This window comes from Desmodus rotundus, chromosome 6 (assembly GCF_022682495.2).
Source record: "Desmodus rotundus isolate HL8 chromosome 6, HLdesRot8A.1, whole genome shotgun sequence".
Lineage (NCBI taxonomy): Eukaryota > Metazoa > Chordata > Mammalia > Chiroptera > Phyllostomidae > Desmodus > Desmodus rotundus.
The window spans coordinates 70846830-70991008 of NC_071392.1; the positions used below are offsets into that span (position 1 = coordinate 70846830).

At 37.5% G+C, this 144179-nt stretch overlaps 2 protein-coding genes across 3 annotated transcripts; one reads left to right on the forward strand and one right to left on the reverse strand.

Moving 5' to 3' along the window:
• The first annotated feature begins 13966 nt into the window (after nt 1-13966).
• LMOD2 (leiomodin 2) lies at nt 13967-21734 on the forward strand. Its single transcript, XM_045191105.3, has 3 exons — nt 13967-14375; nt 19638-20990; nt 21494-21734. The coding sequence occupies exons 1-3, from the start codon at nt 14103-14105 to the stop codon at nt 21518-21520; spliced, it is 1653 nt and encodes a 550-aa protein (XP_045047040.2). The 5' UTR covers nt 13967-14102; the 3' UTR covers nt 21521-21734.
• Nucleotides 21735-37468: 15734 nt separating this feature from the next.
• On the reverse strand, nt 37469-105195 carry WASL (WASP like actin nucleation promoting factor). 2 transcript variants are annotated; one of them, XM_024555181.4, is made up of 11 exons: nt 104768-105195; nt 76526-76660; nt 74410-74496; nt 73128-73224; nt 66181-66204; nt 57045-57213; nt 55878-55920; nt 54696-54849; nt 49313-49833; nt 44892-45000; nt 37469-40076 (listed from the first exon to the last, which is right to left on the reverse strand). In XM_024555181.4, exons 1-11 carry the CDS (start codon nt 104876-104878, stop codon nt 40015-40017), a joined length of 1512 nt encoding a protein of 503 aa, XP_024410949.2. In that variant the 5' UTR covers nt 104879-105195; the 3' UTR covers nt 37469-40014. The 2 variants fall into 2 exon arrangements, with proteins under 2 accessions (XP_024410949.2, XP_045047011.1); XM_045191076.3 differs by lacking the exon at nt 104768-105195 and adding an exon at nt 93813-94205.
• Between the last annotated feature and the right edge of the window lie 38984 nt (nt 105196-144179).

The window sequence follows — 144179 nt, forward strand, 5'->3', positions numbered from 1 at the left end:
AAATTAATTTCTATCTAATTAGGACTCTGTTTCTCCAAGAATATGCCACTTTACCTGTGAGAGGGCAATAGCTGCTCCTCCCTATGAGCCTTAGAAGAGCCCAAATTTTCTACCGTGGCGCCTGTTTGACCACTGTGAAATCAGTGTGGTAGTTTGCTTTCCATGCAGCCAAGATGGCATGGCTGTTTTGGTCACTGTGGATTCTATTTTGTATTGTATGGAAAGCCTGGGTAGAAAGAAGCAGATTTGAACTCTCATTAGAGAGTGTCTTGTTTAGTTTTTCCATAGGTGGTCTTTAAATAGTATTTCCATTTCCAACTTAAAATAATTTCATAAGCACATTGAAATCAAGTGGCTCCTGAAGAGTACGGTTCATTTGGTTTCATTAGTCACAGGACATGTTTCCAGGCAATAGGATGACAGTGCAGAAAAAGTGAAACCGATGGTATAAACGTTGCACAGACAAACCAGTACACATGCGTCAGGCAGCATGGAAACCACAAATGAGACGCAATGCTTCATGACACAGACAACCACACTTAAGCCTCATTATTGACCTTTTACCAGACATTTCTACCCAAAGTCTGGTTTTAAGACACATCACTCTTATATATATTGTCACCTTCCAAATCAGAAATCATTTAGGAAATATAAAAACTGTAAACGACTTCAAGGTACTTATGGGGTAAAATGAAACACTACCTGTATATATTCATACTTTCATACACAGTACACATGTGTGACACATACACATATACATATATACATGCATCATGGTATGGCATATTAGCCATGCTGGAGGTAAGAACATGTACTTTGTAGTCAAGCGGAATGAGTTTGAACCAGGCTCCACCAATTATTAGCTGCTTGAATTTGAACAAGAGATGAGATAAATGTGTAAACATGTTATCTAACATAGAGTAAGTACACATGAAATGAGCTCTCATCATTATTACTTAGTGACAGCGATTAGTGCCAGAGTGGCAAAAGTTAGGAATCTTGGCTAATGGTTCAGGTCTGCAGATTGTCGTGCTTACATGTGAAAGTATGAAAAATAATGTTGGAGATGTATATGGCATCTTACTAGCATCAATAAATATTTTGAGAAAATTCTCAGGACAAAAACAGCAGGGAATTGTCCCTAGCATGTAACCGCTCACATTTGCTTTTACTTAGTAAAGCCCCGATCGTCAATTGTTGAACAGGGAAGAAAGGGCTTCTCAGGGGAAAAGGTGTGTAGAAGGAATAGGCTTACTTGACCTCGGTGGCCTATGTTTTGTAACCTCAGGGAGTGCTAGAGATGTCTGGGGATTTGCTGTTTTTGGAAAGAGACAGCCTAGTAACTTGAATCTGGTCACTGGGAGCGCCTGACTTCTAAGGTTGGATTAGCCAGTGATTCCACCAGAGGCACTTGACGGGCACTAACATTCTGTGCTTCAGATTCCAGTAAACTGGGAACAGCCATTTCTCTTGCTTTGGAATTCTTCCATCCTGGATCTCCCGAAGAGATTTAAGATAAAACTTCTTGGAAGCAGCCTGTAGTGCTGGATAAGGTAGAAGGTGTGGAGGGCGCTAAATGTGATACTTACCCTGGGATTGAGTGGGTGTGAGATACCAGTATCAGGTTCTCTCTGTGTGAAGCAAAGTGTGTACTTCTTTTCTCAAGGAAGCTATTTTTTATGCTTGTGGAAGTCAAGTAACTAGACAAGACATTCAATGGTCAACAATCTATGTTTATGAATGTCTGAATATCCCTAAGGATCTAGTTATCCCAATTGGTTTAATACTGTTTCAGTGAAGTGATAACTTTAATCATCTTTGCCTGGATGATAGTAAAATTCGCTTAGGCTTGACTCATTGGAAGCCCTTCGACTGTGATTCCAGACCTTTCATCGGGGGCCTGCCTTTCAAAATCACCAGAGGTACCCAAGAGACTAAATTGAAGCTGAACTTTACTGAGTCTGACTCCTACAGTGATTCTAGGGTATCTGAAGACCCTCTCCTCAAACAAAGTCTTTTATTAGACTATTAAATATAAGGTTTAGAAAGCAAGAAAGAGAGGTAGAATCAGTCACATTAAATCTTTTCTAAATAAGCTTTAGAAGGGAAAGACGGTGAGAACCCCAAGTCTATAGAAGAAAAATGGTCAATATTTCCTATGGATCAAAGGCTTAATTATTTGTTTTATGAATGTGGAAAGAATCTTAAGAAATATCTAGTTCACCTGAGTACATTCTGGAAAGACTACTTTAATAACATTGCCTTCAACTTGTCCTGTGTTTCACAGCTCACGGTGCATTCTGCATACAACATCTCACTGGATTCTTGCAGCTACTGGCAAGAATGTCCATCAGCTGGCAAATAAATACACACAATGTGGCATAACTATACAACAAAATAATATTCAGCAACCTGCTACAACATGGAGGAACCTCAAAAACACTAGGTGAAGTGAAAGAAACCGGACACAAATAACTATTATTATATGATTTCATTTACATAAATTGTCCAGACAAAGCAAATACAGAGAGATAGGAAACAGATTAGTGGTCCTCTGGGGCCGGGGGTTCGGAACAAAGGTTGGCTGCAAGTAGGCGTGGGGATCTTTTGTGGGGACTGGAAATGTGGTAAAATTGGATTGTAGTGATGGTTGCACAACTTGGCAAATTTACTGAAAAACATCATTGAAGTTTACGCTTAAGGTGGATGAATTTTGGGGGATGTAAATTGCATCTGAATAAATCACTTTTAAAGAAGAATAGGAGTCTGTTTCTCACTGACAGGTGATGCCATGTTTATACGCTCACTGAGGCAGGCTAACTGAACAATGAAATCATCTGGCTCAGAGGAAAGCGCTTGGTTCTGGGGCGAGCAGCCCATGATTTATTAGTTTTGCTCTGCTGATAAGACCATTAAAAACAGACGATGAGACAATGTCAAGGGCGGCACAGTGCTTGCTGCTTTCACCAGTGTTCTGGGCCTTCAACCCAGGCAAACACAGCCTGCTCTGCCAAACTCTGACATTTCCATGCTGGAGGTAATATGACTTCTGCACATCATCATCATTATTATTTACAAACACACAAAAACATACAAACTGAGAGCTAAAAGAGTGAAGGTTTCCTGTCCTATTAAGGGCATGAATTGACAAGGAATCATATTACTGGTGGAATGGGTCTTTAGTAACACCCTTGACAACTAGCTCTGATTCCCTGGGGTGTAGCAGAAAGGACAAGGAGGAAAAGGGGGGACGTCATTCGGAATGGGTGCCAAGGGAAAATCAGAGAAGGCAAACATTCAAAAGGCTACGGGTCTCTGGAGCACAGGGGAACTGTGGAAGTAAAGGTCAGTGAGGAACTGTGAGTCTCTGTGAAAAGACAGTGCCTTAGATTTTCAGGATAAAATTGTAAACAGAAAAGCTCAGGAACAAGATACCAGTTCTCAAGCACTAACTGTCCCATTATTGGACACACCGAGTCCCCATATTCCTGTACTTTGACACTGAAGTTACCTCTGCAGCCCCTCTTCACAGCCGGATCTCAGCTTTATGGCCCTGTAAGGTTCCACTTCCCTATAGGACTTAAAGTTTTCTAAAGTGACAGTTGCCCTGAACCTGAGGAGAGCCCTCCCAGGGAAAAGATCCGTCTTGGATGCTGACCCTCCACATCCTTCCTCCTGATACCACGGTGAGCAAATCATACAAAACCATAATGTCAGCACTTTCCTGTCAGGGTTACAGGAAACTCGTTGCAGAAATGAATGACTGCCTCAGACCTGTACACCTCAAGTACAATTTCCTTTATTAGAACTTCATATGATACATATCAAATCTCCCCATTTCATGAGTGGAATTCCTTCTTGATGCTCTGCAGCATAAGATGAAAGAACTGATTCATAAAATTCAGCTGTTCTTTGCTGGTTTCTGACTTTTTTCTGGAAATCGCTTTTCTTTTGTCTTTACAGTTTTAACATTATCAAAAATGGGTCCCTTTTCCTGCATGGGACTCATTTTTAAGTTTCTGAATTAGTTTGGCAAAGGATAATTGAATCTACTAGACATAAGGTAAAGCATTAGATGCTCAATTAAAAATGTTTGACTTTTCTATCTGTCTTTCATTTTGGCACATTTCAAAATGACAGACTAGCAAATCTCAACATGACAAGTGGCTTGGACTTTTGAAACATGACTGTAATTACCAGTTACTAGTCGGGTATACTCAAAAGAAACTTTTTAACCTCTCAGAACCTCAAAACTCATTTTCATCCTTTGTAAAATGGAAGTAATAGTACCGATGACGTCAAGTGTCGCCTCACACACACTAAGTGGTATCTATACACAATAATTAAATAGGATCATATTACTGCGTTAGACTGCTTGGCACATTGTATGTAAAAGCATTTTGTAAACTATAAATATTACACAATTGCAAGATATTGTTATAAATAGCTCTAATAATTTTAAATTTGACTCATGCTCACTACCACAAGCTGGCATAGCTGGGGGATTTGCTTGGCTGCCAAGACTGAGAATGAAGACTTGATAAGGGTAGTGCCAGTTCTCATCTGATCCCTGGGGCCTGCTTGGTTGTTGTCTGCCCAGAGCCTGACCTTAGCCTGACATTCCCCCGGGAGCCTCTCTCTGGGTAGCTGACAAGCTCCCTCCGACAGACTGAGTGAAGTCGGAAGCTTAACTTCCTTAGAGGCCATAACTTTAGCAGCCTTCTGGCAAAACAGCGTAGGCAATGTTGAAAACCCAAATCCTTCTGAGTAAGTGGGAAACATGTTACATCTAGTCCAGGAAGCAATCTTGCTCCTGTACAGTGAGAGGGATTATAAAAGCCTTATAAAAAAAAAAAAAAGAAAGAAAGAAAAAGAAAAAGGCAGGGGTAGAGGGAGGATGAAATTAAAGCTCAGCTTCTTAACAGCAGATAGAGCCTGGACACTTGTGAGAATAAGAGAATTTCCAGTTTCCCCACTTGGCAAATGAAACTATAGCATATGCTTTTCATGCTTCTTCATCAGCAAATTGGGGACAATTTAAATTAAAAAGCATCCATGAAATGAAAAAAAAATGCCATCATGAACTATAACATGTAGTGGCCAGTTGGGCTCGGTCATTAGTTTGGGGGCCACACTCAAAGGAAGAGTGACTGTGAAGCAGAAGATTTCAGGTCACTGTGAGCATTGGGGTTCCCAGGAACAATGAGTAGAATGTGTGTGGATGGTGGTAGGGAGGACAGAGAAGTCAGGTTACAATTAGGAAGCATTTCCCTATAAGCACTTCTGGAAACTGCTTAAGATCTTAGAAGAAAGAAGCTCAAATCACCTTAGACTTCATCTTTTGTAATGATTCTATTATGTTTTAACAGTCTCATTTTCTTAACTAGTTTTTTATTTATAATTATATTATTCTTAAAGAAGCCCTCCATCTACCCCTGTGTACACTACAATTGATCTGGTTCTGATAGTTTAAAAACCTAAGTCCTGGATACATAATAACTATTCTAGGTCCTGGATGCAGTGAATGGGTAAAGAGGGCCCTTTCCTCTGGAGAAAACACCTTTCTGGTTAAGACCAATTCAAAACAAGCGATCCCTGGTGGGAAGCTGCCATGAAATGGAGTTTTGTGGGAGCTGGAGAACTAAGCTGATCTCAGAATCAGAAAGATCTCCCCATGAGAGTGTTACTGAAGACCCAAGAGAGTGTGGGAGGCACTTGTTGGGGACTGCTCTGTGTGGTTTCCCAGACTGTAGCCCGGCAAGAGCAAGCCCTGAAAGGGGCTAGTAAGTCTCCCTGGAAAACCAGGTAACACAGGTGGCAAACATGACCTGACTCTAACATCCAGGGTTCCCATGGGAACTAGGCCTGATAAATACATTGTATCCTTTCAAGCTTGCTCTGCTTTGTTTTGTATAGCTCTGGTGATATAAATGGGATGTTTAAGTTCAAGGCACAAGGAGTTTACTCCTTTATCTCATGAATCACATCTTAAAGACCCTCTGGCATCAGCATGACTAACAGATCCTGACCTATGACAAATCTGTGTTCATTCAATTGTTATCTATAGATAATACCTGTTTTTGTACGACTATAGTCTTTTTGAGATTGTTTGATGAGCTATGCATGTATACACCTACACATACCATTCCCAATAAAAGCCATTTGGGAGAAGGGATCAGGGTGTTCTCCATGAGAGGGAATCACCACCCCTTTTCCCACCAGAACAGCAAGATTGTGTCTGGGATGACTTATTTCTCATCCAAGGCAGATGGGAGGAGCACTGTGGGCTGGAGTTCCTCCCACAGGCACTGACAGTCCAGGCACAAGGGGGAACATATGCAATGGCTTGGGGATGGAACACATGTGGAGTTCAGAAACCCAGTGTGGCTCCAGTGTGAGAGCTGGAGGAAGTTGAGGCTGGAGAGGTGAGCAGGTCCTGGTCCTGGGCAGGGTTAAAGATTCTGACTGAAGCACAATGGAAGCCATTTACAGGTTTTAGGCAGAGAATGACCCATTGATTTGTGTTTGCCAAAAGTAATCTGGCTGTATTGTGGGAAAGGGGAAAATGTCCAGTCATGATGCATCAGGGAGTTAGTGTTGCAGTTAGTGAAGAAAATGAGGACAACAATCTAGCCTTTAGTTGACACAAAGGGGAATAGTAGACATGAAATAGGATTCAAGAGCTTGTGAGCGAGCTTGGCAATGTTGGTGAGAGGAGGAGCCAGAGAGAGCACCTCTACCCCAGCACCTGAGCGGACAAGGATGCCATTTTCAGAAACATGGCAGCCAGGTTTGGGGGTGAGAAGGCAGAAAGAGGGAAAGGAACTTACTGGTTTGAAGCAGGCTGAGTTTTAGATGCCAGTGAGACACCCAGATGGAGATTTTCTAAGTATTTTCATAAACATTCTTAAGCTTGAGGATACAAATTTTAGCTCAACAAAACGACATGTAATTGTAAACCTTGGACCTTTGGGGTCCTGCTGATCATTGAAATGACACACATTAAATCTGTGAGTGACGAGGGTGTAATGTAGAATAAAGCAAAGGATCAGGTGAAATGAGACTTTAATAAATGTATTCATATAATACATTCACTTATCTCTGTTTTGTGGTTATAAATAGGAATGCTTATACGAACACTATGCAAGTCCAGAAATTACCAAATTCTTCTTGAAATTTGGAAGTTATTAAAGAAAATAAAGAAACAATTGGTAGGGCCTCTCAAGACTTCTAACATAATCAAAAGGACATAAGCAACAAGCTGAGTAACTCACCTTTGGGCAATGGGAGTCTCCTGCCATTGAGAGTGTTAGGTTGAAGTCAGTACAAGTGGAGTTAGAAGATCTCCAATCACTGCCTATAAATACTATTTACTGAAATACCAGATCTGCTGGCAGACTGGTACTGCTGATTTGGGGAGGTACTGATGAGTTTTATTCTTGTTGAGTCTCCATTATTATCCTGACCCTTGCCAGGATTAACAGTTGCCAACATTGAAGAAGGCAAACTATGGCTATGAATGGTGGCTCTGGGATAATGTTAGAGATTTCCACTTAACAGTAGATAATAATAAAGTCCAAAACTCCTTTACACAGACCTTCAAATAAAAAATACTCAACAAGTGGACTTCCAGCAAAGATGGAGGCATAGGTAGACATACTCTGCCTCCTTGCTCAACCAAAAGGAGGACAACAAATTTAAAAACAAAAAATAACCAGAATTGATAGAAAATAGAACTGTATGTAAGTCTGACAACCAAGGAGTTAAAGAAGAAACATTCATCCAGACCAGCAGGAGGGGCACAGACCAGCAGCCAGGTGGAGAGGACTTGCGGCAAGGCTATGGCTGGCGGACAAGCTGGTCCCACAGTTTTATGCAGAAAAACTGGGAGGAACAACTGGGGAGTGAGACAGACCACACAACCCAGGGTTCCAGTGAGGGGAAATAAAGACTCAGAACCTCTGACTGAAAAAACTGTGGGTGTTGAAGCAGCAGGAGAAATTCCCAGCCTCACAGGAGAGTTTGTTGGAGAGACCCACAGGGTCATAGAACATACACAAAACCACTCACATGAGAATCAGCACCAAAAGGGCCCAATTTGCTTGTGTGTAGCAGAGGAAGTGACTGAGAGCCAGCTGAGAGCTGAGCAAGCAGCATTGTTCCCTCTTGGACCCCTCCCCTACATACAGTGCCACAACGCAGAGATGTGGGTTGCCCCACCCTGGTGAATGCCTAAGGCTCCACCTCTTACTATGTAACAGGCATGCCGAAACAAAAATAATATGGCCCAAATGAAAGAACAGATCAAGACTCCAGAAAAAATACAACTAAGTGGTGAAGAGATAGCCAAACTATCAGATGCACAGTTCAAAACACTGGTAATCAGGATGCTCAAAGAAATGGTTGAGTATGGTCACAAAATAGAGGAAAAAGTGAAGGCTATGAAAAGTGAAATAAAGGAAAGTGTACAGGGAACCAACAGGGACGGGAAAGAAACCGGGATTCAAATCAATGGTTTGGAGCACATGGAAGAAATAAACATTCAACTAGAACAGAATGAAGAAACAAGAATTCAAAAAAATGAGGATAGGCTTAGGAACCTCTGGTTCAACTTTAAATATTCCAACATCTGAATCATAGGAGTGCCAGAAGGAGAAGAGGAAGAGCAAGAAATTGAAAACTTACTTGAACAAATAATGAAGGAAAATTTCCCTAATATGGCAAAGGAAATAGACTTCCAGGAAGTCCAGGAAGCTCAGAGAACCTAAAAAGTTGAACCCAAGGAGGCACACACTAAGGGATATCATAATTACATTATCTGAGATTAAAGAGGAGGAAAGAATCTTGAAAGCAGCAAGAGAAAAGGAGACAGTTACCTACAAAGGATTTTGCCTAAGACTATCAGCTGATTTCTAAAAAGAAACCTTGCAGGAAAGAAGGGGCTGGAAAGAAGTATTCAAAGTCATGAAAGGCAAGGACCTATATCCAATAAGATTACTGTATCCAGAAAAGCTATCATTTAGAATGGAAAGGCAGATAAAGTGCTTCCCAGATAAGGTCAAGTTAAAGAAGTTCATCATCACCAAGCCCTTATTATATGAAATGTTAAAGGGACTTATCTAAGAAAAAAGAGAAAATCAAAACTATAAACACTAAAATGACAACAAACTCACAACTATCAACAACTGAACCTAAAGGAGCAAAAACGAAAATGAAAACGAACTAAGCAAATAATTAGAACAGGAACAGATTCACAGAAATAGAGATCACATGAAGGGTTATCAGTGGGGAGGGGGAGAATGGGGGAAAAGGTAAAGGGGATAAGAAGCATAAATGGTAGGTACAAAATAGACAGGGGAAGGTTGAGAACAGTATGGAAAATAGAGAAGCCAAAGAACTTAGGTGTACGACCCATGGACATGAGTTAAGATGGGGGAATGATGGTGGGAGGGGAGGTACAAGGCAGAGGGGAATAAAGGAGAGAAGAAAAATAGGACAACTGTAATAGCATAATCAATAAAATATATTTAAAAAGTATTCAACATCTATATGCATCTACTATGTGCCAGACATAATACTTGTGGCTGTTCAGAGAGAGAGAGAGAGAATGAGAGAGAGAAGACAGGGGGAGGAGGGGTCAAGATACCAAAGCATTCTATTTGATATAGTATAAAAACCAGCTGAACTATTCTGCCTGTCTCCATCTATTCCCCACCCCTACACCAAATACCTGGTTTTGGTTTTGGTTTTCATACTCCTGTGGTTTGCCCAGAGGCCTCTCTCTGCCTAGAAAGCTCTTTAACAACTTCTGTGCCTTCTTCGAATCCTCCCACTTGGCCACCCTGCTTCTGCATCTGCAGTCCACCTCTCCCCTCCTGCTGGCACCTTGCTGGGGCCGACACTGCACTCTGTTGCTGTCAGCTGTCTGCCTTTATCCCCAGAGTATGAACTCCTGAGGGCAGGGGCCAGATCAATTTCTATATTTCTGCATGTAATCCTAGCTTCCAGCACATACCTGTCCACACAGCGGGTACTTGGCAAATGTGTGCTGAATAAACAAATAATAGCATTTTTTTGAGGAAATCAAAGAAAGTAAAGATTGAAAGAGGAAACTGTGTTTTCACTAAAAAGGACATTTGCCAGTATACTGGGAAATAGTGTGTTTTGATTATCAATCAAGGACCATTAAAATGATTCTCCCCACAATAGAGATTTTTTTTTAAACAAAAGATGCTTACCTTGAAAAGGATCTAAAAGCAATTCTACTAAAAAGTGAAGTGTGTTCAAATAAAAATCCCAAAACAGAAAATGCTGATGCTAGCAATATGATTTGATTTTTTCCCTTCACTATAGACAAGGCTGCACAGAAATTTAAATTACTCACCATACTTAGTCTAGTCTGGGTCAGGTGGTGGTGTTTGGTTACTCAGAAGAATTATATTCAATGAACTTAAACTTTTTAGAGAATATTTAATGGGAGCTCCACTAAACTAAGATCACCCATCAACTGTGATTATTATAATCAGAGTGTTTTGTAACGCATATACTAGGATATCTAAATGACTGTTATTTTAAGGTAGTGTCTTTGAGAGGCCATTTTTTTCAATATACTGCCACAGACAATCACTTCAATATTTCCTCTTCTGGAGTCATTTTCACAGTCATTCAGGGACCACACAATATTTGTAAGAAGAAACTCACATGAGACTATATTTATTCTATGTTGTTCCAATGAGAAAACTAAAATATATGGGCTGGTTTTTCAAGAGATCAATTTCAGTACAATAGAAATAAGAATTTTGTAATGATTTGAGCCATTCAACAATGGGATGAATTTTTGGCAATGTAAAATTTTCACTGACAGTGTTCAGGCAAACACTGGGTGACCACTTAACTGAAGTGATAAAGAGGATTCATATATTTGAAAGGGCCTTTGAAATCTGATAATCTGTGATTCCAAGAATACCTGAGTAATTATTTTATAATCACATTAAATGTGTGGTAGTATAATCCGCACACACCAAGCCCTTACTTTTCTAGGTATATGCTCAAATGTTACCTTATTACAGTGATCTTCCCTGCGTGAAGCATTATTCCCACATTCCCCTTTCCTCCCTCTTACCCTACCCTCTTTCTCTCCATGGAGCTCCTGTCTGATATATCTGTATTTACTTGGTCATTTATATACTCCTATTGTCTGTCTCCCTCAACTATTGATAGAATATAAACTCCATGAAGGAAGGGACTTTGTTGGTTTTCTTCACTGCTTTAACCCCAGCACTTTAAATAGAATCTGACATGTAGTGTATTTAATAAATTGTTGAATAAAAATACTATTAAGGTGTTACCGAAAAATTAAAAACAGGAAAGAAAGGAGACTAAAACACAATTCCACTATTTTTGTACATAATTACATACCCCCAAATTGTTGAAGAAGTGCTATCATTTTCATGTATTTTCTTTTCGTCCTTTTTCTCTAAAACCACTTAGGTTTTCATATAGTTGTAATTATCATCCATTGTTTTACCTAGAATGTCATTATACAGCTGAATAACTCATCTTATTCACCAGACATGGCTATATTGATTGGATGTCATTTCCAAAAATCAAACCATTTTCACATAAAAAAAGATGTGTTACCACAGAGGCTACATAAAAGTATATGCTCAGGCCATAAAAATATCCAATGAACTCATCTAATTTCATAATCATCTCTCTCATTAGTAGCATTGAAAAGAGTCATAGTTATTTTTGGAGTCAATATACCATAATGAGTTAAGATAGTGATAGTTATCCAAAACATTTTGCAAAAGGAAAATGTTGGAGGACTTATTTTTATAATTTCAATATGTATTACAGAGCTATAGTAATTCAAACTATGTGGTATTGGCTTCAGAAAATAGACACAGATCCGTAGAACAGATCTGAAAGTCCAGAAAGAAAGCCTTACATTGACGGACAATTAGTTTTCTGCAAAGGCACCAATGCAATTTAATAGGGAAAAGCATAGTCTTTTTAAAGAGTGCTAAGACAATTGGATATTTGCATGCAAAAAGATGAACGTAGACTCTTACTTTACAAATATACAAATATTAAGTCAAAATGGGTAACAAACCTAACTATAAAAAACTAAAACTCTAAAACTCTTAGAAAATCATAGGTGTAGTTCTCTCTGACCTTGATCTAGGAAAGAATTTCTTACAGAAGCTCAAGAAGCAGGAGAAAAAAATTGATAAATTGGATTTCATCATAATTAAAAACATTTGCTCTTCAAAAGACACCAACAGACAGACCACAGAATGGGAGAAAATATATGCAAATCATATATCTCATACAGTCCAGAATATATGAAAAATATGTGTCCCAATTAGAGGCAACCTATTTTTAAAATGAGCATAAGATTTGAATAACTATTTTACTAAAGTAGATATAAGATAGCCAATAAACACATGAGATGATCCTCAACACCATTAATTACTAGGGGAATGAAAATTAAGACTGCTATGAGATGTCATTTCATACCCATGAAAATGGCTATAATCAGAAAAGAGAAGTGACAGCAAATTAGGACGTGAGGAAACTAGAACTCTCTTCATTGCTGAGGGGAATGTAAATTGGTGCAGTCATTTCGGAAAATAGTATGTCAGTTTCTGGAAAAGGTAAATGTAAATTCACCATACAACTCGGCAATTCCACTACCACATAGCTGTCTACCCAGGAGAAATGAAAACACACGGCCACACAAAGACTTGCATGAAAATGTTCATAGAGCATTATTTATAATAATCCAAACCTGGAAACAACCCAAGTATTTTTATTCATTCACCAGCTGCTGAACTTATGAACAAAATATCGTATGTTATACGTGTATTGATCAGTGCCTATTTTAACACATTTACATTTTAACAGATTTTTATCTATGTGCTAAAATAACACCTTTACACTTTTATAGACTATATATTTCATCACATTCATAAGAATATGAGCAAATACATGATTTTGAATTAGCTTCTCTTCAGCTGTCAGCTCAGACACAAATATGAGTTCAAAGTCCAGCCTCACCACATCCTAGCTCCTGGGCCGGTTACTGCACCTCTCTGAGTCCATATTAGTAAAACACAGATAATAATATGTACCTTACAGAACTGTAGGATTAAATGAGATATTTAAGCATATAAGCATATAAAATGCTTAACACTAGGCTGGCACAGTGTCAATTCTTAATAAACCATACCCAGAATTATTGTTTGTCCTTTTGGAGTTTTATTTGCAAGTCTCATTGTTTACTAACAGCCATGGGTGAGAAGGAAGCCGTTTTGTGCCGTGGAGAAAGCCACTTCTGGAGTTCTGGCTCTGGACTGCAAATTTTTCACTTAATCTCTCGCAGCCTTGTTTGCCAAAATCTGTAAAGACAAACAAGTCCTGTAAAATCCTGTGCGATGTGAGGCATCTCACAGGACTTACTATGATTAGGAAAGTTGTATTCAAGTGCTTTGTAAACTATAAAATACAAAAAAAAAAAATCTGAAGGGCTCTGTTATTATACCTATCTGTTCCCGTGCATGCCACCCACAATGTGTTTTTAGGAGAACATATGGAATAACTACTCAGAGAGTGATGATGCATAGTCATTTCTCAATCTCTAAGATTATAATAAATCTTTTCATGGCCCCAGTGGTGGGAGCAAGTCATTTTCAAAATAAATTGTTACTCCCCCCCCACCGCCGTTGTTTGAATATAAAGTAAAAACTGTGTTGCTCCCTATCTGAAACACTCTCTGCCTGTCCTCACAAGCTATCGGACTCAGCTAAATCTGTCCCTGGCCAGTGTGTGAATAATCCCCACTGGTTGAGACCTCCATCCACCACCGATGTGACATTCTTTGTGTTCAAATGTCTAGCTGACGTCTGATGCTTAAAACAGCCCATGCTTTCACCTCTCACTGCATTGTCACAGCCCTGTATCACCACTCTTAAAAGGCTATCACAGCCACTCCGAGCACCAGTTGCTGACCAGTCTGCCACCTCGCCTCCCTGCCTGCCTCTGGCTGCCTTGAATGCCTGGTTCTTCAAGCTCCTTGTGTGTCTGACAAAGCAGGGGCCATGTCTACCTTCGGCTACAGGAGAGGACTTAGCAAATATGAATCCATCGATGAGGACGAACTCCTTGCTTCCCTATCAGCTGAGGAGCTGAAGGAGCTAGAGAGGGAGTTGGAAGACATTGAACCTGATCGCAGCCTTCCTGTGGGGCTAAGACAAAAGAGTCTGACCGAGAAAACCCCCACGGGGACATTCAGCAGAGAGGCACTGATGGCCTATTGGGAGAAGGAGTCCCAAAAACTCCTGGAGAAGGAGAGGCTGGGGGAGTGTGGAAAGGTAGGCTTTTGGGACTTTTCCTTGGCTGCTCCCAGCTCCCACCACCCCACCCCAAACCTAGGAAACTGTTTTCTCTAACTTTGCAGTCCTCAGCACTTTTCTTGTAACCTGCTACTGAAAAATGTCTCAGGTTGAAATAGCCCTGTAATATCTATGGTCACCCCGTGGATCATAATATTCCAGATGATTGGCGAGGGTTCTGTAACCGCTAAAGGTGGAATCTTCAAGGGGAAAATAATTCACAAGCAAAGCATAGGTTTGGATATTTTGCCAAATGTGAGTTTAATTTGAATTATAAGTTGGGGAATGTGGCATAGTATCTGTTTCTGAGAATATATATATAAGTACATGTATTTTCTTTTATAAAGAAAAAGGTGGGCGCTCTGGGTGCTGTGACCGTGATAGTGGCTACGGTAAAAAGACTTCTTTCTTCCCAACACCAAGAAGTGTGGGGTGCTAGGAAAGTACATGGGACTGAGAGCCAGGGGACCTTATTTCTAGTCCCTTCTCTGCCCCTAAGTTGTTAGACCTTGAAAAGATAGTCACTTCTGCAGGGTTTTCTTTCCCATCTGTCCACTGAGGGAGGGGGAGCCAGTGGTTTTCGTGTGTGCATCAGTCAAAACCCTTTTGAGATTTTGGTAAGTTATGGATGCTTTCCTTAAGAAAACGCACGCGTGCTTGTACCTACATACACAAACTTTACGTGGGGCTGCAAAATGGCGACACGCATCCGGAGCCCGCCCGAGGGCCTGTGTTAAGCACACCTGAGCCGGTGGCCTCTAGGATTTCTCTCTCCGTTACGGTACTGATTCTGAGGCCAGGAAATGCAATACTTATATTAGAGCACAGGTCTACTAAGCTTGTGTCCTCTGCCCAGTAAACAGTTTTTTTAAAATTTGCCAAATGAATCATTAACAGAAGGAGTTCAAAAGACTATGCTCTGGGAAAATAGCAATGACAATAGCATGTTAATATAATCAATTTCTGAATTTCTGGAAGAACAGAGATCAGGAGCAACAGATTAAAACCTCTGTGCTCCATGGGAATCATCTAAAACCCAAATGGCCTGCAGCCAACGGTAAGGCTTCCACGGCACTAATCTAGGCGCTGTTAGATGATCTTGATGATGGGATGTGGGCCACATTTGCAGCAAGATGTGTGTGAGCTTTGTCCATGTCAATCACCCAGGAAGGGTCACTGGGGTCAGGCCAGGGTCTGCCAAGGCCACGGTGGCCGCCTGCGTGGAAGGGCTGGAGGGGAAGGTGATAAGGAAGGACACACACAACAGGTGGGGATTAAGGTCAGTTCCCCCACAGCCATGACTTTTAGAGGCCTCCCCCCCCCCGCCCCGTAGTGAGAATGCGTGTCAAAATACATAAAATAAGACACTTTTAATACAGTTACTAGATAATTTCCTTAATAAAAAGATTAAAATTGACTCAGAAGACTGAGGACAGACAGCTGTCGTAGCAATAACCGAACAAAAGCATTTTAATGTCATAATGTCTTGAGATTGGTAGGAAACAAGGGCACAGCCTGTTGTAGCTGTTAAGGGAACCCACCCAATCCTGCCAAAGGCCTGGCTGAACTCTGCCCATGGCTTATCAACTCAATTAGAGAGGCTGCCATGTTGATGAACTTTGATTCCTTTCTCGGCTAATTTTTCTCCCACTGCCATTTCCCAGCTGGCCAGCTGTCTCTGCAGCCACAAGGAGTGCTGAGCAGGAGCTTGCTTGCTGGTGGAGGGTGTAAATCCATTCCCACCACAGGAAATGGCTCAAAGCAGCTGATGGGTGGGTGGCTGGGGGACGGCAGTGGCAGTGTTAGCAAGGAGTAGCACAGTACAGATGGTGAGAAGGAGAGGGGGTCTTTGTTATTAGGCTACTGGCTCTGGAAAAGCTTATGAAAATCATGTTCAACTCCTGTTGAATGACAGCCTCTGCCCCCTGGATTCACAAAAAGTTATGCTACACTAAGTAACCTCAGGGGGTCTTGGCGACCAAGGCTCTTGCTTCCCTGGCTTGAGTATCTGCTGGCTCTCAGGCATAGGTGCCAATGAGTTCACTCACATTATATCACTGAACTCTCATCTTCTGCGCATGAGAACTCACACTAAGAGAGGTTTAAAAATGCATTTGAGATCAATTTAAAAGTAACCTGAAATTCAAACCAAGCTCTGTTGGCACAAAGACCACAATTCTCAGAATGTGGGAGCCTGACCAGCAGCATCGTCTGGGAACTTCTCAGAACTGCTAATTCTGCGCTCCCTCAGCCCTGCTGCATTAGGGACCCTGGGAGCGGGCCCCACATTCTGTGGTCTCACAGCCCTGCGTGTGATTATGACCACACTACAGTTTGAGACCCACTCAACAACACCGGAGTTTCTCTGACACCCTTCCACCTCCCGCAGAGGTGGCTTGTCTAAAGTCAATCAGCTCTTTATGGGTAGATCCAGAACAGAACTGGGGACCAAGCCTTTTGCCTCCCTGTTTGTGTCATGATGCCAGGGAAGTGCCCGAGAGAAAGCATCGGCCACCACTCTCCTATTGTGTTATTAATTCTCTAAGCATCGCACACATCCCTGCCTCTCCATACCCCCACCTTCCCACCCCCTTCTCACCAGGGTCAGGGGTAACTCAAGAGCAGCGGCACATAGGAGACTGGGAATAATTTAGAAAGTAGGCAAAGATTGTTTTTTGCATCCTCCTACCTCCCCTCTCTAGACACCTTTCTCCCTTTTTGGAGGCTATAACTGTTCTTCTTCTTCCAGATGTTCCCCCACTGAGGGTGACCAACCATCACAGGTTGTCCAGGACTATCTAGATTTTAAAACTAAATATCCTGCTTTCTCAAATAAATAGTTTTCAATCCCAGGCAAACTGGACAGTTGGTCACCCTACCCCTACCCTGACCCATCAGTATTTCTCTCCTAGGCCCAGTCCTGACTCGGGGGCCATTAGCCAATATCATTTTACATCCATTCAGGAAACAAATATTTATTTCCCCCTGCTATCTGCTGAGCACTGTCTTTACCCTGCTAACAGTCTTTTGGGAAAACAACAAACTCATTACAATTGACACTATTTAAGGGAAGTACAATTCCATGGGAATGAATCCCAAGGATGATTTCAGGGGATGTCAAGGAAGGGTTTCTAGAATAAAGTATGTTTTTTTTGGAAAACCTTTCTTGCAGATAAAGCCTAAAGTTCTTTAAAAACATACATGGATAGCCCTAGCTGGGTGGTGCAGTTGGTTGGGGCATCATTCCATATGCCAAAAGGTTGTGGGTTCGATCCCCAGTTGGGTTCGATACCTAGCTTGTGGATTCTACAGCCGGTTGGGCATGTGTAAGGGAGGAAACCAACTGCTGTTTCTCTGTCACATCCATGTTTTTTTTTCTCTCTCTCTTTCTTTCTTCCCCCTACCTCTCTCTCAAAAACCAAAGTGGATAAAATTTAAGGGTGGCACCAAGGGCTAAATATACCTTGAATTTTGAGACAGGCCTTCCTGCAAATATGGAAACAGCTACACACACACACACACACACACACACACGTGTTTATCTTCTCCTGATCTTGAAAAAGGGAGTAAATTAAGACTGGACAAGCCATCCCTGGTGTGGCTGACCCCTTGCCCAGGCCATCACTTGGTGCCTGCCACTCCAAACAAGTGGATAACTGGAGGCTATTTTGTGATAGCAACTGGGCAAACAAACCTGGAGACAAGCACGGTGTTATCCAAGGCTCATTCCACATGCCTCAGGCAGCCGGGGCCCTCAGGGTAAAAAAATAAATAAATAAAAAGTTGCCAATGTAGAGGGAAGAATCAAGGCTTGGGGTACAGGGGAGGGACATGAGAAAATTTAGCTCGGTCAGCAATTTCCAATTTCTTCTTCTTCTTTTTTTAACCAGAAAGGGTAGCAAGAAAAACAGAGAAGGCGTCCACTGGACTTCTTAGTACAGAGTCTTATAAACAAGAAAGACAAAGATAGAATGAATTTGTGTTTGCTTGAAAGTCGTTCATAATTGATACATGGTAAATAATTTAAGACCATCAGGCTGAGGCAAAGGCTCGCTTCAAGATTTTCTACTGCTCTCTGCTGTTCCTCATTACAGGTAGAGGTGAGCAAGAGCCAAGGGTGATTACCTTTCCTACTGTCTTCTGTAGTCCGTCTCAGTTAACCCTGCACTAGCATGAGATTTCAAGTTGATTTGCTAAAAAGGGTGACCCAAATGTTTTTCTCCTGCTGCCCTGATGGCAGCCCTGCCCGCTGGGCCTCCTCTCCCAGATCAGGACAGGGACAGCAGCAGCGCACAGCTGGTGTGGGGTCTCCCAGAACGTGTGCCAGGCTCTACCTTAGAGGAAGACAGAAGTTGGAGAAGCAGATGACACCCCTGCCTCTGTCTATACTGACACAGGCAGGGCGGAGACCACCTGGCTCCTGCCACATCTGCTGTAACAGACGTTTGGGGAAAAGTTTTGAACATTAAGAAAGGGAACCACCCTGGCTGGTGTGACTCAGTGGACTGAGCACTGGCCTGTGAACCAAAGGGTTGCAGGTTGGATTCCCAGTCAGGGCACATGCCTGGGTTGTAGGCCAGGTCCCCTGTTGGGAAGACTGATCGATGTATCTCTCACACATTGATGTTTCTCTCCCTCTCTTTCTCCCTTCCTCCCCCTCCAATAGTAAATTAAAAAAGAGAGAGAGAGAACTCATTAACCTGTTGTGTGTTTTGTTGCCATTCTTTGTTTGGGATGGAGAACTAAGCAAAGACAGAGGAGTGAGGGGTGATTCCAGAAGGGAGGTTTGAATGCCAGTTTGTAAGTAGACTGGGAGTCGAGTAGTTCAGAGTAGCTAATTAAAAGAATAAAAAATGTATCAAGGGTTTCCCAAATAGGTTCCAAATTATATGTTCAAAGTGGCAAAATGATAGTATATTTTAATTTGATAAATTGAATTCTGAATATTTATTCTGCAGGAACAAAAGAAATGTTTGTAGAAAAAGCTGTTGGAAGGTACGCAATGAAATGTTAACCTTGGCCACCCAGGAGATTAACTTTTCTCATTATATTTTTTCTATTACTTGCCATGTGTTACTTTTTTTATTTACTGAGATATAAGTGACATGTAACAATGTATTACTTTTATGTGTACAACATAATGATGTGATATATGCATATATTGTGAAGCCATGTTACTTTTGTAAATTTTAAAAACGTGCTTAGGAATGACAAAGTTAATGATGATTCCATGCTCTTTAGGTAGCAGAAGAAGACAAAGAGGAGAGTGAGGAAGAGCTTATCTTTACTGAAAGTAACAGTGAGGTTTCCGAGGAGGTGTACACTGAAGAGGAGCAGGAGGAGGAAGAGGAGGAGGAGGAGGACGAGGACGAGGAAGAGGAGGACGAGGAGGACAGCTACGAAGAGGAAAGCGCAATCGAAGACGAGAAAGAAATTAATGGAAATGTAAATTATGATAGTGTCAATTCCAACAGCTCTGGGCCAAAGACATTTAAAAGTCAAATAGAAAATATAAACTTGACCAATGGCCACAGCGGAAGGAACACAGAGTCGCCGGCTGCCACTCACCGTTCCGGGAACCCTACAGTGATTGAGGACGCCTTAGAGAAGATTAAGAACAACGACCCAGACACCACAGAAGTCAACCTGAACAACATCGAGAACATCACATCGCAGACCCTCACCCGCTTCGCCGAGGCCCTCAAGGACAACACAGTGGTGAAGACCTTCAGCCTGGCCAACACACACGCCGACGACAGCGCGGCCCTGGCCATCGCCGAAATGCTCAAAGTCAACGAGCACATCACCAACGTCAACATCGAGTCCAACTTCGTCACGGGCAAGGGCATCCTGGCCATCATGAGAGCTCTGCAGCACAACACGGTGCTCACGGAGCTGCGCTTCCACAACCAGAGGCACATCATGGGCAGCCAGGTGGAGATGGAGATCGTCAAGCTGCTGAAGGAGAACACCACGCTGCTGAGGCTGGGCTACCACTTCGAGCTCCCAGGACCCAGAATGAGCATGACGAGCCTCTTGACGCGAAATATGGATAAGCAGAGGCAGAAGCGGATGCAGGAGCAAAGGCAGCAAGAGGGGTACGATGGAGGATCCAATCTCAGGACCACAGTCTGGCAAAGAGGAACGCCCGGCTCTTCGCCTTACGCATCTCCCAGGCAGTCTCCCTGGTCATCGCCCAAACTCCCCAAGAAAGTCCAAAGTGTGAGGAGCCGCCCCCCCTCTCCACCCCCTCCTCCTCCGCCCCCGCCCCCGGCGCAAAGGCTGCCGCCCCCGCCACCCCCGCCGCCCCCGCCGCCTCCGCTTCCCCAGAAAAAGCTCATCACCCGAAACATCGCCGAAGTCATCAAACAGCAGGAGAGCGCCCAGCTGGCCTTACAAAATGGACAGAAAAAGAAAAAAGGGAAAAAGGTTAAGAAACAGCCAAACAATATCCTAAAGGAAATAAAAAATTCCTTGAGGTCAGTGCAAGAGAAGAAAACGGAAGACAGCTCCCGGCCTTCCACCCCGCAGCGCTCAGCCCACGACAACCTCATGGAAGCGATTCGGGGGAGCAGCCTGAGACAGCTGAGGCGGGTAAGTTCCCCACGGGCAGGCCCTGGCAAAAGGGGTCGGTCCCCCATTGCACAGTGGCACCTAACTCGCCTCCCCAAATGCGTATTACTATTTTAATATTTGAATATGGAAGAACAAGCGTACCAAGTTTGTGATACCAGGAGCAGGCCCTTAGTGAGTAGATTAGCGTTTGAAAGATGTGCCTGCGCACCATTCTTAGGTCCTTTAAGGGCCGGGCCCATTTAAAGACACTCTTAACACATAAAAATCCCGATCTCCTTAGTTAAAACATCAGGGGGTATAATCTGCATTCCAAAAAAGATGGATCACTTGTGACAAATTTGATCACAGAATTGCAAGCGGTTTCAAGCCCAACTTGTCGTATAAAATTTGAATACTATGCTGCAAGAATCAATCTGTCTGTGAGTTCCTCTCAGATAATTCTGCTAGAGACACACCCGACACTTGTTCTCACTTGACTATTTGTATTGTTTTTATTGAAAGAAAATCCCTTATTTTTGTAGGTGGAACTTCCAGATGCCCTGCGATAAAAACAGTCTTTAGAAGAGGATGCCCAATTATTCACTGGTATTAAATAAAATGCATTGTGAGATGTTTCTAAAATACCTTCTTCAATTTGCAATGTTCTCTGACTTTAAAAATAGCCTCACCCATTAATTCCAAGAGAGAATTTGAAGAGAATTTTAAGAAACGGTCAGCATGTTTCTTCTGTAAATATGAAAATAAACTTCTTTTTTATGTCATGAGATGTGTATTGGCTGGAAGCAGTTTATTTAAAGATAGTCTTCATATCTTTGGATGTGTTGACAACTGAGCTGTAATGAGTTAATGAAATGTGCTGTTATTTTTGTAATCCCAATAAATTTGGATTGAAGTTTTTTGTTTTTTAAACAAACTAATATTTTTTGTTAGTTGATACATTTTCAGGTGTGTATGTAACGTTGTTAAATATTAAAAATATTACATTTTCACCCAAAAAGGGCTTGGGTCCTTAGCATTTGCCTTTCTTTGTTTTTTCCAAGAATATTTGATCAGAGCTCTTTCTAAAGGTCTGGAAACAGAAACTTTCTTTAAAGTCTTCTTGGCAGTGAGATAAAAACCCAGGAAAGACCCTGAACAATCATTAGCATCCTGGAGGCACCAATATTAGGCCCAGGACCTAACATCAATGTGAGGGTGAGCTGACACCCTCACATTCCCATAAGGCTGATAGGTCAGTGCGGTCATTTATAATTAAAATCAACTATTTCTGGAACAAGAAACATTCAAAGTTAGAAAGTTCTTGAGTAAACAGGAAGTGAGTGCTAGGGGCATGCCTGGAAGGTAGGCCCCCTGAATTCGGAGATACCAAGTGGCTGATGCTCAAGATTCTCGCTTTGAGCTCTCCTGGGACAAAGCCTAGCCCGATGGGTCTCAGCCCTTTGTGCACTATACACATAGTGGTGATGTCAACAGCCACGACACACAGCCAGGGAGAAGGACTTACATGTCTGTGATCTCAGAGTATCACTCTACCCCAGCCCCTCGCACTCAAGAAAGATCTGAATTCAGGTGAGACAGACCTCTTAGAGATCACCTTTGTTCCAGTCTAATGCTTCACTCCAGTTTATAAAACCTATACATCTCTTCTAAAGCTCCTTGTAGTAACCATGATTAGCAATGTTTCCCTTGTGTTCTTCAGGGTAGAACAGTGGTCTTGGTAAGCCCTCTGGGCCACCCATTCAATCATTGTTTGCTTCATATGCAAAGCTTTGGATTACCTCAATTAAAATTACCTTCGATTTTCACCAGAACACTCCCAAATAGTTCTTGAGTTTGTCTCTTTTAGTCTGAGCCCCAGACTAAACGAGTTTCTTTAGTTCTGCCATTCTCTTAATAAGAACAACTGATCGTTTTTCTTAAGGAGGGTCTCAGAGGTCTGTGAGCTGGGTTGTCTCCTGACGCTGTGTGCGGAGTGACTGACATTTTCTGAACTATCTAAGTTGTCCCAGGAACTTTTCACAACAACACTAAAAGCTGCTATCCCACTTTACAGATGAGGAAACCCAGTTTCAGAGATGGCAAGGTTGCTTGTGAAACCAGATGTCTCTGACTGTATGGCCTGCGCTCCTCCTCGCGTCTCTGATCGAGCCTCCTGAAGGTGCCCCGTTCTTAGAACAATGGTGGGGATTTCAGTTTCCTTTCGTAGTGACTGCACTGTTTTCATGGTTTTCACTAGCATTCACAATCATGCCCATTATTGTTGTTCAAAGAAATAGAAGCTAAAATGTAAGTTTTTAAAAGGCGCGCACGTGTGTGTGTGTGTGTGTGTGTGTGTGTGTGAATTTAGAACAGAGAACCAAGTCAGACCTTCCTTTCCCCTGACCCCTGTGTGTACATGAGGACAAGTCTCTTCTAAATGGGAATGGCTTCCAACTCCATAACAATGAGGTAGAGGAGCAAGTGGTTGCTCATAAACTGGGTGGTTGATAACACCATGCATGAATCCCAGAAAGGGAGTGTACAGCAACCCCACCTAAAGTGAAGGGAAAAGAGGAGCTGCCAGGTTGGGGAGGCTGGCCAGGCCTTCTCACCAGGAGTGATTAGGAGACAAATATTGTTTCCTTTGCTCTTTAAAAGGCTGCCTTGCTGGAACTTTTGGGGCTCAGGAAAGGAAAGAGCAGCAAGCACTTAATAGGTTCATCACAAAATATAATAAAGTTATGGACCTTCACACTCAATCTACAAAACGAAATATTATAAAGCCTACAGCAAGACAAGTATGACGTGATCAGATAGTAAGTGAGTACTCTGGGCATTCAGAAAAACATTTCTAGAATGTTATTTCAGAAGATAGTCCTGTAAACGTGGAAGGTGTTATTCAGCACAGGGCAGAGATTCTTAGTTCACCGCTCCTGCGAACTCGACAAGCAAGTATGAACACTAATTAGTTCATCCTCTATAAAGAGCTTTCAGCTCAGTGGGAGAGATGATGTCCAAGACCAGATGAAGTGTTTAGGCTATGATTTACATGCGCACATTAATCTCTTGAAGAATACCTCATCCCGATTTGAAATGGGGCCAGGATGCTGAGACTTGCTGGCTCCGAGGGCCCTGCCGCCACAGGTATTTAATAACTCAGTGTCAGCAGGATCTTGATTTAATACCTGCCCAGCTGTAGCTGCTACAAGTGACTGAAAGAAGGAGGTAGCAACAGACTGCTATGCTATGAAGACTGGGGTAAATTGATATATTCTTAAAAATACTTCTTAACTACCTCCTTTTATGACAAAGTTAACACTGTCTTTTTCTTTGAGGTTTAAGAGGTAGAGTTTTATTTCTGTCAATCATCAAATAGCATGATATAAGAAACTAAGACGACCTAAGAATTATAAACCTCAGAAATATAAGGCCAACACTGATGCCCTTAACTTGCTCAGATATTTTCTGAGTACTCACCCTGTCCCAGATACTCCTGGATACCAAGGATACACAGCCAACAAAGGAGGTAGAACCGCTGGCCTCGTGTACCTTACATTCCAGTGGAGGGAGCTTACACAATTACGTCATGCTCATGCATTTATTTATCACGTGCCTCCTGTGTATGAGGCACTCTGCTCAGTGGTGAGGAGATCAAGCAAGTTGAATTAGAAAGTGTTCTCCACCTGATACTAGTGGGAATCCTAGGAAAATCACCCCTTGTAGGAGATGTGGCAAGAACTGAGTGAGAGGCAGGTATAGGGTCCCGTGTGGGCACTGAGGAAGCCTCATCATCTAAAACTAGTGTTGGCCACGTTTTTCTGCAAAGAGCTAGAGAGCAAGTAATTTAGATGTTGTGAGCCATTTGGCCTCTGTCGCAGCTATTCAACTCTGCTCTGGGGTGAAAGCAGCCATACACGATACACGAATGAATGGGCATGTCTTTATAGACTAAAATTTTAATTTTATATACTTTTCATGTGTTGTTAATTTTATTCTTTGATTTTTTTCCTATCACTTACAAATGTAAAAATTCTTCTTAGTCTGCAGGCTGCTCTTAAATAGGTGTCAGATGGATTTTACATGTGAGCTAGTCAAACTTGTCACCAGTTTACCCCAAACCCTTGACCAAGAGCAGATAAGGGGTCAAGAAAAGCTTCTCAAGGAAAGTGACTGGATTTTTGAAGAACAGAGAAAATGCCAGGCTAAAAAATGTCAAAAGATGGTGTTGGGGGTAGAGGAAGGACATTTTAGTTTGAGGAAATAGGGTGCTATAGAAAATAGTAAAAAATCATAGGATTAAGGTATTTCTGTAAAAACATCTATTTGGTAAAGAGTTAATATCTGTCTTCTTTTCTAATATTGATAATTTTGATGAATTAAGTATTGGCCTTCTCTTTTTACAAAATAGTGCATGATTATTAAGAAAAATCAGAGTATACAGATAAGCAAAAGAACATAATGAATGTCTAAAATCCCACCCACACAGAACTACTGACAACCCTTTAGCATATATTCTTTTAGATCCTTTCTAATGAATATTTACAGACATGCGTGACTGTTTTCTACAAAAAGGGGAGGATAGCACACACACAATATGTAACCCACCGTATCTTATTTAAGCAATTTCAATAACTGTTGGACATTTAGATTATTTCGATTAGTCCCACAATGTGGATATTTAATTTGCTCTAACTCATGCTTTTGAGTTATTCTAACTTTTAACTTTTCCCCAAAACCTTAGAAGGAGTGATTGACTGAATGATTGATAGCTCGTAGCTAGATGAGTGCTGTGTGGCGTTACTGTGGTACACCCAAACTGGAAATTAGGTTTCAACCAAATTGTCATGTTTGGTAACCTCTCAGCCAAATTCTATGCTGATATGAACCTCAAAGGCATGCATTGCTAAGATGCATTTCAAAAAGTCCATACAATTTTTGGTTTCTGAGCAAAAAGGCTGGATGTACTGAGAATCACAGGAGCCTGTTCTGAACAATGGGAGTAAACTAAGGAATGTGGATTCAGTTATGAAAGTCATGGACAGCATCAAAGGATGTCAAGAGGAGGGGTGACATGGTGTTTAATTTGGTTTTGAAGATATGACTTGTGCAACCGAGGGAAGGATGGACTCAGTGAGGCCCATGCTGGCACAGGAAGAACAGTTAGGAGACTGTTGTAAGAACCTAAGAACACAGTGATGCAGGCTTGAACTGTGAACGCTACGTAGGTGTGCAGAGATCGGAACGGACAGGGAAGAGACTAAGGAAATGTACTCAGCAGAATTCAGTTGCTGGTTAGATGTAGGGGGCAGGAAATAACAAAAGTGAGGAACCTAGGGTGCCACTTAGTTCCTGGCTGGGCCATCTGGGTGGATAGTGGTGCCACAAAATGGGATAGGGAATAGAGCAGGAGCAGATTTGGGGTGAAGAAGATCAGTGTAGTCGCAAATATATTGTTTTGGAAGTGCCCGTCCATTTGAATGTGTGGGTCTAGAATCATGGGGGATGGGGTGGGATTTGTGCTGGAAATAAAGCACGAATTACTGTGGTATGAATTCTGCTTTAAATCATACCACAATGAATCATACCACGTGTGTGGTAGGAGTGGCATTTAAAGATGAGGCTTTGGATGGGGTCACTCATGGAGAGGGTGGAGAAGAGCAGAGGCTGAGTGTCACCAGAGAGAAACCAAAGGAGAATCATGTAGCAAAGCAGAGTTGCACCAAGGAAGGAGCAGTCAGCAGCGTAGAATGCCTTGCAAGTTCCGGGGCTTACACAGGTGATCTTGGTGAGAACAAGCCCGTGGGAGCAATGGAGATGGAAATCAGATTGGAGGGTTAGAGCGGGAGAACTCACCGAAGTGAAGAGTACATGGAGCGCTGCTTCATGAAAGGTGTGCTGATCTGTGACGGGCCAGACGGCCCACAAACCTCAGGACAGAAAAGGCACATCTTCCTGGTATGTCATTTTTACTTGACATGAAAAATAAAAATTATTTTGTATACACATAGGCCACATATGTATTAAGTACTATATAATTGTTTTTACTTGACAATAGAAAAAATAGATTTTATGTATATTTATATATTTATACATAAATTCATATATTTTGTCAGATCAAGTAAAATATCATATGGGTATAAATATGTGTTTTATACATATATGTATAAAATATCATATATATAAAATAAAGTCAACTGGAAACTTCATTCTGTCTTAGTGACAGCTTGAAGTCTTCTGCCAGCTTTCTGAGAATTCCAGGGATGGAGGGTGGGGGCTGGAGACCTATGTGCTCCTGGTTGTCTCTGGCTCCGTGCTCAAAGCATGAATCTTGCAAATCTAGGACGTAGCGGCCCTGTTCCAAATTACATTGACCTAATGTGGCAGTTGACCTGTGGTGATCAGCCCTCGTTCTTGAATTCCACAGGCTCAACATTGCATGAAACTTTGGGAAATGAAGGTGGGGTTTACATTACAGGAATACAGTCCAACATGAGACATCACTTATTAGAAATCCTCTGGTTAACTCAACCTCAGAGATTTTTCCCCCCACTGGCTACTTTAACCCACATAATAGTCTGTTTTCTTGCTAGTTTATCACTTTTTTCTCCTTCTTCTCTCATGGTTCTGTCTCACTGCATTCCCTCTAAATTATTCTTGAGAATTCAAAATTCTTTTCACAGTTATGCACAGCGAATGCACTTCTCTCTAGCCCCTTCCCAAAGAGCAGCTCCACTCAGCCCACTCAGCCTTCGCATATCCACACTGGTCAGTGGGGTGCAGATCAAAGGAGGCTGTTATTTAACAGGAGCCACCCTAAAGTTACTGTTGTGAATCGAATTTCTCCCCTCTGAAAAATGGCATATTCTCCCCTTGACCACCACAAAAACCCTGTTGACTCCCGATCTGTCACTTGGACTGTTGCTTCGGAACTGGTTTCTTGCTAACTGGTTCCTAACCAGTTTCTATCTAGTTTCTCTGTCTCCGTTTGCACTCACCTGAAATTTGTCTTCAACACATTAGAGTGCTGTTTTTCCAAAATGCAGTTCTGATCACATCAGTCACCTGTTGAAATTCTTCAGTGGTAACCCAAATTCTGTAAAGTTCAAAACCCCTGGCATGGCAAACATGGCCTTGATTATCTCTCTGCCTCATCTTCCATTACTTGTCCTCATGAACTCTGTGCTTAAGCCAGACTGAGCAACTGGAACAAGTGCTGGCCCCTCTGACACAAACCTTTCCACATACCACCTACCTGTCTGGAATTCCCCTCCCATTCATTACATCTCGTTAGTGCCTACTCATCCTTCAAAGGAGACCTTGAAAGATGAGTTTCTTATTGCCCCAAAGAGATGGGGAAAAGGGCATCCTTCAAAAAAAGCCTCTGTTCTCCTGCACACTCTTCCTGGGTGACCTCATCTAAACTCTTACCTTTAAAGTAGCACATGTACCCCATGACCCCCACATTTGTGGCTTCCTTCCAGCACAAATACCCCGATTCTAAAGCCACACATTCAGGTGGACAGACGCCACAGACACAGAGTGTTTACAACTGAACTCGTCTCTCTCCTCCCACACCTGCTCCTGTTAGATTCTATATTCTGGTCTCATAATACAGTTTGCCTTACGTTGTATACTATTTGTGAACACTTCCTGATCTTTCAGCTATCTACTGGATTGATTATAAATCTTGGAGATCAGAAACTGCATCTTATCTTTGTGTCCCGTAAACAGCCAGCACTCAATATGTACATCTGACTAGCTGGGTATAATTAGCTATCAACGGCAATGAAGAGACCCTGAGACAGTATCTTCTCACCATTCCTCCCAGTGTGGACAACAGTGGTGTGGGGTCAAAAAGGGTCATAGTTGAGAAAGGGCATTCTGGAGGCAACATTGACCCCTGGGTCTATGACAGGGCAGGGGCGTATTACAAAGGAACAGCCAGTGGTAGGCGCTGTGTACATTGTAGGGCCAGAGTTCTAAGAATAGCCACATCCACTCTCCCTGGCCCTCCTCCCTCGGAGACTCCACCCCTTTTCCATGTGTGATCTGGGGCAGGGGTCGGGCTGTAGTCGTGAGTGGGTTGTACAGGATCCAGTAGGGAGAACACCGAGTCAGGAGAATGTTCGGGCACCCAGGCACTGACAACTGGAAAATGGAAGTCCTGTTCTCTAAAGAAATCATTCTGAGGTAAAATTAGTATAACCTTTAAAACCCTAACTCTTGAGTTCATTAGACAAATTTTGACTCTAAAGCAGAGGTTTTTACTAAGATATATATGAGTATTCTGTTTGTACATTGGTTATCTGCACTAATTTTCAAATAATCACTTATTCCAGATTTAAACATTGTATAAATTAGCCATATAGTCTTTATTACAATTTAAACAGTTTCTTAGACAACTTTTGCAAAGTTACATATTTTTAAAAATTAGGCAGGTAACAGAAAAGTATACTCATCTCCTGGATCAAAATACTGTTGTCACTAGCATAAACTGCTCCACTCTCTTTCTTCCTGAGTGAACTCTCAGATGATCCATCTGAGTAATCCCCATTCCATAAACCAATGATCTAAAGTCAGTCTCGAATTTGCAGGCTACCCTGTCCGAGTTTATCACGCACTGACTCCCCTTCTGGCTGGGGCCGTGTGGCAGCAGCACCCACACCGACACCCAACACATTCGTGTGAACAAATGACTCAAAGCTAGCAGCTCAGAGGAACTCTTTACATTGAAGCAAAATTGTGAAAATTAAACATTTTTGACATTTAAAAAAAGCAGAGGGTAAATACAGTTATTACACATATTTGTGAATGTCTTTGTAGAATATATATTTTAATCTTTGTAGCTCTTGCTTTATCAACATGTCACAGATTAGCAGTTGTGAGACTATGCAGGAGACCAGCAGAAAGTTGAGAATGTCACATTCAGGAGGGGCAAGGTAATACTTACTAACACTCATTTATTTTTCTCTAAATGCTGCCAAGAGTTTTTGGCGACTCTTTTCAGAGACACTCATAGGAAGTTTAACAGGAAACCTGATCTGTCAGTACTTGTTGGGATGTAACTATGAATAAAAGAAGCTGCCACTAATAAAAGTTATTATTTTTTAAAAGATTTTACTTATTTTTAGAGAGAGGAAGGGAGGGAGAAAGAAACATCAATGTGTGGTTGCCCCTCGTGCTCCCCCTACTGGGGACCTGGCCCACAACCCAGGCGTGTGCCCTGACTGGGAATTGAACCCTTTGGTTCACAGACCAGTGCTCAATCCACTGAGCCACACCAGCCAGGGCTAAAAGTTATTTTTTAAAGAAATGCAAATAATTTTTAACATAAAAAGGTGAAACAAACGAACTTCCCCATATTTATAAATAAAAGTCACCATTGGTGTGCTAAAGACATGAAATAAATGGAATATGCTCAAGGAAAGAAGACAGGCTGGCAGAGATTACTTAAAGTTCAGAGAGAGAATTCTGAGATAATTCTAAATAAATTCTTGTGTAATCATTTATTGAACATTTGGGATCACTCCAACATGTCAGTTGCCTAATCTTTCAAATAGAAAAAAAGTATTTTAATAATGATGGAAGGGGAAAAGAGAATTGGAGATAAGCAAATCCCATTCTACTCAGTGAACACTCCAAAAATCTGGGGTTGCATTAATCTCAAAATTAGACTTGCTTTAGTGACTGCTGTTTTAGCTGTATTATTATAATATGTTTTCCTTTATGTTGCATTTTTTTAAATTTTGAAAACAGAATAACAGTATTTCCCTTTGAGTCTTTACATGTGCATACTTAAGCAGAAAAATCCCAAGCCTTCTACATTTGAAGAAAAGATATTGGGAGTAATATTTTTATTTTTTTTCACCTAGACCATCACTGGCGTATTAATAGACCTGGGAGGCAGAGCGCTACAGTGGTTAAGTGTCCGTCCTTTGTATTAAGACAGACCTAAGTCTGGGGCTCAGCTCAGCCACTTACTATTTAACTTTGTGCAAATTATTTAACAAATTATTTAACCTAACTTTCATTTGCCTTGGCTGAAAATTTGGGATTATAACTTCGTCATGTAAAACATTTCAGGCAGTGCCCAGCACTTAGCAAGTGTTCCAGTAAATGCTGCTTAGCTATGATGGACCCGTTTGAACATGATTTTTCTGAAAGGAAAACCATCTCAGTGACAAAAGGTCTGGGAGAGGAGTAACCATGGCTGTGGAACTTTTGAAAGTCCCTTAAATGGTTTAATCATTGTCATCAAAAAGTAGTGTGGTCTGAAACTAGGTGAGTGGCCACACTACCCTCTGCAGAAAGGAAACAGGGCCAGGGATGCCCTCTGAGGAAGTCAGAGCAGAGTCTGCAGCAGGAACTGCAAACTGAGGGGGCAGATGTTGACTGTGCCCCCAGGGGACGGTGTTTACTAGAAAAACACGTGGACGGGCTGCTCCCTGCATGGCCACTGCAAAGGACTGGTATTGGAAGGTGTTCTTGCTCTAATTTACAAGAAATCCATGGAATCGTCTCTGTGCTCCCCATACCCCGTGTCAACTCACAAGCTTCAAGAACAGAAACATGCATTTTATTCTGTGCATTATATATTCCTAGCCCTCTCAATTACCTGACAATTACTGTTAATTGCAGTGATGGGGAGGGAAGTAGAAGATGGCAAGAACCATAAAACAAAAAACTGTATTGGATAATTTCTTGAAGGGATAAGCAGCATGGAGGTAATTGCTACAACATTTGGAGAGAGTCCAGCTGGAGAGAGATTTAAGGGGACAGTGCTTTCAAGAGAAGCGGTAACTGAAGACTGAAAAGTAGGCCTCACAATTCTCTGAAATCTGTTGTTCTTCCGGTTTCCTGTTCAGCGCTGTGCAGTAGTCTCTATCTTCTGGGGAGCTGCTATGAGGAAAGTGCTGCTGGGAATTCAGGTCTGGGAACCAAACAACTTGGGGAAAAGTTTTCTGTATTTTGAACTTTACACAGCATTATCTTTGCTCCTCCAGAAGACTTGCCATAGCAGCTCTGGTGAGTCAATGTATACCATTGTCAAGGTACACATTTATTCAGGCCAGTTGGTCCAGAAAAAATACATGACAGTCTAAATGTCCCCAGCACCTACATTTCGCTGCGTAGTGTGTTAGATACTGAGATTAGCGCGTGTCCAAAATCCCATGCCTAATGGCTGGTCCTTTCCTTCATTTATGAGAACAAAAGCCATGGAGAAATGCTGGTTAACCTCGACAGAACTCTTAAAGGGTGTACATACTTCCTCTTGCCATATTTAGAGATAAAGTACACAGCAACTTGATGTTAACAATCCTGCGTAAAACAGCCTGTAGTCACCAAATCTTCAAACTAGGCCAGGTTTTCACCACTGAATGCTTTGTCAGTCTTGTAGGTAATGATTACAAATAGAAATCTTTTCCGTATTGTTTTGTTTCTCCCCAATTTTTTTGCATTAGCTGCTGGGTGCAGTTATGTAAACTTCATAAGAATCATGACCTATGGCCAAAATGCTATTGTATTTCTCAATCTAAATGGAGTCAGAGAAGAAGTCGTGCATTAATTCTTCCTCCTTGTACCAGGGCAAGTTGTTTTTAGTTTTTGTAGGTCAGGGTGGTCCCATAATCCATCAATATACAGCGTGGGGCAAAAGTAAGTTTACAGCTGTTCATAGGGAAAATAATACAATAATTAGTAAATAATAATACAAGAATAAACTCTATTTTGCGTACTCACAACTATAAACTACTTTTGCCCCACCCTGTATGTAAATGTTCCCAGCCACGCCCACTAACACAAGGATAACTTAAATTATAATAAGTGGCTCCAAGGTTGGCCTCCCCAGTGACCTGCTGGAGCAGACCTCGTCTTTTCGGACAGGTGTGGAAGTGGCTCACATGGCCTCAGCCACCGGTACCCACACAAGTGTGTCTTCAGCATTTAGTGCTGAGGTTTCTCTAGCCCTCCTTTCCGTTGTCACCAATGCACGCCTTTTTGCCATTCTTTCACAACCAGTCTCGAGCACAGGTTTTGTCCCAGCCTGTGTCAAGGTAATTTTAATAAACTACAAAAACCTGCTAGGGAGCTGGCAAAGAGGAAGAAAAAGCCTGATTTCTCAGTGGCTCTTAGCATTGTGTGGTCACATGAATTTCCTCTATTACCCTAGTTTTAGAAATATACTGGTAGATGGAATGAGGGATTTGTTTTATTCTAGTGTCCACTTCAATTTACAGTAACAGTAATCATTCTAAATAGTTTGGTTTAGTCTCGGACATTAGTATAGCACTTGCAGTCAAGTGCATTCTCACCTAGTAGCTCTGAAAAGATGATGTCTGGAAATTTCTGAAGACTTGGAACATGATATAGAACATTTGCTTATGTTCCCATTCCTTCTTTTTTTATTCACCGGTTCCCACTAATACTTAAGATAACTTGTGTATTTGAATCTTCTTGGGCAAAACTCTAAAAAAAAAAATATTCCTTTACAGCTTTTACAAAACTCATCCCTATGGAAAAGCTTATCAACAAGAAGACACAGCAACACTCCATTTTTATTAATAATGTCAAGCAGTCTGTGTGTCGGGTCATCACTGCAAATGTAGCCTCATATAGCACAAACCCAGACCAAGAGGTGAGGACAATGCTATATACTCAGTGTTAAGTGGCCGTGCAGTGGAAGGAATACGACCACATTTCTTTCCTACAAGTTATCTTCTTTTCCAGCAACCCACCAAATCTCATTTGAGTTCAACTGCACATAATGATTCCAGAAGAAAGTTTTATCAAATCAACACTGAATTCAAACTCACAATGTATTTGTTTCTCTCTACTCCTCTTCTCCTAAGTGGGCTATTGGAATAGCCAGTGGAATGTTTGATATTTAGATATTTGAAAAATGAAGAAATGTAAACTATAGTGACTCCCATCAAACCAGTTGTTCTCTATGGGTTCTGGAAAACAAAGTGATCATGGTGGAGAGAGTAAGATGCCGGCTGGGACAGGTGCTACCTCAAATTTCTTTTCGTGTAGTGTAACTGGTCTGAATCACGTCAGGCTGGCCCAGCCATGCTGGCTGTAACACTTTTGGGCACTGGTGCAGATTTAAAGCAATTATCTGGCTCAGCATCTACTTGGAACTTTCTAAACTTCTTTAGGCAGTAGGTCCTTATAAACATGTTTTGTAGCATCCAGGCCTTCAACCATGGACAAAGGCCACTTAAATAGAATCATAGGATGTTCCATTTATAGATGGCTTGGAAAGTGGTTCCAATTTTAGGACTATACTAGTAAATAAGACTTGCTCGCAATTACTTAACTATTAATGTTAAATACATCACCATCTTTGGCAAATATCCATAATAAAGTTTAAAAAAGTCTTTTAAAAAAAGGAAAAAAATGAGTCTTCCATTTCAATGAACTGGTATAGACTGAGCTTTAACTGAGTATACAACTAAGAAAAAGTTGGTCCTTTTACATCTTTGCTCAATAAACAAACAAAAAAAAACCTAAACATGCTATTTCATGGACTTCCTCCTAAGTAGTTTCCATCCTTTAAAATTTAGACTCTAGTATACTTAACTTTACTTGCAGCATTCTCCCAATTGTCGATCTTAAAGCTCTGCTTGCAAACACAAATTCTTTTCCTTTCTGTTCTCTGCATTAGACCCCTCCTAGCTAAATAAAATAAATACATTTTTTAAAGGTTGTTTATTTCTTTTAGATTCAGAAGTTGATGTAAGAGGTTAATAGACAACTACAGAATTAAGAGATTATGATAGTTTCTCTATAGTTAACTGGACATAACACCTTTCCTTTTACTTGTTTCTTTCACCACCACAAACACCAGAAGTGCTTGATTTCCCTGCCTGTTTCCCAGTAAGGGTAAAGTACATGTAACCAAGTTAGAATCTCCCTTCTTTTGCTACTGAGATCACCGGGAAGCTGGATTTACACTGTTGTTTCTCCTTGTGCTTCTTGGAATAACTCCCAGTCATTAAATTGACAGTGCAGCTGTTGTCAGACAAATTTATTCTAAGGGTTTACAAAATACTTATGTTTAAATAAAGGTAATGCCCATTTACAAGAAACTAACAAAAATAATTTGGATGTAGAATAAAAAGTTCACTATCATTTTAACCCAGTCTAAAGGATAGATGTCTGGTGATAACCAAATGCTTGGACAATGTGGGGAGATTGCCATCACTGAGCCAAATATGAACACACGCTTTAGACCCAGAGACTGGCTCCTCAAAGCGAGCCAGGCTTCCCAGGCAAACACGGGAACAGGATGCTGGTGGTTTCTACACCCAGATGACATGTGAGAGAGGGTGAATTTGTAGCCATAAGTTTTTCAGAAACAGAGTAAATCTGCAAGTTATCCATAATTCAAGAAAAGTAGAGGAAAAAAAGGATGAAACAGTATTATGGTACCTAATAAAGAGCAACTAAATTGGTAGTCAGATCTGGCTTCTAACATTAGCTCTTTTTTACCCCAGGCAAGCCCCTCAACCACTCAGAACATGCGAAATGAGAGTAGGCTTGATATAACTCAATGGCCTCTGCCTTTCAGTTGTGAAATAGGTATTTTTAGACTTAAGATGGGAGGGAACCTATCTTACTCCACTTTGTATTTTAATACCCATCACATATGTAGTCTTAATAAACAGTTGTTTAAATATGGTGATATTGCTTAAGAAATTCCTGTACTTAGGTCTTGATGAAAATCCTTACACACTGATCAATAACTAAGATAAAAGTGAATTTGGGTCAAGATACACCAACCAATTCAAGACAGAAAATAATGTCAATGAGAAGCTCCATAATGCAATTTGATACTGTTAAAACTGGACTTACTGCCCTGACCAGTGTGGCTCAGTTGGTTGAATGTTGTCCCACAAAGCAAAAGGTCGCTGGTTCAATTCCGGGTCAGGACACATGCCTGGGTTGTGGCCCAATCCCCCAGTTGGGGCAAGTGTGAGAGGCAACTGACTTGATATTTTTCTCACACATGGACGTTTCTTTCACATACTGATGTTTCTCTCCATTTCTCTCTCCCTTCCCCTCTCTTTAAATAAATTAAATCTTAAAAAAGAAACTGGATTTAAAGTTAAAAAAAAATCCTTACCAAAGTTATGAGAAATTTTGTTATTATTTAAAAATTCAGGCCATTTCAAACTTACTAGAATTCACCAATACAAAAATATCTGACTAAACTAAAATCCACCTATAAGCTGTTATATTTTACTCAAAATAGTGTGCTATCTGTATCTTGATCTGTCAGTTTTAATGGTGGTGCACACGATCATTTTAGATTTACAGTGGACTAGTATAAAATTAAATACTGTATCAATAGTCAGTATGACCACTGATGTGTATTTAAAAAACAAAAAAATATGGCTGATTTATATAGACAGGTTTTGTTATTAAGCCAAAATTTTCAATGGGCTCCCTCATGGCAATGGAAGATACCATATATCATAAACAGAAATAACAGGAGGTCTTACTTTTAGCTACAAAGTATGTTTCTCATTGTATTCATAACAGCCAATTTCTTACACCTTTCCCCAGTGGCTTCATGAGAAGCAAAGTATAAAAAAAAATCCATGAATGAAAGACCCAGATATTGCAAGAGAATGCTGTGATTTGGAAGCGGTGTCCGTGTCAGTAAGTGGGCAAAGTACTACTTCTCAACTTTTCCATGAAGTATTTTCTATTGTACTATAAATAGGCCTTATCTCTACAGTTGTCCTTTCAGAACACTATTCCTAAAAAAAGAGTAAGTTATTTCAGGAATTTCTCCGTTGGTTAGATAAATATAATGTGGCCAAGAGCAATTCTGAGGCACTTTTCTCTTTAAGACTTTTTGGTAAAGTTTGGTTAATACATTCTTAACTGTTCACATTTGTGTGGCACAAACAACTTTTTAATAGAACATATTATTCTTGAAATGTTTGTTAAATTTGGCTAAAGCTCTCAGAAGGCATTCTGTAGCATCCTACACACTGGATTCCATAACTGAGTTTAATCCTCAGATACCCACTTGTGCCAGGGTCAGTAGAACAAAAAACTCTATGTATTGAAAAGTGCTTCCTGTTTAAAGTGAGAACCGTCTTCAACACCATTTATGAAGAGCTATCTAAATCCCACATGAACTGCTATATTTGGCTTTTACCAAAACTACCAGTAAATTCCAGTATCATTATGATTTAGAAACTTCAACCCTTTGGCTATGTTACGTTCCTTTCAGTCTGACCTTGCGATGTGAATGCTCTGTATACCACAGCAGTGGCTTCCCCGGGCTGCTGAGCAGCCTGCGTGTCTCCCAGCAGAACGTGGAGTAGCATTCTTTTGCTCTCCATGTTTACTTAATGGTATGCTCACTCTCAGGGCACACAGTCTGCTGAAAACTTCCATTACTATTACCATTCACTGCTGTGTACCCCTTACTATACTATATAGTCACAATTTCCCATCGTAATCTCTTAACAATAAACAAATAAAAACACTATTTTATATATTTGAGTCAAATTAATTTTATTATGCTTCATGATGAATTGCCACCTGTGCAACATCCTATTCACTATACATTTTGAAAAAAATTCACATACTAAACAAAATTTCAGTTGATAAATGGAAATGAATGATTGAAAGTCTTTATGAATCTCATACATACAATGTGTGGCTAGCTGAAATTGTCTATCACGTAGCGTTTAGATATAAAAAGCCTCATGCTAGTTTGGTAAGTGCAAAGGCTGTCAGACAATCATTTAACTGGAGTATATATAGGAGGCTTCCAGACAATGCACAGACATAGTGCTGACCACAGTGTAAGGTGGAGGACTGCAACATGCAACCTTTACATCTAAAGTAGATTTTGTCTTCATGCCTGGACCGAACTCCACAGCTGCTGTGTTTCAACCAGTAATTTAGACTTTGTGCAACAACGACAAAAAGCATTTTTTTTCTTTAAGAGGAAAGAATAAGCTCGAATACCTTTGGCAAATTTTATACCCATCATACATGTTTAAAGTTGTGTTTCCAACTCAAAGAATTGATAGCCTCTGCTCAAGAGCAGCTCCTGATAGTTATCATACCAAAGTAAGCTGGAAAACCCTGAATTCCGTGGCCAAAAGTTAAGAGAGATCTTAAATTGGCATTACCTTAAAGACATTTCTAGGATATTTACAATGTTTTTATAATGTTGCAAAAATTGGAAAATGTTTAATATTATTTAAAATAAGTACATTGTTCTATTTACCATTTGCACAAATTCCTAATTTTACTGGTTAGTAGTTGTCGAGCCTCATCCACGCCAGATTCAACTGAGCTCAAGCCACAACGAAAATTATAGTAAGCAGAAAAAGGTTTCCAGCAGCAGAGGGCACTGTTTTTGCAAGAACAGAAAGTCTAGAATTTTTCCCATGGCCTTAAATTACTCTTGCAAGGAAGGTAACATTCTTGGAATAACTTAACTATTTTACTGCACCACTTAACTGCTTTCAAGCAACAAAACCTTTTAAATTATTTCTTATGATAACTAGATGCATGATCACTAGACTATGTGATAACTGGTTAAAATTCAAGCCACATCTTGCAGGTCCAGCCTGTCAAGATCATTCCAATACTAGATTTTGGTCGGTATAATTCTAGAGAGCTTAATTAATTTTTAGTTGGATACTGTGACTACAGTAATGAAATACATTTGGAACTACATTCTGCATATGACTCAATGTGAGAAAAAAATCTGTATTTAAATCACATAATTTTTCTATCTAAAATTTAAAGTAGGTAGATATGATAATTAGCGTTATAAATATGAAAACCACCTTTAGGCAGATTAGTGTATTGTAGAGAGGCAAGGAAACCCTAACTTTAACATATCATTTAGTATACATAACAATGTGCAGGTTGTAATGTTTTACTTATTTTTCTAAAAAAAATCTATCATTGAGTTATGTTTTCCAAGAAATTTGACATTGGGATAACTGATTTTATAATAAAAAAAAGGTAACCCTTCACCTGACATTTGACAAAAACCTTGAGAAATTATAAAAATTAAAAAAAAATAGTATAGTAGGTTCAACATCAGATTAGATTTTTATGGTTGTTATTTTTTAATACCTCAATCCATATAAACTGCAAAATAAAAATTGTTAATCTTGTATCATTTATAATGGTCTGATTTTTATAGTATACTTAACCAAATACTGAAGTAACCATACTGTAGTCTACTTTAGTTCATATGAAAATTATCCCCAAGGCCCCCCAAATTCCAATAATTTAAATAACATTTATTTTAGAATAATACCAAAAATATTTTTTAAATTTTTGCTAAAAAGAGCCTGCCACATTTGCTATAGCATAAAAATAACTTCGGTCAAGTACAGGTATATAAGGGCTCCTTATGATTCCAGCCTCCAAATGTCACTGCTACACAGTAACAGGCAGTATTGCTATAAGAGGTGTGTTACTGATTTCCCCAATTAGCATCTCTGTAGTGATTTTATGTAGAGCATATTGCTGAAATTTGAGAAACTGCATCAGTGTAGTGATTTCTAGAGAACTGTGCAATCTATCAGCTTCAACATTCATGTAGCATTGTGTTCAAAATGAAGGGGCTAACAATAAACTAAGGTTTGCATCACTTAAAAAAGAATGTAGTGCTATCCTAGGTTTTAATAAGAAAATTTAGGTACAGAAAAAGTAGGGTATGAAAATAGTGTTTTCCTTCTGGCATTATAACTAAATTACATTAAGGTTTTTGTCAGTCTCACACATAATATTTAAACTCCCTTGTTGATGGAATGAAAAATATTCACAAATTAAGTGAGCATCCTGGTGTAAACTTGCACACAATAACTGGGAGTAGCTTTGTAGAGGATTATGACAAACCTTTACAGATTAAATGAGGTATTGCACAGATTAATAAAAAAAAAGCAAAAAAGGCAACAAAAATATACAGCAAATTGGTAGAACATTTACATGATAATTTTACAGAATCCATAGACAGAAAGTAGTGTTTAGTATTTCACCTTAAAAATATATATATATAATATATAGATCAATCTTCCCATTCATCGTCATCTTCAAAATCTTCTTCATCGTCTTCATCCTCATCTTCATCTAAAAGAAAATCATCAAGACAAACAATGAAAACCTATGTACAAATATTACATATTCCTTGGGTGATTTCTCCAATTATTCAACTTCTGAAATACAAAGCATTTGATATACAAAAGAATCTAGTTACTAAGATAGTTTTAAATTAATCTAATTAAATGTATCTAAAGAGTCTGATGGTGAGTTAAAGATGAGAACAGGAGTCAGAAGACTTGATTTCTAGTCCCTTAGTATTCACGTTACAAATTTCAACCCGTGTGTTTCTTTACATGCAAAGTCACATTCAGGTTGGTCTTTCTGAATTTTAGACTCACGTATTGCAAATCCAACTGCTTTCTTGTATTCTTCACGTGGATTCCTAAGGTTTTATCTCCTTTTCTAACCTGCTTCTCCCCTACCAGTCTAGCCTGCTCCTGGACAGTTATCATTCTCTCAGGTGTTCAGACCTAAAACCTTGAAATTATTATTGATCCTGTTTTCACCGCCCCTCACCCCTGCCATCAAATCTGTCAAGTCTGCTCCTTTCCTCCACTTCCACTGCTGCTCCCACACCATCATCATACCTTGTGGATATTGCAACTCTAAAGTCCATTTGCCTTAAAGCAAATGGAGTGGTATTTAAATTCTAAGGTTTAAAAATATGCTTTTGTCCTCTAGTGGCAGACCACTGTTATTTGAATAAAATGTGACGTTACCTCACTGTATAAGACCCTATATAATTTGCCCAGTTATTGTCTCCTTGGCCCCCTAAATTTTTTTTTATAATACCCTCTCCTTAAATTCACCATTGCTAGATGCATGGCCTTCTTTCTGTCCGTTAAGGATGCCAAGTTTATTCTTGCAGTAGCTATTCCTCTGGCTGGGTCTTCTCATCATATAGATTCACTCAAAAACCACTTCCTCAGGGAGGCCTTTCCTGACCATCCTATGTAAAGTATAACCCTCCCACTTTATTTTCCTCATAACATTCACCACTACCTGAAATTCTTATGCTTTGTTTATAGATCTGTCTTCACACTCTAGAATATAAGCTCCACAACAGCAGGAACTTGCCTGTCTTATTTATCTCTGAATCCTTAGCATCAGAACAGTGCTTCACAGAAGCTGCTCAATAAATATTTGCTGAGTAATGAATAAGATGTCATCAAATTCTATAAGCAATCTTCTATGTTATATAACAACCTTCCATAATTAATGACCTTTCAAAAACTATATACCTCATAAAACCCACGAAGGCCCAGTTTGCAAGACAGTGGCTGAACAATGGTACTATACAACAGATTGTCTGAAGGCTTCTACGAAGTACTTGAACTCTACATTAGACCTTGGAAATTAACAGAAGCCAAACAGGAGCAAAGATGTCTTCCATGGGCCCCAAACTAAGTTCTCACTTTAATAATAATTATTATAACAATTATAATTATTATTTATTATTAGTCTGATGGTCAGCTCTAAATTATTACACTTTATTGGAAAGGAATTAAATCAACTTCATGTTCGTTAACCTCTATGTTTACTTCACTAATAAAAGAAACAATTTGCTACCACAGCTTTCACTAGACATGCTTTCCAGAGTTCATCTGGAGAAGGCATAAAGTACAGCCAACTATACATGCATTTACAGAGTGACAAATATGGGTATTTATCAGGAACGATGGTGAGGAGGAAGTAGCTAATAATTCTATCATCAGGTACTACACCACAGGAACAATAGTTAAAAAATAGTTCCAAAAATAAATAAAAAACCATGTTATATATTCATTATATCAGCATGGCTATTATCTATGGTTATGTATATCTTTGAAGAAAACTTACTATAGGGGAAATTTTTAACAGAACCCGTAAGCGTCCTTAGTGGTGTAGACAGAGAGGTGTAAGTGGAGAAAGTGAGACCACTACAGATGTTCAACCTACTGTTGGGTATTACCCGACACCCAACCAGGTCCTAAAGGTAGAGTGAGAAAATATTCTATCGACAATTATCAATTAAGTAATCCTATTTTTTTTTTTTTTTAGTAAAGTCACCATCAATTGCTCTATCTTGAAAGAACAGTTCAGCTAACTTATTAGCACCAAACAGGTTAGAATGTCATGTTTTTCCAGAGAAAAATTTGGTTATCTGCTGATTAGAAGAATATAATCTAGCAGATGAATGTTTTCTAAATAAACATTCAGAGAAGTAAACTAGAAAAACAAACGCCCTTTTATCATTATCTTTAAAGGAAAGGTTGTGAAAATACAACCGACATACTGTTGAGCGACCTTAATTCCAATTACAGGCAGGAACCTCACTGACACTAGGCCACATGTGGCAAACACAAGGCCCTCGGGCTGAATCCAGCCCTCCACCTTGTTTTATCCAGCCTGGCACCTTGTTTCTACCCAGCAGCAGCACCGAGCTCTCACTTAACTGTTAAGGAGTAGTTACATTTATGTCCTAAAATTACATTCGGCCCTTTGAAGGCAACTGCGAGGATGATGTGGCCCCCAGTGGAAATGAGTTTGACATCCCAGCACTAAGCCATAAAAGCAGCGTAGGTAGTCCCAAAACCCAGTCTCCATTTCTATCCTCCTATTCCTTCTTGAACCCACTCCCTCCAGGTAACCAATGACCTACCGCTGCTAAAGCTAAACATTAATTTCCTGTTCTCATTTTCCAGACACATTTGACCTAGATGATTACCTTATCTTCCTTCAAAATTTCTTCATCTGGCTTCTAATATACCAGATTCCCCAGCCCCAGACCTTATTAGACCGTCTCTGTTTACATTGCTGATCTCATCTAGTTCCATATGTTTAAATAGCATGTATATATTAACGACATGCAAATTTGTATTAAAAATCCAAACCTCTTCCCTGAATCCCAGACCTGTAACCAAATGACTACTCTTATCTACATTTTAAAATGTATCTCAAATTATGTATAAAACCAAACTTCTAATCTTTTCTCTCAAACTTTCTGTTCCTCCTAAATCTTTGCCTACTCCGTTAATGAAAATTTCAGCCTTTCAGTTGCTCAAGTCAAAAATCTTGGGATTCTTTTCAAACTTCATTTCCAATCAGTAAACCCAGTAATCTCCACATTCAGAATATAACTAGGGTCCAACCAGTTCTCACTGGTGCTAGCAACCTGATTCAAACTTCTATCACCTCTTCATTAGCTCACTGCCATCCCTCTAAGAACCTTCCGGTGGGTTCCCATCACATTCATGGCCTCCAAAGTCTTACTACTGGCCCCCTACTGCCTCCTGTTTTTCATTTCTTAGTACTCTTTTCCTCCCTCCCTTGTTCTAGCCATACTGACTTCTTCGTTGTTTCTTAACTTCAGGGACTTTGCATTGGCTGATATTGTCACCTAACACCCGAGCACACTTTGACAGCTTTCTCTAAGGTTCCCTCCCTGAAATCCTTCTGGTATATTCTCAATTGTCACCTCAGCTAGGCCTCATCACTCTATTTCAAAATGTACTTCCTTCCAAAGCCTGTAACTCCCATTTCTCCTTGGTGTATGTATGTATGTATGTATGTATGTATGTATGTATGTACACACACACACACCATCATTTAACATGCTATATATTTACCTGACTTATTTTGTTCATTATTTGTCTTTTTCTCACTAGAACACATTTCCCATGAAGACAGGTATTTTTGTTGTTTTTTAATTTTATAATCATTGCACGGTAAATATTTGTGAACTGAATTAGCCTATCTTTGTAACACATGATGGGAACAAATATGTCAATGTAAGAAAAACAAATGTTGCTCAATTAGAGAAACAAAGGAAGGAAAAGAACATTTATTCAGCACCTATTATATGCTAGGCAATCTGTATGTTAGTTACATATTATTTAATATTCACACCAGTCATAGAATTTACGAATTTGCTCCAAGTAACAAATAAGAAAATGGAGGTCCATCAAGAAAAAAGGATAGATTTAATAAGAACAAAGATCTGATTCTAGTACATCATGCTGAGGAAGCTCTTCAGTAAACCTTAACTCCTGTATCAGCAAAACCCATATTCTTGCTCTTTATGAAAAGCAGTGTTTATTTACATGTGGTATGCATATGCTTAATAATAATAACCTCCGAATAGGTAGCAGTAAATTCACATAAAACTTTTTAGGAAATGACAAAAAAAAGAGAGGGAAAAAAACTAAAACTCTTTAGCAAACTCCAGACACAGTGTAAATTTTCTACTTTATTTTTTTAAAATAAAAGATTTCATTTATTTATTTTTAGAGGGGAAGGGAGGGAAAAGAGAGGGAGAGAATCATCAATGTGTGGTTGCCGTTTGTGTGCCCTGTCTGGGGACCTGACCCATAACCCAGGCATGTGCCCCAACTGGGAATCGAACTGGTGACCCTTTGGTTTACAGGCCAGTGCTCAATCCACAGAGCCACACCAGCCAGGGAAATTATCTAATTTCTTAGCCTAACCTCTCACAAATTAGGGAACTCTCCTAAATTTTTTATGTCACAGGAATGATAGGAATGAAATCCAGGAATCTGAAGCCTTTTTAGAGGTTGTTTGCTAGGCATTCTGTCAGTATTGCTCAGTATAGAAACAAAACTGCCATTTCTCCAAAGCTGTTCTTCTAAATTATAGTTATGACTGTGGCGTCCTGACATCCATTAAGCTTTAGAGAGACTAGTCACAGTGGTTGACACCTTTTAAAAATACGTCCTGGGATCGAGATCAGTAAGTTATTCAATAGAAGGGAAAAGCCAGCAAAGGCTGAGTCATAAAACAGAAAGAAAAATAGAATTCAAGCATTCTAATGTATTAAATATACATGCACACATGCAAATATACCTGAAGAATGAATGGCTTTGCTCCTTTTCTGCATCACTTCCATTAATGCACCCACAATGCCTGAAGTGGGTGCAGGTGTTGGTGGCGTAGACTCCTGGCCATCAGACACCTTTGAAAAGAAAGTTAGCAAAATTCAGTAATAAATCCATGGCAAAAATTATGTCTCCTGAAGGTCTTGCTTTCTTAGAATTAGTTCTTATTTTAAAAGAAAAACAAAACAAATAAAAATACCAAGTAAGCTCAAGATAGGATTAACTAAATTAAGAAGAAATAAGCTACTGCCTTAAAATAATTAGTCAAGATATATTTCTGCTCCTTCTTAACACAAAGGGGACACCCCTAAAAAATGGAAATTTATAAAAAAAATTGTGTATTTATTCTTACATGTGTAAACTTCAGTCACTTTCTAAGTTCTCTCCATTTGATGCAATGCACCTATTGAGACTTTTTTCCACTGCTCAAAAGAGTTTTTGAACTCATAGGTTTTGATGCCTTTTAGTGTCTCTGCTGTTTTTTGTTTCACCGCTTCCACATTGGCAAAATGTTACCCTTTGAGGACTTTTTTTTTTAAACCCGGGGAAACAAAGAAGTCACTCAGGGTAAGATGGGGTGAATAGGGAGGGTGGGGCACCGAGGTCATGACAGTCTTGGTCAAAAACTACTGACCACTCAGTGCAGTGTGAGCAGGTGAGCTAGTAATCACCCATCATGAAATGGACAAACATGTTTAAAGAGTCTTCAAAAAAAATTTCACTGAAGCTGAACACAGCCTCTCATACCAACACCGGCTGTTACACTGATAGAGATGGATTCCTAGAACACTCACCTAGTGGAAGCAGCTATACTACAGGGGGCCCAACCTCCAGAAAAAAAATCCCATTTTGGGGGTTTTCCCCTTGTATATAAGCATCAGTATCTTTCCAAATTTTGAGTAAGAGTCCAACTCTTTCTTGAGAAACACTTGCCCTTGCAGCTGGGTTACTTCTGTTTATTCCAGTACACACTGCTGGAGCTGATGAAACTGAAATAGGGCATCATTTTACAAACTAAGGTAATACTTACGCACACTTAAGATACCTGACAGCAACTGAAGAGACTTACATCCTCCTACGTAAACTCAGTTTACTAATAATTTAAAATGAATCTCCTTCTCATAGCATTAACTTCTGGGTATCCAATCTGCGGCCAGTGGGATGAGGCCCAGGATAGCTATGAACAGAGCCCAACACAAAATCGTAAATTTACTTAAAACCTTGTTTTTGCTTATCAGTTTTCATTAGTGTTTGTGTATTCAGTATGTGGCCCAAGACAATTCTTCTTCTTCCAGTATGACCTAGAGATGCCAAAAGGTTAGACACCCCTGCAAGAAGATGAGTCGGGTAGCTTCCAAAATGTTGCCTATCTCACAAGGCAACTAACTACCCCAAACTAAAGTAACATTTCTCAGCTATAAAATACATTTGGGGGGGAAAAAAAATTGACATCACAGACTCTCTTTAAAAATAAAAAGCCCTGGCTGGGTAGCTCAGTTGGTTGGAGCGTCACCCCCATAGATCGAAAAAGTTTGGGGTTTGATCCCCAGTTGGAGCCCATACAGGAGGCAACAGACTGATGCTTCTCTCCCACACTGATGTTTCTCTGTTTCTCTCTCCCCCAAATCAATAAACATCCTTGGGTGAGTATTTAAAAAAGAAAAGAAAGAAAAGAAAAATTACTTTATTAGGACAGACTTTGCAGTTTAATCTTTACAACTCTTAATACTCACTGTTTCTGGAATTCAAGATCTTTTACTTCAAAAAACATTTAAATTAGTTCTTCATAAGATACAGACTCATTCATTAGTACATAGGTTTTTAGAGACTTTGTATTAACTATTACTGGTATAGAAGCACCACAAATGAAAAACGTAACAGAAACAGTTTCAGAACTTTGAACTGCAGTACGAGGCACTAAAAGAAGTATACCAGCTGCAAGAAGAACTACTTCAGTCTGATTCTGAGCAATCTGACAATACAAAGCCAAGCACTGCAGGAGCACAGCACTCTCATAAACACGGTTTCTAAAGCGCTTTCTTGGACACAGTGCTTTCTGAGGTACTATAAATAAGGAATTCAAAATGTATGTAAGTATTTATATACTTCCTGTTTGCTTTTTAAAGAAAATCTGTGGTTTTATGTTAGTCATATTCACAGACTAAACTGATGATTTATATAGAATATTTAAAGAAACACAGTCAAGAGAAACTGCATCCAGTTTTGTTTTTTTTTTTTATAAAGTAAAATTATGGATTCAGATTACATGTATAACATGCCAATAATTCACCAATTGTATTTTATGAAAATATTCCAAATACAATCAAAAGGAAAGTGATCATTTAGGATAAAAATGGCCTACTATCCTACACTTAAAATGGAATACATTTTTCTCTCTAAAAAGAAATTTAGAGAACAATTGATAGGTTTTTGTTTGGGGGGGAGTGGGGGGTTGGGATGGGAAAAGGAGATGGTAAGAATAATTAGGAAATATAACTCACCAACTGTTTAAATTAAGAAAAGTGGACACAATTGTATTCATTAAAAATAAACATCTTATTTTCAGTAAATGAGAGAAATAAAGCAAAAGCTGGTTGTAAAGAGAGGAACTAGAAAAGAAAAACAAAAGGTTAGGAGTGGAAGATGGAAGATGGGAACGAGTGACACAGAAACTAGCCGAGATTACAAGGCAAAAGCTGAAAGGAAATGACACTGTTAAAACCTGCTATTCATCTGAGCTGCAGTCATTGTGACACTAATTCTCCCCACTAAAAACTAGCAAAGTTCTTCAACTGCTCCTGAGGAACCTTTAGTCTGAATTAAATGGGAAGAGGGAGCAGAGATGATTGTTCACAGGCTGATTTAAGCACCAGCCTGAATTTACATGTCAACAAAAGACCCAGATACAGCCCTGACTGGTATAGCTCAGAGGACTGGGCACGAGCTGTGAACCAAAGGGTTGCCAGTTCCATTCCCAGTAGGGGCATATACCCGGGTTGCAGGCCAGGTCCCCAGTATGGGGCGCTCGAGAGGCAATCACACACTGATATTTCTCTCCCTCTCTTTCTCCTTCTCTTTTTCTGTCTAAAAAGGAATCAATAACATCTCCCCCCCCCCAAAAAAAAGACCCAGATACATTTTAAAAATCAGAAGTTTCTTAAATCTGTGCTATGCTGATGTTTCAGTGTTTTCATTCAATTAGTGTGTTCACTATCCATTATTCTCTTTTGAGAAAGTTACCATAATTTTCTACATCCCAAAATAACCAGTTAAAATCTCCTCCTCTCATCTCCACTTACTGCATGGAAAAATCTACTATCAATTACCAACCTGAAGTCCTGCAGAGCAAACATTCCTCTTAGAGCTCAGAGACATGTACATTCCCAGAGGGAAGTTCTGAATGTAGTAGGCAGGTTGGGTTCTAGGACAGGGGTTGGCAAATTACCACGGGGCAAATCTAGCCTGCCACCTGTTTTTGTATAACCTTAAAGCTAAGACTAATATTTACATTTTTAAATGGTTGAAAGAAAATCAAAAGTAGAGTATTTGTGACATTTGAAAATTATACGAAATTCAAACTTCAGTGTCCACACAGTCAGTTACGACCACTCACTCATGTACTGTTTGTGGCTGCTTTTAGTATGTGTTTGGCTGCTGCTTTTGTGGTACAATAGCAGAGTTGAGTAGTTGTGACAGAGTCCACATGAAGCCTAAAATATTTACTATCTGGTCCTTTAAAGAAAAAAGTTTGCCAAATTTGTGTTCTAGAAAATGATCACCTCATTCAATACAGAGAATTCAAATTTATTTGCCGTGACTGTCAGAAATTCTTTCAGAATTCTTTCAATTTTCTGTGGAGTCTAATTCACTACTCATCTAAATTTACAAACACAGGAACTTTAGAGTATGGTTTTGTTTGCATGAAGTTACCGATTGAGTTTCCTTAGGTAACCAAAATTGTTTTCAAGTTGGGCTATCTTTACTTCTCCACAGTGTAATAAAGATTTTTCTCTAAAGTACTTTTATTTAAAAGTCTAGAAAAATGAATTGTAAACATACTGTAAAATTCCATTTACATGCAGTTCTAGAACAGGAAAAACTAATCTATGGTGATGGAAACCAGATCAGTAATTCTTTTGGGGAGGAAGACTAACTGGGAAGAGGCATGAGGGAACGTTCTACTGTGATATTTCAATATAGAAGTATGGGTTACAGAAGTATAGGTATAAATGTATACATTTTATGGTATATAAAACTATCAGAAATTCATAGGTTAAAAAAATGAATACCAAGAGAAAAAGTAAAAAAATAAAGATTTTTCAAAGATGTCCTATAAATTACTTTATAATTACCTAATGACAAACAGTATAAAATGAACAGATTACTTACAGATTTCAGCTGAATACCCTGTCGAATCTGGTCTAAAAGTGCATCCCTCCCAGAGCAGGAAACCGGTCGACTGTTCTGTTCCACTTTTTTTAGCTGAGCACCCTCTCTAATTTGATCTAAAAGAGCTGCTTTGTTTCCTGCAGGAGTGGGAACTTGATGGTCACCGTCAGAAGGGAGGCCAGGAGGAGGTGGTGGCCCAGGTGGCGGAGGAGGCGGAGGCGGTGGGGGTGGTGTTGCTGACCCTGTCACCGGCAGAAGTGGAGGTGGTGGTGGAGGTCCTGAAGGTGCTGAGGAGGGAAGGGCTGGAGGCGGAGGAGGGTACATCCTATTTGGCGGCGGTGGCGGGACTCCTGCACCTGGCCTGGATGGAGGTGGCGGTGGAGGTGCAGCTGTGGGAGCTCTGGAAGGTGGTGGAGGAGGAGCGCCTCTTCCTCTGGCAGGAGGGGGAGGAGGGCCTGAGCTATGTGGAGGGGGAGGAGGAGGAGGGGGCCCTCCCCTCGATGGTGGTGGAGGTGGTGGTGCTGAAATACAAACAAAAAACGAAAGCACATTTTTTCCTCATCAGCATCGTACTGGAAAATTAACTCACTCCAACAAGTGTTTAAAAAAAAAAAAGGCCTCATCTCTATTTTATTTTATAAAGATATCTGACCACAGATGGTATCTTATAATTTTATTTAGGTATACTTAGCTTAAAGATTACCTTCCTGTTGTTTCTTGAAAAAGTATTAGCTAAAGCAGTAAAATTTAGTTTTTAGGAATCAGCACCACTTCCAAAAGTAAAGCAATAAACACCTTTTTATATAATAACAAAATTAAGTATTTTTGTCCATAAGCATGATTTTACATTTTAATAAAAAGATACCCTCTTTTTTAAAAAAATCATATATTTAGTTGTTTTATAAAAATAATTCACATTCAGATTTAAATAGCAAATGTAGCATAACTTATTAGAATTTATTCAGAGTAATCTGAGCTAAACAAATACTTTTTCCTTTTAAAATGTAAAGCTTTGTCACCTAACTTACATCTGTACTTTATGTCCTATATTTTCTATATATGTAAACTACATAACTATAATACATATATTACATAAGTATAAGAAATATAATGCAATTTACTATAGTAATATATAATATAGAACATCCTGTAATTCTAAGAGATGGTCAGTAATTCGAGTGATAGCATTAAGGAGGTTGGTTGCTCAACTGAAATGCTCAACTATTTATTTAGGACATAAGAACTATTAACAAATTAACTTGAAAATTACTATATGCTACAAAATTAAAGTTATTAATAAAATATTAACATTATTCTGGTATTAATATTTTATTTACTTATTTATAGACAGAGGGGAAGAGATGGAGAAAGAGAGGGAGAGAAACATAAGTATGTGGTTGCTTCTTGTGCACCCCCTACTGGGGACCTGGTCTGCAACCCAGGCATGTGCCCTGACTGGGAATCGAACTGGAGACCCTTTGGTTTGCAGGCTGTCACTCAATCCACTGAGCCACATCAGCCAGTGCAATATTTTTATTCTTATTATAGTTAAGTGAAAGTGTTAGATATAACAATTCAAAGTACAAATTTATATTTCTAGAAGCATGATTTTACCAACAGTAACAATATACACATATTTATATAATGATGTTCATTATTTCTCCATTTTAAAAACTGAATAGAAAAATTACCTATTTTTGGATTAGAGAAATGCTAGAATCTATAACAGCTATTTGTATTTATTTATACAAACTATAACATATTACTGATGGATAATTCTACAATCTATACAAATATCTTCCTTAATTACAAATAACAATAATGCAACCAAAGAGGAAAAAAACCCAACTTTCTCCAAAGGAAATAAAAATGGCACGTTCCGGTTTCATTCAGGACAGTCATGGAAACATGCTATTACAAATATGCTATCAAATATGAACATTAGATGAAGTATGCAGAAAGGCCAAATGCACAGGAGTATTGTGTCCCGGCACAGCAACTTTTGTAACTAAAAATAATACATATAGCTGAAACAGGAGAGTTGTCCTACTTAGATGTAGGCCACCACCGAGGGAAGCGTTTATGATTCACACTCAAGGCTCAAGGCACACTGGAGGTCTACATGTTGCAGCTAAGGTATGGCCAAGTTTCCCACCAGATCCAAAGCAAGGAGAACTGTTCTAGCATATTTTGTAAAAAAGGGCAAAACCAAGAGGATGCACATTTTATATGTATTATACACACTCCCTGAATAAGACAGTACATCAAATCCTTCAAGCAGATACAAAGACTTCATTTTAGTCAGTTTAAGATTTAAATTTCAAATACTAATGGTATGTGTCTAGACCAGCACTTATTTCTTTAATAAAGAGAAGTAAAGTTCCTTTGAACTTGCAGTAAGTACATTTATTGGAATAATTGGGATCCAGCTAATACCCATTCAAACTAACTGCTCAGAGAAAAAAGAGCCTAAATTTATAGCCAATAAATGGTCAGCTGCATCCAGTTTTGGGTATAGCACAAGGTCAGCATTTCTATTATCTTGGAAAGCGACTGGAAATGTCTCTGTATTTTTGTGAGGAAAGGTAAAAATGTGAAATAACTAAATTCACATTTAATTCTAGGCTCAATGTTGGTTAGGTTTTGCATGCCCCCAAACATCTGCTATACAGATACCACACAACACTATGAAAAAGTCAGATGGCCTAGAGATTTTCAAAACTCTAAGTGTCACCACAAACAGGAGAATGAGAATGACAATAATACTTCTTAGATCAAATAAAAACTGTTTTTTACTATCAAAGCTTGGTTATACAAAAATACTGAAATTTACAGAAAAAACCTTGTCTTGATGGTACAGTATTAAGAAAAGCCAATATACTTAAATAAGTTTCAGATCAGTATCAATATTAAGAGTAATTAGTAGATAATCCTCTAGATATTTTATATTAACAGGTAGTATAAACCAAAATTATAAAATAATACTTAAAAGCAACATTATACAATTCAGGAAACATTAAAGAACTGCTCTCATGCATCAAGTGCATCAAGATAAAGCAAAGAGAAAAATGTTATTCAATACAAATTAGAATTTATGGGAATACTGACAACTCTGAGTAGACACTTATAGGATTAAGTGTGAGTTTGTTCATGTTTAGTCCTCCATCCCTGCCCCAAATGTAAAAATTTAAGTATATTTTACATAGGATATTAAATAATGCCATGTGTGAAAAGCAATCACTAAAAGTATAATAACCAATAAAAGCAACAGTGGTGCTGTGGGGTAACCAGAGTCTTAAAAAATCCACAGAATTTCAATAAAATTATTTAAATTACAGACAAAATAGGAGCTCTGACTCTTATTGAAACAAATTTTCTTTTTACTTTAAGCATCTATAGGCCCAAAATATTGGTTTGAGTAAAGGGCAGAAAACCTCACTGGATGTTAGATTTGGTGGCAGGACAAATGAAGTCCAGCTTCTCTGAAAATGAACACATCACACCATGCATAATTTAGTGCACTGGGTCAAATGACATGGCCCATACATACCACTCCACTGTGGGGGACCTACAGGGCAGATGATTACCAGTTAACGGACTTCAGACAATTGCACAGATACACACAAAGAATATATACTTAAAATCATAAGTCTAGTAATTTTTATACATCTGATTATGTAATTTTACAAAATTAAGTTTTAAGAGATTTGATTCAATACATTTTACAGACAACTTCACTAGCTTCTAACTTTTTCATACTTCTAAAAACATTATATGCTCTGCCTCGACAATATTTTCTTAATAAAAGGTAATATCTTTTTTACTTTTCCTTAAAAAAAAAATTTATCTTCTATAAAAATCACTGTTTGGTGTCTAAAAGTTTCCACACTAGGAGTTAGGCTCTTGAGTGTGATAATTAACTTTGTTCCCAATGCTGCTGTTTAATGCCTATGTCTGTTTGTTGTTGTTGTTGTTGTTTTAGGTAATTTCACTGAGGAAAGGCCTTGCTTATTTTGACGCTTTAAAAACAGCTAAAATGAGAAGCAGTTATAATAAAGTTTAAAAAAACAAACCCAATCAGGTTAATATGGTCAACTCTTAGTTACAAGTACTCAGCAGGTGAAGGGATAGTGGTATGAATGGTCTAATAAACATCACCAATAATTTACACTTATAAATGCAGGAACTCAGAGAGACCCTGAGCACCATTTGGTGGTATATAAAGTGAAGGTGAGTGGTACCAGTGGAGAAAAAGAGGGTCAAGAAACACACACCAGTGTCCTCAAGACCTTCAGTCATCTAACTGTGACTTCCTCTGGGAGCATTTATAACAATGGTACAGTGCTCAAGATGTTTTTACCAATAGTCCACAGAATTTGGAAATGTAATTTTCCCACAAAATAAGGTAAATTGGTAAATTAGCATCATCCTGGTTTCAGTGGAACTAGCATTGTGTTTCCACAATAGTAATTATGACTGAATACTTGCTTACATATCTGTTTCTACACTAGGCCGTAAGATTTCTGAGGGTTGAAACTATATATTCCAATATCCTGGGTAGTGACTAGTGCTGGCATAGTGATATTTACTGAATATATGAAAGAATGAATGAAGAAATCAAAGAGTAAATGAACATAAGCAGTTAAAAAGATTCAGGTAAGTCAAACACCTAAGTTAAAATGAGAGGTAAATCCCTCAGAAGAATGAATTGATTAAACAGAGCTTTTGCATTGCTAAGCTGTTCTTATGGGTATGCAAAAACAAAGAGTAAAGCAGCACCGCATAAATAAGGTAGCAAAGAAATGATTGTCATATTAGAAAACTTGGACCTACTATATTGATAATTATTAAGATAATCTAAAATACAAAGTGCTTTGATCTTAAAAGGCTGCAAATTATTTGTGCTCTCAGGTACCACAGGACAAATTTTCTATTTTATCTAAGAAAAAAAAAGTTTGTATTGCAAAATAAATAGAAATATTTTTGTTACTTATATTCTGAAAATGCTTACACTTTACTGAGTAGGCAGTGATTATATTTAAATTACTACTTCTGAATTGTAATAAAAACAACTTTTAAGTTTCATTAATTAAAATATTAGGCAACTATACTTTTTTATTCTAAAATAGAACAGCCAGAAAATTCTGTATGGATTTTCATAAATTTAAGGTAAGGCATTTTAATAATAAGCAAAACTTTGTCAAGTTCTTTATTTATACCAAAATAATGTAAAATATAGTACACTGGGCCAAATGAGTTATGCATAAATTCAAACATTTGTTAAAGGAAGGTTCATAATAATGTTTAGTTGTCTTCCATAAAACTGACCTCAAGATTCATAAGGAAAAATAGATTAGAATTCCTGAACAGAAGAAAAAGTTACCTTGCCTTCGTAGTTCATTTTTAACAGCTTCCACACCTCCTGTTTTTTCAATGAAATCATATATGACTTTTGATGTTTCTCTGTCTTTAAGTTGTGCCTCTGAGATTCCACACATATCGAAAAGATTCTTCAATTCTGGATCCAAATTATTCAGCTACAACAGATACAATAACTGCTAACTATAAAATCCCAATTTTTAAAAACAAGCATAATAAAATTTAATTCTTATTTGTGCTCTTTATGAAATTATTTTGTTTATAAACTTTTAATATGGTTACATTATATGCTAACTAAACTTTCTTATTAAAAAAGGTAAGAACTGATTTTATATTTTGTCTCATCTCTTTTTTATTCCTTGCCTTTGAAATTAGGGCATCTCATTTAGATTTTTTTCTAACCCATTCATGATTCAGACATATTTAATGCTCACCTCTTCCACCTTATCCTAAATAAGATTTAGTTGTAACCACAAATAAATACCAAAAAACCCCACAAATCAATTTGAAAATTTGAGAGCAAGACGTGTAACTCTGAGCACCCTGTACAGTGCCCAACACAAAGAGGAACTCAATGCTTGCGGAGTTAATTCTGTAGTTATAACAACCAAAAGGATTTTTAACCTGAATCACAAATATATCTTTTCAAAGTAATTTTTCCAAATCCTATTTGTAAATGTGAAATACGTATTAGGTAACCAAAATAGAGATAAAACACTAAACTTTTTTTTTGCCTTAAGTTTCATCTATTTTGCTCACAGTACTATAAATTAATGAATGATGAAATTGCCAAAAAGAATAGTAGAATGAAAAGATCTAGATAATTCAACAACCAGATATTCAGAATTTGATTACAGTACTTTTCAATAACTTGGCATGTATTTATTTCCCTGAAATAATGATTGAACAGAAATCATCTTCTCCTCTTTGCTTTTAAAACACAAGGATTTTACTTATACAGTACTTAAAGCCAAGGCATACAAAAACTTTCTCTTTACAGACTTAGCCATGAATCATAGACCACCACCATGGTTTCAAACCTCAGTGGTATAAGTACATGAACACAAGCACATTCAAACAAAACTAAAATTCACCAAAAAATAAACATTAAAAAGAAGAATCTAAAGATAGGCCATATCATACCCACATACTTAGAATAATGTTTACGGCTTGAAAAGATACTTACATCAAAGCCAGTATTTGGATCCCAACCAACATGCCCAATGTGCCTAAAGTAGAAGATGGGGAAAAAATGCACAGTGGGCGTGAAAAACATGACATATACGAACTCCAATCCGCCCGGTTAATTGTTGGCCTTAACAGACAGTTCTCAGAAACATAATCACAGTCAGGGAGAAACTGCACAAGTAGTTAGGAGACCAGGATTCAAGACCAGACTCTGCTGAGTCTTAATTAACATTTTTTGCACAATCCTTCTGAGCATTCATTTCCTTATATCAAACTAGCATAAGGATATAAACTCTATACACAGGAAAGGCATTTTGTAATGAGCTAATAAAATGATGCTTGCCATAGATTGTTTGTGTCTCCTGAATATTCATATGTTAAAACCTAATCCTCAATGTGACAGTATTCAGAGGTGAGAATTTTAGGAAGTGATTATGAGGATGGATCCCTCATGAATAAGATTAATGCCCTTAAAAAGGAGGCACTCTCACCCTCTCTTAACAGGTGAAGACAGAGCAAGAAAACACCTGTCGATGAGCCAGGAAGTTGGGCCTCACCAGACACCAAATGTTGCTGGTGCCTTAATCTTGAACTTTTCAGTTTCCAAAACTGTAGGAAATAAATTTGTTGTTTATAAGCTACCCAGTCTATGGTATTCTATTACAGCAGTCCAAACAGCCTAGGACAATGCCTCTAGGCAACTGCCAAATATCATTTTTATAGAGAAAAGAGACATCATTTTTATGTCCAACAATTAAAGAAACAACTTTATCTAATTTTTCTTTTCTAATGAGTGAAAAAGTAAATAAACTGTAAGATTCATAGAAAGTCCACTGAGCAATAGCTTTTAAAAAACACAAAACTGCTATGGTATCAGCAATGGAGTAGCCAAAGAACCTATGCAAGGCACAAGGACATGAACAATGGTGTGGGGACTGCCTTAGGGAGTGGGGGGTGCTGGGTGGAGGGGAGCAAAGGGGGAAAAATTGGGACAACTATGATAGCCTAATCAATAAAATATAATTTAAAAAATAAGATAAAATAAAACTCCAAAATCTAACTAAAATGTATGTAAGTGATAAACATAAGTGTCCTATCAAAAAGAAAATAAAATTTTCTAACAAGTTAAAAATCAAAAGCCATAATGAATAAAGAACTGTCTTACTGGAAGTTGCTGGGTGTTCCAATATCTGCCTTGGTTAATCTCTTCTTTTTAGCTTTTCCTTTTTTCTTTTCTTTGGTATGGGAGATATTGTTGACTTGTGGACCGTAAAATCTATTGGTTGTGATTTCTGGATTTTTTATGTCAACTGTTGCCATGGGTAGATTAGGACCTGTAAATAAAGTCAAAATAATACGTAAAGGATATAATTTAAGATAACAAGTATTAAAATCATAACTGATAACTTAAATGTCTTTTTTTTTAAGTAGGAGCAATTCATTATTACAAATTATTTAGATTTTAAACTTACCAGCTAATTTTTATAAAAAAGAACTGCCTACATTTTAAAAAACCTATAAATTCTTAAACATATTAGCATAGATACATTATTTCAAAACATACCTGTATTTTTATAACATTAGATTTGACTGTAATAGCCTCAATTCCAAAAGATTAGTCATTGATATACTAGTATATATTACATAACAAGGTTAGTAAAAGAGCCATCTACTTCTAAATCTAAGAAAGAAATCTAGTCTTACCTCTTAGTTTTATTTCAGTAGTTCATGAGGGAAAAGCATTTATGTAATCATTGCTTTCCCCCCCCCCAATCTGCCAAATTTAAGTCCAGTAATATTTTCCCATCAGTATATACACATACACTTTGACTATGAGAAGTATAGAGCTCAAAAATTTAAAATGAAAACAAAAATTCTCAAAGCTCTCATTTTCAGTGGTGTCAACAGTAAAAATCTCTCAGGCACCTTCAGATACTATTAATAGCATCTTTAAGAGTTACATTAAATGTAGCACAAAACCTGTTTTATGAATCACAAAAATATTCTTGGTCTTAAAAGCATGAAAGTCTGAACAAAATGTATTCCACTTAAAAAATCCTTATAAAGTTACCTGAAGAGGAACACATGTTCCTTAGAGGTCCCATTTAATACTTGATTCTCTAACATACCTCCAAACAGACCAAAGTCCTCTGAGGTGATTAATGACAGCTTTCAAAATGTTGCATAAAATACAATTACCACTGTGCACAAAAACAGCAACACAGCAGGTGTGACACTGCTATCCTTTTTAAGTCCTGCTTGCAAGGTTGACCTTTAGTTCCTTTGTGTGAACTTGGTTTTCAAAAGGGTTCTCATTATTCCCTGATAAGATTGGCTCAGTTTCTGAACTGTTTGCAGTAACAATGTGGTATATGCTAAACAGCTGCTTTCCTTCTCAGAGATTAGAATCTTGGTATGTGCTATATACATAATTAGCAACCTATATGTCTAGCCACCTGAGCTTTAAACAATAAACTGAGGCTCTAACAACCTTCTTCTTTAGATAACATTTCACATGTGTTTTCACCATTCATTACTGGAGAAGTTAAGCTTACCCTTGTGACTTCAGTGAAAGAACTCTTGTGTGAATTCCCCCAGAGTTAACCTATGTGCCTTCTCCATTGTCGATTTTATTATATATCCTTTCACTGTAATAAATATTTGCCATGAGTCAAACCATTGTTAATATAAAGAGAATGGTTCTGCAACACTGATAACAGCCAAGGAGAGTGGACTGGAATGCGCATGGGTGAACAACAACTTTACTGTACTAGTTATTGTTCATAGACACCACTGAGTGTGTGTACTTCTGTACACACAGAAGTGTGTTGCATTCAAAATGACAGGGTGAGTAGAGCAATGACTCTGCATCAAATTTTGCTTGAAGTGTGAACATTCCTCTGCAGAAACTATTCAGATGATTCAGAAGGCTGCAGCTATGGGCTACTGATGACTGGCAGCTTCACCATGACAACATGCCCACTCTTGCATCATGTCTCGTGCAGAATTTTTTCGTGAAACATCAAACCACCGAGGTGACTCAGCTTCCCTAAAGCCCATATTTAGTGCCCTGTGACTTCTGGCTTTTCCTAAAATCAAAACCATCTTTAAAAGGGAAAAGATTTCAGACCTTCAAAGAGATTCAGGATAATACAACAAGGCAGCTGATGGCAATTTTGAGAACTGTGTGAGGTCCCCAGGTGCCTACTTTGAAGGGGACTGAAGCATCACTATCCTATGCAGTTGTTTGTTATATCTTGTATCTTCTTCAAGAAATATCTCTATTTTTCATATTAATTGGTTAGACACCTTCTGAATAGACCTCATATGCTAGGTCCTGTTGAGTCCTTCTAGCAAATCACCAAATATGGAGGTTGTCTTGCGGACCTGAACGCAATCATAGAACAGCAAATAGAAACCCCAAGAAATGACAGACTAATGTATATTAAGTGATCATTAAATGCCAATTTGACTGTGATTCTTCAATTGTGCCGAAAACCTCAAAGTTATCTAAAATTACCTGAAAGAATAATATTTAGTTACTTGGGTAAATTATACATATAACCCTTGTTCTCTCTACTATTAAAGATGAAATAAAGGTATAATAAAATTATGAAAACCATCTGACACCTTATCAAACAAGTAAAAAATTTGGCAAAATGTATATGTTTAATATCACCAAAATTCAGCTATTTTCCCTTAATATTCAAAGTATACTTACATGTAAGTGTAATATGCAAATATCTAAAAGTTCTACTTATAATTTTATACAAAATTCCATAGGAAGTTGCTCAGGATGGCAATAAATTCTGCTTAGAAAAAAATGGAAGCTAGTGCATAGTAAGTGTAAAATCATAAATGCTAATTCAGTATATTAAAGAATAATATAAAAATCACTGGATCAAGAATTAAAGGTTAATTGTCTATTCAAGTCCTCTGCCCATTTAATTGGATTTTGTTGTTGTTGAATTGTATCAGTTCTTTATATATTTTGGATTTAACCCTTTATCCAGAGGTACTGTTTTCAAATACCTTCTTCCACTCAATTGGCTACCTTTTTTGTTTTGTTGACGGTTTCTTTTGTTGTGCAGAAGCTTTTAGTTTGATATAGTTAATTTATTTTTGCTTTTACTTCCCTTGCCTTTGAGGTAAACTTCTCCGAAGACATACGGAAGACCAACAGATAGATAAAAAGACACTCAACTTCACTATCTATTAGGGAAATACAAATCAAAACTGCTAATGAGATACCACCTCACAACTGTTACTATCAGCCCTGGCTAGTGTGACTCAGTGGATTGAGAGCTGGCCTGCAAATCGAAGGGTTGCTGGTTCAATTTCCAGTCTAGGGTACATGTCTGGGTTGTGGGCCAGGTCGCCAAGAGAGCATGCAAGAGACAACCACACACTGATGTTTCTCTCCCCTCTCCCCTTGTCTAAATAAATAAAATCTAAAAAAAGGAAATCTAAAATCTGAAAAAAAAAATAAATAAAGGAAAGCTAAGGATAGAGAAGGCACAGTATGTCTGGAAAGATTCTGATTATTGATTGCTGCAAAACAAACTACCCCTCCCCAACAAATGGCTACTATCAATAAGACAAATAATGTGTAATAAATGCATATCCTTCCAAATTGTTTATTTATCCAATAAGCAAGAGTTGCAGAGGTTGTGGAGGAAAAGGAACTCTCATTCACTGCTGGTGGGGATGCAAAATGATACAACCTCTACTGAAAACAGTTTGGAAATTTCCCCCAAAGTGTCAAGAATGGAGTTACCATACGACCCAGCAACCCCTCTTCTGGGTAACTAACCGAACATCCAAATACATTTGTTAACAAAGATATATGCACCCCTATGTTCACTGCAGCATTATTCACAGTGGCCAAGACATGGAAACACCAGTGTCTTTCAACAGATGATTGGATAAAGATGTGGTACATATGTACAATGGAATCCTACTCTCAGCCTTAAGAAAAAATGAAATGTTGCCATTATGACGACATGGATGGATCCTGAGAATATTATGCTAATCGAAATAAATGAGACAGAGAAAGTCAAGAACCATATGATTCTACTCACATGCAGGAATTAAAACTGAAAGCAACAAATGAACAAACAAGAAAAACAAAAACTCAGAGACAACATCATGATGGTTACCAGAGGGAAGGGGTGGGGGGGGGTGAAAAAAGAGTAAAAGGGGTCAAATATATGGTGACGAAGAGATGTGACTTTGAGTGGTAAACACATGATGCAATATACAGATGATGTATGATAGAATTTACACTTGAAACCTATATAATTTTTTAAAGATTTTATTTATTTCTAGAGAGAGGGGAAAGGAGGGAGAGAGAGGGAGAGAAACATCAATATACCAGAGACGGTTGCCTCTCACACGCCCCCAACTGGGGACCTGGCCCGCAACCCAGGCATGTGTCCTGACTTCAAAGGCTGCACTCAATCTACTGAGCCACACCAACCAGGGAGAAACCTATATAATTTTATTAAGCAATGTCACTCCAATACATTTAATTTTTAAAAAGTGAAAAAAAAAAAAAACCGCACAATACAGAAGGCTTAGTAAAGAGTAGATAAAGACTTGGATTTTCAAAGTTGTTGAGACATCAGATTTCTGTGTTTGCTATAGTTTCACAAAATAAGGGGACTTACTGAGAATAACCAGATTTGTGTGTTAGACGGCTGAATTGGGGTCATTCCTATACCTTCAAAGACTTATCTAGTGATGTGATTTTACTTCCCATTCTCCCCTTTTTGCTTTCCTTCTTCTTATAATTTATCTTTATCAATCAGTACAAGCAACAATGTCCACAGTAAGATGGTGCAAGTTATTATTTACTCTCTTAACTTGATACTCAATAGTATAAATAGAATAGGATTTAAGCATTGACTGAAGAAAGATTTAGGAGTATCAAGAGTTAGGCACTCTCTTTATACATACCACCCCCTTCCTGAACTACGTGTTCATATAACAACTATAAGATGCAGCAAAAGTAGGTTTACAGTTGTGAATATGCGAAACAGTTTAGTCTTATATTAAATTGTATTACTTTTATACAAACTATAAACCTACTTTCCTCCCACCCCGTATAAAAAAGCAACCAGATTCACCATTAAAACAAAATGAAATTAATGATACAGTTGACCCTTGAACAATACAAGAGTTAAGTGTGCCAACCCTGAGCAGTCAAAAATTTGTGCATTACTTTTGCCTCCCCCTACTAATAGCCTATTGTTGACCTGCAGTCTTACCATGAACAAAAAGTCAATTAACATGTGTTTGGTATGTTATGTGTAGTAGTATATCTGTATTCTCACAATAATGTAAACGAGAGAAAAAGAAAATGGTATAAAGAAAATCAAAAGGAAGAGGAAATACATTTACTGTACTGCACATATTTATTGAAAAAAATCCACAAGTGGACCTGAGTAATTCAAACGGTATTGTTCAAAAGTCAATTGTAATTAGTTTTTACAAGAAAGCAAACAAAAATATTTTTATGCTGCTTTAGGTTAATATAAAATAATCTATTATATTATGTTCTAAATGGTAAGAGCTGGGTAAAGTTAACTTTAACAGCTTAAATTATCCAAGTTATTAAATTCTTTTCTGGGAAATAATACAGAAAAGGTTCTTATAAGTGCAATTCATAACTCACTAGAGAAAATAACTCAGCCATTTGTCCCTTGTAGTAAGTTCAAGGATGAAGAGGACAGAGGCAAAATGTAAGTGGTATGTAGAATAATAAAGTTTAACTCATATTGTAGTCACACAGTTTCCCTTCCTTCCTCTACCCAAAAATCAGGTATGGATAAACTATTACACATCAGCCATCCAGTTATAAAGCCCTAGCATTGGCTATTTAGTATCATTACATATAGATTGCTTTAGTACTTGCTAAAACATTTCTTAAGTCTATATAAGAAAATCCAGATTAAAGACGTGTATAGAAAATTACTATTAGCTGAGATATTGCACAGTTTTTTCTAAATGTTTCATTTTATATATGAAAACTAAGGGCAAGAAGCATCATCAGGTAACCTGTGTGAAGTCACACAATTAATGGCAAGGACAAAGCTGAACTCTGTCTTGGTTCCTAGACCACTAATCTTTCTACTAACTCTTGCACCTTCTACACAAACTTCAAATCATGAAGTGATTAATAATGTGAACACTACAAATATTATCTATTATTTCTTTAACATTTTATCAGTTCTCTCAGTGTGCAGTCCAATAGATCATCATTCAAGAACCTCCGAATTTTAGAAAAAAGGTTTTCTAGACATTCAAGAGGTTACTTTGGTTGACGGTAGTCATTTACTTTAGAGCTTGGAGGTGTTAGAAAGTTTAAAATGGTGATCTAAAGCCAAATTAATATTTGTTTCAAAAGTGACGCACTAAAAAAAGTGATAATTGGTATTAGGCAGAGTTACTTTTTAATAAATTTATAGAAGATGTGGCCACAGAGATACTCTTTAAGCATTTCTAATAAAGTTTATATTAATTATTCCATTTATGAAATTACACTCATCCTAAGAACATGTACTAAGTAAATATATAACAGAGGGGGCTAATTTCCCTTCCTTTTTTTGAAGGAAAAAAAAGTCAAACAGCAAATTACCTTCTTCTGATTTAAGGACAATTGCCACAGAAATGGTTTTTAAATATTTTCATTGAATAGCATTCTAGTTAATTTTAAAACTGAAACAACAAGCTAAAGTCTTCCCCTTAACTAAGAGAAAGCAGGAACTCTCAGCAAGGTAAAACAGTTGATACAGTTGGCCCAGAGGCCTCTGATGTCAAGCACACATGAAATTGGGAACAAATCTTATTGGAAAGCATCTAAGCTAAAAGGTAAGGTTGACCAATAAAGAAAGAAGAGATGTGTGGATTACGAGTTACTGAAGAAGACCCCAAATTACATTTCAGGAATATATGTTACTTCTACATACAGTGTCTTTTTAATAGTTACAACTGGAAAGGGTCTGGTAAACTAATAATTTAAATGAGAATCTCAGACAAAGCACAGACACTGGAAGGCAGTTAAGGTGTCCACTGCCACCTAGTGGTATTGTACCAAATACAGAAAAGTAGTATCTGCCTCCAAACAAGGGGTCTCCTTGCAGAGTAGAACAAGAAAACCAACTGCCCAGCAGGAAAAGATATTAAAGTTTCTATTAGTAATTATTTTATTATTTATTGTAATATAATATATTAATGCCATATTATGTATCTATTTTATAAATAAGTATACAATATTGGCAATATATGCTAATATTGGCCTTTTAATGCTTCTATTTTTTTGTAACTAGTTATTTAACGAAAAGAAGTTTGGAACAACTGCACCAAAGGGTCAGAACTACAGATCTAAAGATTTAAAACCAAGACCAATCTCAGAGAAAGAAGCTATATTAATTATGAGTATCTCTCTTAGTAGAATAAAATTTTGAAACACCACTGTCACATAAAAAAGAATATCCAAATTCTATCTGCTCATGGATTAGGTACCTCTTCAGAAATACATTTTATATGCATTGAAAAGATAAAATTGTTAAAAAAAAACACAAGTATTTGCATCCTTTAATGATATTATTTGTACAACATCTACCCTTTAAAATCTCAGGTTACTTTCTCCAGAGAGGCCACCACTAGGGAGCCTTTCCTACTGGTACTCAATATATGCTAAAAGAATGCAAAAAAATTCAATAAACTCAAAAAGATTAAAATACTGAGCACACATCAGGAAAAAGAATTACAATACTGCTTTAAAGGTTCACAGATGAATGACTTCTGACGCAGCTGCTTCTGCTGCTTCCTTTGCCTCTGCCACATACTAGCTACATAAATTGAGGCATGTCACTTACCCTCTCTAGGTCTCAGTTTCTCCTTCAAAATCTTGAGTAGCAGGGATTAAGGAAGGGTCCAGACTCTGGAGTTAGATCTCCTGAGACTCAATCTTGCTCTACCACTTACTAGTTAGGTGACCTTGAACAGGTTACCTATCTGTGCCCTAGTTTGCTCATCTATAATATGCTGATATTAGCAGCTACTTCATAACGTTGCTGGACAATGCCTGGCAAGTCGTCAATGATCATTAAATAGTAGCTGCTATTATTATTGTTATTGCCTTTATCATGGTAACCAATATTTATTAAGCACTATGCTAAGCACTTTAAGTACTTCATTTAATTTACACAGCAGCCTTAAAAACTCTGTATTAAGTTTTCCATTTAAAATAGAAAGTCAAAGTATACAATACTTGACACATGGTAAGTACTACTGAAGGTAGTCAGACATTTAAAAATAAAACTGGTAAGGCAACTAATCCAAAATTTAATACAACAATATTTGGTTCATGTTTTTATATTGGAAAAGAAATTTAAGGACAAATCAGAAAGCAATATAACCGTTTAAAAGAAACAAACCCCAACAATCACTAACAGTTGTCATATATTAAGAACTGTTATTATGTTAAGTGTTTCCCTGAATAATTATCCTAAATTCTGAGGAGAGGATTTGAGGTGCTTTTAAAAAGCAGCAGCTATATTCCCTATGATAATGAAGGCTCCTGGGGTAATAGTTATTTATCTTTATAGGGTCAAGGACCCCATTTAAATGTGATCGAAGTCATGGATTCTCTCTCCCCAGTGAAAAAATTATATATACTTACAAAATTTAGCATACAATTTCAGGGAGGATTTGTGGAGTCCAGATGATAATCGTCTGGGGCTTTGTCATTTATATCTTGATATTACTTTCTACATACAGTATTTTTTTTAAATAAATGAATCCATAATACTTCAAGTGTTCATTACTGAATTACAGAGGGTTATGGGCAGCTATTATCAGTTCTAAACATACCATCATAATAAGTACTCATTCTGAAAGGGGCTAGTTTCATATTACTAGTGTGAAATAATATTTTATAGTAGACAAAAAGATAAATCAAAAGAAATGAACAAATATGCTAGGCAAAATTTAGTCCCTTTAAGGAAGACAGTAAAACCAGACTGTATAGTTTCTAAACTTAATTATGAATACAGAATAAAAGATATAACAGTAATCTTTACCCTATGTATGTAGTATTCCTTCATCCTAGAAAAAAGACAAATGGTACATTTTCTAGGCCTCATCTATCATCTGTTATTTTAAAATAAGAACAAAATAAACTGTAGTATAAGATCAGATATTAAATATTAGCCACAATGTATGATACATGTTTCTACAAGGATTAATCTATAATCTAAGATCTTTTTGATGAATAATTATCAAAGAGAGCTTACCATTTGGGGGGTCTCGTCTTTTCTCTGTTAGAATATAAATTAAAAGAATATTATTAGACATATATAATACAAACATCAACATAAAAAATTAATTTACCTAAACTCCTGTCTTATCCCTAAGTTGATGTGCAGGTGGTTAAAGGTCTCTATAAGCAACTGACATTTGAGCAGACATCTGAATAAAGTGAGAGAGCGAACAACATATTCAAAGGCCTTGAAGAGGAAACAGCATAAAGGAACACCACGAGAACTAGACAAAAGAATGAGAAAGGAAGAGTGGAAGGAGGTAAGTTAGAAGGAGAGCCAGGGACTGGATAATTTAGGGTCCCAAAGGCCATGGGGAATATATTAGATTGCATTCTATGTATAACAGGAAGCTCTTACAGGGTCTTATATAAGGCAAGTAACATGATATAATCTGTTTTTAAAAGTTTACTCTGGTACTATGTAGAAAAAAGATAGTAGGAGGCGTAGACTGGCAACAGGGAGACTAGTCAGGAAGTTAGAGTAGTCCAGACGACAGATGATGGTGGCTTTAATCAGGGTGGTAGCAGCAGGTGGTGAGAAATAGATCCAGGACATGTTTCTGAAGGTAGAGCCAATCTGACTCACTGACAGGATTTATGAGGGACCACTGTGAACCAGAGTGGTAAGGTGGAGCCAATGCCTCTTACTGAGATGAGGAAGACTAGGCAAGAAAAAACAGGTCTGACTGGGACTGGGGAACATGGATCAAGTGTTCTGCTCAGATATGCTAAGTCTAAAGGCTATTCTGACACCCAACTAAAGCTGAAGGTTGGGGGAGAGGTCAGTAGTGCACATGAAACTTTGTGGGTCTCCAGCATATGGACAGTATTCAAAGCTATAGACAGAATGAAAGCACAAAGGTAATGAGAATACCCAGAGATGTCTGAGCACTGGGGCAGACTAAAAAATTACTGAAAAGCTGTAGCCAATTAGATAGGAGTAAATAAAGAGAATGCCTATCAGTCCTTCTCATTCATACTCTCACATACCAGGTTTGTCACAATTTTGGCTTTAAAAAGTTCAAAAGTAGTTGAAGAATTTTTTAATAGTTTTTATTTTTTAATTATTATATATATATATTTTTTTTTTAGAAAGGGGGGGAAGGGAAAAAGAAACATCAATTTGTTGTTCCACTTACAAATGCAGTCATTGGTTGATGCTTGTATGTGCCCTGACTGGGGATCAAACCCAAAACCCTGGCACATCAGGACGATGCTATAACCAGCTGAGCTACCCAGCCAGGGCCCAAAAGTAGTTGAAGAATTTTAAATGTAACATCCAGAGATTTTCTAATACAGAATTCTCCAGAATTATAAAATACACATAAATCATAAAGTAAAATGATTAGACTAGAAATTGCCATAAATTAAAATTAAGAGGTCATACAGGGGATAAATGGTAATGGAAAAACTACAATTAAAAAAAAGACAAAAAAAACTGGCAATGGTAAATATAAACATATTACTCCATCTGCTGATCTGATGAAGTAATTTTTTGAAACAGGTGAAGTAATGAAGTTTTATCTATGCCAATAAATGTTAATCTCCAGTTTCCAAGATGACGTTATCTCTGCATCCAGAGGAAATACTTCTTAAATTGGTGATGACACAGATATGAAAATATACTGAGATAAATATAAAATTGAGAGTGTAAGTTCTAAAAAGCAATTACTGAGATACATGACATTCTCCTGGCTTGAGAGGTATTCATGTTAAAAAAAAAAAAAAAAGAGGGTTTGGTTGAACAAAGAATAGGAACTAGAAAAATTAGCAGAAGAGTGCTTAATCAAATCAAGGGACATTTTAGTATTACGGTACTAGCCAGACTATTTTTGCAGTATGGTGCTCAAATCTGAACATCACAGTTGAAGCTGGACCATTCTTCAAATAAGGACCATTTGAAGAAGGCACTAAAGTCTATTGTAGATTCAGAGCTCAATGTATTCAGGATGATGTGTCTATAAACTACCTCATGTGAAAAATAAGAAAATGGAACTGGTTAGAGTCAAGAAGTACGTAACAGATGGAATAGATGGCTTCTAATATTAAATGGCTACTGGGAAGAAAATAAAATATATTAATTCTTTGTTGCTCCATAAGTTGAACCCCATGAATATAAGTGAAAGAGAAGTGAGGCTGGAGTTTGAGGTAGAAGGAAGAGCTACCCAATTATGAATCAGCTGCCTCCCTAATGTTGTGATCTTTCTGCTTTTGAAATACTGTGTTTAAAAGCTTAGGAACTACATAGAGCAGAATTTTTGTGCCAGGTAAAAGACAAAGTGACTTCCCAATTTTGAAGTCACTATTCTATTTTTAGGAAGTATTGTTTTTACTTTTTTACATGTTGAAAATGTCAAATATAAGGGAGGACAAAGTAGGTTTACAGTTATTTGTAAGGAAAATAATACAAAAATTAATAAATATTGAGTTGGCTAAAATGTTCATTTAGTTTTTTCCAAACAATGGCTGGAGTAGTGCTTAGTTGTCTTCAAGTTCATTTGAAACAATTTTGTTGGACTGTATTGTAACAGCTGTCATATCAGCGTGCAGTTAAAAAACACTTATCAAAATGGGTGAATTTTTGTGCAGCCATTTTAACACTGAAGGCTGGGGGCGAGGTCAGTAGTGCACATGAAACTTTGTGAGTCACCAGCATATGGACAGTATTCAAAGCTATAGGACAGAATGAAAGCGCAAAGGTAATGAGAATACCCAGAGATGTCTGAGCACTGGGGCATTTTCAGCATATTATGCTTTATTATTTCAAGAAAGGTAAAAATGCAACTGAAATTTTAAAAGATTTGTGCAGTGTATGGAGAAGGTGCTATGACTGATCGAACATGTCAAAAGTGGTTTGCGAAGTTTCTTGGTACTACTGACATTTTGGCCAAATAATCCTTCGCTGAGGGACATTCTTATACATTGAAAGACATTCATCAGCACCCCTGGCCTCGACCCACTAGAAGCCATCAGAGGGAGATAGCTGACGTACTCAAAATATCCAAATCAATAAAGTTATTGGTGAAAAAGAAAAATGTGTCATTTACAGAAAAAACTAAACACTTTTTGGCCAACCCAATATTACCAGAATAAACTCTTTTGTGTACTCCTTAACTGTAAACTTACTTTTGCTCGCCCCTGTATTTTGATTACAAGGAGTCCCAGTGAGCCCGTGGCCTATCACTATAGCATGTCACTGAAGTAGGCACTGAACCAGATAATTCCGTAGCATTAAATCCTTTCCTAACGTGGAATCAAGTGGCAAATGTCTTAGCCCCCAAAAGAAGTAACAAAAATAATAGGTCCCTAATAATTCTCCTACCCACTTATTACAGGTGGGATATAAATGAGGCAACATTTTATTTTCATTTTCACCTCTCACTTGCAAAACCATTAAAACAATAAATATGTATAAACTGGAATATATGTTTTCACATGCCTGTTTTCTGGATTCCATTTCTTCCATTTTATGGCTTATTTCCTCTAGTTGGTAAGTACAATCTTGAATACAGTAATCTTGAAACTGGGGTAACATGTACTCCTGGATGTACAGAAATACTTTTCAAAAAGTATAAAAGAGTGGCTAGTTTTGTAGGTTATCTACTCACTTATAAACTCCTTTGTGTTATTTCTCCTACACTGATCTGCTTATGATGATTCTGGGGACTTCCAGTCATGATATCAGCATAGGTAAACACCGCTTGCCTCCTTGCACAACCACATCAAAATTATAATTAAATTATAGAACAATCACCACTCAGAACCATCAGAAATTGAGTTGAATGGAAGTCTGACAACTCTGGAATTAAAGAAACCACATTCATCCAGACTGGTAGGAGGAGCTGGCCCCAACCCCCCATGTGGTGGATAAAAGATATCTTGGGAGTGGAGTCCCAGCCCCACACCAGGGCCCCTGGCCTAGGGTTCCAGTGCCAGGAAAATAGGTACCCATAACTTCTGGCTTCAAAACCAGCAGGGATTGAGTCAGTGGAAGAAACTTCTGGAGACCCAAGCAGTTCCTCTTAAAGAAACCACACATGGACTTACCCACTCACTCCCTCTGAGCTCCAGCACTGGGGTAGTAGCTTGAAAGGCACCAGTGGCATAGGGGAAGGAACTGAAGTGTCTACTACCATCAAGGCCAGAGCTCCCAGACAAAAAGGCAGGCAGAGGCCATTGTCCCTTTTCTGAACCCACCCCCCAATAGAGCCATAGAGCTGGCAGGTGGGTGCTATAAGTGAGAATCCATCAACCTGGCTAACACTATTTGCCCTGTTAGATCCCCTGAGGCTCCATCCCACCCAACTGACAGCTGTTAACAGTGGTTTTTCCATATGAATTGCTGGTCTTGGCTCATGCTTCACAACTTCCTAAATACTTTTAAACAAGCAACAGCTGGCCTCTGTGAGCCCCCAGCCGCTATACCTCTTGTTAAGTGGCCCCATGCACAGCACTAGCAGCAGCCACCCTACATTCACAGCTTGGCTTCCCCTGGGAATCTCCAATCCCAGAACAAGTAGCAGCTGTCTCAGATTGCTTTATAGCTCATGCAAGATGGCCCTGGGCAAAACATAGGTCAAGGACGACCTTGGCCTTCACCACCTAGGAAACCCCAGGGCTAGCACACCCAGTGGATGGGTACAGACCATGTTGGAACACTACCACCCTGCCTCTGCACAACTGATCCTCCACAGAGAGTGGAGGTTGGTGGACAGTGGTCACAGTCAGTCCTTGCAGCTGACTGGCCTGGCTAAATCCCTCCCATTGATCTGCCAACAGCAACCAATGTTCAACTACAACAGGAGGGTATACTCAGACCACACAGAGGGTGCACCTCAAGTACCCAGCTTGGGTGATGGAAGAGGCTGTGCCACTGGACCCAATCAGGACATCTATTACATTAGGCCACGCCACCAAGACACAGAGTCAAAAAAGCTCTACCTAATACATAGAAACAAACAAAGGGAGGCTGCCAAAATGAGGAGATAAAGAAACAAGGCCCAAATGAAAGAACAGATAAAAACTTGGGGGGGGGGGGCGGAAACCTAAACAAAATGGAGATAAGCAATCTGTCAGATGCAGAGTTCAAAACAGTGGCTACAAGGATGTTCAAGGAACTTAGTAAAAAGATCCAGTCAGAAATGAAAGATATATTAATTGAAATAAAGAATAATTTGCAGGGAAACAACAGTAGAGTTGATAAAGCTGAGAGTCAAATCATTGACTTGGAACATAAGAAAGAAAAAACCAACCAATCAGACAAACAAGTAGAAAAAAAGAATCCAAGAAAAAGAGGGTAGTGTAAACAGGCTCTGGGACAACTTCAAGTATTTCAACATTGACATCCTAGGGGTACAAGGAGGAGAAGAGAAAGAGCAAGAAACTGGAACTCTATTTGAAAAAAATAATGAAAGAAAACTTCCCTAATTTGGTGAAGGAAATAGACATGCAAGTCCAAGAAGCACAGAAAGTCCCAAACAATATGGATGCAAAGGGGTCCACTCTAAAACACATCATAATTAAAATGCCAAAGATAAAAGATAAAGAGAGAATCTTAAAAGCAGCAAGAGAAAAGCAGAGAGTTACCTACAGGGGAGTTCCCATAAGACTGTCAGTTGATTTCTCAAAAGAATCTTTGTAGGCTAGAAGAGACTGGCAAGAAATACTGAAAGTGATGAAATGCAGGAAACTATAGCCAAGACTGCTCTACCAGAAAAGCTATCATTTAGAATCGAAGGACAGATGAAGAACTTCCCAGACAAGAAAACAATTAAAGGAGTTCGTTGTCACCAAACCGTTATTATATGAAATGTTAAAGGGACTTATTTAAGAAAAAGAACATCATGAACAATAAAACTATGAATAAAAAGGCAATAAATACACTTCTATCACCAATTGAATCTAAAAAACAAACTATGCAAACAAGAAGAACAGAGACAGAATCATAGATACAGAGAACGTTTTGACAGTTGCCAGATGGGAGGGGAATGTAGGCAAATGAGGGGATTAACAAGTACAAATAGGTACTTACAGAGTAGCCATGGGGATATAAAGTACAGTACAGGAAATGGAGTAGCCAAAGAACTTTTATGCATCACCCATGGACATGAACAATGGTGTGGGAACTGCCTGAGGGATTGGGGGATGCTGCGTGGAGGGGGGCAAAGAGGGATAAATTGGGACAACTGTAAGAGCATAATCAATAAAATATAACTTAAAAGAATAGGTGATTCTGGAGAGGTTTACCTTTATTAATCACCCTTATACTTTACAACAGAAAGGCCTGGCACACTGTTGTCAATGGTTCCATACCAATAAATTGAAAGCTCTGTATTGCAATGCATCATTCTCTAATTGTTTTCTATGTATTAAGAGTCTTATGCATTAAACTAAGTTCCTCATGGTTTCATAATTTACAATTGTAGGGACAAAGAGAGACAAGGCAATGTTTGCAGAACTTCTTTCCCACTTTGCTTATTTGCTCCAAGGTTTGCCTACAGTATTTGTTCACAAAGTACAAAATACTTTTAAAAGTGTAAGTTACAAATAATACCATAAAAATGCAAATTTAAAAGTTAGTATATGCTGACAAAAAAAGGTTATTGGAGTGAGCTCCTCAGTAAATCTGAAAAATATTAGTTCTTAATAAAAATATTATTTCTTTTAAGGTAAGGATTAGCAACCTTTTTTTGTAAAGGGCCAGATAGTAAATATATTAGGCTTTTTGTGCCACTTAAGTCTTTATCATAATTATCCAACTGTGTTCTGACAAAAAGCAGCCATAGACAATATGTAACCCGACAAGTATAGCCGTGTTTCAAAAAAATCTTTATTTACAAAAATAGGCAGTGGGCTAGATTTGTCCTATAAGCCATAGTTTGACAGCTCTTGTTTAAAGGAATTTAAAAAATAAATGTTTACCAGATTTCCTTTGTCGCCGACCCAACAAGTCTGTAACTGCTTTTCGGAATTTTTTTGCTTCTTCTTCATTGGCAAAATTAAGAGCAACTTGACAAGTCTAAAATATTTTTATGAAAAACATAAATAACAAAAACCATGAATTTAGTTTTATATAACAAAAAAGTTGATACTCAACAGAAGTACATTTCTGAAGAAGGAAAGCTCGACTTTTTTTAGCAGATAAGAACTAATTTTATGACCTGAATAACTTAAGAAGGCAAGAAATAAAAAGGTAAAATAAAAGATTACTATTAGAAAGTTACCTATCACAGCAGATACTAAAATATTAAATTGAATACCTTCAACAAAAAACAAAGTAGCAAAGTGAATTTGATCCTTCAGTAGAGCTCTGTACATAATTCAGATTAGAAAAGCAAATACTTGGAAGAGTTGGTAAAAGTCAACTCTATCTTTACTAGTTTATAGCTTAATTATAGACATTAGTTAAATTATAACCTTAATTCAGGTTAATTATTAAAAATATGGAAACATACTGACATTATGTATTATGTAAATTAATACACACATTTAAATATGTATATATTTACATCCTATCAAGAGAAATATGAAAAATCATACCTAGAAAAGAAAATACTGTCAGAAAAGACAGATATACCATCTAACCCAACCCTTTTTCTCATTGTAGAAAATTTACAAAATACAAATATAAAAACAAAGAAAATTAAACTCACCCATAATCCATTCACTCAGAAAATCCCTGTGAGTATATGGTATAAAAATCCTTCTAATATTTTCCCCCAGTATATGCAATAAATTTTAAAAACTGCTTTCTCCCCCATTTATGGTCTTTAAGCACTCTTCTAGGTCATGAACTATTCTTTCAGAAAATAATTTGGCAATAAAACATTGAGTATTTAAAAGTTACCATGAATTAGTGAACAATTAAACCTTCATTTTTATACATAAGAAAAGTAAGCCCACGGAGGTAAAAATCAAACTGAGAGATTAAACTACCTACCCAATGACAGAGAGGATTAAAAAAAAAAAAAAATCAACTCCTTTTCTACACAGCAAATTACATTTACAATCCTTTTAAAAATTTTCTTTTTGGCCTTAAAACCTTAGCCATTTCTTCTGACTCAACTATAATATCTATGAAGTTTTTAAAAGTAAAATGGTTCTTTTTTACACAATGTTTACACAAAAAGCTCATACGTGCTTTCCACCGACCAATGTAAAAGCAATTACGTTAAACAAGGCAGTAAGGAAAAATACAACTTACATCTCCAGCAAAGGTATGAAAATATCCTCTAGGACTATTATATACAAAGTTATTGTATAGTTCCTGTTCCCACAATAATTTCCCATCCTAGGAAAAAGTAAGTTACAGAGTTACCAAAAAGTTGATCTCCAGGAATAAAACAAAGTAGGTGACTAGTATTAAGAGACTAATGTACATTCACAATAGTTTTTACATACACACACACAACATATATAATAAACAATACATCATATAATTTAATCAGTAACTTCTTAATAACAAAACAGTAAACACTGGATAATGCTTCTTTCATAAAAATTACATACCAAGTGAGTTTAATTTGGTAAGCTAAGATATAATCTCATTTAGCCAAGCATTCCCAAATATATTTATACTTGTTCAATTACATAACTAGAACAATTACTAGATCAATGTTATAAAGGAGGACATTTTTGTACATGTGCTGATTATCAATACATAGTATCAACTCAGTATTTATAGACTGTGTGCTATCATATATTACAGGAAGACTTCATGCTCTTTTTCTCAATTCTGCAGATGCTGGGAATGTCAATTATATCTATCTTCTCTGTACTGCTCATTAACAGTCTTTGAATTTCCAACTTTTGCAGAGTGGCCTCCTAATGAAACACTGGCTTAAGTGGTATCAATCTTGTGCAGAAGGAAACCAATGATTACAGTGCACCACAGTTAAACTATGGTTAAAAGAGCCATGAGTAATTGTAATATTTATAGCCCTAGTATAAGAAATATAATTAACCTTAATACCAAAGGTGGCTAATTGCAAGTATTCAGCAATGGTTATCTACAATTGAAAATAAGTGGTTAGGGATATATAATCACTGCCCAATTTGGAAATGCAAGGTTATATCTACACCACAATTTTAAAATATCTGCAATACACTATACATAGATTATGACCACTGTAAGTGAATTCCTTTTTTATCAGTGGAGTTATATGTGTGTTCCATTTCTAAATGGTGCTTCTCACTGATGAGAAATACAGGGTGGGGCAAAAGTAGGTTTACAGTTAAATAAGCAAAAGTTTATTCTTGTATTATTTATTATTTTCATACGAACAACTGTAAACCTACTTTTGCCACCCCCTATTTATCAAAGGACTTAGGGATTTCTTTCAGACTATGCATGTGTTTCCCCCACCCCTAGAATCACTGCCACACTAAGCCACTGCTGTAACAGCAGCGAGCCACATCTCTCAGCACTCTTAGGGTATGGGGATGTGGATGTTAAGAAGCGCTAATTTACCAAGTGCAGTAACTTAAATCTCATTTAATCTCAGGGAAATACTTTGCTACAGGCCCAGATGGTTATCCTATTTTACAAGGAAATAAGCTGGGGCCCAGAGAAGTAAAAACAGTTTGATTATGATCTATCTGACCATAAGTATCATGTAGGGGTTCAAAGTTAGTTTTTTGTAATTATAATCCCATTATAAGTATTGCCACATACAAATATTAAAAAGGCTTACTATGAAAAAGGTTTTCAAAGATAAGTGGAGACTTCATCTCAGCAAAAGGAGAATTACTTTTATAATAACTATGAAGGATGAATACCTGACAAAGGGCATCCAATCTAGGACAACGGGGATTTATGATTCACAGTGAGGGATACAAAGCTGTAAAAATCTGAACATACCTAAGCTAAGAAGGGATATAAGGAAAAATGAGTGACAAATACATTATTAATAGGTATTGTATAATGCTTTAAACCTGGGCTGAAGTAAATGACAGTAAATACCAAACTAAAATATACTTTTGGAGTTCCTAAAAGGACCATATATATGCTGATCCGTAATGGAGAGGATGGAACAGAATAGTACCACTGGAAAAGAAGAGAATGTGGGGAAAGCCTAAGACTCAAAGACTTAAAACAAACAAAGGTGGTAGAAAGATCAAGTTGGGAACTATTCATGTTATGGCTTAGGACATTGTTCCCATTTGGTCTCAATGCCCATGCTTCAATATCAAAAACAAAGCTTCATCCTTGTACGTATAATTTACATATTATATATGGGATAAACAAATTTATAATAAGTTATAATTGAGGTGAAAATCGAATCACCTACAATTTAAAGGGAAAGCAAAACAAAACTCACCTTGATATCATATATTCTTAAAAAATAAGATCTCTGTGGATTGTCCTTAACAAGACAAGCAACACCACTGCACTTCTTCGACCACATACAATTCCGATCTGCTGCATATAACTGTACCACTGCTGAAGACATAGTCTGCAATATATAAAATTTATAGCCATTAGGTTTAAAATAACATTTAACTGACTACAGCCCCTGCTGACATCTTGAATGCAACCTCATGAGAGCCACCAACCAGAACAACCCAGCTAAGCTGTCCCTTAATTCCTGACCTACAGAAAAAAGATAATAGTCATTGTTATTTTAAGTGGCTACTTTTGAAGCAATTTCTTTTGTAGTAATAAATACACAATAGCCATACTAAAAACAATTATCGAAAACTAACACTCACCAATGCTTAAAATGTGTTAGGAAATGTGCTAAGCACTTTCAAATATAACTCCATTTAATTTTTATTATTACTAATAAACAATAATTTAAAATTATTATAAAATTAATTTTATTTAAATAAATTATTAACCACCTGTGCAAAATTAATTATTTAAATTTATTGGTTTTAAATACATAATTAAATAATCAATTAAATCAATTAATTTTAATTAATAATTAAATAATAATTTTCATTATAAAAAATTATGCTTGAGAAATTCAAGGTTAAAGAGAATAAATAATTTGCCCAATACCACAAACTTAAGTGACAGAACTGAAATTCCAATGCAGATGATTTGTGAGTTCAAATCCTATATCCTTACTCCCTGTAATAAACTGTTTTCCAATAAGTGAACTTTCCACCAAGTAAATAGTAGTATTAGTAAAGGCTGATTTCACTATAGCAGTTAACCACTTCAGTATAGGTACTAAGTCAAACTTGAAAGCAAGCTATGTGGTTACTAATTATAGTGCTGGACACTTTTGAACGTATCATGTTTAAAGAAAGATTCTAACATTTGTTTCAGTAAAACTGAGGGGCAAAAGATATTAATTGACCTGCAAATGGCCACACAGCTTGAAAGCTATACAGAAGATATGAAAAATGATTTCAGTGACTACTGGCCCTATTTTCTCAAGGATATCCCTAACTAGTATCCTTTTAGATGCACAGGAGAGAACTAATTCATTACATGAAATGGATACCTTGCAGGGGTGTTCAACCCACAGCCCACAGGGTGCACGTGACCCAGGATGACTATAAATGTGGCCCAACACAAAACTGTAAATTTACTTATGAGATTTTTTGTGATTATATGTCGCAATGTATTTAATGCGTGGCCCAAGAAAACTCTTCTTCCACTATGGCCCAGAAATGCCCAAAGGTTGGACACACCTGCTACAGCATTCAGATTTTCCAGTACACCATGTTGCCACCTCTATCATACTGTATCATGGAATAAGGGAAACTTTCACTTAATTCTAAATCAAGTTATTTTATATTATAATCTAGAATGTAACTATTTGATCTTAGTTGCTTAAGAGTAGTACACATATATACTGGTACAGCACCTACAAACCCATAAAAATAATAATCATGTTTTCTGATCCAATAATTTTATTCCTAAACTAGAAATTAGGAAAATAATTTAAAATATAACCTAAAATATATTTTAATACGAATATAACAAAGACAAAATATTTACATGAATATACATTAATTCTGTTTTTTAAACAGAAGGTCTTTAAATACCCCCAAATAGCAGATGATTAAATACTCATGGTATACCAATTCAATGAATATTGAACACTGTAATAAAAAACAGACTATATTAAACGTTTGGAGATAATGTTGTTTTAAGTTACTTAATTATGCCTAGGGAATGCCCCCTCTTTGATAAGGGGATTGCAAAGAACGATTATATACACAAGTCTTTTATAGTGATAATAAACTAAAAAATGAAAGAGCAGTACACTGTTGGGGATTGGAATTTCATAAAGACTTTCCCAGACATCAGTGCTCCATGTTATGGTTTTGACTTTTGCAGACCAAGCTCATCTTTGAATTTCACAGGCAGTCACAAACAGGACACAAAGCAGCAGGAAAATGTCCACAAGAACCATTAAAAAATTATAAAGATAGCTTAAAAACTAGGACATTGGGTTTAAAAAAGGAGATTGAAGAATGCGGTTATGGTTTTGGCCTGCTCAAAACATACTGCGCTCTTTCCAAGTACACAGTCTCAGATGATAGCTCCACAGGCTTTCTAACCCTAAACCCTAGCATTAAAGACTTCAGAAAAATGATCCAATGATGTAAGAGATGAGATTGAAGAATTCAAAAATCAAATGAGAAAATCTGTGTTTTAAAGAAAATTCCGGCCCTTTTACTACGGTGCTGTCAAAATGCATTCATTTCTATAAAGAAAAGCAGTTAGGAAACCAGTTACCATTAAAGAGATCTAAAAATCCTCTTATTTTACTTTTTAAGCAGAAAACAAGAAATAATAGCTTGCAAAAGAAAAAAAATGGGTTACTAAATAGAGTGTGTATTTCCATTATGGAAATCCCCTTGCCATAGGACCAGATATTAACACTGTAAAACATTGTCTTAAAATGTTTGAACTTAAAACAATAACTCCCAAAACTAAAATTCACATTTAAACATTCATATAAATTTAAAATAAATTCTTAAAATATGTGCTTAAGAAATAGGGACCCAAGAAACAGTTTTACAATTTTCCACACAATCACAGTTGGCATTATATTATAACCTTATTCTAAAACAATGTACAAAATTTTAATATTAAAGAACCCAACTAATCATAAGCAATTTTCAGTAACTGGATTTTCAAAATTTTGCTACACCTTCTGTCAGTCTAAGAATGTTGATTTCATTCTTTATCTAACTGGCAGAGTCTGAAAATTACGTACCCATAGCACCTTGTAAAGACTTTTCTGATTAGTTCAGGATAATGATAATGAATGCAAGAACAGCTTACACACATAAAATTTAATATATAAATTCTAGAAATAAAAACAGTGACTACTCTTCAGCTCTAGATTGACAGTGGCTTAATTAAGTTTTTAAAAACATTCCTTCCATTCCTTTAAAGTAATTACAGCTAATCAACTCCATTACCTTCTTGTCCTTCATAATCAAGAAGGTATTCTTAAAAAAACAACCTAAGAACAAGCGCTTAGGAAAGATCTATTTCTTATTAGCTCTATAGTGTTAGGGTTAAAACTGGTTAATTAAAAGGAAAAACAGAACTGTATCAACTTTTGTAGAAATAGAGTCTATTTTATACAACCTGTTATTATAGTACTATTATTGCAATAACACATTCACCTTCAGAACTTTCACTGTCAAGGGTGAAATAAGATGGAGGATGAACTCTGGGATGTGAACCCATCCCACTGTCCTTTGGCAGGGCTTTTTCCTCTCCTGGGTAGACTCTGCACCAGTCAAGAAGTATTTCCCTGATGGCTTAAGCTGAAATCACTATCTGTTTACCCTTCATGTTTCTAAAGTACCTTTTCATGTGTCCTGTATAAAAATCTTGTTACATCACATCATATTCTAAAATAAAATAATTTTCTGTATTAACTTATTACCTATTATTAATTACACTTTAATTCCCTTAAGCACCTAAAAGTTTTATAAGCCTATACTTTCATTTTACCTTTGCCCCATGTAAGCAAATATTTGTTAAATTAAAAACTGTATTTTCTGATTCTGATTATGATAACAAATAAGAGAATGACTCTGATTTTAGGATACACAGCCTGTAGTATTATAAAGGGGCACAATATCGGCAACTTACCCTCAAGTGACTCATAAAAAAACTATGTATGTATACATGGAGAAAGAGAGAACCATGGTAAAATACTAAAAACATTTGACTAATCCAGATTAAGAATATATAATAATTCTTTGTGCATTATTTGCAACTTTTCTGTATGAAATTATTTTGAAATAAAAGTATTTCAAAGCACAAGTGATTCATTAAAATACAAGACGACAGTCTCCTTCCACAGCCTTGACAGTCTTGGGAAGGCGGCTCTCTTACAGCCACTGCTATCCTCACATGTTAGCCACTGCCACTTCCTCCAATTCCCTCTACATTATACCCACTCTGTGAGAAGGAACTCATCCTGAATAAGAAATAACAAACATCCACCACTTCTATAGTTAAAATTCCTTTCATATTTTCCAAACAAGTGCATTAAATAGCAGGTCAGAATAAGAATTTGATTAGAAAAATAGAGGTTCATTTATGATAGAATCAGTTAATGACAGGGAAAAGACTGGAAAATACCAGGATATGTAGCTAGATCCTTGCTTGACAACCAACTGCCTACAAGTACTAAAATGGTTTAATACTGAGAACTGTCTGCAACAATTACTATTTTAATAATCCAATAAAACTACACACTGTTGTTAAGGGAAATAATTTTTATTTTTAAAGATATAATTTCAATGAATATCCAAAATATACTGAATGTGAAAGTAACAATGAGATGACTTATATTGAGTTGGCCAAAAAGTCTGTTACTTTTTTCTGTATGATTATTTTAGTAGTGCTTTGTCTTTAACTTCATTCGAAATAATTTTGTTAAATTGTATCATGACAGCGGTCATATTAGCCTGCAGTTAAAAAAAAGTATCAAAATTGGTGAATTTTTGTGCAGCTATTTTAACACTGAAGATGGAAGAAAATATACAACATTTTTGGCATATTAGGCTTTATTATTTCAAGAAAGGTATAGATGCAACTGAAATGTAAGAAAAGATTTGTGCAGTATATGGAGAAGGTGCTGTGACTGATCGAATGCATCAGAAATGGTTTACAAGGTTTCTTGGTACTACTAACATTTTAGCCAAACAGTTCTTCACTGTGGGGCTGTCTTAGTATTGGCAGATGTTGAGCAGCACCCCTGGCCTCTACCCACCAGAAACTAACAGCAGGGAATAGCTGACATATTCAAAACATCCAAATCAATAAAGTCACTGGTGAAAATGAAAAATATGTATTTTATTTTATGGAAAAAACTGATGGACTTTTTGGCCAACCCAATATATAAAGTCTTCTATAATTATGAGGGCCTAGATTAATGGCCAAAACATTCTAGCTTGTGTGTGTGTTTATGTGTATATGTGCATGCCCCCAAATTTGTAAAATCTATCTGGGAACATCCATCCTAAATTTTCTCATATAAAAGCTAACTTTTCAATATGTTCCTAGATGCTGTAACAAAGTATTCACATGAAATGTCCCACTATTATCCTGAATATGGAATTTTGATATAAAATATTATAAAAGGAATTATAACAGTAAAGATAACATGGTTTGAATTCTTATAATTACTTTAATATGCAGTGATCTCAAGGAGTAATTTCCTAAATAAAGTATAACAACTCAGTTACATAGCACCTAAGGGGAAAAAAAGGTAAAACCCAGCAATTTAAAATATAAAAACAAAACTCCTGAGTGGTATCACTGAAAATTATCCAGGAAAGGAAAACAAAAACAATTCAGTCTGGAAAGAAGGAATGTTATCATCTGGTGATTTCCACATTGAGAAATAACCAGAAAAGGCAAGAAAAAGAAAAAGGGAGGGATTAAAAAATGAATACATCAAAAGCAGGAGAGGCCACAATAAATGGGTTAGTTTTTAAAAAGCAAAGCTAGAGGACTGGAAGAGGAGGAGGACAAAAGCCTTAAATAACAAACAGAATTCCAAAAGTGAAGGGAAATGGAGCTAGATGGAAAACAGCTGCTGTATTGGGAAACAAGCACAAATAGTCTTTTAGGTCTTAGTTATTTAAGAAAACTGTGCCAGGCATATCCATTCACCAAATGATCAGAGTAACTACTATGTACACAGGATTGTAACAAATGAAGGTGAGGTGGGAATGAAAGAAAGTGGAGTTGAATACAAAAATGCATTAGACATGATCCCCCTGAAACACGTATTATAATGGGCAGGCAGACATTAATAACTATTACTATTGGTATAATGGAAAAATAAAGTATGCAAGGACAATGTAAAATCTACCTAGATTGGAAGGCTTCCCTGAAGTGACAATATACCTGAGGAATGAAAGGGATGTGTCTGGTGAGCAAAATGGAGAGAAGAGAACATTCTAGGTAGGCACATCAATAAACATCCAACCACCAGGAAGTGCTAGGGGAGTTCTGGGAGCTGTGTAGGGTTGAGGATGAGAGAGATTAGTGGTATGGAAAGAAGTTACAGACTTCAAGTCACATCAAACATGGCCCAACTGTGTGGTTTAGAGAGATAAACCACCATCTACAGTTTGGAAACCTTGTTTCAAGATGTGGTATATCATTCCTGTAATCACTCTTAATGACTCTCAGTAACCAAGTTCTTGTATACTCTCCTCCCCCACTGACCCTGAGTTTGTTCAGCCAAATGACTTGCTTTAATCAATAGAATCTCAGGAAATATAAGAGAAGCTAGCACGTTGTGGCCTGCCCTCTTGGAAGTGCTGCCCTAAAACTTGGCAGGAAAGACAACATGGAAAGCAGGGTCCTAGTCATCCTACCTATCCTCGCTGGGACCAGCTCCCTAATGTCAGCTGATTTATATGAGTGAACCTAGGTCACAGAAACAGACTAACCACCCATCTAATCCACAAAATTGTGATTAAAAAAATTGATATTCCTTTAAGTCACGAAGTTCTGAGGTGGTCTGTTTGCAAAATACATTAACAGATGTACAGGATTGTTTAAGTATACTAAGAAACAATGAACAGTAATAGATGGTTCTAGCTCCTTCTTCCATTCCATTTACATTGGACATATGTTTAAAATTACCAGTAAAATTACCAAAACTTTAAAACTAGAAATCATCAAAGTTTTAGAGCATGCTCTCATTACTGTTTTTTGGAACATTTTAAGAATTATTTCATACCCAAAAGCCTTACTAAAAGGTATGTGCTTGGCAAAAGCGTAGGCTCAGTCACTAAACCACTCATAGCCATACACCAGTCTCATATGATGCCTGTGATTTAAATTCCTATGTTTAGAAAATTATAAATTACCTGCAAACAGTCAAATTTATAGCTAATAAAACTACAAAAGGTATTCTTAATTTTCTACTTGAAGGACACTCATATACAGGTAAAGATGATCTCTTTATAGCTGGGCCATGTTGCTCAGCAGGTGAGGACACTGTTTAAAGGGCAGCACAGAGGTACGGCTTGCTCTTTTCTGCCTCTCCCTTCTGTAAAGCTTAAGTGGACTTGCTTAAAAGGAGTTTTTTTTCTCTGTCCTCTTTTTCCCTTTTCTCTGCCTCTCTTACAAGATCCATTGAAATTTGATAAAGCCTGAAGCTTGGGTTTGAATTTTCAGGGAATGAAGGTAGGAAGGAGCTCCCCTAGGATTCCCACCTCAGCTCACCTAAGTTTAACATTACTAGTTAAGACCCAAGCCCTGAAAACAGTAACAGCAGTAGCAGCAATGAAAACATCAATAAAATATACACATACATATATGCCTTTACCACTTACCTGTGCAAATTACAGTTTGGAATCTGAGTATGGAAAAGTAGGTACATTGGTCACTGATAGAATTTGGGTATTCCTGAATCCTACAGCCAAATACCATCTGATACCATGTCACCATAAATTGATCGAGCATGTAATCCAATCCCTTCAACTGCTCATTTTATATTTACCATACACTACTCATTGATTCATCCCAGTCCCTGATTTGCCATAATGTTGTCCTATCTCACCTGAAAGATTCTTCAAGAACTGTATGCCCTTGATATAATTTTATTCCTCTACTGATCTCATTGGTTTAAGATTCTTATCTATTTGAGGGGAAGGAAGGGGAAGGTTGGCAATGGTGGTGGTGGAAAATAGAGGATTGCTAGTGCATGAGAAGAAACTTCAAACAGATGAAACTTACATGTCCTGGGGAAACAGGTAGATTTACCATGAAGTCAATTTCAGGGTCCTTTACTTAGAAGACCCCCTTGCAAGGCTTGGCCTGTTCTCCTTTGGGGACACAGGAGGTAGCAGCAATACCAGCTTCAAGCCTAGGCACTTGTCTCTAGCTATACCCTAAGGCAATGCTGTAACTTCCATCAAGGATGCACCACATTTGCCCTGGCTGGTGTGGCTCAGTGGTTGAGTGCCAGCCTGCAAATCAAAGGGTCGCCAGTTCCATTCCCAGTCAGGACACATGCCTGGGTTGTGGGCCAGGACCCCAGTAGGGGGTGCGCAAGAGGCAACTACACACTGATGTATCTCTCCCTCTCTTTCTCCCTGCTTCCCCTCTCTAAAAATAAATAAATCTTAGGGGAAAAAAAGGGATGCACTACATTTCCTCATCTGTCTAGTCCCTGCAATAGCTTGTCCCCCTAGGACCACATAATTCATACAGACCCAGTCTTTAAGGAAAAGGATCTAAACCAGTGATTTTCAACCGTTTCCATCTCGTAACACATCTAAACTAAATACTAAAATTCTGTGGCACAACAAAAAAAATAGGTATTAATTTTGATTGATTTACACAGGATGGCTATAGTTGTGTTGGCTGTTGTTACTTTTTATTAATCTAAGGGAAAAGAAGTCAGTCCCCTTATTAGATAGGTATTGCATGTTTTAAAAAATTCTTGCAGCACACTAGTGTGCCATGGCACAATGGTGGAAAATCACTGAACTAAATGAGGGCTACCAAGCTCCCTGCTAGGGGCAGCAGACCACGACCAAACTTCATGGACACTTGGGGCCCGGGGGGGGGGGGGGGGGGGGGGGGGGGGTGTTGCTGTTCAAGATCAAAGAGCTGGAGTTTTCCCCCAGGCAAGAAGCACCCTCTAAGCAAAGTGAAGGAAATTACAGATGTGCCATTACCAGTAACTGGATTAAAAAAATTCCTTTTAATTTCACAGCTATCGATAATAAAAAACAAATTTTGATCAAATGTACTAGAGCAAGAGTCTTGTTCTATAAAGTACCAGACGCTTTATATTTTGGCTTTGTGTGTGTCTTTCAACTCTGCTGCTGTAGAATGCATAAGCAGCTGTAGATAACCTGGAGATGCTTATGTTCCAAAAAATCTTTACGAAGAGAAGCAGGCCAGATTTGGTCTACAGGCCATAGCTTGTCAAGCCTTGGGCCAGAGGAAAGGTTCTCTATAGAAAATATAAAACTATTGTCATGTTAAAAAGGTGACTGAAGATATGTGGCAAAAAAAGGTAGGAAAAAGCATGAAGGGGTATGCCAATTAATAATAGTAATAAGTTATAATAGGTAATAAGCTATTTTTTGGATTTTGTGATGTTTATATTTTTGATTTGCTGTGATCTTTGTTATACTAAATATTCATTTTTATACTTAATTTTGGATTCTTTTTTACAGAGTCCCTCCAAATTGTATAAAACTCCAAGCCAGAAAACTTGGATTAGCCTTACTGTGGGGTGAGAAAATGATACATCAGTTACAGCAACAAAATTTTGTATCTAAATAAAGAAAATGAATGATCTAAAACAACACATTCCTTTTGCCAAATCAAACTTAAGGTAGTAACTTGTTCACATACAATGACCTTACCCACTTAACGAAACTGTGGCTGAGCACATGTGATATGTGCATGTGGGGATTCTTTTATAGTCAATCTTCTATCCAGTGTAAGAATCCTTCATATACCATTCTTAATGAAAGATTATATAGCATTTGCCTGAATGCTTGCTGTAATGAGGAGCTCACAAGCTGAGGAGAAAAGACAGTCTTATTATTGAGTGGTTCAGTTAGAAAATTCTTAATACTGAACTTAAATCTGTTTTCCTGGCAATTCCCACTTATATGTATTTAATTCTTTAATCATTCATTTAAATATCTGTTGAGCATTTGCTGTGTAATAAACACAGTGCTAGGTAGCATAGCTCCAATAATGCAAAACTGAAGATTTATACTATTCTACTATTCACAGCATACTTATTTCTGTGTAATGGCAATGTCTTCACTTCCACACAGATACAGCCCTCCAACAACTCTCTCTTTCAGTGGAAATTTATTCTGATCATTCCTCATAAGGAATTTGATGAATTCCTTAATCAGTCTGGTTATCCGTGGCAATCAAAGTAAATGGTATTTTGCATGTGGTCTGATCAGTGCAGAATAATAGCAAAATGATAGGAGAAATACCTTGTTCCTAGTAACAAAAAAACACAAGTGCAGCCTCATTCTCATCTGTCTCATGAAATTCCGAAGACACATTGGATGGTCTTTCTCTAACTCATTATCCTCTGCCAGATCCTGACCTTCCTTTTCAATTCCATGCTCCATCTCTCAGCCTCCTCTTAGCTGACTAACACTGCACACCTTTCAAACCTTGGTTTTCACCTATGCTGACTTAGCTGACTCCCTCTGCCCCCCAAAGAAAGAATTAACACTTAACCTACTGCTATACCCTACTAATTATGAGGATGAACAACACAAGCTTGCCTAATAAGACACTTTGGTCACCTTCAGTCATCAGAATCAAAGGAAGCAGCAGTTCCTCTTTCACTAAGTTTTACCAAGAAAATTCTCTTCAAAAAAGTCAGTAGACTGGTCAGATAATTAGGTCCTCTCAAACTACACAAATGGTTGAGTTAAACTTATTTTTAATGAACAGGAACTACTAAAGAATAAGATAAAATATACCATCACAAAGTTGACAAGGAAACCTGCTGAGCAGTGTAAAATTCATTGGAAAAAAACAAAAAGCTTGGAATAGGAAAAAGTATGATCTCTGGTACAGCTAGTACATGGGTTTCCCCATTAGGACTCATAGATACTAATAACAACTCTCCTGGAAGGAAGCCCAATTAAGCGCTTCCTCCACAGCACAGCTGCTGTTAAGTTCTCTGCAGTCTAGCCCACGTACTTAAAAAAATATAGGCATTACTCAAACAATCCTGCCTATGTGGAATAGTAACAAATCTACAAAACACAGAGGTATAAGTTTCTGATAATTAATTAGCAGGGGTTAGAAATATTACATAATCAAAGGTAACACACAGTGTGAAAGGATCTATAACTGGCTGGCAATAGCCCTAAAAGTTAAGTCTCACCATGGTCAAAATCAATAAATTCAAACAATGCATCTTACAGTGACAATGGACTTTGGAGGAAATACAGTATAATAAAATACATGTACCCAAAATGTTCACACAGATGACCTAGTTCATCATATGTGAATTAAAATACAAGTCCTACATTTATTAATTCAAATCTTCAGAACCTTATAATTATCCAAAATTACTTGGGCAAGTGGAATTTTCTAAATCATCAAGAAAAATTCCTGCTTAATTAAACTGCAGTTCAGCTATACAACAGAATACTACACAGCTGCAAAAAAGAGAGAAAATGAAGAGGCTCTATAAGTAATGATTTAAAAATCCTCAAGATACTTTGTTATAAGAAAATAGCAAGATGTAAAATGAACGGTACATTATGCTAATATGTGTGCACAAAAGCAGGAACAAGAACATTTGCTTAAGTACATAAAAACTGATTAGAAAGGGACACAGAAATAGAAACAGCTGCTAGCTGTTAGGGGTTGTGTCTGTGTGCATGTACTTTGTCAGGGAAGGAAGAAGCTGGCAAAGACAAGATGGAAGAGAAACTTTTCAACTGCTTTAACTTTCTGATTTTCAATGTGGTGAACACTTTAGCTTTTCAAAAAGTAAATGCTGACTTGAGAAATACACACATAAAAGAAAAAAAAAGGCCAATTCAAGTCACATTATGATATAAGTCTGGGGGGGTGCCTTTCTGATCTATAAACTGTAACCCAGGAAGAATTTCTAGTAGCTTTTAAGTTTCCCTTTAAAAATTAGAAGTGAACATTGCTGGAAATAGCATACTACAGTATCTGAAGGCATACAGTAATAAAAAAGTAAACTTTGGCAACTATAGCCTATGTCTGTAATGAATGTCAAAGACTGTTATTTCTTTCACAAACTGTCCTTTGAGTCTTTTAAACTCTTAAATATGATTAATCAAGATAAGTTTAAAATTCAATTGGCTTTGTCTTCTATACTTGTTATTCTATATGTAGCAACTCATATCCAAGCTTTTAAAGATAGTCACAAGAATGTATGTACATATTATATATAAACACATTTGCTTAACTTTCATATGTACAATAAAGGTGGGGTAAGGACATACAAAGATAAGGCTAATCTGAGAGTAAATAAGTTTAAATTTAACGTACAACCTAACTGAGGACATTAAATAGAACATTTGAGACACTCCCATACATTATGCATAAGAATTAGACAAGGGAAAAAAAGGAGGGGGAGGGGGCAAGAACTTTTCTGAACTTGTTTTCAAGGGATTAGCCAAAGAACATATATGTATAACCCATGGACAGACAACAGTGTGGTGATGGCCAGAGGAAGGGGGAGTAAGGGCTGGGAGTACAGGGATGCTGTGGGGGGAAAATAGGGATACCTGCAATGCTGTAGTCAATAAAAATAAAGAGAAAAACATTAGCAGGTAAATAGGGTTAAAAGGGTAAATTAAATGGGAGATGTGTGGAACTATAAAGAAAATGATATTATTATACATGTACAGAAATATCCTGTTAATAAAGAGAGGGACTATGTCACAAATGAAAACATTTTTTTAAAAAAAGAGTGCTTTTGGTCACATTTCTGGAAACATGAATAAATCTTTTTAAAAAAGACTGCCACTTTATTCACAATTGCAGACTTAAAATTGTAGTGTAAAACATTAATAATTATCTAGTCAATAATGTGAAAAATTACTTATTCAATAGATGAGGTTTCATATATTTCCTCAGAAAGCTCAATGCTGCTAGTTTCACAAGGTAATTTTTATTCAAAAGGCATGAACATTTCTATATCTGGTTATTATCACTAAAATTGAATAAACGTGCATAACCAGATGTTTGATTGCAACTTCCACAAAGGAGTAGAGAAGCTAACAATATTAAAATAAAAGATAGATCATGTTATTCTTTATCATCAAAAATCATGAACTTGCGGGGGGGAGAGGGAATACGAGGATTTTAAACAAGGCTAATTCTTTAAAATTACATAATGCACTGTAAAGACAAAAACAAGCCAATGATGCTCTCTTTAAATGGAAAGGGTGACGTGACTCTTAGATCCCATGGATACATTGAATAACTTGAATGTTCTATATTTTTTTAATATGTAAATTATTCAGGAACTAATTCACTTTGAGTCAAGTAGATCTTTTATAATGTTTTCTTACTGTCCTTTCTAGGTCAGTCCACATCTGTGTGGTCAGGAGGCCAACTGGGAGGGCGCTAAGAGGTTGTGGGCTCTTCCTTGTGCTCTGTGGAGCTGCGTGTCTAAGGAAGTAGTCACGAGCCACACACAACTATTTAAATTTAAAGCTGGAGATTCAGTTCCTCGGCAATAGCAGCCACATTTGAGATGCTCAATAGCCACAGGTGGCTGCTACACTAGACAGCACAGATGCAGAATATGTACATCGCCATGAAAAGTTCTACTGGACCGTACTACTCTGGAAAGTCCTGGGGAAAAGATTTTACACAAACGCCTTCTCAGAACAAGATGTGGAATTTATAAGGTCATGGGTAGGACAGAGTTGGGATCATTAGACAAAAGAATATTATCCATAATAAAAAGAATTAACAAAATCATGTTTATTTACAAAATACCTGGCTAACATAAACTAAATTTGAATAAGGCATTAAGTTCAATTTAGCAAATATTTATTATATACTGAAAATAGATAAGTAATGGTCCCTGTCTTGAAGGAGGTAATAATTTAGTAAGGAAGATATAAAAATATCTCTTAAAATAACAACGTATGCCACGATTACCAAAATGAGAGCAGAAATAAAGTGCTCTGGGAAGGCTAAGAAGGGAGCCTTGAACTCTGACTGGGGACAAGGAGAGGGCAGAAAATCAGGGACATCCCAGGGAAGAATAGTGTGAGGACCGAAAGCATTGACTTTGGGATGGATTCTACCACTTATAAGCTATGTGATTTTAGGCCACTACTTAACTTCCTTATCAATTTCTCCAATTGTAAAATGGGGATAATATTACTAACTTTATTTTGTGTTATTATGAAGATTAAATTAGCTAATACCTGTAAAATGCTCTGAAAATTGCTTGGTACTGTATGTATTGAATGTTAATTATGATATTCATTTTATCAGATTTATCAGTTACATTATTTCCAAGTGATCATTTTAAAGCTCTACTACTAGCTTACAGCAACCAGTACAGATGTCCCTCCATATCCATGGGGGATCGGTTCCAGATCCTACACAGACACCAAAATCCTCCTATGCTTAAGTCCCTTAGTCAGCCCTCTGTATCAGTGGATACAGAACCTGTGAATATGGAGGGCCGACTGTAATTAGAGAACTATAGTATTTCCTCTGTTTTCAGCAAGTTGATCATTAAAAAAAAAAAAAAGGAAAAAAACCCTAAGTTTCCAAAAACACAAAGACACCATTATACCTTCACTGTCTGCGAATCTGGTATTGGAGTTGGAACCGAAAAAGCACCTCAGTACAGTAGTAAATATTTTTAACGGCATCTAAAGCACGTTTAGGTCAGTGAGAACAAATAAATAATCATGTGCTATACCATAACAGGATTTTAACTAGCTTTTATATATATGATAAAACTACATATCAGGCACTGGCTGCCTCCTACCCCCAATACTTCTAATGTTAAGAGACCTGCTGCCTCTCTCCAGGAACAAGCTTCTGTACTAAAGTTTAGTCAATTAAGATTCTCTCCTGGGATTTTAGATTTCCAAACTTACTCACAGGACTGAGTGGTTTGGGGAAGAGATAATTGGAGTTGAGAAAAGTGCCACTGACTCCTGCTCTTGTTCTCAGACCTTCCCAGGCTCCTCCTCTTCCTAAACTGTCAATTTTGTTTTGGATTCCATGAGATCATTTGGTAGTCAATAAATTCCTTTTTGCTCAGGCTAGCCAGAACTAGTTGTTATTTGTAAACCGCCCCCCCCCCCCAAAAAACAGAAGGGAAATAAAAAAACCTCAAAAATATACATCTTAAAGTAAATATGGGGTAGGGACAAGTAGGTTTACAGTTTTAATACAAATAATAATACAAGAATAAACTTTCGCATACTCACAATTGTAAACCTAACTTGGCCCACCCCTTTATTGACATTATATTTATATTATGTATATTTTAAGACCTGTGAGAGCTCAATGAAAATCAGTAAGGACATGTTTTTTCACTACATGCTATTTATATACAACTGTATAAATCAGATCTGAAATTTACACCTTCCTTTGACCTGAAGTATTATAATAGCCTAAGAGGACATTCTGCCTTTATTTTATTCTCCATAAATTCTTCTTGCCAAATTATCCTTTAATATACAGATTTGTGCTTTAAAAATAATAATGTATACAATAAGTTACACAGAGCCACTTTAAAATGGAGCTGGAGCTGCTATTCCAGCAGAAATGTCCTGCATGTATTATGCCTCAAATCCTGGGCATGTGAAAACAGGGTGAAATAACCTCTGGAATGAGCCTAAAGCAACATCGTGTATCAAAGAACTACTTGCAAAGATAACAAGAAAGCAGTTATATTACTGGACTGAGGACTACTGGACTGAATATTAAAAAACATTGTTTAGAATAAACATTACTATGTTATCTGCACCAACAGAAATGCCCTCCTTCAACATAATTGTTCTTCCCTTTCTCTTAAATACCCATTGCCTTTGTTTCCTAATCAGAACATGATTTGGGATTCTGCCCGAGTAAGTGCTTTCCAGAATAGCTGTTTTTACTGATCTCAAGTAAATGCTTGATGCCTCTCACTCTTCAAGGCCTTTATATTTTTAGGTTAATGATAGGTTTCTATTTGATAAGAATAAGGTCCAAACTCTTTGGCAAGGATTCAAGCTTTTCCTTAACCTAAGGCAATTAACTTTCACCATTATCTCCTGTTGTTAACTCAGTATGTGTTAGAGATAGCAGCCAAATAATCTGCAGATGCCCAAACATACCATTCTTTCATCTTAGCTTCATCACAGCAGGAGATGAATCATCCCTTTGTCCAGCATATCCATGCTGTATATACTAATTGCCCATTAGTCTCTAAGTACCCATCTTGGTTATCAGATCAATTGTCACAGTACCACAGTACTTGAATTCAAGTAACCTTTATTGTACTTAATAATGGCCCCAAGTGCAAGAGTTGTGATGCTGTCCATCCCTGGGGAACTGATAAATCCATATGTACCCGGTGGAAATGGTGTACTTACTGACATGAAATAATGTCAATAAAAAAGGAATGTCTGTACTTATAGAGGTATGTTCACTCAGGGTAAGCACATGTATATATTTATTATTCAATAATGCATGCAAAGCAATCCCAGAAGGGTACAGACAAAAATGTTAGTTACTTTTGAGTGATGGGATTTATAGATGATTTCTACTTTTGTCATGTTATTTTCAAAACTGTCAAACTTGCACTGTACAATTGAAATACAATATGAATCATATAAGCAAATTCAAATTTTCTAGTAGCCATTATTACATTAAAAGTAAAACTATTTGGTAGTTATGGCTTATAGGTAAGTAAAATGAATAACGGCAATGTTATAACGAGATGGAATGGGAATGCTCTGTTACAAGGCACTACTACTACCCATGAAATAATGTAGTGTTATTTAAAATTGGATATTGATTGATTGATTGTATATGTACACTGCAAACTACAGGGCAAAATTTTTCTAAAGAGTGTAACTGACACCTTAGGAAAGGAGAGAAAATGGACTCATATAAAATGCTCAATTAAAACCTAACAAATGAATAGTGGAAGAAAAAAGAAACAATGAACAGGCCAATGAACAAAAAACAGTTAAGAAATATGTCAACATTAATACAATTACAGCAGTAATCAGTTTAAATGCAAATGGTCTAAAAACACAATTAAAGACAGAGTGGATTAAAAGAGTGGAATAAAAGAAACACCCAACTATTTGTTGTCTACAAGAAACCCATATTCATTATAAAGACATATATATTAAAAGTAAAGAGATAAAGAAAATTATACTATGTTAACACTAATCAAAAAAAGCTGGAGCAGCTATATTAACTTTGGGCAAAGCATACTTCGGGGCGAGGAAAATTATCTGGGATAAAGAGGGGTATTATATAATGATGATAAGGAGGTCAATTATCCAAGGACGCGTAACAATCCATGTGTATACCTTTAACAAAAGAATCAAAATACAACACATGAGGCAAAATCTGACAGAACTGCAAGGAGAAACAGATGAATTCATTATTTTAGCTGGAGATTTCAATACCTCTCTGTCAGCAATTGACAGATCCAACAGGCAGAAAATCAGTAAGGACAGTTGAACTCAATGCCATCCATCCATTAATCAGCTGGATCCATCTTTATAGACTACTTCATCCAACAACAGCAGAACCCACATTCTTCTGTAGCTCACGTGGAATAATCACCCAGACAGACCACATTCTGGGCCATGTAACAGAACAAATTTAAAAGAATAGAAATCATACACAGTATAGTCTCAGACAACAGTGTAGAAATCAGTTTTAAAAAAAGCTGGAAATTTTCAAAATATCTGGAGATTAAACATACCTCTAAATAACAAATGGGTCAAAGCAGTCTTAAGAGATTTAAAAATATTTTGACCTAAATGAAAATGAAAACATAACTTACCAAAGGTTGTGGAATACAACAAAAGCAGTGCTAAGAGGGAAATTTATAGCATTGAATATATATATAAAACAAAAAAACTATATAAAATCAGTAACCTAAGAATCTACTTTAGGAAACTAGTAAAAGAGCAAATTAAATCAAATAAGCAGAAAAAATATTATAGCGGAAATTAATGCCATCAAAAGCAGGAAATCAACAGAAAAATAAAAAGATCAATAAAACTGATAAATTTCTATGACAGGGTAAGGTAACTAAGAAAAAAAGAATGAAGACACAAATAATAAAAATGAAAGAGGATCATCACTACTATTCCTATAAACATTAAAAGGCTAGAAAAGAAATATTATGAACAACCCTGTGCCCACAAATTTTCTAGCTTAGATGTTATGAACCAATTCTTTGAAGGACACAATCTACCAAAATTCCTACATGGAAAACTAGGTAAGTAAAAATTTGTATCTAGCAAAGAAATTCAATCTATAATGAATAACCTTCCAAAACAGAAAACACTAGGCCCAGATGGTTTCACTGATAAATTTTAATAAACATTAAGGAAGAAATGATATAAATTCTCTATAATCTGCTCCAGAAGATAGAAGCAGATGGAACACTCCATATCTATTCTGAGTTACCTTAATACCCAAACCAGACAAAGAACAACAACAACAAAATACAGACTGATAAATCTCATGAACAGTGGTGCAAAATCTTCAACAAAATATTAGCAAGTTGAGCCCTGGCTGGTGTGGCTCAGTGGACTGAGTGACAGCCTGTGAACCAAAGGGTTGCCGGTTTGATTCCCAGTCAGGGCACATGCCTGGGTTGCAGGCCAGGTGCCGGGTGGGGGTGCATGAGAGGCAACCACACATTGATGTTTCTCTCCCTCTCCTCTCTCCTTTCCCCTCTCTCCAAAGGTAAATGAATAAAACCTTAAAAAAATACTTAAAAAATATATATTAGCAAGCTGAAACCAATGATATATAAAAAGAATTATGTTCCATGACCAAGTGGGATTTATCCCAGGTATATAACATTTGGTTCAACATTCAAAAATCACCTAACGTAACCCTTCACATCAAGAAGTTGTAGAAGAAAAACCATAATTATGTGAATAGATGCAGAAAAGCATTTGACATAATCCAACACCCATGATAAAAACTCTCAGCAAACTAAGAATAGATGTGAACTTCCTCAACTTAACAAAGAACATCTATGAAAACCTACAACTAACATCATACTTACTGGTGACAAACTAGATGCTTTCTGCCTCAATATCAGGAACAAAGCAAGGAACAAAGACCCCTCCCACCACTCCTATTCAACTCTGTACTGGAAGCCTTAGCTAATGCAATGAGAAAAGGAAATAAAAATACACATTGGAAAGGAAGAAATCAAACTGTCTTTGTTTGCATACGACATGATTAACTATGTAGAAAATACCAAGGAATTAAAACAACAACAATACTGGAACAAATAAGCAAGTATAGCAAAGTTGGAGGATACATGGTTAATACACAAAAGTCGACTGCTTTTAGGATACATAGAAATACGTATTTGAATGCTCACTGTAGCACTGTTTCTAAGGCAAAAACTTGGAAAGTAAACATACCCATTGTTATGAGTGGAACTGTTGTCTCCCTAAAAGATGTGTGGAGGTCGTAATCCCTGTATTTGTGAATGTGACTTTATTAGGAAAGAGGGTCCTTGCAGATACAACCAAGTTAAGATGAAGTCATTAGGGATGACACTAATCCAATGGCTGGTGTCCCATAAGAAAACACAGAGACAGACAAGTAGAGAACACCATGTGATTATATAGGTGGAAATCAGAGAGTCATGAATCTGTGAGCCAAGTAACATCAAGGATTGCCAGCAAATGCCAGGAGAGGCATGGGACAGATTCTCTCTCAGTGCTTCCAGAAGGAACCAACCCTGTGACACCTGGCTTATGGATTTCTGGCCTCCAGAAGTATGAGAATAAATCTGTGTTTTAAGCCACTCAGTTTGTGGTACTTGTTATGACAGCCCTAGGAAACTAACCAATAGAGGTTAAGAAGTTACAAGAAATGAATAAAATACATGATGTAGTAATAAAAAGTATGCAACAGATTTAAATGGATGTGGAAATATGAAAGATATTAATATAACTGAAAAAGTTTAAATTACAAAATATGTATAATACCATTTTTTTCTGGTAAATTAAAGAAAACATCTTTTCTTCCCCTTCAACTCCTCACTGAAATCTATCCTTCTCAAATGCTGGCCAAGTCAAATATGAGCTAGACTGCCTCCCTCTGTAATCTTGACCTGCACTGACACGATCGCAGATCTAATTCCACCCCAAGGCCTCAATAACAACATTGCAAAAGATTCCAAAAGCTCTAGTCCTGCAATTCTTACTACCTAGCCATTTCCACTAAGAGGTTCTATTGTCATGTGGAATTCACAAAGCCAACTAATTTTTTCTTCAGAATGTTTTCTAGAATATAGCTTTGAAATGGCAACTGTGAACCTGGAATGACTGGTGGTGGTTGCCTGTAGACATATGCTGAGTATTCAAAGACCATGCCTGGACACAGTAGGAAAAATGCTGTGAGGGTTAGATGGTGCCTGCCTTGCACACAAAAACCAAGGGCGTAATACATCCCTCATAACCCTTTTTATGTTCCAGATGCTGTTATAATTCAGGTTCCTTAGCCAGGCCAAGTCTCCTAAAATAATGAATAAGAAAGGGTTTAGTAAACTTTAAAGCATTCCTATTATGAATGATAATTTCCAGTTTTCCTCCTCTCTAGATCCTTCCTGTCTTGATACTTTTTGAATCAAAATCTTTGATTCCTTACTACTTCAGGACTAAAGCTTAACCTCTAAGTCTGAAGTTCAAGATTTCCCAAAATCTGGACTCAATTTACCCTTCCTTACCGTACACTGTCTCCTGAAGCAAATACCATTCTACTCAATACTTCAAACACCATGCAAATTTTCTGCTCCAAACTTGATTCCACATTTCCCTATACTTTAACTGAGCTGTTTCCTTGCTCATGACGTAAACTCTATAGGCCATTTTGGTCCTTATATTCAAACCCCACGATGATGTATTAAATCCCACAGTGATATACTTCTTTCCTCTCTATGCAAATTTTTATTATAGGCTAGCTTGTAAAATATTTGTGTGTGTGTATGAATGATTTTTGTGTTCCCCAGCTGTACAGTAAAGAAGTAAAGGGTAAGAAGACCTTCCTTAACCCTTCTATGTACTTCAAGATATTAGGAGGTCACATACTCAGTAAGTCCTCATACTTCCTAATTATGATGTTTAATCAATAAAAATGAAGAAAATCATTTGAGTTTCTGACTAGCTTTATGCATTACCTATAAATCAATCAGTTCATTATTACAAAAATTTATTAGATATTTAGGTATCCTCTCATATTTTTATGGAAACAAAAGTATTCACCACACTGGAGGGAGCATTTCACTTAAAATTTTTATTACTAGAACCAGAAGAATGATAAATAAACTTCACCTCTATTTTAATACTTAAAATACTAGATAATTTTAACTTCCCCAAATCTAATATAAATTTTTAACTGTATAATTTGGCTTGTAATATTTCTATCTCCTCATATCATTTTTTTAAAAACCTCATTCAAGCATATATTTATTGATTTTTAGACAGCGAGGAAGGGGGAGAGAATGAGATAGCAAAACATTGCTGTAAAAGAAACACCAATCAGTTGCCTCCTATTTGGGCCCCAACCAGGAATTGCATCCGCAACCTAGGAACATGCCCTGACCTAGGATAGGACCCACAACCATCTGGTACAGGACCATACTCCAACCAAAGGAGCCAACTATCCAGGGCTCTCCTCATATCATTTTTAACAGTATGTTATATTCCTGGATGTCTTTCTTATTTTTCTTTTGTTTCAATGCATCTGATATTTAATGAGTACTTATTTTATAGGGAAAAATTCCTATAGTAAATATATTTTTAAAAATCACTATGGGAGAGGAACTAAGGGACCAAGGATATTGAAGGACAATTAAAGTAAACTAACAGATAATCACAGTAATTGAAATATGAAGTTACTATAAATCTTTTATTTGGTTCTATTTTCTAAAGGGGGCTTTTCTAGATTTGCCTTTTCAACCTTACTTTATACCCAATTATTTGTTCTCTTTTTAGAAAGAGTCAATTCCTCTATAACACATTGACTCCAAAATGAAACTGATGTTTCCTAATTAATTTCATTCTCCTACATTGATAGTATAGTGGTGTAATCCTCTACTACTAAGAATACTGCCATGAATACAATGAACAAAGGCAGAATATACTTTTGTTATACTGTATTTATGAATATAGTTAAATAAGCCAAATTCTTCTAATTACTACACAATACTTAACACTTAAAAATACTGGAATGTTCTATCCTATGCCAATAAAAATTATATTTACAGTTAATATATATTACTGAAGATAATGTATACACTTGTTTTGCTTTCAGAACCTTTACTGTAAAAGGGAACTCTCTACTAATAATGCTGTATTCTTACCTACTGGATCAAAGGAATGACTCCTAGACAGAGTAATTCATACAAAACTCAACTCTATCTGAAGTATTAAACTTCAACTTTGAATCAGTCTCTAAAATGACCAAGTTTGTTCCTTTTAACTATTGAGTCTAACACAAACTAAAAACATAAAAAAACACCTTTTTTACCTTAAATAATAAGCAACAAAATTTATCACCTAAATATCGCATCATTAGTAAAATTTCATATAAGAAATAAAGTTCTAGATGGAATTAGTCAACAAGAGAAACTGTTAAAAACCACTCTATCTTGATTAAAAGGCACCATACTTCTACTAAACTAAGCCAAAAATTCCGTGCAATTAAAAGGAATAATTAATAATTCAAAATTAGTTAAAACTGACCATCCTATTACTAATGCCTTTTAATGACGTTCACCGGACGTTTCAAAGTGAAATGTTTATTAAATTGTGATGCTTAAAAAAGGTGAGTTAGAAATGGGAATCTGCAATGAAATGATTTGAGATTATCTACCTTTCACTTAGATACACACTTTTTGTTTCCACTGTGCAAAACACACATATGCCAAAATTAACGGAAGGCTATTCTTTCCCTGCTACAGAGTCTCTGGCATCTAGAATAGTGAGAATGATAGAACCTTAAAGCTGGAGACACTGGTGTTATGTTGTCCACACCCTCATTTGCAGATTAGGAAAATGAGGTTCAGGAAGGTAGCAATCCTTGTTCACATTCACAATTAACTGGTGGCAGAGCACAGGGTAAAACCCAGGGACCGTAACTATTATGCCAGTATCGCCGTTTTCCTCTTTGGTCAGCAGCCAGGGGGGCTAAAGCTGCCCTGAACTTCCCGGAGTCTAGTTCCAGCTACTGCTATAACTCTAATTTACATACACTGTAATCAACTGACTTTATTATTTTTTATTGATTTTTGAGAGAGAGAGAGAGAGAAATAATTATTTGTTGTTCCACTTATTTATGAATTCATCAGTTGATTCTTGTATGTGCACTGGGGATCAAACCCACAATCTTGACAAATCGGGACAATGCTCTAGAGTCCAGAGTCTAGCCAACTAAGCTGCCCCCCCAGGGACTATAATTAACTGATTTCAAATAAAATTATTAGAATTAGCTAACCTAAATCCAAACAAATACAATATAGAGTTCAAATTTTACTTTAAAACCTTTCTGCTGGTAACAGGAAATGGTACTGTACTAATAACACCCTTTCATATGCTTTTCCAAACTCCAAGAACACTTCATAAGTGTCAGGTACTCTAAGTGTTTCATATCAACAAAAAATATATTTCCGGGTATGCTACAGAATTTTGGTAATTAGTTTTTGTGTGCCATGAGATGAAAAAGGTTGAAAATCAATGTTATAGAACTAAGAACAATAAGAAACAGGATATATAACCCAGATATGCTGGATTTTTCTGACTCTCCTGTGCTTATATTATAGTCTACCCTGTTTGACAGTTTTGTGGTCACCTTTTTCCTCTATACTAGGCAAGATTGTTTTCTCATTTTTGTATATTCCAAATCCCATGAATTTTTAACCTTTTTCCTTTCACATTACTCAAGGTGAAACACATTCCTAGCCCTAACTGCCTTAATTCAACACAATGATCCCTTCTAGGCAACTCTCCCTTTAGACCTATTTAAGGATTTAGAACAGAAACAACTGTTGGACAGTTACTGTTACCACCTCTATCAGCAGCAGCATTAAACCACTTTGTTCTCCTAATAAATGAAGACTTAACTCCAAATACCGTTTGCATTAGAAATGGAAGGTTTTAACAACATGATCGAGCAATGAAAAATGCTGAATGAGTTCCTAAATAATAAACAAGTTAGCAATTAAAACAACTCAGTAAGTATTCAGTAATCTGTAACTAGATGATATAAAAATTACATGGAAGACTACATAGGCGTAAGGTGTTATCTCCCAGAACTATATAAAAGGTGAGAAAACAAAAATACCTAAAGAATATAAGCCAGTTAAAACAAGTGCTGAGGAATTTAAGGAAATGAAGATTTAAGTCAGTTAATAAAAATGGTATCACTGAATCTTACAACAAACCAACCAGGTGAGATGGCAGGGAAAGGTAATTGTCAACAACATTGCTAAGCCAGAGATGGTTATGGAGGGCTAATACAAGATTTTATTTTTCCCAATCTTTACCTAATTTCTTATTCAGGACTATATATTAAGCTCTACTTGGCAAGACAACACATGCTCTTTATAGAAAATAAGTTAAATCACACTACATGAAAGGCAACAAAACTAACTACAAAAACAAGACCTGATAACCCTGTTATTTAACTCTTCCTAATTGTTCTACGAAAATAACTAACATCGTCTCAAATACCACCTAGGCGTATTTTCATCTAGTCAGAGTTTTCTGCATAATCCTTCTGGTAGCTATACTTGCCTTTATTCTCTAACTCTCTTTGTCTAAGGGGGAAGAAATCCTGCTGGAGTCTTTTTAATTGTCTTTGAATTCCCAGCAGCACTCCCTTAATTCAGGCCCTCATCATATTTCACAGAGACTACTGTAAACACTTAATCTGACCTCCTTTGTCTGCACTCACGATCCTCAATCCACCTTCTATCATGCCTCCACCTTTCTCCCCAAACTTTCTGAAAGTCAGATCTTTATCTTGTTAACTATTTATCCATTAACTATTGCAATACTTGAACTGTGTCTCTCTTTTACATCTATGAAACACACATTGGTATCTCAAGGGGTTAGAGAAATGCTGTACTAAAATAAATTGTTTTAACCTTAACTCACAAAAAATATAGAACAAAGACTGAGGGAAAAACTATTAACATTTCCAATGTACTTCAAGATTACCCTATCAAAAACCAGTGGACAGTAGCAGGGATTCTCAAACTGTGATACATACTAGAGTCTTCTGTTAAGCCTGCTACAAATAGAAATGACCAAGTTCCACATCAGACCCACTGAATTTGATTATCTAGGAATTCAGCCTAGCCATATCCATGTTAATATAATCTACAAATAATTTCAATGCATACCTAAATTTGAGAACCAAACAAGAAACCCTTCCTGATCCACAACATACTATACTATTAGTAGGTCCCCTGACTTTCCAAGCTATTTCACACCTCTCATCAACCGGGGCTGGGGGGTGGGGGGCAATACCTACTAATCTTAAATATCCAGGTGTAGCCCATTCTCAAAAACTTTTACTCAAACTCTCTTTGGTCCCACAAATCTTTATAAAAATAATAACACCCATATATTTACATACAGTCCTTCTAATCCACACCCCCACTCACATAAAATAGTATCCCTATTTCAGAGATGAGAAAAGCAATTTTAGGACAGGGAGCCTGAGAAACTTGTTCAAAGTGACCATATGAGTCTGAACCCAGCTCTGCTAACTACAAAGTAAGACATTTTCCATTGTGATATGCAGCCTCTTACACATCACTCTGAAGCACTGACTTACTTATCAGTTTACACATTTGTTTCCCATTTTTACACAGAAAGCTCCTTGAGGGCAGGCATCAACCCTGGTTTTGACCTCAACATTTAGTTACTCAATACATATTTGTTGAGTAAAAGGACGGAATGCCTGAGAGCTGGCATTATAACTACTCTTCTGAATACACTTGCTTAACAAATTCAGTCTGACCTGTAAATCTTATTGCTGATTTTTTTTAAATGAAACAATGTATTTCAGTAATATCTTAAACTACAAAAGAAATTGCATAGTTATTAGCAAAGGGAAAAAATTGTTCCAGAAGTTAAAATAATCCTACTTTACTCTCTAATAACTGGAGATGGCAAATTTAAAGTTAATCTTTGTAATAATTTCATACCAGAAGAGCAGGTAACTACAACAGTGTAGTTTTAAATGACAGAAATTCAAAAGGTAAAGTTGATTAATAATAGATGACATAAAGAAATTGAGCGCTAATAATTTCATACCAGAAGAGCAGGTAACTACAACAGTGTAGTTTTAAATGACAGAAATTCAAAAGGTAAAGTTGATTAATAATAGATGACATAAAGAAATTGAGCGCTGAATACAGACAGCTTATTTGGCAAGCCACTTACACTAACCAGTAAGCAACACTATCTTTATCACAGTATTCTTCCACATCTGTCATTTATTGAAACCAGTAAACCTTATAGGTAAGACAGAGCAATTAGTCATTATACTTGTAATGTCCTTCCTGCATAAAGCTAATGTGTCTGGTATGTAAAACATAGTACATATAACTACTTCCTCTCTGACAGCAAAAATAATAAACCAGCAATATTTCAATTATTTTTCATTTGCAAATAATTTAACATTTAAAGTGATGGAGATTTTCCTAAATTGAAAATATGAAAAAATTAGTGCTGCTTTAAGAATCTTACACTTTATATTCCTTTTGGGTTAAACAAAAGCGATTATTCTTTTAACTCCACTTTTGGGAATAAATCAATAACAAGAAAGAAAAAAAAAACCCTTCTAAACACAACATGATGTAGTGGAAAGTACAACGGACTAGGCATCAGGAGTCCTGGTTTTCTAGTTCTGGTTACACTACTAAATTGCTGTGTGACTTAGGGCTCACTGGCTCAGTTTTCTCATTTGTTTAAAAAGCTGGTAGGGGGGTAGGAGGGTGGGATTTGATTATCTTTAAAGTTGTTACCAAAAAGTTCTGATCTTAAGCCACCCCTCTTATTTCATTCTTCTAATCAGTAAACTCAAGGTATGTTCTTTAAGGGCTAACTTCTGAAATATGAAACACATCTGAATTGAATGTACTGATTTCAATCTTCAACTGCATGGGACAAGAAACAAAGGGTAGGTAACAATTCAGTTACTTTCCAGAAATTCTCTAATCCTAACTTCTTAAGCAAGTGTCCCTGTTTTGGCATATTTAACACTATTATGCAAAGTTGTAAAACTGTTCTATTGACATTTCTGTATGTGTCTCTTGGGTTCCAGTGGCACATACTCTGCAGGCGCTAACAAGCAAAGAGGAGAGAAAGGGAATCAAACAGCGTTTCAACAAACTCAACCACAGTTCACCCAGGCCACCGCAGTAAGATGCGGCTTGACAAGGCCTACACCAAGGAGAACCTCCCCACCCCCGAAGTGCCAGCAGCCAATGTAATGAATGCTTCCGTCAACAACACACATTCCCCTTCCCACAGCAGAACTGCTTGCTCCCAACCAGGCATCTGAGGTCGGAACAGGCCGCATAACACAACTTAAGAATCCTTTGCAGGCCCCAAAAGGCCAAGAACCACTATAGATTGCAGTTCCCCTGCGCATGGTAGGGAAAGGAGCACCTCCTCCCACCAATGCAAAAAAGAAAAAAGGAGGAAAAGAAAGGAAAAAAAAAATCAGTTGGAGGGAAGAGCAGAAACCAGGCCTCGGGGAGATCCCTGGAGAAACAAATCCTGTGTCTCTGCAATGGGGAGCAGAACCATTTCCTGCCCCCGTCCTGAACCGATGCACTTTATGCCCTCCCGGAATTCTAAAAGGGGATTGAAACCCACTTCACGGTCCGTTTCATTCATATTTGGGCTTCATTTCCCTACCTACCCACTCCTGAAACCTCTGGCATTGTGAAGAAAGGTACCCCCAAATCAAGCGGTAAGAGGCGAAGAGATGGCCAGGGCAGGAGCCAGGTTACTCAGACCCAGCAGCTCTTACAAGAAATTCCCGTTGGGGCCTGAGAGTAAAGTTTGAAGCAGCAGCAAGGGTGCGGACTTGGCCAAGCAGGGAACCAGCACAGGCCTGCGGAGGTGACACTTCCCTGCTCCCGGGCTGCTCAGAGAGGCGGCGTCCAGCCGCCGCGGCCCGCAATGCCCGCACCTAGGGAGCGGGGCCAGAGCGCCGACACCGGGCCGGGGGTAGGCCTGGCCGGCAGCCGGACCCTCCCACACCGCTCTCGCCTCCTTCCCCACTCCCAGTTCCCGGCCCTCAAGCCCGGGCCCGTGAGGTAACGTCGGTGGGGGTGACGCGAGTCTCGGCCACTAACCACACATTTCTTGCCGAGGAAGGTGAAGAGGGACTCGTTCTCCTGCGGTGTAAGCAGCAGGGAGCCCACGTTGGTGACCCTCCGCGGCGGCGGCTGCTGGCCGGAGCTCATGGTTACGCCGGCGGGGCTGCGAGTCCAGGGCCGTCTCCTCCGGCGAGTGGGCGAGCGCTCGTTCCCCTTCTCAGTGACAGGGACGGGAGGAGGGGAGTCACAGGCTCAGCATCTCGCAACTCCTCCGCCGCCGGGGTGGGAGGAAAAAGGAGGAGCCGACTGCGGCCGCGCTAGGCTGAGCTCCGGCCGGATGGCCGTCGTCCTCGCACTCCGGAGACTGCGCTAAACTCCCAACTCCTCCTCTAACCCTTCTTCCGCGGCTGCAGCGGCTTTGGCGGCGACCGCGGCGGCGGCAGCACAATCCAACATGGCAGCGAGAGCGGGCGAGACCACAGGGCTCGGGACGCGGGGGAGCGCGCCGGAAACGCGCCGCTGCGGGCCCGGCTCCGGAGGAACTACTCCCGGCGCAGCCGGTCCCGCCGCGCCGGCCCGAGGCCCCGCCCCCTTCCGGCCGAGGCGCGGGGTGCGCTGTCGGACGTGGAGCCGCGGGTGCGGGATCCTTCGGTGGTGTAGTTCTTTGGGTGCTCCGGTCTCGCTGCTGCTACCTAGAAAGAAGAGTCTTGTCTGTGCCGCGAAGTCGCTGTCCCCTATTTTACACACGTACACCTTTGCGAAGCGTCGGTGCGGACTCAGGGCCCCTGTCTCTGGAATGGCTATTTCTGGAGTGCGGATTTCTGGAGCCGGCTGTTCACGGCGCGGTGCAAAAAGGTCCGGAACCCGGAGACAGAACGCTGGGGAGAAGCGATGCGCTACCTTGTGCCCCTTGCGGGTTTCGGTCCGAGAGCCGCAGGTGCCTGGGGTTTTTTAAACTTCGTCAGGACCGCAGTACAGGGCGTGAAGGAACGGACAGGCCTCACCCGGTGTTGTGAAAGAGAGATGTGCTGCTGGATGTTACAAAAAACAAACGCGCTTAGAAAATATTTCTACCGCGTTTTACTTAGGGTAAATGTATTTGTAACATTTAAACTCAAGCTCTTTTAAGAGTCTTGAACACGTTTCGCCCCGTCCTGTGAATTGGAAAATATTCCTTTTTCTCTTCTCATCTTTTTCTTAAACCCCAAAAACCTTGTTTTCTTTTTATCCAGAATGATTGCGCCCGTTTTGGAATGTCACACAGGAAAATAACATCTGGTTTAATCCTTAGAAGTAAACCTCAAGATTAAAAAAAAGTTTTATGTCTCAGGATATTAAAAGTTACCTAAGATGAACCCCTTTGTTCAGTAAATTAAGTACTAAACTATTGTAAAACGAAGTTCTGGAATATGGAAATATAAATACTACCCACAACAGTGAATTATTGATGAGGCATCTAACTTACCCGCTTAAACAAATAAGCGATTATTGTATAAACTTTAACCATGGTTTGCTAATTATTCAATTTCAATAAAAAGTCTTGGCATCCATCCTATGCCAAATAATATTTGGCAGAATTATTTGATTTTAACATCTCTGGTAGTTTCCAATACAAATCTCCGAAGTACAATAGTATATTGGGATTGATAAACCATTATCAGTGCCCTTTGAAAATATTATAAAAATCTCAAGCTGCCCTTAAGGAAATCAGCTAAGTAGGAATAAATCTGCAAAGGAAAATGAGATCGTATAGTCCTGGGAGTCCTCACATAATTTTAAAATTAAACTTGATTAATAATGTGAGGGAAAAGGTGACAGAAAAAAGCAAGTGAACGCTTTATAAAGTAATTAGGTTTCAAAAGGCAATGGTAGAAATGTAAACCTGGAATTTACTCTGAATTACAAAGCTAATAAACCTAGAAGCTACAGCAGTTTGTCTCAACTCAAAATTGAGGTTCCTATAAATTAAAATCACAGTAACAGTGGAAAGCATTACACATTCTTGAGAAATGATAGAAATAAGATCCCTACTGTTTTCAAACTTGTGAAACAGCAAGGTAACAAAATTTAGGCTTCAGAAAGGCCTAAATTGAAGTTCTTGTTCTACCACTTATGAATTTATGGACTTTGGACAAGTGAGTGCTTCTGAGTCTCAGTTTCCTCATCTGTAAAATAGAAGATAATTTTTATTTAATAAAGGTATAGTATAAATGGAGACAACTAAACCTACATGTGTAAATTACCTGATACATCATGGTTACTCAACTATTACTTGTCATTGACCATCATTACCTATGGTTTGCTTTGCCTCCCCTTAGCTAAAGGATCAAGAGTGGTGTCGAAATGGGGATTTTAAAATTTTTAAAATTTTTATTTATTTTTAATCCTCAACCAAGGATAGTTTTTTGATTTTAGAGAGAGAGGAAGGGGGGTGGGCAGAAAGAGAAAGAGATATCAATGTGAGAGAGAAACAACAATTGGTTGTCTCCTATTTGTGCCCCAACTGGAGATCAAACCTGTGACCTAAGTGTGTGCCCTGACCAGGAACTGAATGTGCAACCTTTGGTGTACAGGATGGATGTTCCAACCAACTGAGCCACCTGGCCAGGGCAGGATTTTTTTTTTTTTTTTACCTTTGTTCTATCTAAGCCCCATACTTTGAAAACTGTCCTTAGTTAGAATTCTATGTAATTCTCCAAATATGGAGTGATGAATTTGGGCTATAATTCCTTTGCCAGCAGCATTTCTAATTAGGCTATATATTATGCCAATAGGTTATATGTCCCAGTGTGCCAAAATTAAAAAGTCTCTTAAAACTAGAAATCTAGAGACAGAATCATAGTAGTTCCTAATTAATAACTGAAAGATAGAAATTTTTAAAATGCCAGCTTTAAGACTTATAGTCCACTGAAAGATGTGGAAGAGGGTTGTGAAAAAAAAATGCTGTGTAAGATGGGTGAATAGACTGTAGCTGTGGGTTGAATCTGTTGCATACTGAAAACCATTGGGTTCCAATCATTTCACAACCTCGTGTTAGCGAACCGTATTTGTTTTAATAGCTTTTTGTTTTCTTTCAGGGAACTTTAAACGTCTTATCTATTTCTAAGTGAAATTTTCTGACTTTGGTTCATTTTTCTTTAGAAATGAAGATGAAAATTATAACCACTAAAGATTTTTTCCCTCAAGCCTAAACCATTTCTTTTTTTCCTCAAATTTTGAATATGATATTTTGTCCACAACATTGCAATTTAAGTTCTTATTTTCTACTTCTTCATTGTTATTTTTGTATTTTTTCTGGGCTTTTTCCAACTCCTTGTTCTTAAAATGTAGAAAATGAAGGCATGAACACTACATTGAAACAAGACTTTCTTCCTCTTTGGAACACGTGAACTGGCAATATTTGGGTTTATCTCCCTCACCATGCATACAAGCATTCTATTTTTCAAAGTTCAGCCTGAAACCAAGCAGTACTGTCTATATTTGTTTGAAAAGTTTTAGTAAGCTCTTTCTTTCATTCTTGATAGCATATCCTCTCTGACAGAACACAAGACATATTTCTTTCTGTTTTCTTTGGAAAGTTATTTTCTTATCTCAAATTCTTTTTACCTTGTTTGAGAAATTGTATTCGATCCAGGAAATAAGAATTCTGTCTCCTTTCAACTAAGTATTTTGAAGTTTGTATGCTAGGTTAAGAAGACAGTAGGGATTTTTATCTTCATATACATATAAAATGTATACACTATATTATGAATATAACTAAGAATAAGGCAATTCTTAAGTTTAATTTCCTCTATTTGACTTTCACTGAAATTAAAATCTATCCTAGTACTTTTCTCCTTTCTTTGCTATGATCCTTTTAGGTAAATTTCTCATTTTAACAGAACACATTAGGATAGCTTATTTATAGAAATGAGGGCAAATTGTCAGATGCATTTCCTGCTGTTACCATATGCCTTGCACATTCCTTCTGTCTTGATCCTTTGTTAATCCACTTTTCTTTATAAATGTCGTTATTTACTGTTGCAAGTCCTCTGAAACAACTGTGCTAATGTTAATTAAAATGTAGTGACACCCTTCACTGCAGGGCAATGTAGAGGGAGCTGCACCCAGGGATCTTAGTGATTCAGCAGCCATCATAGCCATAATGACTGGGACTGACTTGATTCTTACTGCTTGACTGTGGCAGAACTGAGCCATAGAGACAACATCAGCAAACCTGAATATGTCAGGGGAGGAATGTCACTTCTCCCATGAAAGTGTCATGGGTTTAAAATGTTCACATTGTAAAATATCTCTGCATATTTTTATGTAAATGTTGTATATAGCAGTGTTTAACAGAATTTGTCCTAGTACTTGTTTTCCCAAGTTAAATGTTCAATGTTTTATTATTTATTAACTAAAATCCATCTCCATTTAAATTCATTTCACAGAACCTCTTCGGGCTTTGTTTTTTAGGAATACATAGCTTATTTACAACCCATTCTGATTTCTTAGTGATATTAGTGGAAAATTGAATTCATACTCATGCTAGTGACTTACCGTGATAGTTACTACCACTATATGGCCTAGTCTCTGGATACCTAATACACACCACTACTCAAGAAATGATTTGAAGAACTAATTGTGTTATTAAGTATGTTATAGTTCCCTGGATGCTGCTGACTGGTTTTCTTGCCTCTGCTTCTTAACTTTAATGCATGTTAAATGGCTCTCATTTTAATTATTCCAGATGATAGGGGAAAAACATTGGCTTCTTTTTTCTTTAAAGATTTTATTTATTTATTTTTAGAGAGTTGGGAAGGGAGGGAGAAAGAGAGGGAGAGAAACATCAATGTGTGGTTGCCTCTTCCATACTCCCTACTGGAGTCCTGGCCTGCAACCCAGACATGTGCCCTAACTGGGAATTGAACTAGTGACCCTTTGGTTCACAGGCCAGAATTTAATCCACCGAGCCACACCAGCCAGGACTGGCTTCTTTATTATAAAAAGGAGAGCAATTTACATTATGGAGGAGTAAGCAATGTGAATGTTCGTGACAATTTGAAGATGCCGTATGTCCCTATTACCTCACTCAAATCATTGGGGTGAAAACTATGGTATCTACCATTAACTTTTTTAAAATCAATTTTTAGTTTTATAAAGTGATAAATGCACATAATTTTTAAAATAAAGTAGTATTACAAAACATAAAACAACAAAAAACAGAAGCTCATGCTTTCTTCTCTATCCCCATTTGTTCTCCCTAGACGCATCTACTTTACAATTTCTTCTGGTATTTATGTATGTATTTCTAAATAATATTCTAAGCTGTTATGTATTAATTGATCAATTTAGAACATTATCTGTTAACTTTCTGTTATACATAGTGAGAATTTCTCTTTTGAACTACTATTCCCCTTTTTTCCCACCCCCAAAATAGTTATAACACAATTTGTGTTTAAATCATTATCACACAGAACAATGTATTCTCGAATGAGTCAAGTATTGCACTGAGATTATATTTATATTCTTGGGCCATTTTCATTTTGTTGGTTTTTTCCCCCTTAATCATATCCTCAATTTTTTTGTTTAATTTTTTTCATTGTTTCTATATTCTTTAATAACTATAAACTCTTACCCTGTGTATTTTCCACATAACCAAATGTATCAAGAATCTATTAGATGCACTTAATGTTGTTTTGTCTGTTTGTTTGTTTTAATCAGGAATATCCCAAGGCCCTCCACCATGCTATATTAACCCAGACCTGCTGTCTTGGCTACATGGCTGTTGTCTGGGATTTTGCTTAACATCTATTCTAGGTTGTACCCTCTAATTCTTGGATCCTATGTTATTTATCTTGGTTTAGTTCCTTGTGTTAGTAGTATATAATGAGGTGTGTCCAGAAAAAGTGTAGTCATTGTTAACATAATGAGAACAGTTTTCACAACACCGATATGACCTGGCTGGCAGCCAAGGAAGTGGGCTGGAATGTGCTTGTGTGAACACTGATAACTTCACTGTACTATTCAGTGGGGGTGGTAGATGCCGCTGAGTGAGCATGTGTACTGTGTGGCCATCACGTTCAGAATGAGCAAGTAGAACAATGAATCTGCATCAAATTTTGCATTAAGCTTGAATATTCATCTGCAGAAACTATTTGCATGATTCAGAAGGCTTTCAGGGATGGTGTGATGAGTGCAGCACAAATAAAAGTGGCACAAACTCTTCAAAGATGGTTGAGAACCTGTTGAAAGTCATCCACATTTCGGAAAGCCTACAACAAGCAGTACACCTGAAAATGTTCAACATGTATGGGCTGCAATCAACAAAGACTGGTGACTGACAGTGGAAGAACTAGAAGCTGATCTGGGGATTCCAAAACTGCTGTTTCTGAGATTTTGATGCAGGATCTTGGCATGAAATGGGTCTTGACAAAATTCATTCTGTGGCTTCTGCTACCAGAGCAGAAGGAACATCATGCTGCAGTTGCTAATGACTTTATTCAAAGTGCTATTGATGAACCAGATTTCCTCAAGAAGGTCATAACCAGAGATGAATGGTGGGTCTATAACTATGATCTGGTAACGAAGGCCCTGTCATCCCAATGGAATTCGCCTGGTTCTCCATGCCTGAAGAAGGCGTGACAAAGTCGCAGCAAGATCAAGACCATGTTAGCTGTGCGTTTTGATTGGGAAGGCGGTGTCCATCACAAGTACGCCCCTCCAGGCCAAACAATTAATAAGGAGTACTACCTCAATGTTCTTCATCAGTTGAGAGATGTAATACAACGAAAACGGCCACAGCTATGGGCAACAGCTAGTTGGCAGCTTCGCTGTGATAGCGTGCCGGCTCATGCACCAAGTCTCATGCAGAGTTTTTCGGTGAAACATCAAATCACCCAGGTGACTCAGCTCCACCCTGCCGCTGCCAGATTTGGTGCCCTGAAACTTCTGGCTTTTCCCAAAACTAAAATCCCCTTTGAAAGGGAAGAGATTTCAGATTGTCAGTGAGATTCCAGGAAAATATGACAGGGCAGCTGATTGTGATTCCAACAAAGAATTTTGCAGAGTATTTTGAAGAGATGCTGGAAAAACTGTGTGAGGTCCCAAAGTGCCTACTTTGAAGGGGACTGATGCATCATTTTCCTACGTACAAGGTTTCTTGTATCTTTAATAAATTTCTCTTTCACTTAGTACATGGCTGGATACTTTCTGGACAGACCTCATATGTTGTTTTGGTAATATATTTTTTTTCCTATGGAAAAAATGTATACAAAGTAAAATTTTTGAGACCTCTTATCAGATCATGTCTTATTCTAATCTCCTTTTTAAAAACAATTTTTAAAAATATTTTAGTCTTCACTGGAGGATATGTTTGTTGATTTAGAGAGATAGGAAGGGGGAGAGAGCAAAAGAGACAGAGAGAAACATCAATGTGAGAGAGAAAGATTGGTTGGTTGCCTGTGGCACGTACCACAACTGGGGATTGAAACTGCAACCCAGGTATATGCCCTGACAGGGGATGGAACCTGCAACCTTCTGTTGCACAGGATGATGCTCAACCAACAGCCACCTGGCCAGGGCTCCAGTCTCATCATTGAGTGAGAGTATAATGGAGTTTGGAATTTCAGATTGAAAATCAGTGTCCTTCAGAATTTGAAGGTGTTATTCCATTGATTTCTAATTTTGAACTGCGGTTTACATATGATGATTTATTTTGATTCTGATCCTCTGTGTGTGACTTTTTATTCTCTAGAAGTTTTTTAGAATCTTTTGTTTGCTCATGGAATTACGAAATTTGATGATGTACTATGTTGGAATCTTTTTACATTCATGTTACTGGGTATTCCAAAGGCCCTTTCTATCTAAAAACTCCTGTATTTTAGTATTGGCATATTTTCTTGCGTTATTTTCTCTATTCAGTTTGTCTCTTCTCTCTCTAAAATGCTGTAGGTCAAATGTTATGCCTCCTGGTTCTTTCTCTATGCAACTAGAAAAATACCCCTGAGTTTCACTCTGGAACCGCTCCAGTGAACTCTCATCTCTAGACACAAACACCATAAATTCACTGTTAAAGTTGGGAACTGCCTTGGCTGGTGTGGCTCAGTGGATTGAGCACTGGCCTGCAAACCAAAAGGTTGATGGTTCGATTCCTACATTGCCTGGGTTGTGGGTCAGGTCCCCAGTAGGGGACCTGTGAGAGGCAACCTCACATTGATGTTTCTCTCCCTCTCTTTCGTTCTTCCTCCCCCTCTCTAAAAATAAATAAGTACAATCTAAAAAAATAAGTTGGGAACTAGAAACTAGAATTTTTTCTGGGTTTATAAAAGCTGTGTATTTCTCTTGCCACCTTTGCCAGAATGATTTATTTGTGTCACCTGCTTCTTTATATGCTTTGAAATCACAGTTGCCCATGGGTTTCACTGTTTAGAGGAAAGTCACATCCTTGTATCCTAGCTGCAAGACAGCCTGAGATTTCAGGTTCAGCTTTAGGAATCTACAGATTCTTAAGGTCCGATATTCCCTGAACACAGGAAAGCTATTCATAGGCACTGAGCAGCTACTTAATTCAGTTTGTGGGGAGAGGATGGCAACAGTAAGAACTTTAGGAATTGAATGTGTGGGGCAGAAAAATATTTTCCTTCTACCCTTCTAAGTTCTGACTGGACTAATAATCAAATTAACATGAGACAGATTTACAGGAGAAAATGACCAAATTTATGATGCACATACATAACAGGGGTTCTGTAAGAATGTGAGACGAGGACACATTGGGCAATTGAGGCTTATGTGCCATTCTGAAGCAAGGAGAGGGAAGCAAGGGCCTGGGACTTCAAAGGGAAAGCAACTATTAACAGGTAGATGAAGGAGCAGACATTTGGTAAACAAGCTTTTGCTGATCACCCAGAAACAATGGGACATAAAGGGAAGTGTAACAAACAGACGTGCTGGTTTTCCCGTCTGCCGCATTTAGTTTGTATTCTGATGCTAAGGTGGTAGCTCCCTTTCTTTAAGCAAGGCTTTGTATATGAATTCTATTTAGGCAGGGTCAATAATTTTTTCTAAGTCTTTTACTTTTTTTTAAGTAACCACCTTAAAATAATATCCCAAAATGTATATTTTAGGGTGGCAAACTCTGCTTCCCATCAAATGACTGGGAGGAAGTCGTTTTAAAGACAAAGCAATAATATATTAAATATAAATAAATTTGTTTTCCAGTTTTATCATGGTGATAGTATTTTGTGTACTGCATTACATGCATATTACATCCATGGAAGAATTGTAAAACTTTGTCCCTAGGAAGTCAGCAGTCTTTTTACTACATAGTTTGAATTTAATAAGAACTAGCAGTGTTTTGTTTTGTTTCCTACACATCAACTAGGTTATTTGTCTTTGGAAAGCTAGTCATGGTTCAAAGGACTGGGACTGTAAGTTATACGCCTTTATGTCATTTATCTATGAATAGCTGTTTAGTTGATCTATTAAAGAAAATTTTAGTGCGTCATTTTAATACATTATAACATATTGTCAAAGTCAGTGATATACAGATTTCTGAGTTGGAAATTATAGTCACTTTTTAAATGTTTGTCTCCCCCATTAACCTGAAGGTTCTTTGAGAGCTAGGATCAGGTCTTTTTCATCTCTGCATCTTCTTATTCTTAATATTGAACCTATTCAAGAGTAAGTGTATATTTGTAGGTCAAATGATCACTTCTGATTCAAAAAACAATATACCTATTTTTATAAGGTACAAAGACAATTAGACATACTCTGAAATCAAGTCAAGATAACTTATAGTTTTGTCCAAACTCTTCCACATGGCACTAAGCATGTGGTGATTCTGAGAGTATCTGGATAGAAAATATCGGTACAACAAGCAGAGATCTGTACACAACCTAATAGGAGCAGGCAAAAGGGCTGTGGCTAACACAACAGACTGGAATGGCCTCCACCATTATGAATTAGTTGGCCCAGCAAACTAATTCAAGTCCAGAACATGTAGTGATTTCTTTTCCTCGAACAGGCTTAGGTATCCAAGGACCCAGTCTGAGAGGAGAAACGTGGGGTATATTGTTAGGGATTTCTGCAAATAATAGTTTTTAGCCTGATATAATTGCCAGAACAGTAAATCAAGGCTTGACTTTGTCTGGGAAAACAACTCTGGAAGCAAGTTCAATACCCAAGAATATTGGAAACTGGAGTGAAAACAAGAACCAGGATAAAAAAATAGACCAACCATCCCTAGGGACTAGGGAAGACAAACCAGTATTTCTGAAAATGTGATTTTCTCAACTGATTAGTAGCCATAGCATCACCTGGGCAATTGTTGGAACTGCAAATTCTTAGTCCCCACTCTCAAATCAGAAAGTTAATCAGGAACACTGGGGATAGGGTCCATCAGTCTGTGTTTAAAAAGGTCTTCTGGTGATTATGATGGGCTGACCTTCAAGAGGACACCCGGGGGAATTAAATTTACCTTCCCCAATATATAAAACATATAGCATTATACAGACTGTGTGTCAGTGAATCCCATTCCTTTTGGGGGTGGGCACTTGTAGAAACCACTGGGGTTTATTCTTGTCAGTCTGAGGCCTAGAATCTGCACACACATGTGTTCATTGTTCACACCTGGCAAAACAGCTGCCAGCGCAAACAGGGATTAGCTGTCCTAAACTGGGTTTTGATGTTAACTACCCATGACATCTTCGTAAAGTCACTCAACTTCTGAATGCTTCCATTTACTGATTAGTGAAATGAAAGGAATGAATTAATGATTGCTAAGGTTTTTTTCAGCTCAAAATTATATAATCCCATGCTTTTTTTTCTATGTAAAGACATCCAGAATTGTAAAAAGTGATGAGTAAAGGGGCAATGCAAAATAGAATGTAAATAATGTTATTTTTTCATTATTACAAATACCATTTTGGTGGTATAAAAATGAATATATAAAATTTATTATAAGCCCACCTCTATTGGAAGAAAGAACAGTAAAAATTATAAGCCCCTGAGCCTAAAAATCCGATTATGAATTACCTCAGCAGACAGGAATGGGTAATTGGTTACTATGGTTTCATGGAATTATTGATATTCAAAACTAGATTGTATAATACTTCATATTTGTTAAATGAGTCATGCCTCTCAATTCTCCATGGCTAGTAGTTAATATCATTAGTTTTTTTAATAGATAAAAAAAACATCGAACACTCAAATAATTTAGCCAGAGTCAGTGGTCATATTAGAATACATTCCTTGTTCCTTGTTTGAAAGTCATTTAGCTCAATATCTTTGCTTAGAGTCAGTGTGTCAGAGGTGGAGGGGAACTTAGCAATGATGTAGTTCAAATTCTCATTCACCTACATCTAAAAATGGAAAAGAAAAAAGTATAACAGAATGTATGCAGACAACTATAATTGAACAACAATGAAATAATTTTAAAGAAGAATATATGGATATGTCTGGTTTGATATGTAGCAACAGGTGTTGAATAAATTGTGTCTAAGATTTCACTGAGAAGCAGGATAATTAAATGACAATAACGCAGATATTATGGTCAGACAGACCTATGTTGAAGACCAGCTCTACAGTGGTCAAATTAACTTCACTGTCCTTGAGTTTTTCCTCTGTAAAATGGAGATAATACCTCTCTGAGGAGATTGTTAGAGGGAGTAAACTTGAAATAATGTATGTAATAGCACCTACTGCAAAGCCTGGCACTTAAAAGTCGCTCAGTAAATGGTAGCTATTACTACTAACCAGAACTGAAGTTCAAGGATTTCCCAGAAAAAAAGACTTTCACGAATATCTGATCAAACTACTCAGCCATATTTATATGTGCTTTAAACATATAAACATGTATAGCCTGAAAACTTTAAGTTTTAAACTTATTTCCCTGCTCTGTTCTCTCAGTTCTTCAGTTTCTAACCCCCCTCCCAAATCTGCTCTTTCATTAATAATTACAAATTTGCCTATTATTTTAAGATTAAAGCCCTAAATCTTAATACTAGATTTCAGAATATAACTTCTTGTTTAATTGTAAGTATCTCCAAAATCTATTTGTCCTTCTCTAGAGATAAAAAAATTGCAATTAGTGTTTGTAGTAAACCTGTTTTCCTAGAAGCAGAACCCAACACCGGGGTTCAGGCACACATGAGTTATTGAGGACATGTTCTTCAGGAAACACTTATAAGGGAATGAAGGAAACTACATAGGGAAGAGGAAATAGTCCTGCAAATGAGTCTCAGATGCCTTAGGTAAAGGCTAGCCTTCGCTGGATCCCCAGAAAATGAGACTCAGAAGCATAAGTAATTCCACAGAAATGTCACCTTGTGGCGAGAGGATTAGCTAGTTTAGGTCATTTATTACACAGCCATTGGTTTGGGTGGTGGCCCCCAACAGACAAGGCAGTGCCAAATTTCTGGGGAAGGGAGCAGCTGTGAGCCATTAGCAACGACACTCCCAGCAGCAGGGAGCTGGGTGCATGGACTGCCCCAGGGGTTGGAGTTCATTTTACTGGAAGGTTTCTAAGTCCATGATTTTTCTGTTGCACTCACAGCATGCCAAATGATAATATCTAGATTTGTATGAGCTGAAATCCAGTCCACACTTTGTTGGCCAAATTGTGCACGGGCCCTAGCAGTCAGAGAAGACCTATTGCTAATTCCTACAAAAGCACTGAATAGACTAGTGGCAACTCTGAAGCATAAGCTGCAAGTGAAAGGCCTCAATAATTACTGCTCAGCAGGGCGAGGAAGGCAATACTGAGAAAAGTTTAAGGAAAAATAATACTCGAATACAAACTGTCCTGTCATCAAAGTCCAATCATTGTTTTTGTTTATTTAGCCATCACTTAATCTTGATTTTACTTATGACTGGGGTGAGTTAAAAAACAAACAAACAACAAAAAACCCCTGTGATTTCTTAGTCCCCAAAGCATCTAGAGGCTTTTATGAGTTTAGTTTTAGATTCATGCCTTCAGCTCTGACTCTGTAGTGCTCTGAGACTCCAGAGAAACTTTGGCAATCAAAAAAGCCTCACAGAGGTACTTGTATCTGCCATGGCCCAACTAGGAAACCATACATTACCTTAATATTTTGAGAGAATGAATTTAATCTGGGAGATTGTTCTAATAGGTGATAGGAATGCTGAAAAACTAGGAGACTGTGGAAACAGATTGGCAACAGTAGAAAGTCACTAGCAGGGGTGTCCAACCTTTTGGTGTCTCTGGGTCACACTGAGAGAAGGGTTGTCTTGAGCTACTAAGAGTTGTCTCACATGAAATACATTGCGAAATACATAGTCACAAAAACTCTCAGAACGTTTTAAGTATATTTACAATTTTGTGTTGGGCTGCACTCATAGTCATCCAGGGCCTCATGTGGCCTGCGGGCTGCGGGCTGTAGGTTGGACACCCCTGAACCTATGCTTGGAGACTGGAGGGACTAGGGGAGAAGGAGGAGCCAGAGTCCCCTAGCAGTAGCTAGAACCACAGCTGGCCTCTTCAGTAGAAGCTGGGAAATAGAGGGAGAAATCTACTGTCAGAGGGGCCCTCTCAGGAGAGAGAAAATTTCCTAGCTTCTGTCTTTAGTCCTCCAGCCCTACCAGTACCTCTCATCGACTACACCCAGCTGGAAGTCAGCTGATTTGGAAAGCTCAGAGTTTTACATTGTAAGGATCACCCCCAACCCCTAAAATACATGACAGAGCTGGGGAAGGGTGAGAAATTGGTTTGTTAACAAATTCCCAAGGACAGATACAATATTTGCTAAAATAACCTTAAAAGGTTGTATTTGGCCATCTAAGTCACCAGTCCGTGTGTATCTCCTCCAGAGATAGCAGCATAAGTATATTTCCAGATTGTTTTTCTTTTGACTGTACTTGTTCTATTCAGAGTTTCTGCTCATTACTAGTCTTCAAATCATTTATGTGTAACTGGATTCCACATATCACCTTTACTCTTCTATATTTCTCTGTAATAAATACCTACTCTTCCTCAAAAGCTGATGTCCATGACCCTGGGTAGTGGCAGCCTCATTTATTGCATATTTTGTGACTTTGCCCTCTGGTCATAGAATATTGGACCAGAGAGAACAGCTAGTGTCTGCTGGGCCAGTTGAATTTGGCTTCTGAGATCTGAGAATCATATGTTCTAGATGTTAGTGTATGCTAATTGCATGAACTAAAGAGATATAAATACAAGAAATGTGGAGTGGCCATTTTCTGCTGTGTGCATGAAAAAAAGGTAAGACACTTCACAGAGAGAAATCAGAATGACGCAGACTTACAGAAAGAGGCATAGATGGGAGACCATGTGAGCCCCAGAGAGAGAGGCACAGAAAGAGTAGCCTATACTCTTCTAGCTTTCCCATTCCCAGTTTCTATCTTTTGGGAGGCCAGTTTCAGTTCCTGCTCTTAGATTCTGAAAAATACTCCATAATTCTATATAAAATCCTCTTTTTTGGATTATTCCAGGGAATTTCTATTACCCACAACAGAAAGATCACTGATTAACATTTAAACTGATTTGAACAAGTGGTTTAAAAATTAAGTTAAATATTTGCTTTCTCATATTTCCACTTCTCCACCTTACAGATAGTTATGAAGATACAAGCAGTGGGATATTAGGGCTTTTCATCTGGATACTCTACACACTGAAGCGATTCTGTGTTTAAAGTATGTTCAGTTAGACTGGAACTTTGAATCAATGAAAGAGGAAAACTAATAAGCACCAAAAATGACGTGGCATGTTGCCTCAGGTCTTGCCCAATGATGGTATCTTCATGTAAACACAAGTTAATGATCTGACGCACACAAGGAGAATGTGTCATCCTGTCACAATTTCCTGTTTTAATGCAGATCCAGACAGCATTGAAGTCTTCCTCAGGCTTTCCAAGCACCACTGGCTGTACTGTGTCACAGGGGACCATTGACAGACCACTTCACCTCAGCCCGTCCTTACTTACTCTTGGCTCCATTCCAACACGGTTTTGAAATAATTAGATAGATTGAAATAAGGCACTCATATTTACAGTCATAAGAATTCAAAAAGGTCCACCAAGCCTCACTGTTACTAGAAAGACGCAAAAGGAATAGCAACATGTCCTTCATTTTCAAGGAGGTATTTTTACATGTCCTCCAGAAGAATCCCTGAGGTATCAGCCTCCTTTATTTGATGGTATTTATCTCCCCAAGTATTCATTTATCTGACCAAGGCTCCTGGAATACTTGCAACTCCCTAATCTCAGGTCATTTCAGCATAATGTTATTTTATACAATGAACTAGCATGATATTAAGTGGAGTGGGAAGGTAGTCTAAGAGTTGACCTGTGCTTGAGAAATGAGCTGGCCTGTGAGTCCCATAATATCCTCCCAGTAAATTCCCTCTTGCTTTGGTTGTCCAGGGTCAGTTGCTTGGAATTAGAAACATTGGGTGAGTCTGAAATTTGTGCCATGAAGGTGATTGCAGGCAACAGATCTTCAAGGAAATGAATTGTTTAGAATTGGTTGTCTGGCTGTGATGAGGCATGGTACAGTGAAATTGCTATTCATATTCAAGACTGCAGGCTCAGTGAAACAGCGTTACGTTGCCTCTGGTTATTAACATCTAGAATCTGTTTAGATGAATGGATAAAGAAGATGTGGTATATAAATATATACATATACAATGGTATATTACTCAGCCATAAAAAGAATGAATTCTTGCCATTGCAACACCATGGATGGACCTAGAGGGTATTATGCTAAGTGAAATAAGTCAGACAGAGAAAGACAAGTAACATATGATTTCACTTACATGTGGAATCTAAACACAAAAATAGATGAACAAACAAAACAGAAACAAACTAATAGATTCAGAGAACAAATTGATGGGAGGAAGTCGAGGTTGAAAAAGGTAGAGGGATTAAGAAATACAGATTACCAGTTACAAAAATACTCATGGGGATATGAAGTACAGAATAGGGAATATAGTCAACAATATTATAATAACTATGTGTGGTGTCAGACAGGTACTAAACTTATTAGGATCATCACTCCATGAGTTATATAAATTTTAAGTCATTGTGTTGTATACCTGAAACCAGTGTAGTACTGTAATTCAATAATACAATATTGAAAAATTAAAAAAATCTAGCATCTACTGAGACTAAAGAATGCTTTATGGAAGAGGTCAGCAAACATGGCTAGGGCTCAACCTGGCCTGTTACCCATCTTGGTAAATAAAGTTTTATTGGAACACAGCCATGTTCATTCCTTTAAATGCTATCTCTGACAGCATTCATGCTACAATGGCAGAGCTGATAGTTGCAAAAGAAACCATCTGGCCCACAAAACCTCAAATATTTACTATCTGGCTCTTTAGAGAAAAAATTTGCTGACCATTGCTCTAGGTAGTTGCATTTTTTTTTGCCATCCAATAAAGTATGAGAAATTCGAAAACTGTTAGATAACATTGGATAAATTAACTAGGGAGAATGACAAATCCTAGTGTATAAATTTCTGTCTCAAAGCATAGTCTGATACTCAAGAACATTCTGTAATAATTCAAAAAATGAAGAAACAGAAAAAGAAAAACTATCTTGGATAGTTGTAGGATTGAGATAACTATAAGTGAAGTTCATAATTTTATCCAGAATTGCTGAATTAAGAATTTATGGATTATAGTATCTTAAATACTTTGTAATGAGGTAGGGGATGACCACTAAAATCACATATAATAAAGAAATTCACTGGTTATTTTATTGTAAATTTCTCAAAAGAATCGTTGACTTACGATGTTACTTTTTATTTTTTGACAAAACAGACAACTGGATTTCCATTCTTCAGGGGACAAGGAGTACTCAAGCACCCACTAGGTATGGTATCTCTGTGCTCACAGAGGCACAGCACTTTGCCCTTCTTAAAGCCTTCTAGTTTGCAGTGCTCTACATGTTTCTGTAATCTTGCTCCATCAATGATTGACGTTTTGTGGGATGCCCCATCCCATGGAACCCTCCCGGCCATTGCAGAGAAGAAGAAGTCGTCCTGGACACAATCTGTTGTTCTGGTGGGAAAGGGGGTGGCAATTCCCTTTAGTGGAGAATGCCCTGAGCCCTTTTCTGAAATGGCTTTTATTGGGATAGGTAGGTGCAGGGATATACAGCCTACAAGCATAGCTCATCAATCAATGTCCAAAGGCTATAGTTATATAAAACTGATATTATCTATAGATGACAATTGAAGAAACACAGAGATCTGCCTCAGGCCAGGGTCTGCTGGGCATGCTGGTGCCAGATGGTTGTTAAGGCGTATTTCCTGCGATAAGGAGTTCACTCCTTGTGCTTTGAACTTAAACATCTGGTTTATATCAACAGGGCTATAGCAAAGCAAAGATAGCTTCAAAGGATACAATGTATTTATCAGGCCTGATTTCCCACGGGAACCCTCCGCATTAGTATCAGGTTGTGCCTGCCACCTGCTACCTGGCTTTCCAGTCAAGACTTACTGGCCTCTTTCAAGGCCTGCTCAAGTGGGGCTACAGTCTCCGAAACCATGCAAAGTGATCCCCAACAACCTTTCCTATATTTTAAATATTTTTCTCCATTGTCTCCTTCTGATAAATGTATGAATATGCTCAAATATCTCTCAAATTAAAACTGCCTTGATTGTTTAGTTACTAATCTGTATCTCTCCTTGTCACAGCCAGGCTTCTAAAAGGAGTAGTCCACATGCATTGTTCCCATTTTTTTTGTTCTTTCTCTTTCACTTATCAAGCAACATTTCAATGACTAAGTTCATCAGTGACTTAGTAATTACTAAATCCCCCAAAACATTGCATATTGCTAGAATTTGGCAAATTGGTAGATAGCCTACCATGAATCAAGATGTTGTCTCAGTCTCTCTCTCTCCTATTTATGTGATCACTCACTCACTCTATTTTCTCTATGGGTTCTGCACCTTAAATATGGATCCATCCAGAGTTTTATCATTTTGCCTGTTTTCTCTGGTGTTGAATATAGTAGGAGTCCTAACAATATTTAGTGAATAGATTAATTATGATTTGTTACTCCTACTCATAAGAATATACAAGCTAGCATTTACTGAGCACATGCGCTGGACACCGTGTTGTGTGCCTTAGATACAGTCTCATTTAATTTAACCCTTTCTTGCCTTATGGGAAGTATCATTAACATCATTTCCCAAATTTACACAACTTGCACAAGGTCCGTGAGAGAACCGAATTCAACCTGGGTCTTTTGACAGAGAGCCTATGCCCTTAACAATGACACTTAGTGGTCATGGCTTTTACCTTCACCTTCGTGATTTACAAATCTCTCCAGGCCTCTCTCCTAAGGCCTAGAACTATATAGCTCCAACTGATAAGCTCCTTGAAGGCATCCTGCATAAATCTGAACGCATGATCTTTGTTCCACATCTTTCCTCTTCCGATGTTCTCTATCTTACTGGGTAACACTTGTATCTACTCTTTTTTGATCAGAAACCCCCAAACTGTCCTGTTCTGTCACTCACACTGCCCTGCCCTGTCCTTTCATGTCCAGTCACTGTATTTGGTGAGTTTCACCTCCTATTAACTCTACCCATCACCTCTTTTTCATGTCTCCTGCCTGTGCCCCAAATCAGGCCATATGAACAACTGTAAACCTGCTTTCCCCCAACCTATTCTACTGCAAAATGCAATATTAAATACCTAGAAGCAAAACATTTTAACATTTCATTCATCCTTCAAAATATACCTTAATTAAAAAACTTGTTAATTTCTGAAAAAGAAATAATATATATTTTTCTGGAAGTTCTTGCATTTCATCTCTTTTGACTTAACAAAGCTACAACTGATAAATAAAAAAAATGTTGCTCTGAGGTGAAGAAAGATGATAACCAAGAGGTGATATTGTCCATAGAGAACAATCTTGTTGTCTAAGAAAGGTGGGACAGGGATAAGGAAGAGGGACAATGTCAGTATAGGTAAAGTGAGAAACTGACAAGATACAATGGTCAGGGACACAGTATGTTAGGGATTTTTGCATGTAAAGGGTACTGGGTATCTGCTCCTTCTGTGGGAAATGCAGTGGGAAAGGGACTTCTGGTCTCTTACTCTAATATTTTGCTCTTCATTCTCTTTCTGCTCATAATTATTTTCAGGAGTGATATCTGCTAATGAAATGGTTTGTCTTTTCAAAGTATTTCCCATTAGATGGGAAATATTTAAATAAGTAAAAGAAAAGATGACTTTTAAATGTTTAAATGATTAGAAACTAAGCCTTAAAGGAACAACTGCTTTTGCAGTTCATCTTGCTCTGGTCAGCATTTCTTCGACTCATTCACTACCCAAACTGTGCAAGTTCTTATCTTAGTTTTCATATTCAGTTAAACCAAGACTATGACTGAAAATATTTCATACCCAAAAATAGCAAACAACATATTCTTCCTGCTTCTTTAGCATAGCAAAACTTTGTCCCAAGGAGGTTTATTTTTTGGATATGGTTATCTCCTATTAAGTCAGGTTTGTTTTTTTTTAATATAATTTCACCCTTCCTTAAGCTGTTTGAATTTCCTTCCAAAGATATGCTTTTCAAGGCACCCTCCTGGTGTTTTTCTCATTTGCTTGTTGCTGTTGTTCCATTATATACTTATTCTTTCTTCAACAAATAGATTCTTATTTTTCATTCTCCAGCTTTTATTCCTGTGGTTCCTAATTGAAAAGGCCTACTAAATTTGGATTTTTAATATGTTATATTCTGTTCTGGAGGACATTATGTTCATATCTTATGAAGGTTCATAAGAAGGTTCCTAATTGTAGTAGCTATAGAACTCGTTGAATAACAAAAGTCCTTTTTTTGTCATCAGTAATAGTTGCCTTTGGTTCCCTTGATTTTTCAAAGCAGTGAGTCTGCCCTCAATTAGAAATATAGAACACCAGTACTGCAAAACCACCTCCCACAGCATAAACCATAATTTTTGCTATTCAGCTACTCTTCAAACCCAGTAAGAGATGTGAGACTTAGAAAAGTTTTCAATGGAAATGCTCTCCATTGAAACCCGTAACTAACCTATCTTTTATTTTTTCATTAAGTTATATTTCTGGAAGTCTGCATTGTTGTACTTATTAATGTAAGCTTCTGGTAGAATCAAATGCATTGTTATATTTTAAAAATTCTTAACTCTAATAGAAGAGTAAGAAAATATATTACAAATTCACTTTTATATTGATTATAAAACTATCGTTCAGGATATTTTTATTAAGTAATATAAATTAACAGTTTCTCTATAAAAGGTGCTAAATGAGAAATTTCTTTTGGAATCTAGTTGCAGAGAATAGTCTCTCCAGATGCGTTGACATGGTGACATGATTTCTCTTTTCTCATGATAGTTGTAAAATAATGTGTTTTTCTTTCTGCTGCATAGTATTCCATTGCGTAAAGGTACCATAGTTCTTGAGCCACTCATTTACTGATGGACACTTAGGCCATTTCCAGCACTTGGCTATTGTAAATTGCGTGGCCATGAATATTACCCTTTGCAACAGCATGAATGGAACTGGAGAGCATTATGCTAAGTGAAGTAAGCCAGGCGGTGAAAGACAAATACCATATGATCTCACCTATAAGTGGAACCTAATTAACAAAACAAACAAGCAAGCAAAATAGAACCCGAGACAAGGAAATAAAGAACAAACTGACAGTGACCAGAGGGGCAGAAGGGAGGGGGTTAATAGGGGAAAAAGAGGAAGGGTTATCAAGGAACATGTATAAAAGACCCGTGGACAAAGACAACAGGGAGATTGAATGTGGAAGGTGGGGGTGGGTAGAGTGGAGGGGAGTAATGGGGGAGGAATGGGGACAACTGTAATTGAACAACAACAAATAAAATAAAAATAAGGTATTTCTCTTCCCATACCTCCACCTGGTTCACCTGCTCCACCTCAGGCTGCCAGTATACTCAGAGCAAAATGTAATGATCAATCACGTCGACTATGTCAATGCTTTCAAAATTTCAGACACTTGCATTATAGCTTCATATTTGTCATTTCCTCATACTTCCAGAAGAATAATTTATATTCTAATTTTAAACAAATAATTATTTTTTACCTTAACAAATTTATTCATTCATTCATTCATTCATTCATTATCTAAACCTTACCTGAGGATATGTTCATTGATTTTTTAGAGAGAGGAAGGGAGAGAGAGAGAGAAAGAGAGAAACATTGTTCAGTTGCCTCCCATATGCACTGCACCGGGGATTGAACCCACAACCTACGTATGTGCCCTGACAAGGAATTGAACCCACAACCTTTTGGTGTAAGGATGATGCTAGAACCAACTAAGCTACTTGGCCAGTGCCTAACAAATTTATTTTTTAAAAACAGTTGGTTTTGATGTGGTAGATATATTTTTAATTCACACTAAAGTAAATATTAAACAACCTCACTTACTGCCCATGGTGTACTGACATCATAAACTGAAAAACATTGTGCTATGTTAACCTTTAGGACCGGCTTATATTGCTCCCCTATATTTGGTTTAGATTTTCTATGTAATAACTTTAATGTATATGCCTTTTGTTGCCTTTAAATATCTTTGCTAAAAGGAACTCAACCGAAGGTGACAGATATCAAATGTCACGTACTTATGTAAATAATAATAATAATTAATTGGGTCTTTTGATTCCCATAACTGAAAGTCCAAGACAGACCTTTTAAGGCTTAGCTGGATTCGGGGTCAATAATGTCAGTAGGTCTCAGCCTTTCACTCCTAACCTTTCACCTTGTTCTATGTAGCTACTATTCATGGGTAGGCTCTCTCCATGTAACTGGCCCCTGGCAGCCCCAGGACTTATCATCTATCAGCTTTTCAATAATTTAAGCAAAAGGCAAACCAATTTCTCTTTTCCCACAACTACAGCAAATGTTTTAGGTCTGGCTCTCACTGCCCTGACCAGCATTTATTACTTAACTAATCACCATGGCATGGAATTCACAGAGTTCTGATTAGTAAAGTTTGAATCATGCATCTGGGAGAGCTGGGTCAGTTCCACCCACATCGTGTATGCTGTAGGTAGATAGTTTCCAAAGGCAAAGCACCATGGTTACCAGCTGCCACGGACTCAATGTTTGTGTCCTCCGCCTCAAGTTCAAAGTTAAAATCCTAACCATCAATGTGATGGTGTTAGGAGGTGGGGCCTTTAGGAGGTAATTAGTTCACAAGAGTAGAACCCTTATAAATGAGACTAGAGCTCTTATAAAATGGACCCCAGGGAGCTAATCCATCTTCAACTTCAGTCTCCAGAGTGGGAGAAGTAAATTTCTGTCGCTTACAAACCACCCAGTCTATGTTACTTTGTTGTAGCAGCTTGAACTGACTGAGACACAAGTGGTAGGGAAAAATGAGTGCCAGATAGGGCAAAACATCTGTTGTACACCAAAAAGTAGGGTTGCCAGATTTAAGGGGGGAAAAAAGCAAGACACCCAGTGAAATTTGAAATTCAAATAAATAATGAGTAGTAAGTACATTACATGCAATATTTGGAACTGCTTATACTAAAAAATTATGTTATTTATATGAAATATAGATTTAACTGGGCATTATGTATTTTACCTGGCAACTCTTACACAAGGGTATGTAAATAAATTCGATAGAAAAAGAACAAAGCATGTACAATTAAGGTTCAATTTAGAGAAATAAGATGTAACTAATCACATATTAGCCACTTAACACATACAGAATCATAAGCGTTGTAAATATTACATTGCTATAATAAAAATAGCATATTTAAAAATCAAATTTCCATTATCAAAAAGGAAAAAATTGAATAACGATCTCAATAATTCAAGGAATCTGCCCTCGTTTTATTTTCATAGACTTCTTAATTTTTTAAATTTAAATGTTGTCCATGTCAGTGAGTCCTTTTTCCTTTTTGCTCAATCCCTCCTTACTTATCCCTCTCCCAGAACTGTCAGCCTGTGTCTCTGAGCCTGATTCTATTTTGCTTGTTAGGTCAGTTTGCTCACTAGATTCCACATATGAGTGAGATCATATGGTATTTGTCTTTCTCTGAATGGCTTATTTCACTTCATCTAATGTTCTCCAGATTCATCCATGCTATTCCAAAGGGAAAAATTTTCTTCTTTTTTATGACCAAGTAGTATTCCATTGTGTAAATGTCCTATAGTTGTTTTGTTGACTCCTCTACCAATGGGCACTTGGCCTATTTCCATATCTTGATGATTGTAAATAACACTACAATGAACATAGGAGTGCATGTAAGCTTTAGAATTAGTGTTTCAGGCTTTTTCAGATAAATTCCCTGAAGTGGAATTGCTGGGTCGTAAGGCAGACCCATTTTTAATTTTTTGAGTTATCTCCATACTGCTTTCCACAGTGGCTACACCAATCTGCATTCCCACCAACATCCTTGCCAGCACTTGTTGTTTGTTGATTTATTGATGATAGACATTCTGACAGGTATGAGATGATATCTCATTGGGGTTTTAATTTGCATTTCTCTGATGATTATTGATGTTGAGCATCTTTTCGTATGTCTATTTGCCATTCCTATGTCCTTTTTGGAAAAGTACCTATACAGGACTTTTGCCCATTTTAAAATTGGATTGTTTGTTTTTTGGTGTTGAGTTTTATAAATTCTTCATAAATTTTGGGTACTAACCCCTTATCAGATGTATTGGTGAATATGTTCAACCACTCCCTGGGTTTTCTATTTTGTTGATGGCGATGTCATTAAGTATCTACATTTTCTAATTTTTTAGTTTATTTAAGGTAAAAACCTCTCTTATTAGTACATTCCCACTTATTTAGCATGCCTACATATACAAAACTATGGTGCATTTTGTCTACATTTATTGAGCACTGGCTGTTCAATAAATGTAGTAGTTCTTAGATTCATCCTGAGACTCTTGGTTTCTCAGGATGGATGTTGCTTATGTCATCTGACAGACTTGTGTAAGTCAGGAACATTCACCAGTGTGTACCACCCTTATTTCAGTAACAGCATCTCAGCTGTCATTTGAAGAGCTACATCTTTCCCTGTTGCAGGTAGTCTTGGTAGGATGGTAAGTCTAGGTGTCTTGCCTCTTTGAACAGGTAAGCATCTGACCTAAACCAGGCCATCAAACAATTCCTCCCTGAAATTTGAGTTTCAAGAGGAGTTACCCCATAAGCAACACAGGAGCTGATTCATTCTGAGGAGATTCATAGCTGATGAGATTGTCCATTAGTTCCCTGTTGTCCTTGTTTCTGTCCTGAGTAAAGGAGCCTCCTCATTCTTTCAATAATTTATGTGTGCTAAAGTTTATTTCTTTTTTTAGAGACCCATGAAACTTTTTACCTGGATGTCATGTAATTTTAACCTTTTAAATTGTATTTCTCATGTCAGTCTTCAAATCCAATATAAGAATTCATCAATGCTAAAGGAAAATTTTTTGTGATATAGACACAGTAAAGAAACATAAATGATTAGTTCATCACCTATGTCTCTTCTCTCTCTTTTTTTTTTCTGACAGAGAATTATGGGTTCAGTCAAAAGTGTCTACCTTAATTAACCTCTCTTATTGCTTCTGTTATGTTTAAGATACAGTGTAAGGCTCTCAGGAGGATACAGAGATTATTATCATAGTTTTGGATTTCAAAGAGTTAAGGAAGCAGATTAATTTCTCCAGGGAAACAATGCTGAGATGGAGTTTTAATGTTTAGGTTATAGGAGTGTTTGTGGAATCCATACCTATTGAAGAGGGGGAAGGAAGCTGGAGTAGGCAGAAGGAGAAGTTGAATTGTGACACAGACCTAGCAACAGTTTAGGATCATCCCAGGAAAACCTCTGGAGCCAAAACGGCCCTTCAGTATATTCCCAAGATGACATCAATTAGTCACTGGATATGAATCATCGGCAAAGGGCCATAACCTTAGGCGACGGGGTTCTGTGTTGTCAGAGCAGTCTTGAAGGGGCTGGCAACTGAGAACTATCTGTCAATATCCCTCCCAGCAGCTGGGATAACAGCTCCTTCTGGAAGGAGGATCTGGGTGACTCCTTGCAGTGTCCGCCACATCTCATGCAATAATAATCACTGCCTCGTGCCCATAAGGAAAAGAGATGTGAAGAAAAGAAAAGCTTGACCACATAAGGTCAAATGTGATATGCAGACTTTTATATTTATAGACCAACAAAATTTACCTTAAAAATTGAGATGGCAAACATAAAGTTACCAACTTCTTTTTTTTTTTTTAACCAAGAAGGATTAAAAAAAAAGTTGTTAAAGAGACAAGGTATTTTAATACTAAAAGTTAGGATGGACATAGTATCAGACTAAAGGTCCACAATTTAAACAAAATAAATTTATCTTTATAAAATCTTGCCACATTGTATCTATCTCATTTCATCCTGGACAGAAGAAAATGTCATTACCAATAGTGTATTTGTGGACTGGGGTATTTTTAAAAATTGACTATGGAGTTCCCTGTAGGACACCAGGGAAGGCTTTGTAGAGAAGGTAACATTGAGGCTGGACAGTTCTGGAAAACTAGGTGGCAGGATGAGTCAGGGAAGAGTTTTCAGGTTGAGCGAACAATGTGGCCAAAAGTATGAAGACTGTAAAGAGTAGGGTGTAATCACATAACGAACTGTTGTAATCCTGTTTGGGAGGGACATTAGTCATGTAGAGGAGTGTTGAGCAATGACAATGGAGTACATTGGGGTTGGATTATTCAGTAGACAGTGAGGAACTATTAATGGCTTTGAGCGAGGAATTTACATGATCACATGTGTGCTTTAAGAAAAATAATTTATTAGTAAATATGTTCTATTGTAGAAGTATGCTTAAAATGGATTATACAGTATAGATTTTTTGTCTTATTATAAAGTCATTGTCATAGTCTGTGAGAGGTAAAAGGAAGACAGGGATTAAAAACATGTCATTGAGAACCTGAAGGACGAGATGGTTGTGGGAAATATACTGAGAAAAGAATCAAGAGGATTTGGCAATATTTTGAATGTAAGGGCTTAAATTAAGGTAAAGGACTGTAAGGCAAAGGGAGAGGAAAAGACAGCTGTAGTTCCAATAACAGAAAGAGAGGTTGAGGAAGAGGTAGATTTGGGAAAAAAAGATAAAAACTCCAGTTGCATGTATCATGAATTTAAATATTCTCACTTAGGAAGAGTGGGCCAAAAAGAACGTCTATTTCTAAAAAATGCTTTTCTCTCTTCCTCTGATTCATAGTTATCTCTGCAGTCATAGGATCTTTCTGAAATGTAAATCAGAACTTTTCACAAGCCACTCAAAACTCCTTCAGTATCTTCATTGCCCTCCAGATTATTAACATTCTTTTTAAAAAATGCTATTGTATTTTCCATTAGTATTTAGTCCCCTTATACATATTCCCCTCCCCCTACAATCACTACAATCCCATGTCTGTGAATCCTTTTTCCCTTTTGCTCAATCCCTCCCCACTAACCTCTGCCCCTTAGCTGTTGTCCTGCTCTCTATGAGTCTGTCTTTATGTTGCTTGTTATTTTGGTTAACTCATTAGATTCCACATGTGAGTGAAATCATATGGTATTCGTATTTCTCTGATGGGCTTGTTTTACTTAGCATAATGTTTTCCAGGTCCATCCATATTGTTGCGAAGGGTAAAACTTTCTACTTTTTTATAGCCAAGTACTATTCCATGGTGTAAATGTCCCATAATTGTTTTATCCACTCATCTACTTACGCACACTTGGGCTGCTTCCATGTCTTGATGACTGTAAATAATGCTACAAAGAACATAGGGGTGCTTATGTTCTTTCGAATTAGTGTTTTGGGTTTCTTTGGATAAATTCCCAGAAGTGAGATCACTGGGTCAAAAGGTCAATCATTTTTTATTTTTTGAGGTATCTCTATATACTGCTTTTCACAGTGGCTGCACCATCTGCATTCCCACCAACAGTGCACCAGGGTTCCTCTTTGTTCACACCCTTGCCAGCACTAGTTGTTTGTTAATTTATATGTAGCCATTCTGACAGATGTCAGATGATATCTCATTGTGCTTTTAATTTGCATTTCTCTAATGATTAGTGACATTAGCATCTTTTCATATGTCTGTTGGGCATCTGTATGTCCTCTTTGAAGAAGTGTCTATTTAGGTTCTTTGCCCATTTTTAAATTGGATTGTTTGTCTTTTCGGTGTTGAGTTTTGTAACTACTTTATAAATTTTATATTAAGCCCTTATCAGATGTATCTGTGAATATGTTCTACCATTCTGTGGTTGTCTTTTTATTTTGTTGATGTTTTTCTTTTCTGTGCAACAACTTCTAAGTTAGATGTACCCCCATTTGTTTATCTTTTCATTTCCCTTGACTAGGGAGATATATCTGATAAAATATTGCTACGAGCAAAGTTTTCTTCTCGGATTTTTATGGTTTCAGGTCTAACATTTAAGTCTTTAATTCATTTTGAATTTATTATTGTGTGTGGTGTAAGAAGGAGGCATAGTTTTATTTTTCTGCCCATATGTATCCAATTTTTCCAGCACCATTTATTGAATAATGATCTTTAGCCCATTGTATGTACTTGCTTCCTCTGTCAAATATTAACTGACTATAAAGTTGTGGACTATTTCTGGATTCTCTTTCTGGTGATTCTGTTTCATTGATCTCTGTATCTGTTTTTATAGCAGTACCATGCTATTTTGATTACTATATCCTTATAGTATAGTTTGTTATTAGGGACCGTGATTCCTCCAACTTTGTTCTTCTTTCTCAGGATTGTTGTTGCTATGCAGGGCCTTTTGTGGTTCCCTATAAATTTTTGAAATATTTGTTCTAGTTCATGGGATATGTCATTGGAATCTTAATAGGAATTGCAATGAATGTATGGATTGCTTTGGGTAGCATGGACATTTTAATGATGTTAATTCTTCCTATCTATGAACATGGTAGGTGCTTCCACTTATTTGTACCTTCTTTAATTTTTTCTTCAGTGTCATAATTTTCTGAGTATGGGTCTTTTACATTCTTCATTAGATTTATTCCTAGGTATTATATTCTTTTTGCAGCAATCGTGAATGGGATTGTTTTCTTAATTCCTCTTCCTGTTAGTTTGTTATTGTCATATAAAAATGCAACTAATTTGTGGATATTAATTTTGTATCCTGCTACTTTGTTGAATTTATTTATCAGATCTAATATTTTCTTGGTATATTCTTTGGGGTTCTCTGTTTACGGTATCATGTCATCTGCAAATAAAGAGTTTTACTTCTTCCTTTCCAATTTGGATGCTTTTTATTTCTTCTACTTGTCTGATTGCTGTGCTAGGACTGTTAGTGGTATGTTGAATAAGAGAGGTGAAAGCCGACATTTCTGTCTGGTTCCCAATCTTAAGGGGAACTCTTATAGTTTTTGCCCATGGAGTATGATTATAGCTGTGGGTTTGTCATATATGGCCTTTATTATGTTTAGGTATGTTCCCTCTAGTCTTACTTTGCTGAGAGTTTTTATCATAAATGGGTGCTGGAGTTTTCTAATGTTTTTCTGTACCTATTGACATGATCATGTAGTTTTTATCCTTCATTTTGTTCATGTGGTAAATGACATTTATTGATTTGAGAATGTTGTACCAACCTTACATTCCTGAATTAATTCCACTTAAGCATGGTGTATGATATATTTGACGCACTGCTGTATTTGGTTTGCTAATATTTTGTTGAGGATTTTAGCCTCCATATTCATCAGGGATATTGGCCTATAATTTCTTTTTTTTGTAGTGTCTTTATCTGGTTTGCATATTAGGATAATGCTGGTCTTGTAACATGAGTCTGGGAGCCTTCTTTTCTCTTGAATTTTTTGAAATAGTTTGAGGACAGGTGTTAGATCTTCTCAGAATGTTTGGTAAAATTCACCTGTGAAGCCATCCAGTCCAGGGCTTTTGTTTGTTGGGACTTTTTTGATTATCATTTTAATTTCACTAGGTGTAATCGGTCTATTCAGATTATCTGATTCTCCCTAATTTAGTTTTGAGTCTCCCTAACTTGTCCATTTCATCCAAGTTGTCCATTTGTTCGCATATAGTTGTTGATGACATTTCCTTACAATTTTTTTGTACTTCATTGGTGTCAGTTGTTATTTCTCCTCTTTCATTTCTGATTTTGTTGATTTGGGTCCCATATTCTTTTTCCTTTTTAAAAAATATAATTTATTGATTACACTATTAAAGTTATCCCATTCCCCCCCCTTATTCCTCTCCACCCTGCACACCCTCTCCCACCTGCATTTTCCCCCCTTAGTTCATGTCCTTGGGTCGTACATATGTTCTTTGGTTTCTACATTTCCTATACTATTCTTAACCTCCCCTTGTCTATTTTGTACCTACTGTTTATGCTTCTTATTCCCTGTACCTTTACCCCATTCTCCCCTCTTTCACGCCCCTATTGATAGCCCTCCATGTGATCTCCATTTCTGTGATTCTGTTCCTTTTCTAGTTGTTGCTTAGTTTGTTTCTGTTTTTGTTTTTCGCTTTTGGGGGCTCAGTTGTAGATAATTGTGAGTTTCTTGTCATTTTACTGCTCACTTTTGATTATCTTTTTTTTAGATAAGTCCCTTTAACATTTCATATAATAAGGGCTTGGTTGATGATGAACTCCTTTAAGTTGACCTTATCTGGGAAGCACTTTATCTGCCCTTTCATTCTAAATCATAGCTTTGCTGGATAGAGTAATCTTGGATGTATGTCCTCACCTTTCATGACTTTGAATACTTCTTTCCAGCCCCTTCTTGCCTGCAAGGTTTCTTTTGAGAAATCAGCTGACAGTCTTATGGGAACTCCTTTGTAGGTAACTGTCTCCTTTTCTCTTGCTGCTTTTAATATCCTCTCCTTCTCTTTAATCTTGGCTAATGAAATTTTGATGTGCCTCGGTGTGTGCTTCCTTGGGTCCAAGTTCTTTGGGACTCTCTGAGCTTCCTGGACTTCCTGGAAGTCTATTTCCTTTGCCATATTGGGGAAGTTCTCCTTCATTATATTTTCAAATAAGTTTTCAATTTCTTGCTCTTCCTCTTCTCCTTCTGGCACCCCTATGATTTGGATGTTAGAACATTTAAAGTTGTCCCAGAGGTCCCTAAGCCTCTCTTCATTTTTTTGAATTGCTATTTCTTCATTCTGCTCTGGTTGAATGTTTATTTCTTCCTTCTGCTCCAAACCATTGATTTGAGTCCTAGTTTCCTTCCTGTCACTGTTGGTTCCCTGTATATTTTTCTTCATTTTGCTTTGCATGGCCTTCACTTTTTCATCGATTTTTGATTGTACTCCACCACTTCTGTGAGCATCCTGATTACCAGTGTTTTGAACTGTGCATCTGATAGTTTGGCTATCTCTTCATCACTTAGTTCTATGTTTGGAGCTTTTATCTGTTCTTTCTTTTGAATGTTTTTTTTTTTTTTTTATCTCAGTGCGACTGTTACTTAGTAAGGGGAGGAACCTTAGGTATTCACCAGGGTGAGGCCACCCACATAGCTGAGGTGTGGTGCTGTTTGTGGGGGAGAGGTCCAGAAGGGAACAATGTGGCTTGTTGGGTTAATGGTGGCTTTCATTCACTTCCTCCACTTCCCACAAGCAAATTGGGCCCTTCTTGTGCTGATTCCCAGGTGGGTGGGTTTGTGTACATTCTAGGACCCTGTAAGACTCTCCAACAAACTCCCCTGTGAGGCTGGGAGTTTCTCTCTTCACCGCAAACACTTCTAGAATTTTACAGTCAGAGGTTTTGATGCTTTATTCCCCTGCACTGGAACCCTGAGTTGCATGGTCTGTCTTGCTTCCCAGTTGTTTCTCCTATTTTATGCACACACAAATGTGAGATAATCCGCTCTGCCAGCCACCACCTCACCAACCCAGGTACTCCAGCTGCCACCTTGCCCCAAATCCTCTCTGCCCCAGCTGCCTGTCTCTGCCCCTCCTGCTGGTCTGGATGTTTCTTCTTTAACTGCTTGGTTGTTGGACTTCCATACAGTTTGATTTTCTGGCAGTTCTGGTTATGTTTTGTTTTTAAATTTGTTGTTTTCCTTCTTTTGATTGTGCGAGGAGGCACAGTGTATTTACCTATCTTGGCCAGAAGTCCCTGTGTCCTTTGTTCTTTATGAGTCTGGTTAAATGTATGTCAATCTTGTTTATCTTTTCAAAGGACCAGCTCTTGGATTCATTGATCTTCTGTATTATTTTTTAGACTCTTTTTTTTGTTTATTTCTGCTCTGATCTCTATTATTTCCTTTGTTCTACTCACTTTGGATTTGTTTGTTGTTCTTTTTCAAGTTTCTTTACATATACTGTCACATTGTTTATTTGAGCTTTTTCTTGTTTTTGAGATAGACCTGTAATGCTATGAATTTCCCTCTTAGGTTTGCTTTCCTAGTGTTCCACAGATTTCGTCCTATTGTGTTCTCATTTCATTTGTTTCCAAGTATCTTTTGATTTCTTCCTTGATCTTATTGGTGATCCATTCATTGTTTAATAATATGTTATTTAGTTCCATGTCCTTGTGTGTTTTTCAGTGTTCTTCTTGTTATTAATTTCTAGTTTCATAGCATTGTGGTCAGAGAAGATGCTTGATAGGATTTCTATCTTCTTAAATTTATTAAGACTTGTTTTGTGTCCTAACCTGTAGTCTATCCTTGAAAACATTCAATGTGCACTTGAAAAGTATGTATATTCTGATGCTTTAGGGTTAAATACTCTGAAGATATTAATTAAATCCATTTGATCTAGTGTGTCATTTAAGGCCACTGTCTCTTTGTTGATTTTCTGCCTGGAAGTTTTATCCATTGAAGTCAATAGGGTGTTAAAATCCCCGACTATGACTATATTTGTGTCGATCTCTTCCTTTATGTCCATCAAGATTTGCTTCACATATTTAGGTGCTCCTATGTTAGGTGCAAAAGTGTTTACTAGGGTTATATCCTCTTGTTGGATTGTTCCCTTTATTAGTATGTAGTGTCCTTCTTTGCCTCTTACTACAGACTTGGTTTTAAAATCTATTTTGTTGGCTATATGTATTGCTACCCCAGTTTCTTTTTCCTTTCCATTTGCATGAAGTATCTTTTTCTAACCCTTTATTTTTACTTTGTGTGTATCTTTTGATCTGAGGTGGGTCTTTTGAAAGCAGCATATATGTGGGTCTTGTTTTCTTATCCATTCAGGTACCCTCTGTCTTTTGGTTGGAGCATTTAAGCCATTTACATTTAAGGTGATTATTGATAGATATGTATTTGGTACCATTTTATTGTGAGACTATTTTTTCTTTGTTTTTTTTCTTTCTCATTTTGTTCTTTCTCTTTTTGTTCTTCTTAAAGCAGGCCCTTTAACATTTGTTTCAGTGCTCATTTGGTGTTAACAACTCCTTTAGCTTTTTCTTGTCTGAGAAGCTCCTTATATCTCCTTTTATTTTAAATGATAGTCTTGCTGGGTAAAGTAGTCTTGTTTGTAGGTCCTTGCTTTTCATCACCTTGAATATTTCATGCCATGACCTTCTGGCCTGAAATGTTTCTGTTGAGAAATCAGATAACAGTCTAGTTGATGCTCCCTTGTATGTAACTACCGTATTTTTCAGACTATAAACACACTTTCCCCCCAAATTTGGGAGGAAAATGGGGGTACATCTTATAGTCTGGATGTAGCTTACCTGGCTCACTTGGGTGGGGAGCGGCAGTGGAGCGGGTTTTTTTTTTTTTTTTTTCCTATTTTCCTCCTCTAAAACCTAGGTACATCTTATGGTCCAGTGCATCTTATAGTCCGAAAAATATGGTACCTACTTTTCTCTTGTGGTTTTTAGGATTCTCTTCTTGTTTTTAAGCCTTGCCATTTTAATTTGGTTCCAACTTGTTTGAGACTCTCTGAGCCCTGGACTTGTGTATCCTTTTCACCAGATTAGGGAAGTTTGTGGTCATTATTTCCTCAAATAGGTTCTTGATCCCTTGCTCATTCTCTTCTCCCTCTGGTAGTCCCTTGAAGCAGATATTATCATGCTTCATGTTTTCTGAAAGGTTTCTTAAGCTCTCCTCATTTCTTAAAGATTTTTTTACTTTTTGCATCTCTGGTTAGGTGGGGTTTTTTTTTTCTATCTTTTCTTCCAAATCACTGACTCAATCCTCTGCTTCATCTAATCTACTGTTTATTCCTTCCAGTATATGATTTTTTTCAGATATAGCATTCTTTATTTCTGGCTGGTCCTTTTTCATGGTTTCTATGTTGAGTGTCTTTACAGCCATTACTCTATCTGATAAATTACTTGCCTCCATTTCATCTAATTCTTCTTTTGGAGACTTCCCTTGTTAGCTCATATAATGCCATTTAGGCTGCCTCTTTGTGTTTGTTTCTATGTATTAGGTAGATCTGCAAAGACTGGTGCAGGCCTATGTCAGACACTGTGACTGGCCTTGGGCAACCTGTTTGGAGCTATTAGTGATCCACAGCATGTGGCTCCCTCTGCTGGACCTGTTTGCAGAAAGAACCATGCTGCACACCAAGGCTGGCTTCTACAGCACTGGTCCTGGGGACCAGGAGCCTCAGAGCTCCCAGAGCTCTACCTTCGCCTGCAGGTTTTCTGTTAGGTTTAAAGAGTGAAAATATTCCAGCTATACTCAGCAGCAGGGTTTAAGAGCACAGGGTGGGGCAGAGTAATTCCTCTAGGCAAAGCTATTGCTTCCTCTCAGGCTGATGACACTTGGAAGGGCAAGCTCTACCAGAGAAAGATGGCTCCTGCAGTGTAGGGAATGACTCAGCACAGGGATTCTGGCAGCTGTTCCTTCAGTCCTCTCCCTACAGCTACCAACCCCAGACTCTCCTCACACATTTCTAGTCCACTCCCAGCCCCTCTGCCGGAGCCCAGGGTTAGTGGCTGCAAAGAGAATTTTGTGCATTGGCCCTTTAAGTGGCTCTCTGCATCTCCAGCTGTTTCTTCCTGGAGGACAGAAACCTGCTGTTTTTCATAGCCACATGTTATTTGGTTTCCTTTCCCGGCCCTAGGATGGAGAGCCTACCTTGGGATTTGGACCCCACACTGCTCAGGGGGAACCCCCGGTCACTGAAATATCTCTCCAGCATTTTTGCTGACTCCTGTGGGAGCCCAGCACCTCCTTGCACGTCCTCCACCCTTCTTATCAGTCAAGTTGTGGTGATGTAGCTTCTTCTGTCTGTCTGTGGTTATAAGACTTCTCTCCAGCTAGTGTTCAGGTGGTTATTCAGTATGATTTTACTATAATATAGTTGTATTTCCACTTTGTTCCTGGGAGGGGGTTAGTGTAGCTTCTACCTACACTTCTACCATCTTGGGTCTCCCCCATTAACATTTTTGATATGTTATAAGGCTTTTCTTGATATGGCTCATATATATATATCTAACCTGCCTTATCTCTTGGTACTTCCTTCCTGAATTTCTTTAGTAAGTTGAACATGTGCTCTTTGACCTGTGAGTCTTCTGATGAACTTTTCATTCTGAGTCTTGATCTTGATTCTTTATCTCCCTACTTCCTTCACCACCTTTTTTTCTAGCCGATTCTAACTCTTAATTAATGTCTTAGTATCAGTGTCACTACTTCAGGTAAATTTTCATTTGGCCACATGTGCTTTATTACTCTGTATCTATCATCTCTCTATCCATGTTATTTTTTCATGAACCATTTGATAGTCGCATACAATATACTTCTTTACCTCAAAATACTTCAGTTAGTATTTGCTAAGAACAAGGACATTCTCTTATAAAACCATAGTACAATGATCTGATTATGAAATTTAACATGAATTATCTATTACAAAACATGTATTTAAATTTTGCCAATTGCCTTTACGTTATTTCCCCAAAATCCAGGGTCCACTCCAGAAGCACGTATTGCATTTAATTTCCATGTTTTTTTGGGTGCCCTAAATCCAGAATAGTTACCCATACATTTTTTTTTCTTTTGCCTTTTATGACAGTGGTATTTTTAAGAGTCTGGACCAGTTGTTTTATAACGTGTCCTTTGATGTGAGCTTCCTAGAGATTAGATGTAGGTTATAAACCTTTTGACGGGAGCACAACAGAAATGATGTTCTGATATTCTTTGGGATCATGTCAGGAGAATATGACATCATTTTCCACTTTGGTGATGTCAGCTTGCTGAAGGTGGTGTCCACTAGGGTTTTACACTGTAAAGTTACCACTGCAATTGTAAAAAATGACCGTTTTATACAAATTTGTAATTCATAAATAATTCAAAGGGAGATATTTTGACTACTTACATATCCTATCCTTCTTCAAACTTTCGCTCATATTTTTAGCCCATGATGATAATTTATGAATTCATTATCCTTCATATTCTTCCACTTAAAACAATATATTGCAACAGATTAAATACAGAAATAGATAGAAAATCCAGATGAATTCTATTTGCAAAAATGGAAAACCATGCCACTCTTCTCCCTAGTTTGTTTTTGTTTTGGAAAACAAAGCTACTAACATATACATGTTATTTATGTTAATGTGTTATATGTTGACATTTCCACATTTAATTAAACTTTATTGTTATTTAAAAAAATTAATATATTTTTAAAAACCTGGTATTTATTTCTAACATAGTAAACATCAATAGATATAAGTCACATAAGTCAAAGTTCTATGAGAGCCTCAATGAGTTTGAGTGTGTAAAGGGGTCTTAAGAACAAAAAGCTTGAGGACCATTGTTCATGACCAAATGAAATGCGGGTATCAGTATTATAATCTGGAAATTTCTTAGAACAGTGGCAATGAGGAAGAATTGGAAGTGAGATTCCCAGACTAAGTCTATCTTTTAGACTTTTCATTATAGGCCTGAGATTTTTCCACAGAAAATTCTTATCTTTTAAATATAAATAATATAATATTTAAAAGTAAAATAACATGATGTCTGAAATTTGTTTTAAAGAAATACAATCGCATTGGCTGGTGTTGCTCAATGGATTAAGTGCTGGCTTGCGAACTGAGAGGTCTCTGGTTTGATTTCCAGTCAGGGCACACGCCTCGGTTGTGGGCCAGGTGCCCAGATAGGGATGTGTGAGAGGCAACCAACTGATGTATGTCTCACACATTGGTGCTTCTCTCCCTCTCTTTCTCCCTCCCTTCCCTCTCTCTAAAAATAAATAAAAATAAAATCTTCAAAAATTTTCTAAATATTAAAAAAAATAATACAGTGGAGCTAATGGTGGTGATGGTGGTGAAGATATAAATAAAATGATTTTATGCTGTTAACTGCTGAAACTGCATAATTGGTATGTGTGGTTTCAATATAAAATCCTGATTTGAATATTTTTGAAGATATTCAAAATAAACATTTTTTAAAGTTTTCATCTCTAGGTAAAATTTAAATGGACAGATTTAAGAGAGAATCAAGCTTAATTGTCTGAATTATCATAATTATTTGAAACATGTTAATTATAATTTTTTGAATTTATGTATAACCTATTTTCCCTAAAAGTTCAAATTGATATACTTTGGCCAGCTTTGGCAACATGAATACTTATTATCTATTTCTTTGGCCTTTTGAAACATCTTAGCAAAGTTTGCAAAAAGTAAAAGTGTCACATCAAAAAATTTCATATAAAGTAGTTTTATTTTATTTTATATTATTTTATTTTTTAAAAACATGTGTCTTATTTACTAGGATTTATTTTTAAAGCTTCTTTTGATCTTCTTAAGGCCTGACATACATGAGCAATGTAAACAAATAGACAAATTCTTGTTGTATTTCATTACATATCCAGGGACATTTCTAACTTAAAATATACTTGCTTGTCAGAGGAAGAACCTCAGAAGTTCCTATCTCTTCCCACTCCCTTATCCCCACTCATCTTAGAAATGCCCTAATAAAATTTTATAACCATGTTACAGTCAATTTTTTAGCAAGAAGAGGGTAAAAACTAAAATATCCACCTGAATAATTTTCCTTGATTGATTTAAACAAGGTTGCTCTGTTTTATTTTACTTTTAGAATTAGTAGTATATGTTGCAGTGTATGAATGCAAATTGCATAATTCTCATTAAGTGTGTAGGCCCTCAAATCAGATACGCCTGAGTTTGATTCCTGGCTCTGCCACTTTATAATTCTCATAATAACATTAACAATAATAGAATAATATACATACTAAAAAGGACAACATTTATTGAACTTAATATGTAACAAGTTTTGGACTAAATTCTTACTTCAGTTTAGTCTTTGAATCTTTCCAACAGTACTATAAAGTAACTTTTGTTTAGTAAATAACTTGCTTTAAAGCATATTTTGAAAGGGATTGAACAGGAATTTGAAGCTAGGACAGTGATGTACATGCTTGCTCTTATAGGCCATGTTACATTGCCCTATTTCACCAGCTAACTGCCTTGGCTAAGTTATTTAATCTCTCTCAGCCTTTGTTTCCTCTTTATAAAATAGGAATGCAGATAGTAATTATCTCACAGGTACAAGGGTGATGTCAGAATAATGCATGTAAAACATTTGATATAGTGGCTAACACATAGGAAAATAAGAAATGCCAGCTACTATTATTTTTGTTACCTGTTTTCATTCAATCAGTAGTAAAGTGTTCTTAGAATCATAACCTAAGAATATATGAAATCATCTGGACAGCCAGACACAAAACATCTAAGAGGTTCTAGCGCTCATTCTCCAAAATGGTAGCCAACTGTGACTGGTAAGGATGGAGAAGGACCGTAAGTACAAAATACACACTGGACTTTAAAGATGTAGTATGAAAAAAAAGTAAAATATTTCATTAATATTCTTATATTAATTATATATCGACCTAATATTACTATGAATTTAAAATGTTGAAACTAATTCTATCTGTGATTTTAAAACATTTTGTAAGTGGCTACTGGAGTATTTAAAATTACATAGTGGCTCTCATTATACTTTAAAGTACTACTCTAGAAATTGGGTTACTCCATAAGCGCTGACTCGCTTAGGGAGCATTTTTTTTTTTCCACTCGCACCAAAGCCTGAGAGACTGCTGCCTTGCCATAGTTGAAATAATTTGCCATGTGGTTGAAACCCATAATGCAGGAGAAAGAAGAGACTGCTGATCTATGGAATCCTAGTATTCGGGGTGGGATGGCCCCATGGACAGAAGCCAACATTTTTCAATCATCATTTCAACTGCTAAGTGAGGAATCCCACTGGGTATCATCCTTCCCCAACAACACAGCTCTACCTTCACCTCCATCTTCCAAGTTATACCACTTCAAGGAAAGAAATTGGTGGGGATCCTTGTGGTGTAAAAATAAAAATATATAATAATATTTTATGGTCTTATGATATATTGTTGCTGTTATTACTGACACAAATTCTAATGTTGGATGCACATTAATATACAAATAATTTTTATCCTTTGACCATGTTAATTTAGTTTTTTCAAAGTATATTCCAAAAGAAAGCAATCCCATAGGATCAATGTAGCTGTACATCCTGCTTTGCCTGGCATGATCCCAACTTCTGCCTATTGTCCTGGCATAATTATCAATGGCTCTCGCTTTTGCTCTCAAGTGTCCCCGTTTGGGGACTAGCTTACATGGTAACCCTTTATTAGGTCCTCATTGATGAAATGATACTTTGGTTAAATAAGTTTTGGAAATTAATTATACTCCATCCCTCTCTTATTAATAACATTTTAGAATACCAGAAGTCATACAATAAAGAAACATGTTTAACTCTGTTTTAGTCAAATTTTCCTAAATTTAATTCCTTGTGGAACTCTTTAATTCCTGCAATACATATTAACATACTACAGAATACACTTAAAACTGGTTCAACCATACTCAGAAGTTTTCATGGCCAGATTTATAGTTAATTGTTGCAATTACTTTTTTAACATACATAAATGAACATAAAATCTTTATATAATAAACCCCTTTGCCTTTATTTTTAGAGTGTAGCAGTGATATGAACAGATAGCTGCTTAAGGAAATGTTTTTCTTTATTCATGATCAAGGATTCTGATTCAATTCAGTTAATGTCCATAAATATTCACGTGTGCCTTTTATACATCAAACCATGGCCTACTACTGATGATTCAAACACGAATTAGACATGATTCTTATCCTTGAGTTGCATATAAATACATGGATTGGTTTGCCTCTTTTATACAGGGACTTTTTCCTCATTTTTGGTTAATTGGTTTTCCTATAATTGTATTTCTGGTTCTTGCCACATTTCCGACACTCTATAAATGCTGATGGAGTTAACCCAGTGATGGCGCACTCATGATTGCATTAAGTGCTATAATGTAGGTTTAAACACTGTGGCGTTAACACAGAGAGGATAACTGCTCTTTGTCCTCAGGGCCAGTGGAAAGGATTTTACTGAGGAGCTGCTATGTGAGTAAATTAAAATGCTGATAGACTCAAAAGGGGTAGAAGTATTTCGAAGCAAAAAGAATTGTTTGGACAAAGAAGCAGTGCCAGAAAAGGCCGTGTTTTATGTGCTGGGAGTGGGTTAGGATAA

Excerpts from the sequence above, each read along its gene's own strand:
- WASL (XM_024555181.4), bottom strand. The coding sequence starts at position 104,878 with ATGAGCTCCGGCCAGCAGCCGCCGCCGCGGAGGGTCACCAACGTGGGC. Across the intron at positions 66,205-73,127 it reads TCGGCGACAAAGGAAATCTG|AGAAAAGACGAGACCCCCCA; the intron begins GTAAACATTTAT and ends ATATTCTAACAG. Across the intron at positions 57,214-66,180 it reads AAGACGAGACCCCCCAAATG|GTCCTAATCTACCCATGGCA; the intron begins GTAAGCTCTCTT and ends CTTTATTTACAG.
- LMOD2 (XM_045191105.3), top strand. The coding sequence starts at position 14,103 with ATGTCTACCTTCGGCTACAGGAGAGGACTTAGCAAATATGAATCCATC. Across the intron at positions 14,376-19,637 it reads GGCTGGGGGAGTGTGGAAAG|GTAGCAGAAGAAGACAAAGA; the intron begins GTAGGCTTTTGG and ends CATGCTCTTTAG. Across the intron at positions 20,991-21,493 it reads GCCTGAGACAGCTGAGGCGG|GTGGAACTTCCAGATGCCCT; the intron begins GTAAGTTCCCCA and ends TTATTTTTGTAG.